Source organism: Salvelinus fontinalis, chromosome 26 (genome assembly GCF_029448725.1).
Source record: "Salvelinus fontinalis isolate EN_2023a chromosome 26, ASM2944872v1, whole genome shotgun sequence".
Classification (NCBI taxonomy): domain Eukaryota; kingdom Metazoa; phylum Chordata; class Actinopteri; order Salmoniformes; family Salmonidae; genus Salvelinus; species Salvelinus fontinalis.
Genome location: NC_074690.1, coordinates 10,669,550 through 10,813,728, shown reverse-complemented (window position 1 = coordinate 10,813,728; position 144,179 = coordinate 10,669,550). Strand labels below are relative to the sequence as shown.

Below are 144,179 nucleotides of genomic sequence, written 5' to 3'. Positions count from 1 at the left end.
CTGTTTAACAATTAGTTACTTTTATTTTAGTATTTTTATCATAGGTACGCTTCAACTTCAAAATCCAGAAAATCACATTGTATGATTTTTAAGTAATTAATTTGCATTTGAAGTGTACCTATGATAAAAATTACAGACCTCTACATGCTTTCTAAGTAGGAAAACCTGCAAAATCGGCAGTGTATCAAATACTTGTTCTCCCCACTGTATATCCACAGTAAAACGAGTCCTATATCGACATAACCTGAAAGGCCGCTCGGCAAGGAAGAAGCCATCGCTCCAAAACCGCCATAAAAAAGCCAGACTACAGTTTGCAACTGCACATGGGGACAAATATCGTACTTTTTGGAGAAATGTCCTCTGGTCTGATGAAACAAAAATATAACTGTTTGGCCATAATGACCGTCATTATGTTTGGAGGAAAAAGGGGGAGGCTAGCAAGCTGAAGAACACCATCCCAACCATGAAGCACGGGGGTGGAAGCATAATGTTGTGGGGGTGCTTTGCTGCAGGAGGAACTGGTGCACTTCACAAAATAGATGGCATCATGAGGCAGGAAAATGATGTGGATATATTGAAGCAACATCTCAAGACATCAGTCAGGAAGTTAAAGCTTGGTCGCAAATGGTTCTTCCAAATGGACAATAACCCCAAGCATACTTCCAAAGTTGTGGCAAAATGGCTTAAGGACAACAAAGTCAAGGCAGAATTGAAAAGGTGTGAGCGAGCAAGGAGGCCTACTAACCTGACTCAGTTACACCAGCTCTGTCAGGAGGAACGGGCAAAAATTCACCCAACATATTGTGGGAAGCTTGTGGAAGGCTACCCGAAACGTTTGACCCAAGTTAAACAATAAAAAGGCAATGCTACAAAATACTAATTGAGTGTATGTAAACTTCTGACCCACTGGGAATGTGATGAAAGAAATAAAAGCTTAAATAATTAATTCTCTCTACTATTATTCTGACATTTCACATTCTTAAAATAAAGTTTTGATCCTAACTGACCTAAGACAGGGAATGAATTCTTACTCGAATTGAATGTCAGCAATTGTGAAAAACTGAGTTTAAATGTGTTTGGCTAAAGTGTATGTAAACTTCCGACTTCAACTGTATGCAGAAGTTGTTTGGAGAAAATATCCTTTCTATTTTATTTGTATTGTATTCTTCATAATATAAAATATTATTCAATAATGCCGCAGAATTCTAAGCAAATCTTGTCTGCTAAATTAACTAGTGTAGCCCACAGACATTTGACATATGAAGGTCAGGGCCTAACATAAGGACAACTCAGAGTATGCTATTCTGTTCTTCTGAAATAGACTACATTTTCTTCATTTCATGTTTCTTTAGACCTGTCTAAAATAAATCATGGTTTTATTGTGATAGTGTAGACTATATTACATTGATTTATTAGACTTTTTAAAATGTAGATGTTCCAAAGGTCTGCGTCAGTGGCTTGTAGGCTATGCGTGGAAGCCAGGGGATGCTAAATGTTTTTATGTTAGTTAACGTACAGTTACCGTGAGACCGACAGTTACTTGCTTGACAATCACCGGCTGAGGAGATTTCATGACCTCCACAGCCCTAGTAGGAACGAGTGTTTTTCACTAACAAAATTTAGAATACATTTTTTTTTTTTAAAGAGGAAGGAAATGAGGGGTTCTATATTGGGTCATTGACTGGCCTTGTTTGGTATACAGTGCATTACTGTAACACAGCACACTAACTTCTTCAGATTCTACCCCATATCTCTCTTATAACCAGAGGTCCAAGGTATTATACTGTAGTGTACATGCTCCCTCCAAAGCCTCGGCCCATAGGCCTCGTAGGTCCAGGACTAAAAGCTATGTTGAGAAGAGCCATGTGAGAATGGCGGCAGTATGTGTGTAGGACTCTGTGTATATTTATCCTCTGTACTAGAGCAGTGCCAGGACCAGCGGCTGCTGCTGCTGAGTGGCTGAAAGCAGGCCTCTCCACTGGGGCTGAGGCTGCCGAGTGCCTGGGCCTGGCTCTGGATAAAGTAAACACACACACACACACACACACACACACACACACACACACACACACACACACACACACACACACACACACACACACACACACACACACACTGGGGTTCTTCCCCTCTCCCATTCTCCTCCCCAGCCTGCGCGTCAGCTGGAGACCACACAGCCAGACCACACAGAGTCTGAGCTCGGCCCAGGGCCCTCTCACGCAACACAGTCCGCAAGCTGTCACTCTGACCCCCCTACCACACACACACACATAATCTAAAACACACTCTTAAACACAGAGGAACAGAAAGGTAGTAGTCGTAGGTATATGTATTTCTGTGGTTATTACACATTTAAAAAAGTGATTGATCAGTCCAGTGAAGTTGTTGGGTTGGGATTTTCTCCTCGCAAGATGTCAAGTATGTCAAATATGGCCCTGAACAGAGCTGTAGTGTTGACAGGATAACTTCTTCTCTTGATTGATTTCTTGGTCCTTTCTGTCTCTCGATGCTTCATGGTCACATGTGAGGGGTTTTACTTGACTCGTGGACCAAGAGCAAATACACAGCCATTGGCCAAAAATCTATTTCAAGTGTCAGATGCTGATGTCTGTGATGTGTTTTTATGTAAGTGGACAGCTTACTTCAATGAGATGTTTAATTGAAGAAAAAACCTAAGATGATTAATTTAAGAATTTAGATGAGAAATTAGACATTTGAATGTAAATGTTACAGTATGATTTTATTGGAGGTGTTAGTTATATTACTACCGTAACTACAGTACTGTGTGTACGTACTTGTGCACTTGTGTGTGTTGGAGGTCAGGGTGTTAGTAGAGGCAGGGCTATGGGTCATTAGCAGAGATCAGAGGCTGTGTAAATGCGTTTATCGTGGGGCTCTGTCGGTCGCAGTGTAGGCACGCATGGTGGTCATTCTGCTCCAGGGGTCCTTGTTTCCAGTGGTGGAAAAAGTACCGAATTGTCATACTTGAGTAAACATAAAGATACCTTAATTAATAGAAAATTACTCAAGTAAAAGTGAAAGTCACCCAGTAAAATACTACTTGAGGAAAAGTCTAAAAGTATTTGGTTTGAAATATACTTAAGTATCAAAAGTAAATGTAATTTCTAAAATATATTTAAGTATCAAAAGTAAAAATCATTTCACATTCCTCATATTAAGCAAACCCGACGACACATTTTTATTTTTTTATATTTATTTACGGATAGCTAGGGGCACACTTCAACACTCAGACATCATTTACAAATTAAGCATTTGTGTTTTGTGAGTCTGCCAGATCAGATGCAGAAGGAATGACCAGGGATGTTCTCTTTAAGGGTGTGAATTGGCCAATTTTCCTGTCCTGCTAAGCATTCAAAATGTAAGTACTTTTGGGTGTCAGGGAAAATGTATGGAGTTAAAAGTACATTATTCTCTTTCGGAATGTAGTAAAGTAAAAGTAGTCAAAAATATCAATAGTAAAGTAAAGTAAGATACCCCCCCAACAAACTTAAGTAGTACTTTAAAGTATTTTTTTACTTAAGTACTTTATACCACTGCTTGTTTTCTCTCCAGCTGTCTCTTTTACTACAACTGACTAATGACATACTGTATCACTCCCTGCTGGCGATAATGTGTACTGCACCATTCTTCTTCTGTAATACTCCTGAGTTAAACAAAAGCAGGATGAAATACTTTCTGACCAAATAAAAGGTAGAGCTAATTTAGGGTTATATTCTGTCAATTTTCCTACTATCCAAAGAGGGGTTTTAGGCTGGGTTTCTGTATAGAACTTTGTGACATCTGCTGATGTAAAAAGGGCTTTATAAATACATTTGATTGATTGATTTATTGATTAATTGATGTAGATTAATTAATTTCTGATATCACCCAGTAACTCTCTCCAAGCTCTCCACTGGCCTCAATCGACTCACAAATGTCTCCCATAGTGTTTAGAGAAACATCCTTCTCCTCCTCCAAAACCCCAATACCATCCCTTCCAAGCCCTAAACAGGCAGGAGCCAGCCCCAGTCTGCACCTCTCACTGCCAGGTAGACTGGTCAACAGTATTGTTCTGATTGACTATCATTACATCTGTATACACGCAGGCCTGTGGTCATGTTTCCCATTTCTTTACTGTTTCTTATTATCATCCGACAACTGTTACTGCTTTCCTGCCGTTGCAGTGTAGTGGTTTGCTTTCATTGTTATCTGAGGAGGGTCAGATAAATAATCAGCGTCTACATAACAATGCAACTGATTCATTGCGGCGATAACATTTTTTACCCGTTTTTAGTGACTCCATAATAAAGTGGCAGAGACTATTCTCATGCCACTCAGAGCTTGACCTACAGGCAAAAAAGGTACTTTTACAGGGACTTTAAGTTAACTATCAATTTGATAACCACTGCAGTGATGTCAAACAGCTCACATTTTACTAAAAAATAATAATAATGTATTTCACCTTTATTGAACCAGGTAGGCAAGTTGAGAACAAGTTCTCATTTACAACTGCAACCTGGCTGTAACAATTGTCGTCGGGAGAAGGAGAAGACCAAGGTGCAGCGTGGTAAGTGTTAATTTTAATGAAATTAAATAAACTGAACACTGAATAAACAAAAATACAACATAGAGAGAGAACGAAACAGTCCTGTAAGGTATACACACAAAACAGGAAACAACCACCCACAACCAAAGTGGGAAAACAGGCTACCTAAGTATGGTTCTCAATCAGAGACAACGATTGACAGCTGCCTCTGATTGGTAACCATACCAGGCCAAACACATAGAAATAGAAAACATAGACATACAAACATAGAATGCCCACCCACATCACACCCTGACCAAACAAAATATAGAAACAAAGCAATCTATGGTCAGGGTGTGACACTGGCCAAGATAAAGCAAAGAAGTTCGACACATACAACAACACAGAGTTACACATGGAATACACAAACATACAGTCAATAAAACAATATAAAACGTCTATATACAGCGTGTGTAAATGAGGTAGGATAAGGGAGGTAAGGCAATAAAATAGGCCATGGTGGCAAAGTAATTACAATATAGTATAATTACAATATAATGACTTTACCCATCAGCCACTGCTTCCTGGGAGCAGGACATCTGTGATTGGCTGGTAGGTGTTGACAGGGGGGTATGTAATGTCAGATGGGGGTCAAACAGACTGTTCTGGGGTTAGAGGGGATTGGCCATTTTCTCAGGACCCTGGACACGAAACAGTGAGAAGTGTCTCGCTTTTCATCGATCCTAAACAGATAGAGGTTAATGACAAAAGTGTTCAGACACACACATTCTCATTCGTCCAAGAGGGACATGTAGGTATGTATTATGTCATCTCTGGATCAACATGCTCATCAACCAGTCAGACAATAGTCTGCCTTGTGACATCATCAACACGTGTAAGATTTGAAATTGAAATCCCAGCCATAATGATCATCTGGGATCAACACAGCTAAATGGCAATCCAGGATCAAAACATCCTAAATGGAGATCCTGGCTCAACAAAACTAAATGGAGATCCTGGCTCAACAAAACTAAATGGAGATCCAGGATCAAAACATCCTAAATGGAGATCCTGGCTCAACAAAACTAAATGGAGATCCTGGCTCAACAAAGCTAAATGGAGATCCTGGCTCAACAAAACTAAATGGAGATCCAGTTGGCTAGACTGAGCCCGAACATTATGGTGAACATTTGTGTGTATCTGTACTTTTATATTTGTGTACATGAGTGTGTTAGGGAGTGTGCTTGGAAAAAGGTACATCCTACATGTGACAGAGACAGATTCATGGTCCCAGGGGTTGTTTTGGTTTGGTTGTCCTGACTTTCCTGAAACACTGATAATCTATTATAGACACTGAGAGGACTTCCAGCTGTACCTTGAGTTTGAGTGGCTAGTTCTCCAACATGATGAGGTCCAGACCTCCCTCTTCTTTTGCTGTAGGTGCATTGTGCGTGTGTGTGTGTGTGTGTGTGTGGCTGGTGTAGCCTACGCCTGCAGTTCAGGCACTTGGCTACTTGGTTGTCAGCTATAACAGATCTGTGAGTTTTGTTTATTGTTTTACCTACAGTTCCTGTAACTGAAGAATAATATCACTTAATGACAGCCCCCCCCCATCTCTCTCTCTCTCACCTATCATTCATGTGGTTAAACTGAGAGTCCAGTCTAGTCCAGATGGCGGATACCACAGGGGGAAAAGCATGTCCCCATGCAGCTCTTTAATTTACCAAGTGTTTTACTGCTGTTTTGACCACCCATGGAGGTATTAAAATGATACGCAAGCCACCCAGTAAGATGCCTTTCTTCCTACACATACACAGACATGGTGTACACACACACTTGTTCCCTTAGAATACATTTTTGGATGTTCAAGAAATTTTTACAAACACTTACGGAAGTATTTCCTAAAATAAAAAAACATGAGTTTCTCAGCTTTGACCGCTTTGATCTCCAGCAGAGATCGTTTGTCATGTCCAGCAGAGGTCAGTAAGGTACAAACTAAATCCATATTTGAACACAATCTGATTTATCTGTACCACCTTCATTTTCTTTTGTTTGCAATCCTTGTTTTTATCAGTAAAACCATAAGGTCACTATTTTCAGTAAATAAAAAACTCAGATACCTATTTTTGGTTATGATATTTAGGTCAGCAATTTATCTGATAGTTTCTAATAAATTACATTGAAGAATGGCAATTACATATTAACTAAATTTAGCAGCTTACATAATTCACCGTTTTATTACATTGGGATTTTATGAATCAAGAAAACATGTCCCAAAGAATACCCAGGCCTTTTATCACATCATTTCATACTATCAGGTCATTTGTCATTGCCTTAACAATCTTTTTCTAAAGCGATCGTTATTATGTTATTATGATATGTTTCTCTTTGAGTAATTGGCATTACTAACAGTCATTGGTTAGAGCCCACGCCTTCATGACAGTTTCATTTCTGTGTAAGGACTAATGGCTGATGGTGGGACTGCTCTCTGGTTTCTCATGCTAATAGTGTGTACCCTGTCTTTCTCCACTGCTCAGAAGCCTTTGGTGAGGTGAGCGCTGAATAACAGCTCATAGATGGAAATACTGAAACCTTAGACTCGGCTTCCTGCGAGGGGGGGGGGGGGGGGGGTACCATGGCAAAACTTGTGAATTGCTGTTGTTGTATTTCAAGCCCCACTCTCTTTGTTTAATAATCTGCTAAATGCTATTTTGACTTCACTCATGCTCTGCAATGTAGACTAGCTCTGGATATCATTAGATAATGTGGAAAATAAAAACAAAATATTAGATAAGGTGTATTTATGTCAAGTATGTTTGAATTTCAGTTAAATCCCCTCATGCTCCATCATCATTGATTGATCGTTTTTTCTTCTTCTTGAAGACATTCAGTTATTTTTAGAGAGTCTGTAACTATTTCTTTTCGAGTCAGTAATACTGCTTTTGGGGATGTTTTTGGGGATGTTCCAAATGGGATCGGTTTACAGTAAATTAATTAGTGTGTGTGAGGAGTCAGACCTTTTGTCTGTGTGTGTATGAGTCACTGACGTAACCGGGTTATTATAGAGCGTGTAGGTGGGGGAGTCACGTGTTCTCCTGTCTCCTCAAATGTCAAGCCCTTAGAGTCGTGCTAGTGGTCCCCCCCACACACATGCAAACACACACACACACACACACACACACACACACTCACTGACTGGGGTTCAGACCCAAACACTGTGGCTTTTACAAGAACAATATGAGTCTAAATGAGTCACATGGCTGTGGTTCATGTAAGGTCATATAACTGGGTAATTCTACAAGAAAGTCTTGTTCAAATATGAAATAAATAACCTTTTATTTTTGCCCAGCGATTGAAGGAGAGTGATTGGAAGAGGTGGGAGGGATTGGACTTTTTAATTCACACCAAATCATCCGTGGTTTTGGTTTTGAGGGCCCACAGTGAAAGTAGTGTGGTTGATGTGTGAGGGAAGTCACTCGCATGGACCGAAACTCTGGACAGTGAGAGAGAGAAAAAACAGGACCCTCATCTTTACTCACACTTCAGTGTACAGAACTGTCTAATTCCTGCTATCTAAATTCATCTTCAAATCAAATTGTATTAGTCACATGCACCGAATAGAACAGGTGTAGACCTTACAGTGAAATGCTTACTTATGAGCCCTTAACCAACAATGTAGTTGAAAACATAAGAACAAGAAAATAAAGTAACAAGTTATTAAAGAGCAGCAGTAAAATAACAATAGCGAGACTATATACAGGACGGTACGGGTACAGAGTCAATGTGTGGGGCACCGGTTAGTCAAGGTAATTGAGATAATATGTACATGTACTGTAGGTAGAGTTATTAAAGTGACTATGCATAGATGATAACAACAGAGAGTAGCAGTGGTGAAAAAGGGGGGGGGGGGATAAATGCAAATAGTCTGGGTAGCCATTTGATTAGATGTTCAGGAGTCTTATGGCTTGGGGTTAGAAGCTGTTTAGACACCTCTTGGACCTAGACTTGACGCTCCGGTACCGTTTGCCAAGTCATTGACCATTTTTAGGGCCTTCCTCTGACACCGCCTGGTATAGAGGTCCTGGATGGCAGGAATCTTGGCCCCAGTGATGTAATGGGCCATACGCGCTACCCTCTGTAGTGCCTTGCGGTCAGAGACAGAGCAGTTGCCATACCAGGCAGTGATGTAACCAGTCAGGATGCTCTCGATGGTGCAGCAGTAAAACCTTTTGAGGATCTGAGGACCCATGCCAAATCTTTTCAGTCTCCTGAGGGGGAATAGGTTTTGTCGTGCCCTCTTCACAACTGTCTTGGTGTGCTTGGACCATGTTAGTTTGTTGGTGATGTGGACACCAAGAAACTTTGAGCTCTCAACCTGCTCCACTGCAGCCCCGTCGATGAGAATGGGGGCATGCTCGGTCCTCTTTTTCCTGTAGTCCACAATTAGTTCCTTTGTCTTGAACACATTGAGGGAGAGGTTGTTGTCCTGGCACCACACAGTCAGGTCTCTGACCTACTCCCTATAGGCTGTCTCGTCGTTGTCGATGATCAGGCCTACAACTGTTATGTCATCGGCAAATGTAATGATGGTGTTGGGGTCGTGCCTGGCCGTGCAGTCATGAGTGAGCAGGGAGTACAGGAGGGGACTGAGCACGCACCCCTGAGGGGCAAGTGTCTTCACTGTTGAGGATCAGCATGGCGGATGTGTTGTTACCTACCCTTACCACCTGGGGGCGGCCCGTCAGAAAGTCCAGGATCCAGTTGCAGAGGGAGTTGTTAAGTCCCAGGGTCCTTAGCTTATTGATGAGCTTTTAGGGCACTATGGTGTTGAACACTGAGCTGTAGTCAATGAATAGCATTCTCACATAGGTTTTCCTTTTGTCCAGGTGTGAAAGGGCAGTGTGGAGTGCAATAGAGATTGCATCATCTGTGGATCTGTTGGGGCGGTATGCAAATTGGATTGGGTCTAGTGCTTCTGGGATAATGGTGTTGATGTGAGCCATGACCAGCCTTTCAAAGCACTTCATGGCTACAGACGTGAGTGCTATGGGTCGGGAGTCATTTAGGCAGGTTACCTTAGTGTTCTTGGGCACAGGGAATATGGTGGTCTGCTTAAAACACGTTGGTATTACAGACTAAAACAGGGAGAGGTTGAAAATGTCAGTGAAGACACTTGCCAGTTGGTCAGCGTATGATCGCAGTACACGTCCTGGTAATTCGTCTGGCCCTGTGGCCTTATGTATGTAACCTGTTTAAAGGTCATTCTCACATCGGCTGTGGAGAGCGTGATCACACAGTCTTCCAGAACAGCTGATGCTCTCATGCATGTTTCAGTGTTATTTGCCTCGAAGCGAGCATAGAAATAGTTTAGCTCGTCTGGTAGGCTTGTGTCACTGGGCAGCTCTCAGCTCTGCTTCCCTTTGTAGTCTGTAATGGTTTGCAAGCCCTGCCACATCCTACGAGCATCAGAGCCGATATAGTACGATTCGATCTTAGTCCTGTATTGACACTTTTCCTGTTTGATGGGACGTCGGAGGGCATAGCAGGATTTCTTGTAAGCTTCCGGGTTAGAGTCCCACTCCTTGAAAGCGACAGCTCTAACCATTAGCTCAGTGCGGATGTTGCCTGTAATCCATGACTTCTGGTTGGGGTATGTACATGCATTTATTGATGAAGCCAATGACTGATGTGGTGTACTCCTCAATGCCATCGGAGGAATCCCTGAACATATTCCAGTCTGTGCTAGCAAAACAGTCCTGTAGCTTAGCATCTGCTTCATCTGACCACTTTTTTATTGATTGAGTAACTGGTGCTTCCTGCTTTAATTTTTGCTTTTAAGCAGGAATCAGGAGGATAGAATTAAGGTCAGATTTGCCAAATGGAGGGCGAAGGAGAGCTTTGTATGCATCTCTGTCTGAGGAGTAAAGGTGGTCCTGAGTTTTTGTCCTCTGGTTGCACATTTAACATGCTAATAGAAAATTGGTAAAACATATTTAAGTTTCGCTGCATTAAAGTCCCCGGCTACTAGGAGCGCCGCCTCTGTGTGAGAGTTTTATTGTTTGTTTATGGAGGAATACAGCTCATTCAATGCCGTCTTAGTGCCAGCCTCTGTCTGTGGTGGTTTGTAAACAGCTATGAAAAATACAGATGAAAACTCTCTTGGTAGACAGTGTTGTCTACAGCTTATCATGAGATACTCTACCTCAGGCGGGCAATAGCTCAAGACTTCCTTAGATATCGTGCACCAACTGTTATTTGCAAAAATACATAGTCCGCCATACATTACCAGACGCCGCTGTTCTATCCTGCTGGTACAGCGTATAACCAGCCAGCTGTATGTTGATAGTGTCTTCATTCAACCACGACTCCGTGAAGCATACAATATGACAGTTTTGAATGTCCCGTTGGTAGTTTAATCTTCCACGTAGGTCGTCTATTTTATTTTCCAAAGATTGCACGTTTGCTAGCAGAATGGAATGAAGTGGGGGTTTATTCGTTCGCCTGCGAATTCTCAGAAGGAAGCCTGCCCTTTGGCCCATATTTCTCCGCCTTCTCTTCACGCAAATCCCAGGGATCTAGGCCTGTTCCCGGGAGAACAGTAAATCATTCACGTCGGTCTAGTCAGACTCGTTAAAGGAAAAAAACGATTTTGCCAGTCCGTGGTGAGTATTAGCAGTCCTGATGTCCAGAAGTTATTTTCTGTCATAAGAGACGGTAGTGGCAACATTGTGTACAAAATAAGTTAAATAAGTTAAAAACAACGCAACAAAAAAACACAATTGGATGGGGGAACGTAAAACGTCAGCCTTCTTCTCCGGCGCTATCTTAGCCAGTATGTTTCTGTAATGTTATGTCTGCTGCTTTAGTGAGCATTGTCCATCTCCCTCAACATCATCGAAACGAAGGAGCTGATTTCGGAATTTAGGAGACAGCAGAGGGAGCACGCCCCAATCCACATCAACGGGGTGCAGTGGAGAAGGTGAAACGCTTCAAGTTCCTCTGCTTACACAGCACTGACAATCTGAAATGGTTCACCCATACAGTCAGAAGGCTGAAGAAAGCGCAACAGCGCCTCTTGAACCTCAGGAGGCTGAAGAAATTCAGCTTGGCTCCTAAGACCCTCACAAACTTTGACAGATGCACCCTTGAGAGAATCCTGTCGGGCTGTATCCCGGCCTGGTATGGCAACTGCACCCATCCTCAACCACAGGGCTCTACGGGGGGTGGTGGGGTATGCCCAACACATCACCGGGGATACATTGCCTGCCCTCCAGGACATCTACAGCACCCAATGTCACAGGAAGGCCATCAAGGACCTCAGACATCCGAGCCACGGCCTGTTCATACCGCTATCATCCAGAAGGCGAGGTCAGTACAGGTGCATCAAAGCTGGGACAGAGAGATTGAAAAACAGCTTCTATCTCAAGGCCATCAGACTGTTAAATAGCCTCCACCCAGTACCCTGCCTTGAACTTAATCATTTTCACTCGCCTGCTACCACCTGGTTACTCAACCCTGCACCTTAGAGGCTGCTGCCCTAATTAAATAGACATGGAATCACTGGTCACTTTAATAATGGAAAACTGGTCACTTTAAAAATGTGTGAACACTGTTGTACTAATTTCATATGTAAACTCAGCAAAAATATATGTCCTCTCACTGTCAACTGCATTTATTTTCAGTAAACTTCACATGTGTAAATATTTGTATGAACATAACAAGACTCAACAATTGAGACATAAACTGAACAAGTTCCACAGAATAATGTGTCCCTGAACAAAGGGGATTCAAAATCAAAAGTAACACCCTCCGATCCAACAGATCCCAGACGTGCTCAATGGGATTGAGATCCGGGCTCTTCGCTGGCCATGGCAGAACACTGACATTCCTGTCTTGCAGGAAATCACGCACAGAATGAGCAGTATGGCCGGTGGCATTGTCATGCTGGAGGGTCATGTCAGGATGAGCCTGCAGGAAGGGTATCACATGAGGGAGGAGAATGTCTTCCCTGTAACGCACAGCATTGAGAGTGCCTGCAATGACAACAAGCTCAGTCCGATGATGCTGTGACACACCGCCCCAGATCATGACGGACCCTCCACCTCCAAATCGATCCCGCTCCAGAGGACAGGCCTTGGTGTAACGCGCATTCCTTGACGATGAAAGCGAATCCGACTGTCACCCCTGGTGAGACAAAACCACGACTCATCAGTGAGGAGCACTTTTGCCAGTCCTGTCTTGTCCAGCGACATTGGGTTTGTGCCAATAGGCGACGTTGTTAACGGGGATGTCTGGTGAGGACTTGCCTTACAACAGGCCTACAAGCCCTCAGTCCAGCCTCTCTCAGCCTATTGTGGACAGTCTGAGCACTGATGGAGGGATTGTGCATTCCTAGTGTAACTCGGGCAGTTGTTGTTGCCATCCTGTACCTGTACCGCAGGTGTGATGTTCGGATGTACCGATCCTGTGCAGGTGTTGTTACACGTGGTCTGCCACTGACTTGCAATTTATTGCCCTGGCCACATCTGCAGTCCTCATTGCCTCCTTGCAGCATGCCTAAGGCACGTTCACGCAGATGAGCAGGGACCCTGGGCATCTTTCTTTTGGTGTTTTTCAGAGTCAGTAGAAAGGCCTCTTTAGTGTCCTAAGTTTTCATAACTGTGACCTTAATTGCCTACCATCTGTAAGCTGTTAGTATCTTAACGACAGTTCCACAGGTGCATGTTTATTATTTGTTTATGGTTCATTGAACAACAAGCATGGGATGCACTATTGTAAAGTGGCTGTTCCACTGGATGTCATAAGGTGAATGCACCAATTTGTAAGTCGCTCTGGATGAGAGCGTCTGCTAAATGACTTAAATGTAAATGTAAATAGTGTTTAAACCCTTTACAATGAAGATCTGTGAAGTTATTTGGATTTTACGAATTATCTTTGAAAGACAGGGTCCTAAAAAAGGGCTGATTATTTTTTTGCTGAGTTTACAATACTGTATTCTAGTAAAGGCCGTCCTATTCAACTATTGCTGTACATATACCATTCTATCCTGCGTATTCTACAGATACACTACATTTTCTATCCACATACTGTAATATATAACTATATATATATATATATATACACTCCGGACTCCGACATTGCTCGTCCTAATATTTCTACATTTCTTAATTCCATTTTTTTACTTTTATAATTCTGTGTATTTTTGTGCATTGGTTGATATTACTGCACTGTTGAATGTAGGAACACAAGCATTTCACTACACCTGCAATAACGTGTGCAAAATATGTGTATGCGACTTATAACATTAGATTTAATCTGTACTACACTTTAGTTGGATAGCCCATCTATAGGTGTTCAACAAACTATCAATAGACTATCAGTAGCATGTGAACTGCATGTCTGTGGACTTGCAACATGGAAGCATCTCCCTGTGTGATGCTAGCTCAGAGTGGTTCAACCTGAAAGCTCCTGTCTTGGCTGCCCTGGCCCCACAGTAAATGGAGACCACAGATAGTTTCCCTTCCCATTAGCCTGCCCACCAGTTTCGAGTCATGGGGAACAGGTGTGGTTTCTTCCAACCAGTGAAATATGACAATGGTGACATTTTCCTCACAATCCTGTCCTGACAGTTAGTTCGTACATGTGAAATTATAATAACCACTTCGTAATACACTGAATATACAAAACATTAGCAACAACTGCTCTTCCCATGACACAGACTGCCAGCTGAATCCAGGTGAAAGCTGTGGTCTCTTATTGATGTCACTTGTTAAATCCACTTCAATCAGTGTAGATCAGGGGTTCTTAAACTTTTTCAGCCTGGGATCCAAATTTGAAATTCTGTGTCAAACTTAGGAAAATATTCAACTATATGTAAATATCGATACATTTCATTGCCCTTATGCCTAAAAAAATGTAATATAGACAAAAACAAATAACAATGAAATACCCATAAATGTCTTTTCATGTTAATTTTTCCCTGTTAAAAACTCTTACATACCTTTCTTGGTTGGAACTGTTGCTGTTAAAATACAATAAATCATTTCAATCTGAACTGGAATAAATGGATTGATCACATCACACAGATGTATAACAGAACACACAGGCTTTTTGATCGTGCAACCCTAAGTAACAGTACAGAAAAACATTTATCAGGCCTACTGTACATCTTACTGTATATATGATTGTTGATAGAAAGTCTAGGTTGAAACTGTTGCTGTTAAAATACATATGTTTTTATTCTGAACTGGAATAAACTGATATATCACATCACACAGATGTAGACCAGAAAACACACACACACACACAGTCCTAATGAGAGGTGTGTGGCTGGTTGAAGTTTTCAACAAGAATGTCTATTCTGGGCTCAGTTTTTAATAGTGCAACACTGAGGTGATGCTCAGCATTGAGACTGTTTCTGTACTTGAGAACCCTGATTTGCATAGGTATGTGGTGCCAAACTGGATCAGAACATCTACTGCTTTCTCAGTCAGGCAGGAGACTGCTTCCTGCTGCAGATGAGCAACCCAGAACTGTGTGTGTTAAACTCAAAAAGCATCTTGCTTCAATCAGTTTAGTCCAGTTCAGATTAAAAAATATCACTTGTATTTTAACAGCAACAGTTTCAACATAGACTTGTTTTCAACAATAATTTCTACAGTAAAATGTACAGTAGGCCTGAATTTTTCATCTTCATCTGTACTGTTACTAGGGTTGCACTATCAGTAACTAGTTAGCTTGCTTTGGCTAACGTTAGCTATTAGCTGTGTAAATTGCAAGGCCAGGGGATTGTTTGAAAGAGAAACTCACATCTACTACTATGAGAGATTTCTGCTTATCATCACCTGTAATAAAATTATAACAATGCCTAGCTAGTTGACTTACTTTTCCACTTTTGAAGCACTGTTTCCTGAAGCATTCTGCCCTGTTCTGAAAGAACTCCCTGAGTGTACCGTTATGTTGTGCCTGGATGTTTGGTAAGGACGTGTCGTTTTATTCATTTGTTCGTTTTGAGAGACTCATTACTAAGCACTTCCCCACAGTGAAAACACATTGTGGGTGCTCCTCGTTATTCTCAAAGTGTGTATGAAGGAGCCAAAAATTCATCACTGTATTTGCTTTTCATGACGATTGAGCTGTCAGAACTTGTGGCTAGCGAGTGATGAGTCCATTTCATGGCAGCGGTTAGTGATGGCGAGTGGGAATGACAAGTCAGTGGCTGACAGCACATCATCTGTCGCTGAATGACAGCGCTGCAGCGTGTGTTACGGAGTGATCTTCAAGAAAACTGCAGAAAAAAGATCCAGTAAACCGCGAAGCACACGGGCATCTCCCTCTCCCACTCGCGCAGCTGCCAAACTGAACAGTGACCACTGCTAAGCACATAGCGCAAGGAACCGAGAGTGCAGTTGCACTTGCCAAATCAATTCCAGTTATTAATGAAATAAAAATACATTTACGTCGTGACCCACCATTAACAGATCCGGTAGCAACCCATACTTTAAGAAACGCTGGTGTAGATGAAGAGGAGGAGGCAGCATTTTTTTAAATCCTTGAGACAATTGAGACATGGATTGTGTACTTGTGCCATTCAGTGGGTCGATGGGCAAGACAAAAGATTTAAGTGCCTTTGAACGGGTATGTGCCACGTGCACTGGTTTGAGTGTATCTAGAACTGCAATGTTGCTAGGTGTTATCATGATAAACAGTTTCCCGTGTGCATCAAGAATGGTCCACCACCAAAAGGACATGCAGCCAACTTCACACAGCTGTGGTAAGCATTGGAGTCAACATGGGCCTGCATCCCTGTGGAACTCCTTGTAGAGTTCATGCCCTGACGAATTGAGGCTGTTCTGAGGGCAAAAGGGAGTGCAACTCAATATTAGGAATGGAAAGTATTCAGACCCCTTGACTTTTTCCACATTTTGTTAGGTTGTGTAGGGTGCCGTCTTTCGGATGGGACGTTAAACGGGTGTCCTGACTCTCTGAGGTCATTAAAGATCCCATGGCACTTATCGTAAGAGTAGGGGTGTTAACCCCGGTGTCCTGGCTAAATTCCCAATCTGGCCCTCAAACCATCATGGTCACCTAATAATCCCCAGTTTACAATTGGCTCATTCATCCCCCTCCTCTCCCCTGTAACTATTCCCCAGGTCGTTGCTGCAAATGAGAACGTGTTCTCAGTCAACTTACCTGGTAAAATAACGGTAAAATAAAAATAAAATAAGTAAATAAAAGGTTACAGCCATATTCCAAAATTGATTAAATAGTTATTTTTCCTAATCAATCTACACACAATACCCCATAATGACAAAGCAAAACAGGTTTTTAGAAATGTTTGCTAATTTATCAAAATAAAAAACTGAACTATCACATTTACGTAAGTATTCAGATCCTTTACTCAGTACTTACTTTCTTGTTGGGTATGACGCTACAAGCTTGGCACACCTGTATTTTGGGAGGTTCTCCATTCTTCTCTGCAGATCCTCTCAAGCTCTGTCATGTTGGATGGGGAGCGTTGCTACACAACTATTTTCAGGTCTCCAGAGATGTTTCGGGCTCTGATTGGGCCACTCAAGGACATTCAGAGACTTGTCTCAAAGCCACTACTGCATTGTCTTGACTGTGTGCTTAGGGTTGTTGTCATGTTGGAAGGTGAACCTCCGCCCCAGTCTGAGGTCCGGGGCGCTCTGGAGCAGGTTTTCATCAAGGATCTCTCTGTACTTTGATCCGTTCATCTTTCCCTCAATTCTGACTTGTTTCCCAGTCACTGCCACTGATAAACATCCCCACAGCATGATGCTGCCACCACCATGCTTCACTGTAGGGATGGTGCCAGGTTTCCTCCAGACGTGACGCTTAGCATTCAGGCCAAAGAATTCAATCTTCGTTTCATCAGACCAGAGAATCTTGTTTCTCATGGTCTGAGAGTCTGAGAGTCTTTAGGTGCCTTTCGCCAAACTCCAAGAGGGTTGTAATGTGCCCTTTACTGAGGAGTGGCTTCCGTCTGGCCACTCTACCACATAAAATATATTTTATACATTTTAGAATAAGGCTGTAACTTAACAAAATGTGGAAACAGTCAGGGGTCTGAATACTTCTGAAGACACTGTACATAGGGCAGCAGCCTCTAAGGTGCTGGGATGAGTAACCGGGTGGTAGCCAGGTAGTGACAGAGACTAAGTTCAGGGCAGGGTGCAGTCTGTTGGCATTGAGATAGAAGCTGTTTTTCAGTGTCTCTGTCCCAGCTTTGATGAACCTGTACTGACCTCGCCTTCTGGATGATAGCGGGGTGAAAAGTCTGTGGCTCGGGTGGCTGAGGTCCTTTGATGAGTTTCTTGGCCTTCCTTCCTCAGACTGGGGCGAAGGTTCACCTTTCAACAGGACAATGACCCTAAGCACACAGACAAGACAATGCAGGAGTCTCTGAATTTCCTTGAGTGGCCCAGCCAGAGCCTGGACTTGAACACGATCGAACATCTCTGGAGAGACCTGAAAATATCTGTCCAGCAACGCTCCCCATCCAACCTGACAGAGCATGAGCGGATCTGCAGAGAAGAATGGGAGAAGCTCCCAAAATACAGCTTGTAGCGCCATACCTAAGAAGATTTGATGCTGTAATCACTGCCAAAGGCACTTCAACAAAGTACTGATTAAAGGATCTGAATACATATGCAGTATATGTGATTCTTCTGTTTTTTTATTTGAATAAATTAGCAAACATAAAAAATAAAAATAAAAGTGATTTGTTATTATGGAGTATTGTGTGTACATTGATGAGGGAAAAAACTATAAGCAATTTTAGAATAAGGCTGTAATGTAAATAAATATTTGGAAGGCACTATGCATAGACATGGAACAATGGTCACTTAAATAATATTTACATACTGTTTAACCCATTTCATATGTACAGTATATATTGTATTCAAGTCAAGGCCATCCTATTAAACCATTGCTGTACATATATTATTCTATCCACGTATTAAAAATCTAATCAAAATTTAGCTGATACTAGCCTCCTTCTGGCTCCTAAAATAAAATCCCAACTTCAGCGTTCCAATTATTTTGTAAGTTGTTGAATATGCAATTTAAAGGAGAGGCCGTCATCAATTAAAATTCCAAGATATTTATATGAGGTTACAGTCTCAATCTCATTGCCCTGAAAGGTAGTATTAGGTGAAAGGTTCAGAGGTTTATTTCTTAGTTTAGTTTTGTCAGTATTGAGGATAAGCTTCAATTGACACAAGGTTTGTTGAACAATGTAAAAACAGTTTGCAAGTTCTGGAAAGCTTTTGTGAGAGATGAGGCGCAACAATAAATAACAGTATCATCAGCATAAAAGTGAAGTTGCGCATCTTGCACATTTTTGTCTAAATGATTTATGTACATAGTGAATAAGAGGGGAACAAGTACAGAGCCCTGGGGCACACCATTACAGACAGACAATTTAACAGACATGAGCCCATCAAATTGCTCTATCAAACAGATGCAACTGCATGCTCCAAAAGACCTACCATTGACAATCTCTGCCTCAGTATAGCATAATCAACTGTATCAAAAGCCTTAGAGAGATCAATAAAAAGTGAGACACAGTGCTGTTTTTTTGTCAAGGGCTTCAGTGATATCATTTAAAACCTTAATGGCTGCTGTAATTGTGCTATGCTTCTTCCTGAAGCCCGATTGGTACATTGATAAAATAGAGATAGTATACACAACTCTTTAAGCTATTCACTAACACAGGTTTCAAGTATTTTCGCCAGGGGTGACAGCTTTAAGATTGGCCTATAATTATTTTAAAAAGTTGGATCTCCCCCTTTCAAAAGTGATAGGACAAATGCTGATTTCCAGATCTTTGGAATTTCATTACATTCCAGGGTTAGATTGAACAGATATGTAAGTGGTTCAGCTATGAAATCAGCTGCCAGATTTAAAAAGCAGGGATCAAGAAGTTCAGGACCTGCATGCTTTCTCTGATCTAAGAATTTCAGGGCTTTATGTATCTCCTGCACTGAGAATGGCACAAATCAAACGTTTGACCAGCTCTCACTGGTTCATCCACACAGGGTTGTACAGAGACAGAGGACACTGAATCCAACAGCCTACCAGATGTTACAATGTGCTCATTGAAACAATTCAGCATTTCAGTTTTGTCATATACAGCAACAAAGTCCTTCAATACACATGACGGTAATTCATTAACATTACTGTTGCCAGACATAGACTTAATAGCCTTCCAAAACCTTCTAGGGTCATTCAGGTTATCAGTTGTGACAGACATAAAATATTCAGACTTGGCCTTCCTGAGAAAAGAAGAACACTTGTTTCGTAACTGCCTAAAAATAAGCCAATCAGCATCAGAACATGATTTCCTTGCTTTAGCCCAGGCTAGATTACGTTTATGAATAACAAAGACAGCTCAGAAGAAAACCATGGATTATCCCGCCCTTTAACTCAGATCCTGTGGAATGGGGCATGTTTGTTTACTATTATTTATGAGCTTTGAGGGCACTATGATGTTGAACACTGAGCTGTAGTCAATGAATAGCATTCTCACATAAGTGTTCCTTTTGTCCAGGTGTGAAAGGGCAGTGTGGAGTGCAATAGAGATTGCATCATCTGTGCATCTGTTGTGGCGGTATGCAAATTGGAGTGGGTCTAGTGCTTCTGGGATAATAGTGTTGGTGTGAGCCATGACCAGCCTTTCGGAGCACTTCATGGCAACAGACGTGAGTGCTATGGGTTGGTAGTCACTTAGGCATGTTACCTTAGTGTTCTTGGGCACAGGGACTATAGTAGTGGCATAGTGGTCTGCTTAAAACATGTTGGTATTACAGACTCGGACATGGAGAAGTTGAAAATGTCAGTGAAGACACTTGCCATTTGGTCAGCGCATGCTCGCAGTACATGTCCTGGTAATCCGTATGGCCCTGCGGCCTTGTGTATGTTGACATGGTTAAAGGTCTTTCTCACATCGGCTGTGGGGAGTGTGATAACACAGTCTTGCGGAACAGCTGGTGCTCTCATGCATGTTTCAGTGTTATTTGCCTCGAAGCAAGCATATAAGTAGTTTAGCTCATCTGGTATGCTCGTGTCACTGGGAAGCTCTCGGCTGTGTTTCCCTTTGTAGTCTGTAATGGTTTGCAAGTCCTTCCACATCCGATGAGTGTCAGAGCCGGTGAAATATGATTCAATCTTAGTCCTGTATTGACGCTTTGCCTGTTTGATGATTCATCAGAGAGCATAGTGGGATTTCTTTTTTGCTTCCAGGTTAGAGTCCCGCTCCTTGAAAGTGGCAGCTCTAGCCTTAAACTCAGTGCGGATGTTGCCTGTAATCCATGGCTTCTGGTTGGGGTATGTACGTACGTTCACTGTGAGGACGACGTCCTCCGTGCAATTATTGATGAAGCCAATGACTGATGTGGTGTACTCATCAATGCCTTTGGAGGAATCCCTGAACATATTCCAGTCTATACTAATAAAACAGTCCTGTAGCTTAGCATCTGCTTCATCTGACCACTTTTTTATTGATTGAGTCACTGGTGCTTCCTGTTTTAATTTGTGCTTGTAAGCAGGAATCAGGAGGATAGAATTATGGTCAGATTTGCCAAATGGAGCGCGAGGGAGAGCTTTTTTACACCCTTTTAATCAGAATAATCTCCTCTTTGTAATTATGTAAGTCTGGGCAGTGAGCTCGGTTGTCATCAATCACTAGACCAGAAATAGTCCAAAGTTTTCATTTTTTCCCTACTGTACCATCGAGGTGCGGATGTTTAGTTTAGTTTGTCCTAAGAACAGATTGTAGTGGTAAAATTAAAAGGGATACATTTTTGGTGCCATTTAGGGGAAGTGGAATTCTAAGCATCACCAGTCAGAAGAGGATCTGCAAAGGTTTGTTTCTATTAATTTGCTATGGCCTCACGCTAGTGTTCCAGCTCAGCCAACGTTCTTTAGCCGTTTTTCAGCCTTGGGTGAATTTTGTCAAGCCTACTGTTGTCTCAGTAACATTCTATTAAAATGGATACTTGCAAAGTGGAGTCATTTGTTAAGACACGCAACAATGAACCATAATCCCAACTCATGATGTTACTACCCTGCATGAATCTGCAGGTAGCTAACCAACCAGGTTCAATGTTAGCTAGCTAACATTAGGCTATAACTAGCCAAACAAATGGCTCTGAGATACAAATAATAAGATCATACACATAGTGTTAGCTAGCGAGCCAGCCGGCCAGCTAACGTTAGATAGCTAGCTAAGAGTACATTTTAACAACTTGAAATGAAAAATTTTGAAACCTGTAATATCTGGAAATGTAGCTAGCTAGAATATCTTACCCGTATACATCATGGTTGGACGCTTCTCCCTGTCACAGATGCCATGGTTGCCTTTGGTTTGCATATTTAATCCAGAGACATGTGTTTTCTCCATCTCCTTAGCTATCATACTCTAATTCCACTGATTTCAAAACTCGGTCCTCCAGAAAGTGGAGAGCAACACTTATGCAGTTCTACTAAGAAATATATATTTTTATAAAGCTGATTAGACAGGATTACCTACATATACTAACCAGCTCAAATAGACAGAAGGGCGGTATATGGCAGACCAATCCGAACTCATCTCTCAGCATGTCCAAGCACACTCATTATCTCAGCCAATCATGGCTAGCGGGAAGGTTGCTCGCTTTTCTCTGGCTAAACCAACTAGGCTTGTAATTTAACAATTTTATTCGTATTTACAGATGGCATACATGTTTGTTATTAAGGCACATGAAAGTTCACAAACTCCAGAAGACATTTCTGCCAAAATATGCATTTTGATAAAAATAGATAAAGATTACGTTCAAATGGCTCTCGTGTAAAGTAGTGACCCGAGACATATGCCTAGTTTCCTGAAACGGGTCACATATTTGGTAGAGAGTGGAAACGCCAACCGGATGCTTCACATTTATACATCCGGTGAAATATCTGTCTCATTGTTCTGTCTGTGGCTGTAGTATGAATCTGCAGGTAGCTTAAGCTAACCAAGTAGGTTCACCATTAGCTAGCTAGTTAACATTAGGCTATAACTAGCAATGCAAATGGATTTCTGAGATACAAATAATATTACTATACAGATCATACACGTAACATTAGGTAGCGAGCCAGTAAGCTAACGGTTGCTAGCTAGTGAAAATTAAGCTTTAACTTGCAATGAAAATGACTGTCTGACAAAATTTGAAACGTAAAATACCTGAAAATGTAGCTAGACAGTTATCTGTATACATGGATGAACGCTTCACTGCAGACTGGAACCACTTTAACTAACTAAGACGTCCTGCGTCTTTTCCATTTCATTTGTAGCTAGCTACAGCTTATTTGGCCCGTTGTGTCATGTCACTCCGGTTCACACTGACCGTGTGCAGAAAGTAGTCCATCACAACTTTTCCCCACAGAACTTGTCTATAGTGCCTGCTAAATTCAGGGCAACAATGTTGTTGAGAACAGTAGCAACCCTTTTGCAGTTCTCCATGGCTAATGTTATCTATTTCAAAAAGGCCGCCGTAGCATGGATTATCAACACATACTGAGCAGCTTATGTTATAGACAGAAACGTGCCTCATGGCAGATCAATCCAAACTCATCTCTCGGCATATCTCAGCCAATCATGGCTATCGGAAGGTTTCTGTCTTTTTTTCGTGGATAAACCAACTAGGCTTGTAATTTAACCATTTTATTCGTATTTACAGATGGCATACACATTTGTTATTAAGGCACATGAAAGTTCACATGCTCCAAAAAGCATTTCTGCCCAAAAAATGATTTTGATATAAAAAATAAAAAAATTCCTTAAAATGCCTCTCCTGTGAAGTAGTGACGTGCAACATATGCCTAGCTTCTGGAAATGGGTCACATTAAGCCTCTTCTCCCTTTCTCCTGAGGGCTACTCCACTTCCTGTGCACCTGTGACCGGTGCTTCCTGCTTCTGTCAGTCGCCCTCTGCTTCACATTGGTCCTCGTCCCCTCAAACCGCATCCTATACACTGTCACAATCTCACATGCAGACACACACATGCACGCCCGCACACACACACACATCCACACAAACCTACACAAACACATGCATCCCTCTCTCGTTGAAAACAAGTGTTAGCAAGAGAGAAAATGTAGAGGGAGACAAAGAAAGAGAGAGAGATGGGGAGAGAGAGACAGGGGCAGGCTACCTCCGCCCCCCACACCACTACCACAGGTTAGGGGGTGTTGTGGGTTTCCTACAGATGTCCCCGGAAAACACACTATCTCTTGTGATAAGCCTAAACACACCACACACTTTGTAGCTATAATGTATCAAGGATCAAGTGGGAACCAATGCTAGTGTCAGCCTAAAACCAATCACTTCAATTATCTACAGCTACCTCGAGCAGGTTTTGCAAATCAACCAATCAATCAAACACATTCACTTAGACATTGAAACAAAACTATTACAACAGAAGTGCCATGTAAAGATTTATAAAATAAAAAAATACTTAATCAGTTTTCCATATTGTTTAAAAAAAGACAAATAAATGATGATTAGAAACATAATTGTAAGGCTGTACAAACTAGGGTAGATACTTTCATCTTTGATCATCTTTGGCTCAAACTGTTGACACGGATGATGGAGGCACAGTCCAGTCTTACGTTGAAATCACAGTGAGGCATTTTAGTCCAAGACCTGAGTATACTGTATATATTACAGTAGTTGTGAAGTTAAGCTCATTGGTCTATCTACATGCATGTCCATGGCTCCTGAGGCATGTTTGTATGTGTTACTCCTGCATGTGTTGGAGGGTCCTCTGGTAGTCTCCTATAGCTGGAGGGGAGCTCTCTGTGTGTCCCTGGAGCTCATAGTCCCTAAGGTAGTGACTGCTGTTCTGCTGGGTGAAGTACAACAGGTCCCTGGCAAACATTGGCTCCACCTGCAACACATACAGAGGTCACACTATGAATGATGAATGACAACGAATAAAGATTGCTCACATTTACCAAATCTCTCCCTACCCCTCCCTCTAGTTTCTGCAAATCTGTAAGGTGTAAGCAATATGCACTGCACTGTATATATCAATCCGGACCCTGCAGATCTACAAACATCGATGAGTTGGGGTCAAGGGGGAGGGAGCGATTTGGAACCGGTTGATAGAGTCCTTTCTTTCACATCATGACTAACAAGGCTAGGCAGGCTATAGAGAAATCATGTAGTTTAAACCTTTCTCATGTTGGACTGTTATTGTAATGCATTTAAACAGTGATAAGTATGTAGTATACTGTACCTGTGCTGTGATCATCTTGGTCTGGCGTTGGGGATCTGGGTACTCGTCGCCGAAACACAGCACCACCTGGTGCCTGGGCATGGGACGGCCATGTTGTGCATACCCCTGCATTTCTGGAAGGAGGGAGGGAGTATACAATGAGTTTCTCACTTTATTTCACCCCAAATCACCAGTTTGCCCTCTAACAGCTGAAAACAGCTATTTTGCTCATGAAGGACGCACCTTCAGCTGAAGAGGGCTGGGTATTGTGATACAGTAGCACTGCAAGGAATATGCTTTGCTGAGAGAATAAGGTTCACAGAATCAGAAAGAGGAGTCAGTGAAACCTTTTTGCAGTCATTTGCAAGGAAGTCTTTGGTGTGAAAAATGAGTGTTGCACCTGAAAACGGGGGCTGTTTCATGGAGAGACACCACGGATAGGCCGCCGATAAGAACATGACAAGTCTCTTACCCACTGATACCACAGTATGGAGAGGGACTTTACATTCTACAGTACGCCTCCTCCGATCATCATCTTCATCATCATCACCCCCATTATCATCATCATAATCAGCGTCATCATAAGCATCACAATCAAAATACTGTTTCTCACCAGTGAGGAACTGCTGAGTGTCAAACAGCTTGCAGGTCTGTTCTTTCTCCAGTTTGTTGGGTTTGTCCGTGTACGGGGCCAGCGGGCCCTCCCAGTACACTCGGCTCTGGCAAAGCCGCTTGGCATAGAGCCCATCTGACGCCATCCACAGGAGCACGCCCCTCTCCAGGACGTTGGGTAGCTTCTCCGCCCCCCTCCTCTGTGACTCGGGGTAAGGGGACGGGAACAGCACCACTTCTGCACCGCTGTACAGCTTGTCCTCAGGGCAGGGGGAGGATGGAGAGGAAGACGAGGAAGAGGAGGAGGAAGAAGAGGTGATCTGGCAGCCTTCAGGACCAGAGGTAGTTACCTTCTTGACCAAAGCCTCACGGTAGAACAGGGACACATGCAGTCGGAAGTCTGGAGGAGAGAGGGGGGTTGTTAGAGAATAAACAAGCGAGTAGAAGTATTCCAAATAAAACAAGCCGGACAGCTGTCTGAAAACGAATGTATAAACAGTGTACATAGAAAGAAAGTGAATGAGGGAAGTTAGCAAACTACTGAACTTTACGACTTTCATAATCAGGTTACTGGTCTCTACAGTGAACCATCTAAAACATCAACAATATACTCATAGAAAACACTTAATATGAGAACAAACAACTAACCTTATTAAACCCCAGATTAGGGAAGTAATTGTCCTATAAATAGCTTTTAGTTTCTAGTGGTTGGTAACAAGAGATAACAATTCAGTACACTCCACTACATCTTACTACTCCTGCCCTTTGTGTCCAGCTGTCATTGCACTGTTTTGGTGGTGTAGCAGTAGCAGCAGCTTCAGCAGCAGCAGCAGTAGTAACTAAGTCATGTAGTAGTAATAGAATAAATATGTCTTTACCAGAAAGGGTGGCCATGTTGTGGTCCATTGTAAAGGCTGTGGGGTGGGACTCTGAGGAGGAGTATGAATAGAAGGAGCCAGTGAACTGATAACCTAGGAGGAAAAGATGAAAGGAGTATTGTTATTAACCAATGAATTAGTGTTTACAGAGTACATTTCATCGCGGATAAAGCACTACACCTTTTTGTCATGATTTAATCTCAGGAGGAACCTGACTAGAGCATGTCAAATAAAGCCCTCAATATTTTGTAGAAGTGGCAGCCACCAAAGCCTTCACTGTCAACCAAAAGCTTTTTTTACAACGTGTGTGTTTGTCATGACCTTAGCCTATACAATAGTACACTGTCATTTATGTATATATATATATACACTACCAGTCAAAAGTTTGGACACACATACACATACACACAACCGCGGTGTCTTTGTGAGACGCAGAGTACGTGAACAGATGATCTCCACATGTGTGGTTCTCACCGGGAAGCATGGAGGAAGAGGTGTGATGGTGTGGAGGTGCTTTGCTGGTGATAATGTCTGTGATTTATTTAGGATTCAAGGCACACTTAACCAGCATGGCTACCACAGCATTCTGCAGCGATATGCCATCTCATCTGGTTTGCACTTAGTGGGACTATCATTTGTTTTTCAACAAGACAATGACCCGACACACCTCCAGGCTGTGTAAGGGCTATATGACCAAGAAGGAGAATGATGGAGTACTCCATCAAATGACCTAGCCTCCACAATCACCTGACCTCAACCCAATTGAGATAAGAACTTTTGACTGTTATTGTATATATATGCAATACATTTGGAAAGTATTCAGACCCCTTTTTCCACATTTTGTGACATTACAGCCTTATTCTAAAGGATTAAATTAACTATTTACTCATCAATCTACAGACAATAACCCATAATAACAGAGCGAAAACAGGTTTTCAGTAATGTTTGTAAATAAAAAACTGAAATACCTTATTTACATAAGTATTCAGACTCTTTTCTATGAGATTTGAAAATGAGCTCAGGTGCATCCTGTTTCCATTGATCATTCTTGAGATGTTTCTACAACTTTATTGGGGTCCACCTGTGGTAAATTCAATTGATTGGACATGATTTGGAAAGGCACACACCTGTCTATGTAAAGTCCCACAGTTGATAGTGCATGTCAGAGCAAAAACCAAGCCATGAGGTCGAAGGCATTATACGTAGATCTCAGAGACAGGATTGTGTCGAGGCACAGATCTGGGGAAGGGTACCAATATTTCTGCAGCATTTAAGGTCCCCAAGAACACACTGGCCATCATTCTTAAATGGAAGACATTTGGAACCACCAAGACTCTTCCTAGAGCTGGCCGCCCGGCCAAACTGAGCAATCGGAAGAGAAGGGCCTTGGTCAGGGAGGTATCCAAGAACCTGATGGTCACTCTGACAGAGCTCCAGAGTTCCTCTGTGATGGGAGAACCTTCCAGAAGGACAACCATCCCTGCAGCACTCCACCCATCAGGCCTTTATGGTAGACTGTCCAGAAGGACGCCAATCCTCAGTAAAACGCACATGACAACCTGCTTGGAGTTTGCCAGAAAACAACTAAAGGACTCTCAGACCATGAGAAACAAGATTCTCTGGTCTGATGAAACCAAGATTGAACTCCTTGGCCTGAATACCAAGCATCACGTCTGGAGGAAACCTGTTACCATCCCTACGGTGAAGCATGGTGGTGGCAGCATCATGCTGTGGGGATGTCTTTCAGCGGCAAGAACTGGGAGACTAGTCAGGGTCGAGGGAAAGATGAACATAGCACAGTACAGAGAGATCCTTGATGAAAACCTGCTCCAGAGTGCTCAGGACTCAGGAGTGCTCAGGGGCAGAACGACAGATTTGTACCTTGTCAGCTCTGGGATTCAATCCAGCAAGGCCAGGGGGGGTGTGGTATATGGCCAATATACCATGGCTAAGGGCTGTTCTTACGCACGATGCAATGTGCTCCGCATTGCGTCGTGCATAAGAACAGCCCTTAGCCGTGGTATATTGGCCATATACCACAGACCCCAAAGGTGCATTATTGCTATTATAAACTGGTTTCTAAAGTAATTAGAGCATTAAAAAGAAATGTTTTGTCATGTCCGTGGTCGGCCAATCAGCATTCAGGGCTTGAAACACCCAGTTTATAAATACATTCACACAGTACACTGAAAAAAGTATATAAATGCAGCATTAAAGTGTTGGTCCCATGTTTTATGTGCTGAAATAAAAGATCCCAGAAATGTTCTGTAGGCACAAAAAACGTATTTTTCTCAAATTTGTGCTAAAATTCGTTTACAACCCTGTTAGTGAGGGTTTATCCTTTGCCAAGATAATCCATCCACCTGACAAGTGTAGCATATCAAGAAGCTGATTAAACAGCATGATCATTATACAGGTGCACCTTGAGCTGGGGACAATGAAAGGCCACTCTAATATGTGCAGTTTTGTCACACAACACAATGCCACAGATGTTTGAAGTTTTGAGGAAGCGTACAATTGTCATGCTGACTGCAGGAATGCTCACCAGAGCTCTTGCCAGAAAATGTAATGTTTTAGAGAATTTGGCAGTACGTCCAACCAGCCTCGCAACTGCAGACCCTGTGTAATCACGCCAGCCTAGGATCTCCACATGCGGATACTTCACATGCCCTATGGTGGCGGTGGGGTTATAATATGGGCAGGAATAAACTATGGACAACAAACACAATTTCATTTTATCGATGGCAATTTTAATGCACAGAGATACCGTGACGAGATCTTGAGGCCATTGTTGTGCCATTCATCTGCCGCCATCACCTCATGTTTCAGTATGATAATGCACGGCCCCAAGTCGCATGGATCTGAGCACATTTCCTGGAAGTGTCCCAGGTCTTCCATGGCCTGCATACACACCAGACATGTCACCCATTGAGCATGTTTGGGATGCTCTGGACTGGATCGACATGTACGACAGCGTATTTCTCTTCTCGCAAATATAGAGCTACTTCGCACCGCCATTGAAAAGGAGTGAGAAACCATTCCACAGGCCACAATCAACAGCCTGCTCAAATCTATACGAAGGAGATGTGTCGCGCTGCATGAGGCAAATGGTAGTTACACCAGAGACTGACAGGTTTTCTGATCCACACACCAACTTTTTAAGGTATCTGTGACCAACAGATTCATATCTGTTTTCCCAGTCATGTGAAATTCATAGATTAGGGTTTAATTAATTTATTTCAATTGACTGATTTACTTATATGAACTGTAACTCAGTAAAACCATTGAAATGTTTCCTTGTTGCGTTTATATGAAGGTTAAATAAATAAATACAAATAAATATACTGTGTAATCGTATCTCTCCATTATCTGTTCTTTCCTATAATCAGTGCCTACCCCATATCCATGGCCATGCAATGCAATGTCTCACCGTTATCTGTGTGTGGCCCGGTGTGCCACAGTCGGCTGAGTGGCGGTGGGTAGTGGCACTGGCTGTACTGCAGCTCAACGTGGGGTGGCTGGTGGTGCTGAGGCTGAGGTTGCTGCTGGTGGTCCTGTGTGTGGCTGTACTCCTTCCACTCCTTCCTCTCCTGGGGAACTATGTAGCTGCCAGACACCTTGGGACAAGCCAGGGGGAGAGGAGACAGCTGTCAGTCGGATAGTGGTGGGTTCCTGATCCACACACAGCAGGAAGCGAGAGCTGTGAAGAACTTTGAAGATCTTAAGAACTTTGAAAAACAAATGATGTTACCTGGCTGTGTAGAGTTGGGTACAGAGAGTGCATGGGGTAGTTGCTCTCTGAGCTCATATGTAACGTTGTCTCTGCCATCTTGATCCCTACATTACGGAAATGTAACATTAGACATCACACATATAACTCTCTATATTCCAATCTACAATGCACAATGCAAAATGATGTGGAGGTCCCTCAGAAATGTGTGTAATCCTCAATAAAAAATATGTCACTATAGTCAACATTATTAGAGCTGTTTCAACAGAGCTCACATGCTATTCAGCCCCTTCAAACAGTTGAATACAACAACTATACAAGCTTGCGATAACAACTTTTGATTAAAGTGTTTGAACACCCAGGTTGCAGGTTTGGTCTCTAAGAGTCACTCCTGAGACTGCCATATGAGAGTGAGAAAGGGGTCTTCTATCTAGCCTTCAGCCTTCATTATGCAAGGTTAAGTGTGTTTGCTGTGCATTCTGCACTGGTAAACCGAAGCCCTCTAAAAAAAGCTCAGAGGCCTTTTTGGTAGATGCATCGGCTTCCTCTCGGCTTCCTGCCTCATTAGACGATGGAGGCAAAATGAAACATTGCTGGCTGTATGTGTTTCTGCTCGGGTATGTTAAGAGTTAGACAGTGCTTTCATTACCTTTGACATATGAAATCTGTGACATGCCCTGCCAGTAGCCTATATAATTTAATTATGGTACAGTAGACATTTCTGACAGAAGATTACACTTGTGACATGGACTTGACTTTGTAAATACAGCAATTAGATGAACATAACTTGCCTCTCTTAGCGCCCTCCGGTATGATTCTGTAGACTTTGTAAGGGTCTGATATATCAAGTTGGCTTCTCTCCACCAGCTCGTCAAAGTCATTACTTTTGTTAAGAGCACATCGCAGTCTAGTCTTCCATGTGGGGGGGTCTGGTTTGTCCACTCCTTCCCTGTGTTTCCCTTTGAACAATGCCCAAGCCTGCAATAATCAACAGCATAATAAATTGACTGATTTACACTTTCTCTCTGCATTCAATTTAAATGTATCTGGCAATAAGTAAGGCATTAGTAGGCCTGCATCAAAATCAACATGCATTGGTCTTTGTCTTAAACAAATATCCATTGTCTTGAACAAAGATGATCATTTGTTATACATAGTAGTCTATGGAAAATAATGTAAATTACACCTGCCCAGGTAGACTAGGTTTGGAGAGTGAATTGAGTGACTGAATATGATTGAGTTAGCAATACTTTATGGGGTACCTGCACACTATATTCAATATTCACCAGTTGTATATAGTAACTAAAAAGTAGAAGAAAGAACTGTAGAGAAGTATGGTGAAGTGAGTGTGTGGGTCCAAACGCACCTTGAAGAGAGCAGCATCCTCGTCTCGATTGTAGTCCTGTTTGCCCGCATGTTTCCAGGGGATCCTGAAAATGCTTTTCTCGCCATTCTCCCAAACTAGTCCGGGATAGCTACTGCTGTTAATCTGATCGATCAGCCACTGTCTAAGTTTCCCGTTGCCGCAGCTCACTGACAGACCACTGTCCCCCTCTAAGTTCATCTCTGTCAAAAAGCACATGCAATAGAAGGATGGGCATAAAGATAATGTGCGTTGCAATAAGTCTGTTATCACGCAATGCAAAACAATGTCAGTTGGTGCTGAGAGATGATGGTTAATGTTATCAGGGAAGTCATACTTCTATAGAAATGCCATGCTTTCACGAAATTAAGATATCATGTCAAAACTTATTTGATAGTATATATTTTTTGATTGAATATGCACTAAAACATTTATTATTACTTATTTTTGAATTGCATAAAATAAATCCCATACAAAATAGGTAGGCCTTCATTTAAGAATGAAACCCTTCTGGATGTCTTGGGTTATTTTCATTCAAAGACAATGGAATTCATATTTGTAGGCTCATAAGTAAAATCAGAAAAACAGTGTTATAATCACATGCATAAAATAAATAACATAATAGTCTTAAGTGCATCAACATCACTGCATCAACTTCAGAACTTTCCCCTCTCTTATGTTTCCTATAGCCTACTGTGAGTGAGAATAAACTCCTTACCTCTAACCATGTGAGCTTCTCTGACAAGTGATGAAATCGATTTCACTGACACTGTTCTCAAGTGAGAGCATCGGGTGCCCTATTCATATAGTCAGTCACATCTTGATGTGTTGGTGCCGCAACTGGGAGGAGCTGCAGTTCTCTGAAGCTTATCGAGAGCAACCTACACTCGGTGGATGGGGAATCCCTCTCGAGTGGCAAACACAGGAAGCAAACGTCACCATGGAATGGAACAATTACCTGTGTCAATATCAAAAAAGAAACTCCCTAAAATCATAATTATGTCAATAGATTCCATTACCATCATATGTTTATGCTGTAAAATACTGTATTATAAAGTCCTAAAATATAATTGTTATTGTGCTGTGGTTTTCATAATGTAGTTATATGGCAATTAAAATGTAGTCAATCCTCCTGCAAGTTATTTACAGTAGCCTATTACATTGACGAAAATATGGGATATTTTAGTGGAGTGTGTTTTCATTTCATTCACAGATACAATATAGCCTCAATTTGTTTTACCGTGGTTATACTGCTGCCCTCCAGTGGTTGTGTGATGCACATAACCTTAAATATCAACTGGGTCTAATTCATAGGCTGTATGCCATATCTATTGGAGAAGGGCTACATTATAGGTAGGTGTGTGGGTAGGTAGGCAACAGACAAACTCAAATGCATCACTTTTCAGAGCCAGTGGCACTCATGCCCAGCTCTCTGTATCCCTCCAATGCTGACAGAGGGGGCTGGAAAGGTTGTTTTTACTGCTGTCATGCAAGGCTTCCTTTTCACAACACAAACAGGAAATAGACCTAGAAACAGAGGTAAACAGAACAGAGCATGTCTGTCATCACATTGTATCTGACAGCATAGCAGACCTACCGGTAGTTAATAACCATTTCATCTCAGTCATAATTTCATCTTTAATACTTTTATTAATGCACAAAAAAGCTGACGTGACAACAATATCATACATTTTCGAGGTTTAGAAAAACAAGTGCAAATGCTGAACGTGCCATGTATAACTAAATACTGTATATAAATTAGGGGTAATAAAACCAGTGGTATTAGCCATAATAAAATATCAATAAACATTCTCAAAATGGTGCATCCATCGACCCATCCTCCCCCAGTCTTCTCCAGTCGAGGGACAACGACAGAGACTGGTCTAACAGCGTACTGACAGAGAAAGAACCCCCCCACCCACCCTCTAGGGGCCAGAGTGGTATCATCCCCACAGTGTAAGCCTTCAGACCTGGATAAGGGATCTCAGGTACCCTGCAATCCTGGAGGTGTGGACGGCTCAACATTCCCCTCCACCCCCACCCCATTGGGTTTGAAACTCTTGGCCAACAGGATGCGGATGTCATCCTCGTCGTTGAAGGGCCTCTCTTTGTATAATTGCCAAAGCCACTCCCTGAACTGCAGAGACAAACAACAAAATACAGTATGTCAATATTCTTGTCTGTTGAGGCAGGTGTATTCTCTTTCTAAAGTCACTACAGCATAGTCTGACTCCTCGCTCTGAAGGCTTTAATGCTTAAAGGCCCAGTGCAGTCAAAAATAGGAATGTTCCGGTGTTTTTTATTCCACATTATGAGGCTGGAATAACACTGTGAAATTGTGAAAATGATGAAAATGCCCTTTTAGTGTAAGAACTGTTTGAAAAGACTGCCTGAACTTTCAGCCTATTTTGTTGGGATGGAGTTTTGATGACATCACCAGGCGGTAAATTAGTTAATAGACAAATAAGAAAGTGTTTGAAACATGGCCAGATTACCAAACGGGCACCCGGACTGCATGTGATAGCAAAATGTGTGGAATTGCAAGGGAAGCTTTTCTTGTTCCTTTTTGACCATTTTAATTGAAAACAATCACAGTAAGGTGATGTAACTTAGCTGTTACCTTGAAACGACTTGTTACCCGGAAATGATTTGATATTGAGATAAAAACGGCTGCATTGGAACTTTAACACATTCATTTTTAATGATAAGTAACTTTTTATACAACTTCCATTTTCCTCCAAGAATGACATTTTCCCATCTATCCTTCCTCTATCCCTCTCTGTATTGACCTGGTCAGCGTGATTGGTCTCAAACTCCTGGAGCTGGCGCTGGAAGCCCAGGTTGGGCCCAGCGCAGGGCCGAGCCACCCTCACAGCAGCCAGAGCCTCCTGCCAGCCCAGCCTTGTCACCGTCATGATGTAGGCCACCACCAGGGTGACACTCCGAGACACACCCGCCAGACTCCATGGAGAGAGGGATGGGTGGTTAAGGAGTGATGGATAGGAGTGGGTATGGCCATGATAGAGATAAAGGACATCAGCAGAAGGTCATATTAAAAGACAATACATTCAATTGGAAGTCAAAGAAAGGAGGGTATGCTGTGAAGGCAACATTAGAGATTGAATACGAAGGAAGGTCTTCCTCTGTATTTCTCAGAAGACCCTCAACCTCACCAGATATACCTCAGATAGGTTAACAAACACAATACATTCAAATCAAGATTGTTGTTTGGGGAAGTTCAAGAATAGCATTCTGCGTTATCTATCTGTCTTCTGCTTACCATAGTCACACATGAGTTCACTTGTGAGCACTCAGTTAAACCCAGAGATACAGTCGCAGTTGGACAAATACAGTTGTTTTGTATTTTATAAAGTTTCTCACCAGTGGACCAGACAACCCTCTCCTTTGAGACGTGACTCGTGAATGAACATGATGCTCTGTTTAAAGTGCATTCTCCTGAGAATGACACAAATACAGGTTATGTAAGGTCATAAGCAGGTCATAAAAACGTTACAAACCAGTTGCCATTCCCATAATGGTAACACAATTGTATCAGTTGTGGAAGAGAAAGCACATAGGACAAGTAACACTTAAGTCGCCAAAAAACGTGCCCCCTCCCTAGTCATAAAAACTGGGGTGATGAGTGGTTAAGGGTGTGCGAGCGGTGAGGTAGGCGTGATGAGAGGGCCATAGGGGTAAGGATGGGTGTGTTCTACTAGGCTCTAGGGCCATCCATCTATCCCCCTGACAGGACCAGGATGAGAAAGTATTGTCTGTCTCCATCTCTGGTTAGTCAGGGCCAGTTTCATATTTCGCCTGCAGGTTTCACACCGCGCTGGAGCGTCGAGGCGTGGGGGTAACAGGGGTTAATGACAGCGACATCTGTGTGTGTGTGTGTGTGTGTGTGTGTGTGTGTGTGTGTGTGTGTGTGTGTGTGTGTGTGTGTGTGTGTGTGTGTGTGTGTGTGTGTGTGTGTGTGTGTGTGTGTGTGTGTGTGTGTGTGTGTGTTATAAAAATAGAGGCACAGTGCAGATGGACGAGGCAACACTGCAGTGCAGAACCATACTTCCTGTTCCTTTCTGCATATCAGAGGACCAGACGTCCTGCATTCTACGCACTTAACCAGAGTAAATGTGTGTGCGTGTGTTTCAACATTATCTATCCACCTATCTATGTATGTATTTATAATATACGTTGTTATGGGTTCTCAGTACATCTCTGCATATGTTTGTGTCTTAATCTTAGTGTGTAAAAATCCCTCCATGATTTCTCAATAAGAAATAAGAAGCTGAATCACCTTGTCATCTAGTCATTTATTCAGTGCTTTGATTCACAGCTAAATGGTGAGAATGTGAAGCACATCATTTTCATACCAATAGAACATGAACTAGAGACGCCCACACAGAGTGTATCTGCCGGATAGAATGGATATGAATGGTCTACCTCGCTTCAGTCCTGTGCTGTTCTGTTCTGTACCCGGTAGCCTTGAGTACTGTGTGGTGCTGTGTATTTGGGTACTTACAGGTTTTGTGTGGGCAGGTCTGCTGCTGAGATGCACATATAGGTCATCCCCTGCAGGACAATGGCCAACTGGTAAACGGTCTAACACAATCACAATCTAATAGGCAAAGTAGGACAACAGGATCTTTGGAAACACCACTCACTACACACTATTACATCCATGCTGAATCCTCAGTCTTACAAGTGTTTCTGCAAACAGCAAGAACCATTATGTAAGCTTACACACAAGGGCCTTGCCTATAGGCTGTGTTTGTGAAGGTGTGATTGCAGCTGTAGTGAGGAAGTGATGGAAGGGGACAGACCTTACTAGTTGCTAGAGGGGGTAGTAGAATGCGAGAACACCGAGTTCCACACAAGCTCGAGCCAGAGCACTGGGTCAGAAACTCAAATGAAACTCCTCTCTGCCTAATCCCCCGCCTACACTCTCCCACAGAGCTCATACAGGCTCCAACAGATTATTTCTATTGAAGTCATGGGAACCTGGTTGGTTTGGGATGGGGCATAGTCTAATGCTACACGCTAAGCCATACTCTCATACTGCAGTCCGGAATTACCTGACAGACGGGTCCAGGGGCAAACACACACCATACTCTTCCCATGACTGTCATAAGTGCAATTTATTTCCTTAAACAAACTGTGTGCGCATATTTTGATGATAAACATGATTTATATGTTTAACATCCATCTAAATTGGATTTTGAAACAGGATTTTAAGTGTGCATGATACAGGATAAGCATTAATGAAAGTGTGTAAATGCATGCGTCGGGTATCATTACATCATGTGTACATTCATTCATATAATAGCCTCATGCGTAAAACATTTCTGAGGTGGTATTTAGCTTTGTTCTAGCAAATGGTGCCCTGGGAATTGTTTTCTTACCGGCAGGATAGGGGCTGCTCTATCATGGATAGAGAGGATGTGTGTGATGTTGTTCCTCGCTAACTGTTCCCTGTCCCTCGCATCTGTGAGAAAAAAGTATCGAATTACAATCTAGAAATATTCATAGAATCTAGAAATATTCATAGAATCTAGAAATATTCATAGAATGTTGTCAATGTGAATGTGCCACTGAAATATACTGGAAGGGAAAACAATGACAGGGTGTCTTCGCTTGTCTTATCCTTAGCTCAAGCCTTTGACCAGTAGAGTGGGGGAAGAAACACATACCTTTGAAGTTCCCCAAGTACAAGTCAGGCAGCACCTACGGGAAGGTAAGCATAGAATATTAATGTGTGACCTCTTGTTTACATTCATTCACTGGTGTACATAAACCTAACATAATTACAACACACATTTCATCCATTACCCAAATAGCTAGGTAACCATATTACTACTCAAAATACAAGCCCCCTGGCTTATTCTACCATTATTGACAGCAAAGACGAAACTCAAATATATAGCCTGTGTACTCAAGGAAAGACAACATGGAGGTGCAGGGATGGTATATTTAGTTTGACACCAAATACCAGAGGAGAGTGAGCTCAGACAACTGAGATGTGTCACTCTGACTCCGCACAAAATATTTTTTATTTTTTATTTATTTAACCTTTATTTAACCAGGAAGGGTTTAAAATCTCTTATTCAAGAGCGTCCTGGCCAAAATAGGCAGCACCAAGTCATTACAAAAATTACAGACAGACAACATGTAAGTAATCTAGTAAAAACCATTGAATTCACAAGAGTATAACAAAATCAAAAACAGCAAATTAAAAACATTGACAGGTCAGGGAATCAGCCTCAAAATCCTTCATCAGTGATTTAAAAACACCAATCGGGACAAGTTTTTCCATAATGGTGATAATAAGAAATGTTAAATGGGATCTCTCTGTGTGTGTGTGTGTGTGTGTGTGTGTGTGTGTGTGTGTGTGTGTGTGTGTGTGTGTGTGTGTGTGTGTGTGTGTGTGTGTGTGTGTGTGTGTGTGTGTGTGTGTGTGTGTGTGTGTGTGTGTATACATGGTAAAAATCTTTATCCCTCATCCCGCAGCTGGAATAACACTGATGAGGGTTGCAGAAATGTTTTCCAATTGAAATGAGTTGATGACACCTGTTGTGTACAACAAGTACCAAGCCAACATTTGAAAAGGTCAATCGCTAAAGTTTTCATGACATGTAGCCTACAGTATGTGATAAGACACAGCAATGCATTACATCCAGAACAAGTAATATCACCAAACCATGTGGTTTGTTTTCGATGGAATTTGTCTACTGTGTAGCCAAGGAGTTGGAATGTAAAAGCACAACGCCTACAGACCGGGTGTGTGTGAAAGCTGCTTTGATTGACACATAGATTAATGAAAGTGTACAGTGTACAGTACATAGAGCAGCAAACTGACAATCTTATGGCATAAAGTGGAAATGATATTATGCAATTGTGTACCTGATTCAATATAATACATTAGGCGTAATATGTTTTTACAGCAGCAATAGAACACACACATTAAACACAGCTGACTACGCGTTCTTGATTGACATCGTATACTTAATTGAAACCTGCGGTCTACAGAACTAGTGTACTCGAAGACCGTGCATAAACTTTGCTGGGACCGCATGCACATAGGCTATATATCAATAAATAACATACCTTATTCAGCCCATTACCCATTGAAATCAAAGACGTCTGTAAAAACAAAGAATGGAAGGAAAATTACGTAATATATTGTTGTACTCGTCTCGAGAAGTAGTTCTCCAAAGGCATGAATAATCAAAATATTTAAATGAATAGAATTAACTAACTAAAATATCGAAAAAAATAAAAATAATAATATAGGCCTAAATGCTCAAGCGCACACACATTCTTTCTGACTGTCTGCTCAGACTAACAGCCTCACCTGTTGTTCCTGTCAGTCAGACACGCAGTGTCAACCAATGAACCAAAGATGCGTGAAGGAGGGCCGAACCAACTCACTCACAGTCACGCACTTAGCAGCCGAGGAGAGAGAGGAAGGACAGCTGTGAAAACAACAGCTGGAAAATGAGTTGGAAGCACAGTAGCATTTGGATGCATTTTAATAATGTAGACAATGTTAGAGCACAGTGTAGAATTTTCCAAAACTGAATCTCATATAAAGCTGGTTCTATGCACAATCTACACCGGGATATGCGAACTGTGCACCCAACTGTGAAGCTAGGTGTAGCTGAGATGAGAATGTAGTATCAGTAGACAAAACATGAACTAATAAGTTGCTGTTCTCTCTTTTCAGCTATGTGACAGCCTCAAAAATGATACTCCTCTGTAAGGGTCTGCAGCAAATCACAGCCAGCCGCCAGAGAGAAGCAAAATGTAACCACAGGACATGTGACAGAGTTGATGGACACCCTATGTCCATCAATAGACAGAAAGTTATACAGAATGGAAAATAATCACGTGCAATCAGAATCCGCTGCACTTGACCCCAGGTTTAAGAAGTTAGCCTTCAGTGATGCCAGAGCGATTGATGAGGCTCTTCAAAGAAACTCAGCAACAGGGAGGGACAGCCCCAGCAGTCAGCTGGCTCAGGCACCAGGGCAACAGGAAGAAGAGGGATCAGATGGAGCAGAAGCACCAGCAGTAGTGCCACAAACGTCTTCTGTTTGGATTTGACGAGAGAGCAACTGGGGATGCAGCATGAAGGAATCCCTCAGCAGATGCCATAATGGAGGTGCGATCCTATTTGGAGGAGCCCCTCGTCCAAAGATCTGCAGATCCTCTGAGTTGGTGGAAGAACAAGGCCTCTGTCTACCCACGGCTTACTATAGTCATGACAGGGAGACTCTGCATAGTGGCCACATTCGTTCCCTCTGAGAGGGTCTTCTCAAAAACGGGACAAATAATTACTGAGAGAAGAAACCGCATCAGCCCCTCTAAAGTGAGGCAGCTTGCATTTCTGAATGCAAATCTCTCATGAAAGCAAACTATGGTCAGCATTGCTGTTTGCTGCTGGTTACAACATGGCAATAAAGAAGAGAGAGAAAAGAGGGACCAGTTTAATGTTTTAAGTGGGATGCTGCAGTTTTGCACATTGTTATTTATTTTTCTTTGATATGGTGCAATATTATATTATGCTGTTCAGATTGTATTCATTTTGAATTAGATTTATATGCACTTTGTTTATATACACTGCTCAAAAAAATAAAGGGAACACTAAAATAACACATCCTAGATCTGAATGAATGAAATATTCTTATTAAATACTTTTTTCTTTACATAGTTGAATGTGCTGACAACAAAATCACACAAAAATTATCAATAGAAATCAAATTTATCAACCCATGGAGGTCTGGATTTGGAGTCACACTCAAAATTAAAGTGGAAAACCACACTACATGCTGATCCAACTTTGATGTAATGTCCTTAAAACAAGTCAAAATGAGGCTCAGTAGTGTGTTTGGCCTCCACGTGCCTGTATGACCTCCCTACAACGCCTGGGCATGCTCCTGATGAGGTGGCGGATGGTCTCCTGAGGCATCTCCTCCCAGACCTGGACTAAAGCATCTGCCAACTCCTGGACAGTCTGTGGTGCAACGTGGCGTTGGTGGATGGAGCGAGACATGATGTCCCAGATGTGCTCAATTGGATTCAGGTCTGGGGAACGGGCGGGCCAGTCCATAGCATCAATGCCTTCCTCTTGCAGGAACTGCTGACACACTCCAGCCACATGAGGTCTAGGATTGTCTTGCATTAGGAGGAACCCAAGGCCAACCGCACCAGCATATGGTCTCACAAGGGGTCTGAGGATCTCATCTCGGTACCTAATGGCAGTCAGGCTACCTCTGGCGAGCACATGGAGGGCTGTGCGGCCCCCCAAAGAAATGCCACCCCACACCATGACTGACCCACCACCAAACCGGTCATGCTGGAGGATGCTGCAGGCAGCAGAACGTTCTCCACGGCGTCTCCAGACTCTGTCACGTCTGTCACGTGCTCAGTGTGAACCTGCTTTCATCTGTGAAGAGCACAGGGCGCCAGTGGCGAATTTGCCAATCTTGGTGTTCTCTGGCAAATGCCAAACGTCCTGCACGGTGTTGGGCTGTAAGCACAACCCCCACCTGTGGACGTTGGGCCCTCATACCACCCTCATGGAGTCTGTTTCTGGAGGTCATTTTGCAGGGCTCTGGCAGTGCTCCTCCTGCTCAAAGGCGGAGGTAGCGGTCCTGCTGCTGGGCTGTTGCCCTCCTACGGCCTCCTCCACGTCTCCTGATGTACTGGCCTATCTCCTGGTAGCGCCTCCATGCTCTGGACACTACACTGACAGACACAGCAAACCTTCTTGCCACAGCTCGCATTGATGTGCCATCCTGGATGAGCTGCACTACCTGAGCCACTTGTGTGGGTTGTAGACTCCGTCTCATGCTACCACTAGAGTGAAAGCACCGCCAGCATTCAAAAGTGACCAAAACATCAGCCAGGAAGCATAGGAACTGAGAAGTGGTTTGTGGTCACCACCTGTAGAACCACTCCTTTATTGGGGGTGTCTTGCTAATTGCCTATAATTTCCACCTGTTGTCTATTCCATTTGCACAACAGCATGTGAAATTTATTGTCAATCAGTGTTGCTTCCTAAGTGGACAGTTTGATTTCACAGAAGTGTGATTGACTTGAGTTACATTGTGTTGTTTAAGTGTTCCCTTTATTTTTTTGAGCAGTGTACATTAAAAAGTTATACTTTAAATACAAATGTTTAATAGCATTCTTTTTCATAACAAACCAATGCATTTTTAAATACATTGTGGTTAAGGTAGAATATGATTTCATTTAATAATTTAATTAGAATTGCTTTAACACCAATCATAGACAAACTATCGCAAACTGTTTCACTTGAAAAAACACAAAACATATTTTTTTGAAAGAGCAGTTTGGGAGCCGGAATGCCCATCACCAGTGCCAAAGCTCCCGCTCATTCCAATGCTTCCTGGGATATGTAGTGTTTTCTTATCTAGAGAGGTCTGCGCTCTGCAAATTAAGGACGGTACTCTTACTCACTTTTTGTTTACCCTATATGCCATAGACTCTATGGGTAGGCTATACCTATACAGTAAAAGATCTCTCAACCAATGAATGAACAAGTCAATACAGTGTCAAAACAAAATTATTCTAATTTCACAACATACAAATGCATTTTTGTTAAAAGCCACTAACTCAACATATGTGTTTTCACTCTTAACTAAATGACTTATTATTTTGGAGATGTGGAAAGTAGTGAGATGCTGCCACTGTCTTTCTCTATCTTTATATGAGACAACTAATGTACACTGAGTGTACAAAACATTCGGAACACCTTCCTAATATGGAGTTGCACCCGTTTTTGCCCTCAGAAAAGCCTCAATTAGTCGCGGCATGGACTCTACAAGGTGTCGAAAGCATTCCATAGGGATGCTGGCCCATGTTGACTCCAATGCTTCCCACAGTTGTGTCAAGTTGGCTGGATGTCCTTCAGGTGGTGGACAATTATTGATATACACGGGAAACTGTTGAGCATGAAAAACATTCAAAGGCCATTAAATATTTTGTATTGCCCATTCACCCTCTGAATGGCACACACACAATCCATGTCTCATCTGTCATAAGGCTTAAAAATCCTTCATCTACACTGATTGTGGATTTAACAAGTGACATCAATAAGGGAATATAGCTTTCACCTGGATTCACCTGGTCAGTCTATGTCATAGAAAGAGCAGGTGTTCCTAATGTTTTGTACTCTGTGTATTTATTGTGTGATAATTGTAATTTCATCATGACCAGAAGCTTAAAATCATATTGAGGGGTACTTTCTTTGAATCAAATGCTTACCAAACGTATTTCAGGGCTTTGCTGTGGGCCAAAGTGGGTTCAATGCTGACTTATACAAAGTTGACATTTTGATAGACAGTAATGCATTGACAACACGCATACATTTAACATGCCTTCAGAAAGTATTCACACCCCTTCACTTTTTCCATATTTTGTTGTGTTACAGCCTGAATTTAAAATTGATTAAATTGAGATGTTGTGTCACTGGCCTACACACAATACCCCATAATGTAAAATGTATAAAAACTGATAAACTGAAATGTCTGTAAAGGTAGTCAATGTTGTTCTCCCCCTTAGACGAGGAGGAGCATGGATAGGACCAAGATGCGGATTGAGGGAAATAAGCCATCTTTTAATGACAACAGCAAACAAGACACTACAAAACTACAAAACAACAAATGTGACTAACCTTCAACCGTCCTGTGAGGACACAGGAACAAACACCCACAAAACCCCAGTGAAACCCTGGCTGCCTTAGTATGACTCTCAATTAGAGACAAACGATACACACCTGTCTCTAATTGAGAATCATACCAGGCCGAACACAAAACCCAACCTAGAAATACAAAACATAGACTGCCCACCCAAAACACACGCCCTGACCATAAACACATACCAAAACAACATAAAACAGGTCAGGACCGTTACAGAACCCCCCCCTCAAGGTGCGAACGCCGGGCGCACCAGCACAAAGTCCAGGGGAGGGTCTGGGTGGGCAGTTGACCACGGTGGTGGCTCAGGCTCTGGACGCTGTCCCCACACCACCATAGTCACTCCCCGCTTCTGTCTTCCCCTTCCAATGACCACCCTAAAACTAACATCCCCTAAATGAGCGGCCAGCACCGGGACAAGGGGCAGCACCGGGACAAGGGGCAGCACCGGGACAAGGGGCAGCACCGGGACAAGGGGCAGCACCGGGACAAGGGGCAGCACCGGGACAAGGGGCGGCAGGTCCTGGCTGAGGGACTCCGGCAGGTCCTGGCTGGACGGACTCCGGCAGGTCCTGGCTGGACGGACTCCGGCAGGTCCTGGCTGGACGGACTCCGGCAGGTCCTGGCTGGACGGACTCCGGCAGGTCCTGGCTGGACGGACTCCGGCAGGTCCTGGCTGGACGGACTCCGGCAGGTCCTGGCTGGACGGACTCCGGCAGGTCCTGGCTGGACGGACTCCGGCAGGTCCTGGCTGGACGGACTCCGGCAGGTCCTGGCTGGACGGACTCCGGCAGGTCCTGGCTGGACGGACTCCGGCAGGTCCTGGCTGGACGGACTCCGGCAGGTCCTGGCTGGACGGACTCCGGCAGGTCCTGGCTGGACGGACTCCGGCAGGTCCTGGCTGGACGGCTCCGGCAGGTCCTGGCTGGACGGCTCCGGCAGGTCATGGCAGGACGGCCCTGGCTGGTCATGGCAGGACGGCCCTGGCTGGTCATGGCAGGACGGCTCTGGCGCTAGGCAGACGGCAGACTCTGGCCGGCTGAGACGCACTATAGGCCTGGTGCGTGGTACCGGAACTGGAGGTACCGGGCTGAGGGCACGCACCTCAGGGCGAGTGCGGGGAACAAGAACTGGGCACACTGGACTCTCGTGGCGCACTCTAGGCCTGGTGCGTGGTACCGGAACTGGAGGTACCGGGCTGGAGACACGCACCATAGGGAGAGTGCGTGGAAGAGGAACAGGGCTCTGGAGATGCACTGGAAGCCTGGTGCGTGATGTAGGCACTGGTGGTACTGAGCTGGGGTGGGAAGGTGGCGCCGGATATACCGGACCGTGAAGGAGGACACGTGCTCTTGAGCACCGAGCCTCCCCAACCTTACCAGGTTGAATGGTCCCCGTAGCCCTGCCAGTGCGGCGAGGTGGAATAGCCCGCACTGGGCTATGCAGGCGAACCGGGGACACCACCTGTAAGGCTGGTGCCATGTACGCCGGCCCGAGGAGACGTACTGGAGACCAGATACGTTGGGCCGGCTTCATGGCACTCGGCTCGATGCCCAACCTAGCCCTCCCAGTGCGGCAAGGTGGAATAGCCCGCACTGGGCTAAGCACGCGTACTGGGGACACCGTGCGCTTTACCGCATAACACGGTGTCTGACCAGTACGACGCCCTCTTACTCCACGGCAAGCCCGGGGAGTTGGCTCAGGTATCCAACCCGGCTTCGCCACACTCCCCTTTAGCCCCCCCCCAAGAAATGTTTGGGTGAGCCTCTCAGGCTTCCAGCCGCTCTGCCTTGCTTTTGCCTCATAAAACCTCCTCTCCGCCTTTGCTGCCTCCAGCTCCGCTTTGGGGCGGCGACACTCCTCTGGTTCTGCCCAGGGTCCTTCCCCGTCCAGAATCTCCTCCCAAGTCCATTCCTCTTTTCCCCATTGCTGTAGTTCCTTTTCTCTCTCCTCAATCCGCTTGGTCCTGTTGTGGTGGGTGTTTCTGTAAAGGTAGTCAATGTTGTTCTCCCCCTTAGACGAGGAGGAGCATGGATAGGACCAAGATACGGATTGAGGGAAATAAGCCATCTTTTAATGACAACAGCAAACAAGACACTACAAAATTACAAAACAACAAATGTGACTAACCTTCAACCGTCCTGTGAGGACACAGGAACAAACACCCACAAAACCCCAGTGAAACCCTGGCTGCCTTAGTATGACTCTCAATTAGAGACAAACGATACACACCTGTCTCTAATTGAGAATCATACCAGGCCGAACACAAAACCCAACCTAGAAATACAAAACATAGACTGCCCACCCAAAACACACGCCCTGACCATAAACACATACCAAAACAACATAAAACAGGTCAGGACCGTTACAATGTCCTGAGTTAAGAAGTATTCAACCCCTTCGTATGACAAGCCTAAATAAGTTCAGGAGTAAACATTTGCTTAACAAGTCACATAATAAGTTGAAAGGACTCACAGTGTGCAATAATAGTGTTTTGCGTGATTTTTGAATGACTACCTCATCTCTGTACCCCACACATATAATTATCTGTAAGGTGCCTTAGTCAAGCAGTGAATTTCAAACAAAGGTTCAACCACAGAGACCAGGGAGGTTTTCCAATACCTCGCAAAGAAGGGCACCGATTTGTGAATCGGTACAAATTTAAAAAAGCAGACATTGAATATACACTTTGGATGGTGTATCAATACACCCAGTCACTACAAAGATACAGGTGTCCTTCCTAACTCATATGAGAAAACTAAGGATGGATAAACAACATTGCAGTAACGGTAGTCCACAATACTAACCTAATTGACAAAGTAAAAAGGAAGCCTGTACAAAATAAAAAATATTCCAAAACATGCATCCTGTTTGCATCAAGGCATGAAAGTAATACTGCAAGAAACTTGTCCTGAATACAAAGTGTTATGTTTGGGGCAAATCCAATACAATGCATTACACGTCTATGACTATCTATATTTTCAAGTATAGAGGTGGCTGCATCATGTTATGTGTATGCTTCTAATCATTTAGGACTGGGTCGTTTTTCAGGATGAAAAAGGTACGGAATGGAGCTAAGCACAGGCAAAATCTTACAGGAAAACCTGGTTAGGTCTGCTTTCAACCATATATTGGGATATGAATTCACCTTTCACCAGGACAATAACCTAAAACACAAGGCCAAATCTACACTGGAGTTAATTACCAAGAAAACAGTGAATGTTCCTGAGTTGCAGAGTTACATTTTTGACTTAAATCTGCTTGAAAATCTATGACAAGACCTGAAAATGGTTGTCTAGCAAAGTTCAACAACCAATTTGACAGAGCTTGAATAATTTTTAAAAGAATAATGGGAAAATGTTGTACAATCTAGGTCTGGAAAGCTACTAGAGACTTACCAAGAAAGACTCACAACTTTAATCACGGCCAAAGGTGACTCAGGGGTGTGAATACTTACACTATACCGTGCCTTCGGAAACTATTCAGACCCCTTGACTTGTTTCACATTTAGTTAAAAAAAAAAATGTTTGCACATTTCTTAAAAATAAAAAACTGAAATATCACATTTACATACGTATTCAGACCCTTTAATCAGTACTTTGTTGTCATGCGTGACCACGAGAATCCAAATATGTCAGAACAGATTTGCAATTAATAACTTCAATAAGATTGATTTCACCCGTAGAGGGGGGGAGGGAAAAAATAGCGGGGATTGACACTCATGTCTTGTGAGTGTCAATAGGGGGCACAGGAGCACTTGCCCCCTCAGATTTCTCCATTTTTAATGTATATATATATATTTTTTTAAATCATTATTTCTCTGTATCACTACTATCCACCAAGCAATTTTATGAAGATGGCTTTCGCTAGCCTAGATAGGTTCCCAATCTCCCAACCTCATAACTAGCCACCAAGAAGCCATGTCAGGCAATGAATCAAGTTAGAGTAGCTAGCCTGTCTAATGATCTTAGCTTGCATGCCTAGTGACAAGGTTGGTAGACTTTAGAAAAGTAATCAATTATTAAATGTACCAAATAAGACTCACATTTCTTACAATCTTTTACCCAGATTTTAAAAGTGTTGCAGAAAAGCATATTTAGTTTGTTTAAAAAGATAACCGCATAGAGACAGCTCAGTAGGTATGCTTAGATAAACAGAATAAGAAAAAATACAGTATCAAAATTATACAGTGCCTTTGGAAAGTATTCAGACCCCTTGACTTTTTCCAGATGTTATTACGTTACAGCCTTATTCTAAAAAGGATTAGATAAAAATACATACTCAGCAATCTAAACACAAAACCCCATAATGACAAAATAAAAAAAGGTTTAAAGACATTGTTGCAAACGTATTAAAAATAAAACACAGAAATAGCTATTCAGACAATTTGCTATGAGACTCGAAATTGAGCTCATCCTGTTTCCATTTATCATCCTTGAGTTGTTTCTACAACTTGATTGGAGTCCACCTGTGGTAAATTCAATTGATTGGACATAATTTGGAAAGGCACACACCAATCTATATAAGGTCCCACAGTTGACAGTGGATGTCAAAGCAAAAACCAAGCCATGAGGTGAAAGGAATTGTCCGTTGAGCTCTGAGACAGGCTTGTGTCGAGGCACAGATCTGGGGAAGGGTCACAAAAAATGTCTGCAGCATTGAAGGTCCCCAGAAACAGATGGTCCACAATCATTCTTAAATGGAAGATGTTTGGAAGCACCTAGACTCTTCCTAGAACTGGCCGCACGGCCAAACTGAGCAACCGGGGGAGAAGAGCCTTGGTCAGGGAAGTGACCAAGAACCTGATGGTCATTCTGACAGCGCTCTAGAGTTCCTCTGTGGAGATGTGTCACACCCTGGCCTTAGTATTATTGGTTTTCTTTATTATTGTAGTTAGGTCAGGGTGTGACATGGGTAATGTTTATGTTTTGTTGTTTTGGGTGTTTATTTGGTAAAGGGGTTAATGGTTGTAGTGTATGGTTTTGTGTTGAGTGTAGATGTCTAGTATTGTCTATGGTGGTTAGTATTCTAGGAGAGTCTATGGTTGCCCGAATGAGTTCCCAATTAGAGACAGCTGATTTCGGTTGTCTCTGATTGGGAGCCTTATTTAGGGTAGCCATAGGCTCTCATTAGTTGTGGGTAATTGTCTATGTTAAACGTTTGTAGCTTCACGGTCGTTTTGTTGTTTTGTTTGTTTGTAATAGTGTTTTTTCGTTCCATGTTCATCTTCGTTCGTTTCATTAAAAGAGAAGATGTATTCTTATCCAGCTGCGCCTTGGTCCTCATTCTCTCCAGTACACGATCGTGACAGAATTACCCACCATCGGACCAAGCAGCGGAAAACAAGGCAACAGGACCTACCCATAAAGGATTTCTGGACATGGGAGGAGATACTGGATGGTAAGGGGCCGTGGGATCAACCTGGAGAATATCGCCTCCCTCGTGAAGAGCTGGAGGCAGCGAAAGCCGAGAGGAGGCGATATGAGGAGGCAGCACGGAGACAAGGCTGGAAGCCCGTGAGTACAACCCAAAAATTTCTTGGGGGGGGCCTTAAAGGGAGTGTGGCGAAGTCAGGTAGGAAACCTGCGCCTACTCCCTGTACTTACCGTGGAGAGCGAGAGTACGGGCAGACACCGTGTTACGCAGTAGAGCGCACGGTGTCTCCTGTACGCGTGCATAGCCCGGTTCGGTACATTGCAGCTCCACGTATCGGCCGGGCTAGACTGAGCGTTGAGCCATATGTCATGAAGCCGGCCCAACGCATCTGGTCACCAGTGCGTCTCCTCGGGCCGGCGTACATGGCACCAGCCTTACGCATGGTGTCCCCGGTTCGCCTACATAGGCCGGTGCGGGTTATTCCACCTCCCCGTACTGGTCAGGCGACGGGGAGCATAGAACCAGGTAAGGTTGGGCAGGCTCGGCGTTCAAGGGAGCCAGTACGCCTGCACGGTCCGGTATTTCCGGCGCCACCTCCCCGCCCCAACCCAGTACCACCAGTGCCTCCTCCACGCACTAGCTATATGGTGCGTGTCTCCAGCCCTTTACCACCAGTGTCTAAACCACGCACCAAGCCTCCTGTGTGTCCCCAGAGTCCTGTGCGTCCTGTTGCTGCTCCCCGCACTAGCCCTGAGATGCGTGTCCCCAGCCCGGTGCCACCAGTCCCGGCACCACGCACCAGGCCTACAGTGCGCCTCAGCCGGCAGGAGTCTGCCGTCTGCACTGCAATGACTGAACTGCCTGTTTGCCAAGCGCCATCTGAGCCATCCGTCTCCCCAGCGCCATCTGAGCCATCCGTCTCCCCAGCGCCATCTGAGCCATCCGTCTGCAATGAGCCTGCAAAGCCGCCCGTCTGCCATGAGCCTGCAAAGCCGCCCGTCTGCCATGAGCCCACTGAGCCGTCCGCCAGACAGGAGCCGCTAGAGCCGCCAGCCAGACAGGATCTGCCAGAGCCGCCAACCAGACAGGATCTGCCAGAGCCGCCAACCAGACAGGATCTGCCAGAGCCGCCAACCAGACAGGAGCAGCCAGATCAGTCAGCCAGCCATGAGCAGCCAGATCCGTCAGCCAGCCATGAGCAGCCAGATCCGTCAGCCAGCCATGAGCAGCCAGATCCGTCAGCCAGCCATGAGCAGCCAGATCCGTCAGCCAGCCATGAGCAGCCAGATCCGTCAGCCAGCCATGAGCAGCCAGATCCGTCAGCTAGCCATGAGCAGCCAGATCCGTCAGCTAGCCATGAGCAGCCAGATCCGTCAGCTAGCCATGAGCAGCCAGATCCGTCAGCTAGCCATGAGCAGCCAGATCCGTCAGCTAGCCATGAGCAGCCAGATCCGTCAGCTAGCCATGAGCAGCCAGATCCGTCAGCTAGCCATGAGCAGCCAGATCCGTCAGCCAGCCATGAGCAGCCAGATCCGTCAGCCAGCCATGAGCAGCCAGATCCGTCAGCCAGCCATGAGCAGCCAGATCAGTTAGCCAGCCATGAGCAGCCAGATCTGTCAGCCAGCCATGGGCTGTCCCTCAGTCCGGAGCTGCAGTCCCTCAGTCCGGAGCTGCAGTCCCTCAGTCCGGAGCTGCCATTCCTCAGTCCGGAGCTGCCCCTTCCCCTGGTGCTGCCCCTTCCCCTGGTGCTGCCCCTTCCCCTGGTGCTGCCCCTTACCCTGGTGCTGCCCCTTACCCTGGTGCTGCCCCTTACCCTGGTACTGTCCCTTACCCTGGTACTGTCCCTGACCCTAGTACTGCCCCTGACCCTGGTACTGCCCCTGACCCTGGTACTGCCTCTTACCCTGGTACTGCCCCTTAGTCTGGAACTACCCCTGAATGCAATGGGGTTAATGTGGAGGGGGGTCGTTTGGAGAAAGCCTAGGAGGTGGTTAGGTACTGTGGTGACGAGGGGACCGCGACCAGAGCCGGAGCCGCCACCGTGGAAGGAAGCCCACCCAGACTCTCCCCTAGACTGTGTATGGTGCGCCCGGAGTTCGCGCCTCAAGGGGGGGGTTATGTCACACCCTGGCCTTAGTATTATTGGTTTTCTTTATTATTGTAGTTAGGTCAGGGTGTGACATGGGTAATGTTTATGTTTTGTTGTTTTGGGTGTTTATTTGGTAAAGGGGTTAATGGTTGTAGTGTATGGTTTTGTGTTGAGTGTAGATGTCTAGTATTGTCTATGGTGGTTAGTATTCTAGGAGAGTCTATGGTTGCCCGAATGAGTTCCCAATTAGAGACAGCTGATTTCGGTTGTCTCTGATTGGGAGCCTTATTTAGGGTAGCCATAGGCTCTCATTGGTTGTGGGTAATTGTCTATGTCAGAACGTTTGTAGCCTGTCTGTCTATGCACAACGTTTGTAGCTTCACGGTCGTTTTGTTGTTTTGTTTGTTTGTAATAGTGTTTTTTCGTTCCATGTTCATCTTCGTTCGTTTCATTAAAAGAGAAGATGTATTCTTATCCAGCTGCGCCTTGGTCCTCATTCTCTCCAGTACACGATCGTGACAAGATGGGAGAACCTTCCAGAAGGATATCCATCTCTGAGGCACTCCACCAATCAGGCATTTATGGTATAGTGGCCAGACGGAAGCCACTCCTCAGTAAAAGGCACATGGAGTTTGCCAAAAGGGACTGGGAGACTAGTCAGGATTGAGGCAAAGATGAACGGAGCAAAGTACAGAGAGAGCCTTCGTTAAAAACAGCTCCAGAATACTCAGGACCTAAGACTGGGGGAAAGGTTAACCTTCCTTCAGGACAACGACCCAAAACACACAGCCAAGAAAATGCAGGAGTGGCTTCGGGACAAGCCAAAGGTGCTTCAACAAAGTGCTGAGTAAAGGATCTGAAGACTTATGTAAATGTGATATTTCCGTTTTTTTTAATATAAATTATATAAAAAAAATTAAAATATATTTTGGCTTTGTCATTATGGGGTATTGTGTGTAGATTGATGAGGGAAAAAACAATTCAATCAATTTTAGAATAAGGCTGTAAAGTAACAAAATGTCGAAAAAGTCAAGGGGTCTGAATACTTTCCGAAGGCACTGTATATATGTTTTGTTTTTACACACAATTAAGTATAATGATTATGGTTCTAGATTGCAGGAAACATATATTTCAGATGTTTAAAAAATGCTTCTATAATACACATAAAGCTACTCTGTGCTGATGTATTTTCGAGGGGGGGTATAGTACGTTTGTGGGTAGAGTAGTCTAATAGTAGCTGAATGTTTAATAATGAAAGTGTTTGTTTATTTAGTTGAAAGAGTAAACGTGAGAGAGCGGGGGACAGTAGTTTGAGGATAAAACTGTGGGCAGAGAGTAGTCTGAATTGGGTTCTGGAGGCGTACTCCAACTCACACATTGCACTCATATGCCAGCCATGAGTGTTTCCAAACCAGTGAGGTCACATCCACCAGTAGTGCTGAAGAGCTACACCGGCTGGTTTCTCCTGTGAAGACAGCTCACATTGGACAATATTCTCTGTGCACTCATTCACAGAGAGAGGGTGATGCCCTGCTAGGGCAGTGATTGGCTCCTGTCTCAGACCTTCCCCAAGGTGATTCGTTGAGTGAATAGCACTCTGCATGTGACCTCTGCAATGAGCTTCCACCCACAGCCTCGACCTCCTCTATTACGGTTTTACAACTACATTTAAAACTTCTTATGGCTGCAATCCCGCTAACGGGATCGATATGACAACAGCCAGTGAAAGTGCAGGGCGCTAAATTCAAACAACAGAAATCTCATAATTAAAATTCCTCAAACATACATGTGTCTTATATCATTTTAAAGGTAATCTTGTTGTTAATCCCACCAAAGTGTCTGATTTCAAATATGCTTTTCAGCGAAAGCACTACAAACGATTATGTTAGGTCACCACTAAACCACAATAAACACAGCCATTTTTCCAGCGAAAGATAGCATCAGATGACACTCATAGGACTTCATGTTACACAATACATGCATGTGTTGTTTGATAAAGTTCATATTTATATCAAAAACTCTGAGTTTACATTGGCACGTTACATTCACTAGTTCCAAAAACATCAAGTGATTTTGCATAGCCACATCGTTGCAACATAAATACTCATCATAAATGTAGATGATAATACAAGTTATACACATGGAATTATATATATACCTCTCCTTAATGCAACCGCTGTGTCAGATTTTTAAAAAACTTTACGGAAAAAGCAAACCATGCAATAATCTGAGACGGCGCTCAGAACAATAGCCAAATTAGCCGCCATGTTGGAGTCACCAGACACCAGAAAATACATGATAAATGTTTCCTTACCTTTGATGAACTTCATCAGAATGCAGTCCTAGGAATCCAGGTCCACAATAAATGCTTGATTTGTTCGATAATGTCCGTTATTTATGTCCAATTAGCTACTTTGTTTAGCACGTTTGGTAAACAATTCCAAAGTCATAAAGCGTGTCCACTATAACGTGACGGAATGTCCAAAAGTTCCGTAACAGTCAGTAGAAACATGTCAAACGATGTACTGAATCAATCTTTAGAATGTTGTTAACATACATCTTGAATAACGTTCCAACCGGAGAATTACATTGACTTCAGTTGAGAGATGGAACGGAGCTCCCTCTCACGTGAACGCGCGTGTTCAATGCGTGGTCACCTCATGGCAGGGATTACTCATTCCTGTGTCCTTCGGCCCCCCCTTCACATTAGAGTCATCAGACCAAGTTCTATTGACATCTAGTGGAAGCCGTAGGAAGTGAAAACTCATCCATATCTCGCTGTAATTTCATTGGGAGCTTGGTTGAAAATCTAGCAGCCTCAGAAAAAATCCAAACAGGAAGTGGAACTTCTCAGGTTTTTGCCTGCCATATGAGTTTTGTTATACTCACAGACATAATTCAAACAGTTTTAGAAAGGTCAGAGTGTTTTCTATCCAATACTAATAATATTATGCATCTATTAGCAACTTTGACTGAGGAACAGGCCGTTTACTCTGGGCACCTCTGTGCACCTTTCATCCAAGCTACTCAATACTGCCCCTGCAGCCATAAGAAGTTAAAACCTCTACAGAGTACCTAACCCGGATCCGGGAGCACCCCCCACACTGATTAGCATCGCTAGCATAGCGTCACAATTAAATAGTAGCATCTAAATATCATTAAATCACAAGTCCAAGACACCCAATGAAAGACACAGATCTTGTGAATAAAACCACCATTTCAGATTTTTTAAATGTTTTACAGGGAAGACACAATATGTAAATCTATTAGCTAAACACGTTAGCAAAATGACACCATTTTCTTACTCCAACAGTTTCTTACTCCATCAGGTGCTATCACCAATTCGGCTAAACTAAGATATTGATAGCCACTAACCAACAAAAAAATTCTTAAGATGACAGTCTGATAACATATTTATGGTATAGCATAGTTTTTTTTTTTTAAATGTGCATTTTTCAGGTATAAATCACAGTTCTACATTGCAGCTGCAATCTGATATAGTGCTGATGCAGCTAGAACAATTACAGAGACCAACGTTATATAACTAATTACTTGTCTTAAAACATTTCAGAAAAAATACACAGCGTACAGACATTGAAAGCCCAACATCTGGTGAATCCAAACAATATTTCAGATTTTTTAAATGTTTTATAGCGAAAACAAAATGTAGCGCTAAATTAGCATAACCAGGCCAGCCAGAACCAGCTGGACGCGCGCGACCAGTTCACATGCACGACAGATATATGAAATAACATCGTAAATTGGGTCTTACTATTGCTGGTCTTTCATCAGAATGTTGATCAAGGTGTCCTTAGTCCTGATGAGTCGTTCAATCCATTCACAATGGCAACTTCCCCTCTTCATTTAGCCTGGGTACTGGTCGACTGGCACGGCCCCTGTCCAAAGTTAAAAAACTCAAAGAACGGAACACGGCAAAACTCCCGAAAAAATTCTAATAATCTGATTAAACTATATTGAAAAAACATACATTACGGTGATATGGTCACATGTATCAAACAAACTTTGACACGGAGATAGTTTTCATCCGTAACGTCAGCATAACAAAAGTCAATGGCTTCTCTAAACGCGCATCTCAGGAAACCGGAAGTTGTCGGTCACGCTAAAGAAATAGGTCTTATTTCACGTCAGTACAAGATAAACAAAAAATTTCTCCTCTGACGTCTTCCAGACACCCAGAGGAAGAAGAAGGAAGTGTGTTTCGGGTCATAGGTCGCGTGACCATATATAGGCAGAGCTTTGAAGCGAGCATACACATCTTGCAATCTTTTTCTGGCTCAGGGAAAGTGCTGTGAAATGACCTGTGTTTGACTCAGAGACAAAATTGGAACGGTTTTAGAAACCATGGCTTGTTTTCTATCCAATGGCATATGGTTATATGCATATAGTAACAGCAATAATTGAATAAGAGGCAGTTTTATCTGTAGAGGCAATTATGCTAATGTGAAAACAGCACCCCCTGTATTCTCAAGAAGTTAAAAGTACCTTTTAAAAATAATTATGAGTATAGTATATATTTTACCTACAGTATGTGTCCACATACTTTTGGTCATATAGTGTATGTAAATGAGATATTGATGTGTTTAACTTTACTTAATACCCATCCCGGATCCGGGATCCTCATCAAAAAAGCTGACTAGCATAGCCTAGCCTAACGGGACAGGGATATCATATAATATAATTTTCATGAAATCACAAATCCAATACAGCAAATGAAAGATAAACATCTTGTGAATCCAGCCATCATTTCCGATTTTTTAAATGTTTTACAGCGAAAACACAATATGTATTTCTATTAGCTAACCACAATAGCCAAACACACAACCGCAAATTTTCACCATGTTTCCACCGCATAGGTAGCTTTCACAAAATCGACAAAATCGAGATAAAATTTGTCACTAACCAAGAACACAACTTCATCAGATAATTGTCTTATAACATGTTATACAATACATTTATGTTTTGTTCGAAAATGTGCATATTTGAGGTATAAATCATAGTTTTACATTGCAGCCACAATCACAAATAGCACCAAAGCAGCCAGAATAATTATAGAGAGCAATGTGAAAAACATAAATACTCATCATAAAACATTTATGAAAAATACATGGTGTACAGCAAATGAAAGATAAACATCTTGTGAATCCAGCCAATATTTCCGATTTTTTAGGTGTTTTACAGTGAAAACCCAATATATATTTCTATTAGCTCACTACAGTGGCCAAACACACAACGCAATTTACTCACCGCAAAAATAGCTTGCACAAAACCGACAAAATAGAGATAAAATGAATCACTAACCTTGAACAAATTCATCAGATGACAGTCTTATAACATCATGTTATACAATACAATGTTATGTTTTGTTCGAAAATGTGCATATATAGAGCTACAAATCCTGATTATATATTGTGAATACGTAGCATCGATTCACCAGAATCTCCGGAGATATTTTGGACACTCACCTAATCTGACCAAAGAACTCATCATAAACTTTACATAAAAATACTTGTTGTATGGCAAATGAAAGATACACTGGTTCTTAATGCAACCGCTGTTAGATTTTTAAAAATAACTTTACCATAACATACCATAATATTTACCATACAAGGAGTCCTTGGTCCAGAATAAATCGTTGTTTAGTTTTAGAATGTCCATTTCTTCTGTCGAATTCGCACCACAATGCTAGCCAAGGTTGCTAACATTCCCATCCTCTCAACGCAAAGAACGGAAAACTCCAAAAGTCCCAATAAACGTTGAATAAACTGATAAAACTCTGTTGAAAAAAACTCCTTTATGATGTTATTATCATATGTATCAAATAAAATCAGAGCCGGAGATATTCGCCGTGTTATCCGAACGCTTTTCAGAAGACAGTGTCGAGCTCCGCCGCGCGCCTGAGAAGACAAAGGAAATTGCGGACCTGTCACTCAAAAGCTCTTGTTCGGCCTCAGATCAAGCTAGACACCCCATTCCACCTTCCACTGCCTGTTGACATCTAGTGGAAGGCGTATGAAGTGCATGCATATCGATAAATTAAAGCCATTTGAATAGGCAGGCCCTGAAACAGAGCCTCGTTTTCAGATTTTTCACTTCCTGTATGGAAGTTTGCTGCAAAATTAGTTCTGTTTTACTCATAGATATAATTCAAACAGTTTTAGAGACTTGATAGTGTTTTCTATCCAATAGTAATAATAATATGCATATTGTATGATCTAGAAAAGAGTACGAGGCCGTTTCATTTGGGCACGATTTTTTCCAAAGTGAAAACAGCGCCCCCCTATTGACAAGAAGTTTTAAATTTCAATCAATTAGCATAAATTCCCCAAAATATGTTTTCACTTTTTTATTATGGGATATTGTGTGTAGATGGGCAAGAAAAAAAATTATGTAATCCATTTTGAATTCAGGCTGTAACACAACAAAATGTGAAAGAAGTCTAGGGGTTTGAATACTTCCTGAAGGCATTGTATTGACTAAAGCTGCAATATGTAACTTTTTGGGCAACCCGACCAAATTCACATATAAATGTGTGTTATATGCCATATCTGTCATTCTCATTGAAAGCAAGTCTAAGAAGCGTTAGATTTGTTCTATGTGCACTATTTCTATGCTCCCTGTTCTTAAGTTAAATTTGTGCGTCTTTTACACACCAGCTTCAAACACCTGAAAATACAAGATTTTCGTTTATGGAAAATATATTTCACATCGGTTTAGAAAGTACAAGGATACTTGCTTATTTGTCACATAAACTGAAATTAGGTGATCTATTCGAATTTTAGCAACCAGGAAACTGCAGAGCGATTTCTGCATTGTGCATCTTTAAACCAAATTGATTAACTCTATTACATATGGCAGATGATAAGATCCAGTAAAACAGTGGCATGTCAGGGTTACCGTAATGACCATGACTCATGAAAGAGAACCCAGAGCCATAGCAAATGATGATGTGAAATACTTTGTTGTGGCTTTAGTGTGTGGGGAAAGACAGAGAATGTAGTTGAGGTCGGGGGCGTTTACAGCGAACATCATACTCCAGATCTAGGCCTAGGTCTAACTCCGCATGTTTCAGTCTAGTCACATTTCACCCACACATTCAGATGCTCTACAATTCAGGTGGTTTCCCATCTTGGTTTCAGAGAAAATCGTATTTTATCAATGGATCATAATCTCTCTTGTTTTGTGACTGCGTTTTTAAAATTCAGTGTGATTTGGCTGTGTTGAGTCATTTTGACGATAAGTGAAAGTGTCTTGTCGTGTATTTCTTACTGTCTGTAAAGTACTCTGAAATAGATTATTGTAAAAATTCTGGTTATTTTAGGGTTTGCTATTTTTGTATTGTATTATTGTATTACATTTGCTGCCTGTGTGTTTCACTGTCATACGTGTCGTTGATATACTGTATGTCATTACTTGATAAATCAAAAAGGTTAAAGTAGTCATAAAAAGTAAAACTGAGACTGTGTCCAAAAACAAAACCTTCTGGTAACGATCCTTATAAAAAACAATCTAATGCAGTCTGTCTTTCACAATGCCATGGCTGATATATACTTGTGCAGCATGACGCATTATCCATCAATGTCCATTGACTTCCAGGAACAGCCAGGCTATAAGTGGTAAAGTGGCCTACATGATTCACATGACCATGACCCTGTCTCTCTCTCTGAACAATCAAGAAAATCTTCACATCCATATTGGATGGTACACGTTTCAAGAAATAGGCTAGCCTACTGTCTCACAGACAGACACATACACACAATCAATGTTTCCTCTACAGTGCATTTGGAAAGTATTCAGACCCCTTGACTTTTTCCACATTTTGTTACATTACAGCCTTATTCTAAAATGGATTAAAAAAATAAGAATCATCATCAATCTACATACAATACCACATAATAACAAAGTAAAATAGTTTCTTTAACAAATTTTTTTTTGCAAATTTCAGAAAATAAATACATACTGAAAGTCTGAGGTCCTGAGTGCACTGGAGCAGCTTTTCATCAAGGATCTCTCTGTATTTCCTCCATTATTCTTTGCCTCGATTCTGACTAGTCTCCCAGTCCCTCCCGCTGAAAAACATCCCCACAGCATGATGCTGCCACCACAATGCTTTACTGTAGGGATGGTGCCAAGTTTCCTCTAGACGTGACGCTTGGCATTCAGGCCAAAGAGTTCAATCTTGGTTTCATCAGACCAGAGAATCTTCTCATGGTCTGAGAGTCCTTTAGGTTCCTTTTGGCAAACTCCAAGTGGGCTGTCATGTGCCTTTCACTGAGGAGTGGCTTCCGTCTAGCCACTCTACCATAAAGGCCTGATTGGTGAAATGCTACAGAGATGTTTGTACTTCTGGAAGGTTCTCCCATCTCCACAGAGGAACTCTGGAGCTCTGTCAGAGTGACCATCATTTCGAGTCTCATAGCAAAGGGTCTGAATACTTATGTAAGGTATTTCTGTTTCTTATTTGTAATACATTTGCTAACATTTCTAAAAACCTGTTTTTGCTTTGTCATTATGGAATATTGTGTGTAGATTGATGAAGGAAAAAAACTATTTAATCTATTTTAGAACAAGACTGTTTTGCAACAAAATGTGGAAAAAGTATACCTTTCAACCATTTGTCTCTGAATACTTTCTGAATGCACTGTATGTGTATACATGTTCTCTCTCTCCCTCTCTCCCTCTCTCCCTCTCTCTCTCTCTCTCTCTCTCTCTCTCTCTCTCTCTCTCTCTCTCTCTCTCTCTCTCTCTCTCTCTCTCTCTCTCACACACACACTCACACACACAAATTATAATTGCGGTCAGGGCTAACAGGTCTTCTCAGCTCCCTAACAATATGATGTTGCAGCAACAGGAAGTGCCACACAACACTCTCTGTTATACTGCAGGCTGGAGAGGTGACTTGAAGCAGTATGCTGTAATACTTAGACAAAGATAGATCTTTAGAATTACAATCACCCTATAATGTGCAACTCCCAATAGTCAGGAGGTGTGTGGTTGTGCATAGGCCTATGTAGTAAGACATTATATTCTCTTTGGTTGATTAATTGTGAGAAAATGTATTCCACCAGTAGGTGGTGATAGTGGTCTATTTTTACTGGGCTATCTTTATTGTCCCCCACAATCAAATCGGGAAGGAGACTGTGGATGACACAATAGCTCAGACAGCACTGGCCAGATTTACACAAAACCTGTCATAGAGATCTGGCATTTACAAAATTACATTGACTGGCCAGATAGGGGCACTATAACAAGCAATTGACAACGCTAACTCCCCTCACTCCATTTGATCTAAGGTTAGGACATAGAGTACATAAATCCCTCTCCTCACAAGGGACATGTTTGCCTCTGGACCCATAAGGTCCGCCATGATGGATTTTCCGCCATTTTTTATTTTGTGAAAAACACTTAAAACGATACTCCTCTGGCACTGAATGACGGCTCTGCACAGAAATTGATATGTGTCATTTAAGGACAAATCTCTCTCAAAGCAATATTTCCCAGACTTGTACCTAAAACAACATGGCAGCTATTGATGATGCACATTAATGCATATAAATCAGTCACAGATATTCAGATTGTAACAACATTTGTTACATATGTTGCAAACACTGTCAAGACTCAACATATGCAAGAACATTCATAGCTAAGTAATTCCATGAACATGTGAATTGTTTTGTGACAAAAAAAACGTATCTAACTATAACCAAAATGTTCAGATGCATTCACACTTTACCATAAACCACCCAAAATAAATGGTTGAAATCTGGTCTGGACGTCTTATAAGCAGATCACAAACAGATCAAGACGTCTTTTGGGTTGATATCTGGTTTTTGAGATAAATCTGATTGAACAACTGACCAGTTATATAAATGCTGTTCAATTAATAGACATCAATCTATTTAAACATGGGCATATTGTTTATGGGCCATACACCCATTGCATATAAGACATGATCGTGCTGTGATCGTCGTCAGGGAAATGACCGGACCAAGGTGCAGCGTGGTTAGCGTACATTTCTTTTTATTATGAATGTCGCCAACAAAAACAAGAAACATCAAAAACGAACGTGACACTATACAGGCAACTAACAAAGTCAACTACCCACAACTAAGGTGGAAAAACAGGCTGCCTAAGTATGATTCCCAATCAGAGACAACGATAGACAGCTGTCCCTGATTGAGAACCATACCCGGCCAAAACATAGAAACAGAAAACATAGACATAAAGAAACTAGACTGCCCACCCTAGTCACACCCTAGCCTAACCAAAATAGAGAATAAAAACCTCTCTACGGCCAGGGCGTGACAACTAGAACCATTACAATTATGAAAGTTATTTTTCAGCAGGGTTTGCATGATTCAGCACTTGACAAACATCAGCTGGCAGAGTGCAACAAAAGCAGATTAGGGTATCGTGGCATAACGTACCCAGTCAACACAATGGGCCTAATACGAGACTTGGGGGACTCAGGGTGCTTCATGCGGGCCAAGCTCTTCCAAGGTCCTGCAGAATCATATTTTTAAGGAGTTGGGCCATTTTAGGCTTTTATTCGGCAGGTGTTGAAATACCAATTTTTTTAAACAAAGAAATGTGATATATTTCAACCCCAAGTCATGGAATTTGCTAGTTCATTTAAAGCAAAACATTTGTGACAGTCTCTATGGTCCAATAGCTATCAGAGATGGTCTCTAATTTAGAACATCTCTGATGCTATAAATGCACAGGCTATGCCAGTGTTTTTCGTAGTTGCAGTTCACACAATTGAAAAGGGCACACTCCCTTCCATAACATTTGTTATAGGCTACCAGCATGTAAGATAAACATGCACAATAATACAGGATACATTTACAAAAAATGCCCTGCCATTAAAATACAATAAAACTGAAATAATGGTTGATTAATTAATGACATCTGATAGCTTGATGTTGGCTTCTGATGGTCATATTTTATCTGTGTTAGCTAATTGCACCGTTTATTGTGCTGCACATTGTCTTCTGTTCCACTGAATGCTGTTTTGAAGTTCTATTATGACTAACTCAATTTGTTTTCAGAATTTAACAAATAACATGCAGGCCTCTGTCTTTTGTTTCAATATCCTACTACAATCCACCAGAATTTACGCAACCCTTTTTTTCTACCCCTGAATATGACTAAATAACTATTCTAACATTTTTTCCCCCCTTGTAGCTTTTAAGAAATTAACATAATGCATGCAGTCATTTTATTCTAGTTTCAGTAGCTAAATAGGAGGTAGGCATATCAGTTCCAGATAAAACTTGGATTGGAATATTTACCTGCTGCAAAGTAATAGATCTCTGCACACAGGCAGCATGCTTGCTCAAGCACATCGTCAACATTTCATACAGCAGGTTGACCATACAGCAGTTGGGACAGAGCGCCCTGTAGGATACTCAACAACACAGCTTAAAAAAGTTTCAAAACATTTACACGAAGTGTACTGCTAAGTGGTAGTCTGTGGTTTTCCTGCATTCTTGTTTAACTTTTGTGAGTAAAGCGGTGCTGGGGAGAAGAACGTCAAGGAAAGATTTGCTAGCTACAGTGCCAGAAAGTACTCATGCCCCGTGACTTATTCCACATTCTGCTGTGTTACAGACTGAATTCTGAATGGATTACATGTTCTTTTTTCCCCTCACCCATCTACACACAATAACCCATAATGAAAAAGTGAAAACATGTTTTTGGAAATGTTTGCAAATGTATTGAAATTGAAACAGAACTATCTCATTTACATGAATATTCACACCCCTGAGTCAGTACCTTTGGCAACGATTACAGCTGTATTTGTATTCATTATGGATCCCCATTAGCTGCTGCCAAAGCATCAGCTACTCTTCCTGGGGTCCAGCAAACTTAAGGCAGTTTATACAATTTTAAAATATCACAATACATTCACAGACTTCACAACACACTGTGTGCCCTCAGGACCCTACTCCTCCACTACCACATATCTACAGTACTCAATCCATGTGTATGTATAGTGCATATGTGTGTGTGTGTGTGAGTATGCATGTGTCTGTGCCAATGTTTGTGTTGCTTCAGTCCCCACTGTTCCATAAGGTGTTTTTTAATCTGTTTTTTAAATCTATTTTCACTGCTTGCATCAGTTACTTGATGTGGAATAGAGTTCCATGTAGTCATGGCTCTATGTACTACTGTGTGCCTCTTCCTGGTAAGTCTCTAAGAGCTTAGCACAGCTGGATTGTGCAATATTTGCACATTCATACTTTTTTCTTCATCTTATTTTTTTCAAGTTCTGTCAAGTTGGTTGTTGATCATTGGTAGATAGCCATGTTCAAGTCTTGCCATAGATTTTCAAGCCAATTTAAGTCAAAACTGTAACTAGGCCACTGAGGAACATTCAATGTCGTCTTGATAAGCAACTCCAGTGTATATTTGGGCTTGTGTTTTAGGTTATTGCCCTGCTGAAAGTTGAATTTGTCTCCCAGTGTCTGTTGGAAGGAAGACTGAACCAGGTTTTCCTCTAGGATTTAGCCTGTGCTTAGCTCTATTCAGTTTATTTTTATCCTAAAAAAACTCCATAGTCCTTGCCGATGACAAGCATACCCATAATACACTGCTCAAAAAATAAAGGGAACACTTAAACAACACAATGTAACTCCAAGTCAATCACACTTCTGTGAAATCAAACTGTCCACTTAGGAAGCAACACTGATTGACAATACATTTCACATGCTGTTGTGCAAATGGAATAGACAAAAGGTGGAAATTATAGGCAATTAGCAAGACACCCCCAAAAAAGGAGTGATTCTGCAGGTGGTGATCACAGACCACTTCTCAGTTCCTATGCTTCCTGGCTGGCTGATGTTTTGGTCACTTTTGAATGCTGGCAATGCTCTCACTCTAGTGGTAGCATGAGACGGAGTCTACAACCCACACAAGTGGCTCAGGTAGTGCAGTTCATCCAGGATGGCACATCAATGCGAGCTGTGGCAAAAAGGTTTGCTGTGTCTGTCAGCGTAGTGTCCAGAGCATGGAGGCGCTACCAGGAGACAGGCCAGTACATCAGGAGACGTGGAGGAGGCCGTAGGAGGGCAACAACCCAGCAGCAGGACCGCTACCGCTTGGTTCAAAAGGCTTTTTAACAGCTTCTACCCCAAAGCTCCCCCCCCTCCCCTTCTACGCTGCTGCTACTCTCTGGTTATCATCTATGCATAGTCACTTTAACTCTACCTACATGTACATATTACCTCAGTTACTTGACAAACCTGTGCCACCACACATTGACTCTGTACTGGTACCTCCTGTATAAATCATCGCTACTGTTATTTTACTGCTGCTCTTTAATTATTGTATATATTGATTTAGATTTTTTAAACGTATCTATTTGTTACTTAACATTCATTGTTCTTAAAACTGCATTGTTGGTTAAGGGCTTGTAAATATGCATTTCACCTGTTGTATTAAGCGCATGTGACTAACACAATTTGATTTGATTTGTTTTGAACTCTGTGAAGCGTTTCTTGGGGCTGCAATCTGAGGTGCAGTTAACTCTAATGAACTTACCCTCTGCAGCAGAGGTAACTCTGGGTTTTCCTTTCCTGTGGCGGTCCTCATGAGAGCCAGTTTCATCATAGCGCTTCATGGTTTTTATGACTGCACTTGAAGAAACTTTGAAAGTTCTTGTCATTTTCCGGAATGACTGACCTTCATGACTTAAAGTAATAATGGACTGTCGTTTCTCGTTGCTTATTTGAGCTGTTCTTACCATAATATGGTCTTGGTCTTTTACCAAATAGGGCTATATTCTCTATACCATCACTACCTTGTCATAACACAACTGACTGGCTCAACCGCATTGAGATGGAAAGAAATTCCACCAATTAACTTTTAACAAGGCATACCTATAGATTGAAATGCATTCCAGCTGACTACTTCATGAAGCTGGTTGAGAGAATGCCAAGAGTGTGCAAAGCTGTCATCAAGGCAAAGGGTGGCAACTTTGAAGAATCTCAACACTTTTTTTTTGGTTACTACATGATTCCATATGTGTTATTTCATAGATTTGTTGTCTTCAGTATTACTCTACAATGTAGGAAATAGTAAAAATAAAGTAAAACCCTTGAATGAGTAGGTGTGTCCAAACTTTTGACTGGTATATACACTACCGGTCAAAAGTTTTAGAACACCTACTCATTCAAATACGATTTAGCCACAGAAAAGCCAGCAACCTTCCCGCTAGCCATGATTGGCTGGACATGCCGAGAGATGAGTTTGGATTGGTCTACCGTGTAGAACGCTTCTGTCTATTTGAACTAGTCAGTATGTGTAGGTAATCCTGTCTAACGCAGCTTTTAAAATATGTATATATTGTAGTAGAACTGCATAAGTGTTGCTCTACACTTTCTGGAGGACCGAGTTTTGAAATCAGTGGAATTAGAGTATGATAGCTAAGGAGATGGAGAAAACACCTGTCTCCGGATTACATTTTCAAACTAAGGGCAACCATGGCATCCGTGAGAGAGGGAGATGCATCCATCCATGTATATAAGTAAGATAGTCTAGCTAGCAACATTTTCAGATTTTATACTTTTCTGATTTTGCCAGAAAGTCATTTTCATTTCAAATAAAAGTGCACTGTTAGCTAGCTAGCTAACATTACATGTATGATCTGTGTAGTAATATTATTCGTATCTCAGAGCCATTTGCTTTGCTAGTTATAGCCTGATGTTGGCTAGCTAACATTGAACCTGGTTGGTTAGCTACCTGCAGATTCATGCAGGGTAGTAACACCTTGAGTTGGGATTATGGTTCATTGTTTAGCTAGCTAGCTACATGTCTGAACAAAAGACTCCACTATGCAAGTAACCATTTCATTAGGGCGAGTAAAATGGTCAGAGAGAGCTGTTCTCTCATTTGTGTCTGGAAGTAGCTAGCAAGCTAGCTAAAATTAGCCAGTTAGCTGACCTAACAACAGCAGTCAAACACCCAAGCTATCTAACGTTACGTGTATGATCTGTGTCGTAATATTATTCATTTCTCAGAGTCATTTGCTTTTTCAGTTATAGCCTAATGCAAGCTAGCTAACATTGAAATTGGTGGGTTAGCCAACTGCAGATTCATGTAGGGAAGTAACATCATGTGTTGGGATTACGGTTCATTGTTTAGCTAGCTACACTACCGTTCAAAAGTTTGGGGTCACTTAGAAATGGCCTTGTTTTTGAAAGAAAATTTAAAAAATTGTCCATTTAAAATAACATCAAATTGATCAGAAATACAGTGTAGACATTGGTAATCTGGAAATGACTATTGTAGCTGGAAACGGCAGATTTTTTATGGAATATCTACATAGGCATACAGAGGCCCATTATCAGCAACCATCACTCTTATGTTCCAATGGCACGTTGTGTTAGCTAATCCAAGTTTATAATTTCAAAAGGCTAATTGATCATTAGAAAACCCTTTTGCAATTATGTTAGCACAGCTGAAAACTGTTGTCCTGATCCAAGAAGCAATAAAACTGGTCATCTTTAGATTAGTTGAGTATCTGGAGCATCAGCATGTGGGTTAGATTACAGGCTCAAAATGGCCAGAAACAAATAACTTTCTTCTGAATCTCATCAGTCTATTCTTGTTCTGAGAAATTAAGACTATTCCATGCGAGAAATTGCCAAGAAACTGAAGATCTCGCACAACGCTGTGTACTACTCCCTTCACAGAACAGTGCAAACTGTCTCTATTCTGTATAGAAAGAGGAGTGGGAGGCCCCAGTGCACAACTGAGCAAGAGGACAAGTACATTAGAGTGTCTAGTTTGAGAAACAGACGCATCACAAGTCCTCAACTGGCAGCTTCATGAAATAGTACCCGCAAAACACCAGTCTCAACATCAGTGTGTGTTCTTTTGCCCATCTTAATCTTTTGTTTTTATGGCCAGTCTGAGATATGGCTTTTTCTTTGCAACTCTGCCTAGAAGGCCAGCATCCCAGAGTCGCCTCTTCACTGAGAATAATTAACGAATTTACAAATGCTCAACACCCGTTGAATATGGCCGGTGTCAGTAAACGTTGGCAAATAGTGTAATTACATTGTTGCCAGCAGCACAGTTGCAGTCACCAAGAGCCTAACCAGCTCTGCTAGGGCGAGTAAAATGATCAGAGTGAGCTGTTCTCTCATTTGTGACTGGAACTAGTCACCTAGCCACCAAACACGAAGTTTGTTCTGAAGTGTCTGTCCTATATCTGAGATTTATAAGAAAGATCAATTATTTTTGGCACAGTCTCCATATACACTTCCATGAATTTTTTCAATTGATAGCGGGGACCTTCAGATGAGTCTTGTGAGTTCCCTAGATAACTGACGTGACGTGTTCGTGAGAGTCTCACCTTTCCACAGACGGGTATACATATTAGTGTGTAGCCCAAACTGTTTGGACGCTACCGACTTCAGATGAGTCCCACGCTTTGTGAGAGTCTCATCTTTCCATAGAGGGGTCATAATAGTTTGTAAGTCAAACCATTCGGATGCTACAGATGTATTTTGTGAGAAGACCGAATTTCGGGATGTCTCATGGTCTGACAAACACGGCTCTAGCATTGTCACCTTTCACCACAAATGCTGAAGTGTGACATAGGTGGATTGAGACGCATCCAATGCAAAAAAAATATCTCTATTTAAACTGACAGATTTTTATATGGGAATTTTTTATGATACTAATTAAATCTCTGTGGGGTTGAGGACATCAACCTTATGGCCTGTGTACACTAGCAAGCTTTCGGCCGCGCAAAGTGGCCCACTTGTGGACGTGCTGGTAGGATATTGCAGCCATTTGGTTGTGAAGCTAGAATTCAGCATTACAAGTTTGTATGAAGGTCTGGTTATTAAATGGGTAAATATCCATCCATCCTCCATTTCATATCCTCTAAACCACTCTGGTGACAAACAAACATTTCTGCCTTGTTTCTAACCGTGCACATGGCTGGGAGAAGCTATGTTGCGGGACATGCCTACCTCTACCAACAGACAGTGAATGTCTTGGCTGTCCCGAATGGGACCAGTATATTCCGAAGCTGGAGGAGGTAGAACATCAAACTGATGATGCAGCAGAAGATGGTGTGTCTGTAACTAAACACTCTGGTTTCTTGTCTCTCATCAATCCTGGTGAATGCCCAGGATCTAGAGGAAACAACGTGCCACACCTGACGGTCCAAATGGGAAGCTCTCTGAAGCTTAAGTGTTTTGGCTAATATTACTCACAGGACATTTATAATACGCTCACCAAAGGGGAGCATCAGGGAGTTTTAAAAAAATGGTGAAGTCGGATCCGGATGCCTCTACCTGAGAAACCAGGGATGCCTCAGCCGGCTCGTCAGGTTTACAAGACTCAGTTTCCCCGTCAAGCGTCCATTGCCGAGTCTACCGAGGATGCCTCAGCTAGCTCGTCAGGCTCCCATGCCTCAGCTGGCGCGACAGGATCCCAAGACTTGGTTGGCTTGGCAGGCTCCCGCGCCTCAGCCGGACTAATGACATTCTTCCAACTGTATTTTCGAGTATCCTGCCTACACCCCATAATGCAACTGGCTACTGTAGTCCCCTTCAACTTTGTCTGACAATGATGACATGCTTGCTAGGTAAACTGTGTCTAGAACGAGTGAATGCCCGCCCTAGAAATAGAATGTATGGGACGCGCACTTCATAATCTGGGTCTTCCGTAAACAATAATTTATATTACCAAACAGTGTAAAAAGTATAAAGTCAATAGTGGTAGTAAAGAAGAACATGTTGCATACAATTGCCAGTCTAGCTTTATACCAATAATATCCTAATTAGCCTGTAAACCAACACTGTCGTGAAGAGGGTACGACAAGGCCTCTTCTCCCTCAGGAGGCTGAAAAGATTTGTTATGGGCCCTCAGATCCTCAAAAAAATCAATCAGCAGCAGCATTGAGATCATCTGGACTGGCTGCATCACCGCTTGGTATGGCAAGTGCTCGGCATCCGTCCGCAAGGCGCTACAGCGGATAATGCATAGGGCCCAGTACATCACTGGGGTTGAACTCCCTGCCATCCAGGACCTATATATCAGGTGGTGTCAGAGGAAAGCCCAAAAAATTGTCAAACTACAGCCACCCAAGCCATAGACTGTTCTCTCTGCTACCGCATGGCAAACGGTACCAGACCCTTTTTGCACCAACTTTTTTGACTCATCACATGTGCTGCTGTTACTGTTAATCTGTCACTTTATTCCTAGTTATATGTACATATCTACCTCAATTACCTCGTACCCCTGCACATCGTACCGATATCCCTTGCATATAGCAAAGTTAGCGTTACTCCTTGTGTTAATTTTCTATTATTTCTCTATTTTCTCTCTCTCTGCATTGTTGGGAATGGCCCATAAATAAGCATTTCACTGTCTCCCTGTTGTTTACGAAGCATGTGAGAAATTAAATTTGATGACAACACCCAGGCAGCCATTGCAAGTATACCCATGAGTTGACCAGCCAAATTGCCAAGGTTAGAGGTTGCAAGCCTGTTCCCTTCCTTCTGATTTCTATTCCCATTAGTTTACGGGAATGAATACACCCCTGAGGTAGAGAATGGGGCTGTTCCAGGTGGGCTACATAGCAGTCACAGTGACTGCATGACATGTTATTGATGGCATTCACCAACATCACACTGCCATCATTAGGCTAGCTAAAGTTAGTTGCAAAGTTAGGCTGAAAAGTTTTGCCTCCAGCTCCTCCTTGATTGGTTTTTCAACTGGATCGATATTGGGAGTGTTAACTTTGAAGACTGGGTCTTTGTATATGGTCTGTTTATCTTCCCGCTGTTTGACAGCCTGCTGGACCAATTGGGTTTAAAGTTGAATGTCTTCTGTTCAGACACTCTTCTCCACCCAGTCCTTGGCCTGTTTGGAATACTCGTCAAGGCTTCTTGGATCTCCTGAAAGATGTGTAACAGAATAGCAAAACAAAATATTGATTTCCTTGCATCCTCCTGAATTTTTTATATTTCCTTGCATCCTCCTGCAAAAACAGTTATTATTATTATTTTCAACTGAAATATCACATTTACATAAGTATTCAGACCCTTTACTCAGTATTTTGTTGAAGCACCTTTGGCAACGATTGCATCGTCGGGTCTTCTTGGGTATGATGCTACAAGCTTGGCACACTTGTATTTGGGGAGTTTCTCACATTCTTATCTGCAGATCCTCTCAACCTCTGTCAGGTTGGATATGGAGCGTCACTGCACAGCTATTTCAAATCTCTGTAGAGATGTTCGACCGATTCAAGTTCTGGCTCTGGCTGGCCCACTCAAAGACATTCAGAGACTTGTCAAGAAGCCACTCCTGCGTTGTCTTGGCTGTGTGCTTAAGGGTCGTTGTCCTGTTGGAAGGTGAACCTTCGCCCCAGTTTGAGGTCCTGAGCACTCTGGAGCAAGTTTTCATCAAGGATCTCTTTGTACCTTGCTCCATTCATCTTTCCCTCGATCCTGACTAGTCTCCCAGTCCCTGCCGCTGAAAAACATCCCCACAGCATGATGCTGCCACTAGCATGCTTCACCGTAGGGATGGTGCCAGTTTTCTTCCAGACGTGACGTTTGGCATCCAGGCCAAATAGTTCAGTCTTGATTTCATCAGACCAGAGAATCTTGTTTCTCATGGTCTGTGAGTCCTGTTGGTGCCTTTTGGAAAACTCCAAGCTGGCTGTCATGTGCCTTTTACTGAGGAGTGGCTTCCGTCTGGCCACTCTACCATGAACGCCTGATTGATGGATTGCTGCAGAGATGGTTGTCTTTCTGGAAGTTTCTCACATCTCCACAGAGGAACTCTGGAGCTCTGTCAGAGTGACCATCGGATTCTTGGTCACCTCCCTGACCAAGGCCCTTCTCCCCCGATTGCTCAGTTTGGCCGGGCGGCTAGCTCTAGGAAGAGTCTTGATGGTTCCAAACTTCCTCCATTTAAGAATGATGGAGGCCACTGTTCTTGGAGACCTTCAATGCTGCAGAAATGTTTTGGTACCCTTCCCCAGATCTGTGCCGTGACACAATCTTGTCTCTGAGCTCTACAGACAATTCCTTTGACCTCATAGCTTGGTTTTTGCTCTGACACGCACTGTCAACTGTGGGACCTTATATAGACAGGTGTGTGCCTGTCCAAATCATGTCCAATCAATTGAATTTACCACAGGTGGACTCCAATCAAGTTGTAGAAACATCTCAAGGATGATCACTGGAAACAGGATGCACCTGAACTCAATTTTGAGTCTCATAGCAAAGGGTCTGAATACTTATGTAAATAAGGTTTTTCTGTTTTATTTTTAATACATTTGCAAAACTGTTTTTCGCTTTGTCATTATGGGGTATTGTGTGTAGATTTTTAAAATCCATTTTAGAATAAGGATGTAATGTAACAAAATGTGGAAATAGTCAAGGGGTCTGAATACTTTCTGAATGCACTGTACTATTTCTTTACAGCAACATTATAATGAAGGGAATTGCATCACAAAGAAAAATAAAAACAGTCAGTAGGACAGGATATTGTTACCTTTACAGTAGTAGCTAAGCTAAAACACCACACATTAGTACAGGTAATGGCAAAGAAATAAAGTTAAATTACTTTGTAGTGACTAGCTAGCTAGCAACATACCTTGAATGGTTGGAGCGTTCCCGTCCATGGTGGAAAGATGGTGGGAACAGAACCCGGTTTCAACCGGCCCCCATTGTAGTCAGTGGCCACAAATTGATCACTAGACATGGTTAACCACAGCTGGTGAATGACTTTAGGCATCGTATCAACACCATAAGCAAGATATTGGATGTCCTGCAGCCAATCCTGGCACAAAGCTCCATTGCGGTCAGGAAAAGAGTGGAAGTGTTTACGGTATTTCTATCTGACCGAAACACCCAGGTATAATGCACTTCATTTTGGATAACGTCACTCAGCTACTAACGCTATTTGCCTAGACTTATTTTACTTCAGACATTCCTAACAGCTAGCCAGCATTTTTGTTTACTTCATTTAATTCGATTTCCTTTCTTGTAGACGCTCCTTTGTCCCGCCTCCTGTAATTATCGATTTTAGAACCACGAAGAAGAGTATCTACAGGATTACCGACTATATTGAAGACTTATGCGCTAGCATGTAGTAAGTCTGTCACGTTCCTGACCTGTTGTCTGTTATTTTTGTATGTGTTTAGTTGGTCAGGGCGTGAGTTGGGGTGGGCATTCTATGTTTTGTGTTTCTATGTTTAGGCCATTGGTAATTAGCCTTATATGGTTCTCAATCAGAGACAGGTGTTTGTCGTTTCCTCTGATTGGGAACCATATAAAGGTAGGGTGTTCACACTGTTTGGTTGTGGGTGGTTGTCTTCCGTGTCTGTATGTATGTTTGTACCACACGGGACTGTAGCGTTTTGGTTTGTAGTCTATACCTGTTCGTACGTTCTTCGTGTTATTTGTAAGTTCTCTAGTTCAGGTCTGTCTTCGTTCGTTTTGTTATTTTGTAATTATTCCAAGTGTTGTTTCGTGTTCGTCTTCGTCGTTTAATAAATGCATTATGTTTTCTAAACACGCTGCATGTTGGTCTGATCTCTACTCCTCCTCTTCGGCCGTTACAGAACCACCCACCACCGAAGGATCAAGCAGCGGGTTAACGGACAGCAGCAGGTGTACAAGGAGGAATGGACATGGGAGGAAATCCTAGACGGAGAAGGACCCTGGGCAGAACCAGAGGAGTGTCGCCACCCCAAAGCGGAGCTGGAGGCAGCGAAAGCGGAGAGGCGGCGATATGAGGAGGCAGCACGGAAACAAGGCTGGAAGCCCGCAAGTCAAACCCAAAAATTTCTTGGGGGGGGGGGGCTCTCGGGGTATATAGTTGGGTCAGTCAGGGGAATTAAGCCAACTCCTCCTGCTTTACATAAGGAGCCGGTGAGGGCGGATTTGGAGATGAGTAACGCAGAGACAGTAAAGGAGCTAATGGAGAAATTGAAGGAGAAAGATATGAGGGATGTACTGGTTTGGTGCATGAGGCACGGCATCCGTCCGAATGAACGTATTGGTGAGTTAATGTCACTGGGAACAGCTCTCCATACTCGTCCTGAGGTGCGTGCTAGCCGTCTGGTTAAGACAGTGCCTACACCACGCACCAAGCCTCCTGTGCTTCTCCAGAGTCCTGTGCGTCCTGTTACTGCTCCCCGCACTAGCCCTGAGATACGTGTTCCCAGCCCAATACCACTAGTGCTGGCACCACGCACCAAGCCACCTGTGCGTCTTCAGAGCCCTGGTTCTCCTCCATGCACTCTCCCTGGGGTGTGTGTCTCCAGCCTAGTACCACCAGTGCTGGCACCACGCACCAAGCCTCATGTGCGTCTCCAGAGCCCTGTACGCACTGTTCCTTCTCCCCGTACTCGCCATGATGTGCGTGCCCTCAGCCCGGTACCACCAGTGCCGGTATCAGGCACCAGGCCTATAGTACACCTTGAGAGTCCAGTGTGCCCTGTTGTTGTTCCCCGCACTAGCCTGAAGGTGCGTGTCCTTAGCCCGGTGCCTCCAGTTCCGGCACCACGCACCAGGCCTACAGTGCGTCTCAGCCGGCCAGAGTCTGCCGTCTGCCCAACGGCGCCTGAACTGCCCGTCTGTCCAACGGAGCTTGAACTGCCCGTCTGTCCAACGGAGCTTGAACTGCCCGTCTGCCCAACGGCGCCTGAACTGCCCGTCGGCCCAACGGTGCCTGAACTGCCCGTCTGCCCAACGCCGCCTGACCTGTTCGTCTGCAAAGCGCCGCATGAACTGCCCGTCTGTACTGAGCCTTCAAAGCCGCCCGTCTGCCATGAGCCTTCAGAGCCGTCCGCCAGACAGGAGCCGCTAGAGCCTTCCGTCAGACAGGAGCCGCTAGAGCCTTCCGTCAGACAGGAGCCGCTAGAGCCTTCCGCCAGACAGGATCAGCCAAAGCCTTCCGCCAGACAGGCGTTACAAAGTCTTTGTTTTTTGTTCTTTTTACATTAAACAACACATTTATTTGGCAATTCAATGCCGAGACACCAGTCGTTGTTAATGTAACAATAAATATACTGTTTTTAGCAAATTTTTTAAATTCTGCATTTTGATATAAAAAATACAGAAATCGAAATACTCAATCAATGGACCTAAAAACTGTCTGGGGTACTGACAAACAGGTAGGAAAGTGTTATAAAGGGCCCATAAGTGTTTTGGAGTGAACTTCCCCTTTCACTTGCTTGCTCATGCTGCAGGCCATATTACTGTTTGTATGCAATATTTGCTTTGTGGACTTCACCGGACAGATGTTGCTCTCCGGTTTTGTGATAAAACAAACTGTATGTGGAGTTGAATTTTTCCATCACACTGTTGTCTTTTTGTTGTCAGGACCTTATTGTATATCACTGTGGCATATAAACACTTGTGTTATAGAGCAAACCGGCCGGCTGAGGCGCACTCTCCTACCTGACTTCGCCACACTTAGCATCTCGTCAGGAAGTCCTGGTCCCAGTTGCACAGGGCGGGGTTCAGACCCAGGGTCTCAAGCTTAACGATGAGCTTGGAGGGTACTATGGTGTTGAATGCTGAGCTATAGTCAATGAACAGCATTCTTACATAGGTATTCCTCTTGTCCTGATGGGACAGGGGAGTGTGCAGTGCGATGGCGATTGCATCGTCTGTGAATCTATTGGGGCAGTAAGCAAATTGAGGTGGGTCTAGGGTGTCAGGTAAGGTAAGGTAGAAAATATATGATCCTTGACTAGTCTCTCATAGCACTTCATGATGACAGAAGTGAGAGCTACTGAGCGATAGTAATTTAGTTCTGTTACCTTTGCTTTCTAACGTACAGGAACAATGGTGGACATCTTGAAGTATGTGGGGACAGCAGACTGGAATAGGGAGAGATTGAATATGTCCGTAAACACTCCAGCCAGCTGGTCTGCACATGCTCTGAGGACGCGGCTAGGGATGCCGTCTGGCCCGGCAGCCTTAGGAGGGTTAACACGCTTCAATGTCTTACTTACGTCGGCCACGGGGAAGGAGAGCCCACAGTCCTTGGTAGCGGGCCGTGCCATTGTGTTATCCTCAAAGCGTGGCACTGTCTTATCCTCAAAGCGGGCAAAGAAGGGGTTTCGTTAAATTGCGACTCCACTTTTTCTCTGTACTAACATTTTGCCTGTTTGATTGCCTTATGGAGGGCATAACTACACTGTTTTTATTTGGCCATATTCCCAGTCACCTCGCCATGGTTAAATGCAATGGTTCGCACTTCCAGTTTTGCACGAATGCTACCATCTATCCACGGTTTCTGGTTAGGGTAGATTATAATAGTCAGTGGGTACAACATTTCTTATACACTTCCTGATAAACTCAGTCACCACCGTATCAGTGTATTCGTAAATGTTATTCTCGGAGGCTACCCGGAACATATCCAAGTCTGCGTGATCAAAATAATCTTGAAGTGTGGATTACGATTGGTCCGACCAGTATTGAATAGTCCTTAGCACGGGAACTTCCTGTTTGAGTTTCTGCCTATAGGAAGGGAGGAGTAAAATGGAGTCGTGATCAGATTTGCCGAAGGGAGGGCGGGGGAGAGCCTTGTAGGCATCCCGGAAGTTGGAGTAGCAGTGGTCAAGTGTTTTATCAGCGAGAGTACTACAGTCAATGTGTTGATAGAACTTCGGTAGCGTTTCCTAACATTTGCTTTGTTAAAATCCCCAGCTACAATAAATGCGGCCTTAGGATATGTGGTTTTCAGTTTGCATAAAGTCCAGTGAAGTTCTATTGAGGGCCGTCGTGGAATTGCCCTGCGGCGGGAATATACATGGCTGTGACTATAACCGAAGAGAATTCTCTTGGGCAGGAATACTGTCGGCATTTGATGGTGAGGTATTTTAGGTTTGGTGAACAAAAGGACTTGAGTTACTGTATGTTATCACAATCACACCATGAGTATTTAATCATGAAACATACACCCATGCCCTTCTTCTTCCCAGAGAGATATTTATTTCTGTTTGCATGATGAACTGAGAACCCAACTGGCTGCACGGACTCAGAGAGTATATCCTGAGAGAGCCATGTTTCCGTGAAACAGAGTATGTTACAATCCCTGATGTCTCTCTGGTAGGAGATCCTTGCCCTGAGCTCATCAACTTTATTATCCAGAGACTGAACATTAGCGAGTAATATACTTGGAAGCGGTGGACTAGAAGTCCACTCTGATTACCTCTTCTCCGCCGCAAGTGTTTTAGATCAGCCTCTCGAATCAGTTACATTTCCCTGGGGGGTACAAACAAAGGATCCGATTCAGGAAAGTCGTATTCCTGGTTGTAATGCTGGTAATTGCTGGCGAGTTACCTCTGCTCTGATATCAAACACTTCTTCCCAGCTGTATGTAATTACACCCCAAAAAACTGAGCTAATAATGTAAGAAATAACTCCTAAAAAACGAAATACCGCAAAGTTGCCTAGGAACTAGAAGCACGGCTGCCCTATCTGTTGGTGCCATCTGGACTTCCTGGTGGTGAAGGAAACAACACTTCCATTTCACTGATCCTCAACAATAGGGCCCCACAAGGGTGCGTGCTCAGCCCTCTCCTGTGCTCCCTGTTCACCCATGACTGCATGGCCATGCACAGCTCCAACTCAATCATCAAGTTTGTAGAATACACAACAGTAGTAGGCCTGGTTACCAACAATGATGAGACAGCCTACAGGGAGGAGGTGAGGGCCCTGGGAGTGTGGTGCCAGGAAAATAACCTCTTACCCAACGTCAACAAAAACAAAGGAGCTGATTGTGGACTTTAGTAAATTGCAAAGGGACCTCCCCCCTACCCACATCGACGGGACCGCAGTGGAGAAGGTGGAAAGCTTCAAGTTCCTTGGCATACACATCACTGACAAACTGAAATTGTCCACCCACACAGACAGTGGTGAAGAAGGTGCAACACCGCTTCTTCAACCTCAGGAGGCTGACGAAAGTTGGCTTGGCACCTAAAACCCTCACAATCTTTTACAGATACACAATTGAGAGCATCCTGTCGGGCTGTATCTCCGCCTGGTATGGCAACTGCACCACCCGCAACCGCAGGGTTCTCCAGAGGCTGGTGCGGTATGCCCAATGCTCACCGGGGGCAAACTAATTGTTCTCCAGGACACCTACAGCACCCAATATCACAGGAACGCCAAAAAGATCATAAAGGACAACCACCAGCCAAGCCACTGCCTGTTCACCCCGCTATCATCCAGAAGGCGAGTTTGTTACAGATGCATTAAAGCTGGGACCGAGAGACTGAAAAATAAGCTTCCATCTCAAGGCCATCAGACTGTTAAATAGCCATCACTAGCACATTAGAGGCTGCTGCCCTATATACATAGACCTCAAATCACTGTCCACATTAATAATGGAACACTAGTCACTTTAAAACTTCTACAGAGTCGGTGTCCCCCCACGGGACGGTTAAGCTAACGTAGGCTAATGTGATTAGCATGAGGTTGTAAGTAACAAGAAAATGTCCCAGGACATAGACATATCTGATATGGGCAGAACGCTTAAATTCTTGTTAATCTAACTGCACTATCCAATTTACATTAGCTATTACAGTGAAATAATACCATGCTATTATTTGAGGAGAGTGCACAATTATGAACTTGAAAATGTATTAATAAACCAATTAGGCACATTTGGGCAGTCTTGATACAACATTTTCAACAGATATGCAATGGTTCATTGGATCAGTCTAAATCTTTGCACATACACTGCTGTCATCTAGTGGCCAAAATCAAAATTGCGCCTAGGCTGAAATAATACATTATGGCCATTCTCTTACATTTCAAAGATGATGGCACATATTTTTTCTTTGTATTACCTTTTACTAGATCTAATGTGTTATATTCTCCTACATTCATTTCACATTTCCACAAACTTCAAAGTGTTTCCTTTCAAATGGCATCAAGAATATGCATATCCTTGCTTCAGGTCCTGAGCTACAGGCAGTTCGAATTGGGTATGTCATTTCAGGCGAAAATTGAAAAAAAGTGTTGGATCCTTAAGTTAACAATGTTTCCATATTTTGCATTACTCATCTATATGTATATACTGTATTATATTCTACTGTATCTTAGTCTATTCCGCTCTGACATTGCTCATCCAAATATTTATACATTCTTAATTCCATTCCTTTACTTTAGATTTGTGTGTATTGTTGTGAAATTGTTAGATATTACTTGTTAGATATTACTGCACTGTTGGAGCTAGAAACACAAGCATTTCGCTACCTGCGCAATAACATCGACTAAACACGTGTATGTGACCAATACAATTTTAAATGATTTGAGATAGTATCTCAAAATTTGGACTTATTTATCAAAACACTTCAAGATAGTATCAACTTTAGAAATCTTTTGGTCTCATTTAGATTTTTTGTGTGTCTGCGGAGCAGAAGAAACGACATGCTTTGCGCCTCAAAAAGATAGTAAATGCAGATGATATAACTGAAGACCTAGATGGACTGGTTGGTGCATGTCGACTGACACGTTTGTGGATGGAGTAAAGAAATGAACTTGATCCATACTATTGTTCTTTGATGGAGTCTCTCCCTTCTCATGTAAAGTTAGGATTCATGAAATACCCTGTAAGAGCTTTTTTTTTGCAAAAATGTCGAAAAACCAGTTTTGCTTTGTCATTATGGGGTATAGTGTGTAGATTGATGAGGGAAAAAAACAATTGAATACATTTTAGAATAAAGCTATAACTTAAGAAAATGTGAAAAAAGTAAAGGGGTCTAATACTTTCCGAAGGCACTGTATAACGGTGACAAACGGTGCCCACAAACTGTTATGGCCTACATAAAGCTGTTCCAACAGCTTAGCTCTCTTTTCAGCACCATGGAGTGAATCCTTACCATGGCTACACCTGGCTATCAGCAGAGCCTTGTCTGGCAGCGAAACAGTTTATTTAATTTACTTAATTTACTGCCTTTTTTTAAAACATAGCTGATATGGCCGACTTGCTTAAACAAATGTGGTTTCTACTGACAGCTGAGATATACAAACTATGGCATAAGGGAACGGTGAGCAGATAAGATGCAATCCGTAATTCCGATGAAGACATTATTGAGCGAGCTAAGACGGATGTAGTCAATATAACTATTTGTTCAGCACTTTTGAAATGTACAGCGACGGAATTCAAAACATGGGCCGTTTTTACAGTATTGACCCTGTACACCAAGTCAGAACCGTAGGATAAATAAAGGGGGCATAAAAGCAGACAATGAAAGCTTTTACAATATTTGATGATTACTGTCACGACTTGTGCCGAAGTCGGCTCCCCTCCTTGTTCGGGCGGCGTTCGGCAGTTGACGTCATCGGCTTTCTAGCCATCGCCGCTCCATTTTTCATTGTTCCATTTGTTGTCTTGTTCCCTCGCACACCTGGTTTACATTCCCTAATCACACTGCATATATACACTGCTCAAAAAAATAAAGGGAACACTTAAACAACACAATGTAACTCAAGTCAATCACACTTCTGTGAAATCAAACTGTCCACTTAGGAAGCAACACTGATTGACAATAAATTTCACATGCTGTTGTGCAAATGGAATAGACAAAAGGTGGAAATTATAGGCAATTAGCAAGACACCCCCAAAAAAGGAGTGATTCTGCAGGTGGTGATCACAGACCACTTCTCAGTTCCTATGCTTCCTGGCTGGCTGATGTTTTGGTCACTTTTGAATGCTGGCGGTGCTCTCACTCTAGTGGTAGCATGAGACGGAGTCTACAACCCACACAAGTGGCTCAGGTAGTGCAGTTCATCCAGGATGGCACATCAATGCGAGCTGTGGCAAAAAGGTTTGCTGTGTCTGTCAGCGTAGTGTCCAGAGCATGGAGGCGCTACCAGGAGACAGGCCAGTACATCAGGAGACGTGGAGGAGGCCGTAGGAGGGCAACAACCCAGCAGCAGGACCGCTACCTCCGCCTTTGTGCAAGGAGGTGCACTGCCAGCGCCCTGCAAAATGACCTCCAGCAGGCCACAAATGTGCATGCATTATCTCACTGCTGAAGGGGTGTCCTGTACGTGTGCAGTGATCGGCTGAGGCAGACAGGGCTTTTGGGCACCTAAGGGCTCTGTTTACCTCGGCTCCCGTGCTGGCCCATCCGTACACCTGCCCAGAGGTAAGCTACATCAAATACCCGTTCCACAACGGTGTCACGATCGTCGTATGGTGGAAGAGGGGAGGACCAAAGCGCAGCGTGGTTAGAATGCATTCTTCTCGTTTAATGACACGAAACGAAGAACACTTTACAAACTAAACAAAACAACAAACCGACGAACGTGAAGCTATATAAACAATTATGCTAACATGCAACATAGACATAGACAATAACCCACAAACTACCCAATGAATATGGCTGCCTAAATATGGTTCCCAATCAGAGACAACGATAGACAGCTGTCTCTAATTGAGAACCAATCTAGGCAACCATAGACATACATCCACCTAGACTAGACACTGCCCCATAAACATACAAAAAACCCTAGACAATACAAAACACATACATCCCCCCATGTCACACCCTGACCTAACTAAAATAATAAAGAAAACTAAGATAACTAAGACCAGGGCGTGACAAACGTCCTTGGTCACACATGTCGGTGGATTTTCTGACCAATCTTCATCCCTCACTGATGCTGTGACACACCGCCCCAGACCTTGACGGACCCTCCACCTCCAAATTGATCCCGCTCCAGAGTACAGGCCTCGGTGTAAAGCTCATTCCTTCGACGATAAACGCGAATCGAACCATCACCCCTGGTGAGACAAAACCGCGACTCGTCAGTGAAGAGCACTTTTTGCCAGTCCTATCTGGTTCAGCGACGGTGGGTTTGTGCCCATAGGAGACGTTGTTGCCGGTGATGTCTGGTGAGGACCTGCCTTACAACAGGCCTACAAGCCCTCAGTCCAGCCTCTCTCAGCCTATTGTGGACAGTCTGAACACTGATGGAGGGATTGTGCATTCCTGGTGTGTGTTGCCATCCTGTACCTGTCCCGCAGGTGTGATGTTTGGATGTACAGATCCTGTGCAGGTGTTATTACACGTGTTCTGCCATTGCAAGGACGATCAGCTGTCCGTCCTGTCTCCCCGTAGCGCTGTCTTAGGTGACATTTAAATGTATTGCCCTGGCCACATTTGCAGTCCTCATGCCTCCTTGCAGCATGCCTAAGGCACGTTCACGCAGATGAGCAGGGACCCTGGGCATCTTTATTTTGATGTTTTTCAGGGTCAGTAGAAAGGCCTCTTTAGTGTCCTAAGTTTTCATAACTGTGACTTTAATTGCCTACTGTCTGTAAGCTGTTAGTGTCTTAACGACCGTTCCACAGCTGCATGTTCATTAATTGTTTATGGTTCATTGAACAAGCATGGGAAACAGTGTTTAAACCTTTTACAATGAAGATCTGTGAAATTATTTGAATTTTTACGAATTATATTTGAATGACAGGGTCTTGAAAAAGGAACGTTTCTTTTTTTTGCTGAGTTTATATATACGTGTTTGTTTTGGGCTTCGACCCCGCCATGTACATGACGTATGCTATTTTTGGGAAAAAACATAAAACAATTTCGTATTCCTGCTTCTGTCTCAAATCAGTATTCAACGTGACACTACACAACTAGTTTGGACAAGTTGGTTTGTGTACATTGAAGGAGTTGTCTTTCTTGGGCTTGCACAATAGTTCAACAACATGTTTTTGATTGCTTGATGACTCAGTTATAGCTTCCAAAGTGCAAAAACTGTTTAGCAAACTATAACACCCATAGTAACAAACACTATTGCACCTCAGTGCTGATTGGTCCCAATAATTTTGTTTATTTTAGGACATAAGGTGATTTCATTTGAATGGGTTATAGCTTTTACCTCTGTAAAACACATCTCCTCTCTCGCCCTTTAATCTCTATCTGCCCCCCACTCTGCTTTCCCATCTATTTCCCTGACAATCCGCTCTCACAACCCAATACACTGAAGAGTTTTGTGTTGAGTTTTTTTTGTACATGCAGATTGTGTTGTACATGCAAGTTGGTTCCAATAACTGTGTCATTGTGAAAGAAATGTTTTGTCATACTGTACTTTCATGTTTTTGAACAACCTAATATTTTGATTTGCATGGAATTCATTCAATTAGATGTTACCAGTTGAAGTAACTCAGTTAAGTTACTCCAATCCAAGAGTTTGTTTTTCTTGAAGCCTAATTATCAAATCAAAGTTTAATTGTCACGTGCGCCGAATACAACAGTGAAATGCTTACTTACAGGCTCTAACCAATAGTGCAAAAAAGGTATTAGGTGAACAATAGGTAAGTAAAGAAATAAAAACAACATTAAAAAGACAGTGAAAAGAAGTAGCGAGGCTATATACAGTAGCGAGGCTATAAAGGTAGCAAGGCTACATACAGACACCGGTTAGTCAGGCTGATTGAGGTAGTATGTACATGTAGATATGGTTAAAGTGACTATGCATATATGATGAACATAGAGCAGCAGTAGCGTAAAGAGGGGTTGGCGGGTGGTGGGACACAATGCAGATAGCCCGGTTAGCCAATGTGCGATAGCACTGGTTGGTCGGGCCAATTGAAGTATTATGTACACAATTACATGAATGTATAGTTAAAGTGACTATGCATATATGATAAACAGAGAGCAGCAGCAGAGTAAAAGAGGGGTTGGGGGGGGGGGGGGGGGACAATGCAAATAGACTTGGTAGCCGTTTGATTACCTGTTTAGGAGTCTTATGGCTTGGGGGTAAAAACTGTTGAGAAGCCTTTTTGTCCTAGACTTGGCACTCTGGTACCGCTTGCCATGCGGTAGCAGAAAGAACAGTCTATAACTGGGGTGGCTGGGGTCTTTGACAATTTTTAGGGCCTTCCTCTGACACTGCCTGGTGTAGAGGTCCTGGATGGCAGGCAGCTTAGCCCCAGTGATGTACTGGGCCATATGCACAACCATCTGTAGTAGTGCCTTGCGGTCGGAGGCCGAGCAATTGCCGTAACCAGGCAGTGATGCAACCAACCAGGATGCTCTCGATGTTGCAGCTGTAGAACCTTTTGAGGATCTCAGGACCCATGACAAATCTTTTTAGTTTCCTGAGGGGGAATAGGCTTTGTCGTGCCCTCTTCACGACTGTCTTGGTGTGTTTGGACCATTCTAGTTTGTTGGTGATGTGGACACCAAGGAACTTGAAGCTCTCAACCTGCTCCACTACAGCCCCGTCGATGAGAATGGGGGCATACTAGGTCCTCCTTTTCCTGTAGTCCACAATCATCTCCTTAGTCTTGGTTACGTTGAGGCATAGGTTGTTATCTGGCACCACCCAGCCAGGTCTCTGACCTCCTCCCTATAGGCTGTATCGTCATTGTCGGTGATCAGGGCTACCACTGTTGTCTCGTCTGCAAACTTAATGATGGTGCTGGAGTTATGCCTGGCCATGCAGTCGTGGGTGAAAAGGGAGTACAGGAGGGGACTGAGCATGCACCCCTGGGGTCTCCAGTGTTGAGGATCAGCATGGCAGATGTGTTGCTAACTACCCTCACCACCTGGGGGCGGCCCGTCAGGAAGTTCAGGATCCAGTTGCAGAGGGAGGTGTTTAGTCCCAGGATCCTTAGCTTAGTGATGAGCTTTGAGTGTACTATGGTGTTGAACTCTGAGCTGTATTCAATGAATAGCATTCTCACATAAGTGTTCCTTCTGTCCAGGTGGGAAAGGGCAGTGTGGAGTGCAATAGAGATTGCATCATCTGTTGTATTTGAGGTTGTATTTGCATAGTATTTAGGTTTCAGTAAATCAAATAAACAAGTTAGAAAAAAAATTACATTTAAGTTTTACAGAGGCAAATTGTTAATTTGATTGTAATCAAATAATACAAGTGTCATTGACCTAATAATTACATTTAATCTAAAGTGTTTATTTGACCTGAAAAAATTCAACTAATTTGCTTGTTACCAGTTGAAGTAATTCAATTAAGTGGATACAACTAATCACTTTTTACAGTGTTGAGACTGGCATTTTAGTTCTTTATGATAGCTACATTAGCAGGCAATTAGTATTTCATTTTGGGAGGGTAAATACAGGCGACTATATTGATAAAAGTGACCTTGTCCGAGAAAGATTTACATGGTTATCAAAACGTCACGCCAGGGTAAGCCTACATGAAACACAGCCCTTTTTTAAAGTGTTTCTGAAATTCGCTATGGGAAAAATGAATGGTGGAAAAACGATTGGAACCATTTCCGTGTTTGACCGCTATAATTTATAGGTATTTTGACTCAAATCAAATTTCATTTGTCACATGTGCCGAATACAACAGGTTCACCTTACAGGTTCACCTTACAGTGAAATGCTTACTTACAAGTGCTTAACCAACAATGCATTACGACGTTAATTAAGAAAAGTTAATTAAAATAAGAGTTAAGACTCATACTATGGTACTCTATAACTGAGCCTGTGTAGGGATGTGTTTTGGATTGGTCTGTGACCAGAGAAGAAGAGCCTAAGTTAGAGGTACTGTACTGTATAATCTGTCCATGAAAATAAGCACACGAAGTGAGGAATTTTTGTACGGAGGGCAATGAGAGGGTGTCGAATTTGGTCAACAAAAAATGTAATTGCTAATTTGCTACATGAGGCTTATTTGATCGAATAGAAGTTTTTAAGTTGGTTAAGTTGTCACGAATGCACCGATATAAGTGGACGAACGTGGCATTTAGGTGTAACGGATGTGAAATGGCTAGCTAGTTAGCGGGTACGCGCTAATAGCGTTTCAATCAGTTACGTCACTTGCTCTGAAACCTAGAACTAATGGTTCCCCTTGCTCTGCAAGGGCTGCGGCTTTTGGAGAGCGATGGGTAACGACGCTTCGTGGGTGACTGTTGTTGATGTGTGCAGATGTAACGGATGTGAAATGGCTAGCTAGTTAGCGGGTACGCGCTAGTAGCATTTCAATCAGTTACGTCACTTGCTCTGAGACTTAAGTAGTGTTGCCCCTTGCTCTGCAAGGGCCGCGGCTTTTGTGGAGCGATGGGTAACGACGCTTCGTGGTTGACTGTTGTTGATGTGTGCAGAGGGTCCCTGGTTCGCGCCCGTGTCGGGGCGAGGGGACGCCGTAAAGTTATACTGTGACATTGATGCTGTTGACCCGGATCACTGGTTGCTGCGGAAAAGGAGGAGGTCGAAAGGGGGGTGAGTGTAACGGATGTGAAATGGCTAGCTAGTTAGCGGGTACGCGCTAGTAGCATTTCAATCAGTTACGTCACTTGCTCTGAGACTTAAGTAGTGTTGCCCCTTGCTCTGCAAGGGCCGCGGCTTTTGTGGAGCGATGGGTAACGACGCTTCGTGGTTGACTGTTGTTGATGTGTGCAGAGGGTCCCTGGTTCGCGCCCGTGTCGGGGCGAGGGGACGACGTAAAGTTATACTGTTACACAGAGGGTCCCTGGTTCGCGCCCATGTCGGGGCGATGGGACGTCTAAAGTTATACTGTTGCATAGGCGTCTTTGAAAAAACTACTTTACATAGTAAAATATGTATATTTTAGAGATACTTCGTTTTACTAGATGTAGCAGTAGGTTTCATTAGTTGTAAGCCTATTAGCATCTGTACATCTTTTTTATGCAGTTAATGTACTTTTTTTTAAATTACTATTATTTAATTGTTATTACTAGACAGTAGTTGGCATATTATTGTTACTATGTATTTTTTAATTTTTTTAATTTTTATTTTTACACTCTTGAAAACGAGATGGTGCATCTCAAGGGATTTCATCCTGCAAAATGTCAAATAGATATAGACTTGTGCCTGTTGTCATAGAATTAGATAGAGGCCTCATGATCCCGTGGTCCCGTGTGGCTCAGTTGGTAGAGCATGGCGCTTGTAACGCCAGGGTTGTGGGTTCAATTCCCACGGGGGGACCAGAATGAATATGTATGAACTTTCCAAGTTGTAAGTCGCTCTGGATAAGAGCGTCTGCTAAATGACTTAAATGTTAAATGTAAATGTAATGATGGCTATAACACGTTTTAGCATGGACCTTGCCATTGAGGGCTTCCACCATTTTAAAGTAGTCAACTGGGTGGGGATTCCTATGAGTTGGGAGCAATCAGAGAATGAAGAAAATGTACTACTTTAAAATGGAGAAAGCCTCAATGGCACTGTCTATTCTATCACAGACTCTAAAATTGCACAGATACAATGATACATTCTCTATCTATCTCAGTGGCCTGTTGTTCACACGTGTATCTGCCCTCACAATGGCTAGAATGGTTACACATCTCACCTCCCATCTTCCTTCCATTTCCGATGACATGTATTTCCATTGTTAGAGCGGTCGATTTAATATATTGTAACGACCCTGGGTTTATAAGCGCAGAAATCAACTCTGTCGCATGAGCATGCTTTTGCGGCAGTCGATAGCGCGCCGGACTTCGGGCTAGAAGGTCGAGGGTTCAAGACCTGCTCCCTGCTGTTTCATTACAATATAATATTTGTTGTGACTGGATGGGTTTTGTTTATGGATATGTCTATTTTTGTATGTCGTTTTCCACCTTTTTCCCGCAAAGGATTTTTTTTCTCGTTCACTATCCTTTCCAGTTGGTGGCGGTAATGCACCAACAACATTGGATGCCAACCGCCCTTAAACCCCGTCGAAGAAGAAAAAGCGAGTTTGACAAATCCCGGAACTATGCGTGGATTGTGAAAGTAGGATATTTCTCTATAATTTACAGTTTTGTCCAACATTTTTTTTATCATAGTGCATACATAGGCATAACCAATTTGCATCGAATGTTAAACGGTATGCGTGCTTCCTTTTGTGTACTTTATAAGTTGACAACATTGTTGGTAAATTTGTTGAAGTTAAGGTTACAGTCTATTGGATTTCCGACTAACGTAACGTCTCAGTTCCAGATTCAGTTCTGTATTTCAATTCAACGCCGCTGAATCTCATTAGCCTACTGCTCATTTCGTTCGGAAATCAACTATTGATACTTTTTCATAATGAGATATTGCGCTTTATTATTAACAATGTATGCGCTGCTCTCATCTCAATGCTAGAGGGATATACCGAGGTCGGACCAGGTAGACAGCCACCATGGCTGCTGTGCAAGACTCTATCTACATGAAATCCTCTGACCTTATCAAAAAGGAGCCACTGGACTACGGCGGCTTCGGTACCGTGTACCTGTGCTATCACAAAACCCTCGGTCAGGTGGTTCTGAAGACCGTCTACACCGGGCCACCGCGCAATGAGTGAGTAGAGGGCCATGGTGGGGATTCCCCAGTGTCCATGACCAGTGTTGTGACTGTCACGCTCCAAAAGTTTCATATTGTTTTCTACGAAGTAAAGTTTGTTTCATAATATTTTATTTGTAATTATATTTAAATATATATATATATATATGTTTGAATGGTATGCTACTTACTTGCATGGTTTAACATAACTTTTAGACCAGGGATTCCTTTTCCTGCATTGGGGAACATCCCGCGCCACGTCTATTTCTATGCGCACAGCATTGTTCATGACACAAACTGTTCACACACCTCTTGTTGGTGGAGAGAATTGTGCAGGTTTAAAGCTTATTTCCTGCAATTCTACACATTTTGTTATGGGGTGCAAAGAAAATGTTGCAGTTTTAAAGCTAATTGTCTTGTAAATCTATACATTTTGCCATGTCTAATGTGTATTTGTGTTATTTTCGTGACTAAAAAGTTACAACAATATGGGCTAAAAAAAACAAAATTAATAAACGTTAGCTGACATGGACTAATTGATTTGGACATTTCAGGGATAGTTATAAATAGCTCTCTAAGGTATGTAATGACTAATGTAATGACTAACATGACAAGAGGAACTGATGATGCACTACCCAATTTCGGGATTGCAACTTCAAGAGTAAGTTTAAAGTCGGACTGAGTTTCTTTAAAAACGAACGGGCGTGCCCCACAGTTTTGTAACCACTGTTTTAGATAATGTTTTATGAGTTCACACAGAAAAAGTACCAGTCCAGTTGGTAGGCTACACTTCTCTTTTCCTGTTACACAAAGGATGATAAAAACAGAGAAAATGGGTGTCTGTAGTGTGTATAGTGCTCAAGTAGCCTACAGTTGGCTTAGTTATTACATAGTAATACATCTCCAAATTAACACATTTTTCGAGCTGGTAGTCTTGACTAAGCCTTCCTCCCTGTCTTCCCCAGGGGCAGTAAGCAGTCCCTGCTAGAGGAGGGCAGCCTGATGACCAGACTGAACCATGAGCGGGTGGTCAAGCTGCTGGGGGTGATCCTGGAGGATGGGGACTACTCTCTGGTCATGGAGCTCATCCCTAAAGGCAACCTACTGGCCATGCTGGACCAGGTGAGAGGAGATCACAACAAAAACAATGACAACTACATTAACAACAAGATCTAACTTAGTCTACGGTGTCACTTTAGGTTAGTTCCTGAACTCACAGGCTAGCCTCCTTCCTCACCGCAGAGGTGGGAGGTCTTCACGGAGACCTCTGCATCACACTTTGGTCTGTGTAATATCAACAAGCTGTTTTCTCTTTGGGAAAACAACTTTTATATATTCCTGTCTTTTCTCCAGGTTTCTGTGCCGATATCTATCAAGGGCAGGATCATATTGGAGATTCTGGAGGGGATGGTGTACCTGATGAAGAACTGTGTCATACACAAGGATCTGAAACCAGAAAACATACTGGTGGACAAGGATTTTCATATTAAGGTACAGCACACACTGTATAATATATGTCGTGACTAGACTTTAACATTAATTTGAAGACTGTTATCTAATTAACCTCTAACGAGCACCTACCTCGGGTCCGGGAGCACCCCCCACCCCCCCCCACACTGATTAGCATCGCTAGCATAGCGTCACAATTAAATAGTAGCATATAAATATCATTAAATCACAAGTCCAAGACACCTAATGAAAGATACAGATCCTGTGAATAAAGCCACCATTTCAGATTTTTAAAATGTTTTACAGGGAAGACACAATATGTAAATCTATTAGCTAAACACGTTAGCAAAAATCAACATTTTTCTTGTCCACCATTTTCTCTCAACACCAGTAGCTATCACCAATTTGGCTAAACTAAGATATTGATAGCCACTAACCAAGAAAAAAACTCATCAGATGACAGTCTGATAACATATTTATGGTATAGGATAGGTTTTGTTAGAAAAATGTGCATATTTCAGGTATAAATCATAGTTTGCCATTGCAGCCAGCATCACAAATCTCACCAAAGCTCCTAGAATTACTATAGACAGCAACGGGTATTACCAATTTACTCATCATAAAACATTTCTTAAAAATACACAGCACATAGCAATGGACAGACACAGATCTTGTGAATTCAGACAACATTTCAGATTTTCTAAGTGTTTTACGGCGAAAACACAATAAATCGTTATATTAGCATACCACATACGCAAACGTTACCCGAGCACTGATTCTAGCCAAAGAGAGCGATATCATATCATCGCCAAAATATATTAATTTTTTCACTAACCTTCTCAGAATCCTTCAGATGACACTCCTGTAACATCATATTACAACATACATATACAGTTTGTTCGAAAATGTGCATATTTAGCCATAAAAAAACGTGGTTATATAATGAAAATAGTAGCAAAACAAGCCTGGTAAAGTCGGTCGCCATCTTTGAGTGATCTAGTTTAATCAATAGCTAATCATATACTTGACTAAAAAATACAGGGTTGACAGGAATCGAAAGACAAATTAGTTCTTAATGCAATCGCTGATTTAGATTTTTTAAATTATCCTTACTTTTCAATACACGTTGCGCCAAGCAAAGCTATAGCAAACAAGATGGCGACATAAACGTTTAACAAATATCGACAGAAACACGATTTATCATCATAAATTGTTCTTACTGTGAGCTGTTCTTCCATCAGAATCTTGGTCAAAGAATTCTTTCTTGGGTCTAATCTTCTTTTGGTCGAAAGATGTCCACTTGTCCGTCGAAATGCCCACTAACGTACGACCGGGAGCCCGAAATGTGCCCAGCGCGTCAAAGTGCACAACAAAGCAATGCCTCAAAAATCGCACTAAACGGATATAAATTGCTATGAAACGGTTTAAATTAACTACCTTATGATGTTTTTAACTCCTATAACGAGTAGAAACATGACCGGAAAAATATAACTGGCTACACTAATGCTTGGAAAAAGAGCCGTTCGGTGTCCTCCGCGCGCCTCACGCATCTGGGAAAGAGTTCCTACCTACACGTGTTTTTGTTTTATAGGGCCTGTGATTGCGCAATCGATACCATTCAAATCGTCATCACGTAAAGGCATCCAGGGGAAGACGTAAGCAGTGTCCGTATCCTCATAGCAATAACAGTGGCCTTAAAACTGACTCCAGATCAGGGGCCAAAATGTGTGAAATCTGACTCCATGTCAGGGAAATTGCTGTAGAATGAGTTCTGTTCCACTCAGAGACAAAATTCCAACGCCTATAGAAGCTAGAGACTGTTTTCTATCCAATAATAATAATAATATGCATATTGTACGATCAAGAATTTTGTAGGAAGCCGTTTAGTCTGTAATGCAATTATGCTAATGAGAAAACAGCACCCCCTGTAGTCGCAAAAAGTTAACTATGTTTAATTGTTACCTGATTTAAATTAATCATCTAATTAACTCATTAGGCTCTGGGGCACCACGAGAGCGGTTCTTTAAAGAGTTACCATCTCCCGAATTAAACTCTAAAAGGTCTTTACCTATCACATCTATAAACAGTCAACGTATTAATCAGATCCTCGTATCATGTCATTCTGAACAGTCGTAACCTTCTTGCATCTGCAAAAACTGGAGTCTTAATTATGATTCAGTACTACACAAATTGGTTTAATTATTTATTTACTAGCTAATTAAGTGGGAACACAGAATAAACATACACAGACTGCACCGGTTATTGACTGGAGACTTAACACGCTGAAAACAGGTCCCTAGTAGAATGACAATAACATGGCTGCTTGTTAAAGAAGAGATAGAGAGAGAGACAGAGACACTTAACATTGCAACATTCAGAAACTACTACCACATAAAGTAACCATATACTTTGCACACGAACAGCCGCCGCTTTGAGCAAGAAATCAGGAATGTATTTAAGTGAAATGCCTGGGTTCGCCGGGGATCTTTCGGTGAACGGAGCAGCCTTGGAAACGGGGTTGGGCCTTTTCTCGGGACGCTTGTGAGGCTCTGATTGTCCGAAATGGTTCCAACAACTCTTCTACTGTTGTCCTTCTTCGTAGTTATCCCGTATCCGGTGACTTGTCGTTTAGTCCTGGGCAGAACTACTGAGTTCATTTTCCTTCCATTCGCTCTTGAAGATGCTTCTTTTGAAGATAAGCAGCCAGTTGAGGACTTGTGAGGTATCTGTTTCTCAAACTAGACACTCTATGTACTTGTCCTCTTGCTCAGTTGTGCACCAGGGCCTCCCACTCCTCTTTTTACTCTGGTTAGAGACAGCTTGCGTTGTTCTATGAAGGGAGTAGTACACAGCGTTGTACGAGTTCATTAGTTTCTTGGCAATTTCTTGCATGGAATAGCCGTCTTTTCTCAGAACAAGAAATAGACTGACGAGTTTCAGAAGAAAGTTCTTTGTTTCTGGACATTTTGAGCCTGTAATCGAACCCACAAATGCTGATGCTCCAGATACTCAACTAGTCTAAAGAAGGCCAGTTTTATTGCTTCTTTAATCAGAACAACAGTTTTCAGCTGTGCTAACATAATTGTAAAAGGGTTTTCCAATGATCAATTAGCCTTTTAAAATGATAAACTTGAATTAGCTAACACAACGTGCCATTGGAACACATGAGTGATGGTTGCTGATAATGGGCATCTGTACACCTACAGTTGAAGTCGGAGGTTTACATACACTTAGGTTGGAGTCATTAAAACTCGTTTTTCAACCACTCCACAAATTTCTTGTTAACAAACTATAGTTTTGGCAAGTCATTTTTCCAACAATTATTTACAGGCAGATTATTTTACTTATAATTCACTGTATCACATTTCCAGTGGGTCAGAAGTTTACAAACACTAAGTTGACTGTGCCTTTAAATAACTTGGAAAATTCCAGAAAATGATATTATGGCTTTAGAAGCTTCAGATAGGCTAATTGACATAATTTGAGTCAATTGGAGGTGTACCTGTGGATATATTTCAAGGCCTACCTTCAAACTCAGTGCCTCTTTGCTTGACATCATGGGAAAATCAAAAGAAATCGGCCAAGATTTTTTTTTTTTGACCTCCACAAGTCTGGTTCAGCCTTGGGAGTCATTTCCAAATGCCTGAAGGTACCACGCTCATCTGTACAAACAATAGTACGCAAGTATAAACACCATGGGACCACGCAGCCGTCATACTGCTCAGGAAGGAGACGCCTTCTGTCTCCTAGAGATGAACGTACTTTGGTGCGAGAAGTGCAAATCAATCCCAGAACAACAGCAACAACAAGGACCTTGTGAAGATGCTGGAGGAAACAGGTACAAAAGTATCTATATCCACAGTAAAACGAGTCCTATATTGACATAACCTGAAAGGCCGCTCAGCAAGGAAGAAGCCACTGCTCCAAAACCGCCAAAAAACAGACTACGGTTTGCAACTGCACATGGGGACAAAGATTGTACTTTTTGGAGAAATGTCCTCTGGTCTGATGGATCAAAAATAGAACTGTTTGGCCATAATGTCCATCGTTATGTTTGGGGGAGGCTTGCAAGACGAAGAACAGCATCCCAACCGTGAAGCACGGGGGTGGCAGCATCATGTTGTGGGGGTGCTTTGCTGCAGGAGGGACTGGTGCACATCACAAAATAGACGGCATCATGAGGGAAGAAAATTATGTCGATATATTGAAGCAACATCTCAAGACATCAGTCAAGAAGTTAAAGCTTGGTCGCAAATGGGTCTTCCAAATGGACAATGACCCCAAGCATACTTCCAAAGTTGTGTCAAAATGGCTTAAGGACAACAAAGTCAAAGTATTGGAGTGGCCGTCACAAAGCTCTTACCTCAATCCTATAGAACATTTGTGGGCAGAACTGAAAAAGGCGTGTGCGAGCAAGGAGGCCTACAAACCTGACTCAGTTACGCCAGCTCTGTCAGGAGGAATGGGCCAAAATTCACCCAACATATTGTGGGAAGCTTGTGGAAGGCTACCGGAGACGTTTGACCCAAGTTAAACAATTTAAAGGCAATGCTACCAAATACTAATTGAGTGTATGTAAACTTCTGACCCACTGGGAATGTGATGGAAGGAGTAAAATCTTAAATAAATCATTCTCTCTACCATTATTCTGACATTTCACATTCTTAAAATAAAGTGGTGATCCTAAATGACCTAAGACAGGGAATTTTTACTAGGATTAAATGTCAGGAATTGTGAAAAACTGAGCTCAAATGTATTTGGCTAAGGTGTACAGTATGTAAACTTCCGACTTCAACTGTATGTAGATAATCCATAAAAAATAGTCATTAACAACGTTAACAATGTCTATACTGTATTTCTGATCAATTTGATGTTATTTTAATGGAGAAAAAATACAATTGTCTTTCAAAATACAAGGATATTTCTAGGTGACCCCAAACTTTTGAACGGTAGTTTATGAGTATGGATGTGTGTGTGAAATCCATGTATGCGTGTGCGTAATGCATGTAATTGTATGAATATGCATATCTGTATCTGTGCTCCAGATTGCAGACCTGGGCCTGGCCACCTGTCAGACGTGGAGCAGACTGACTAAGGAGGAGTCTCGCAGGCAGAGCCGGCTAGGACGTATGGGGGCTGGGGGAGGGGGGGCCAGGGCAGCTGGTACTCTGTGCTACATGGCTCCTGAGCACCTTGACAGCATCCATACACGCTCCTCTGAGAAGTCTGACATCTATAGCTTCGCTATTGTCGTCTGGGTCATCCTCACTGCCAGTGAGCCCTTTGAAAGTGAGTGTTGCTCACTCAGTCTACAGAGGCCTGTTGGGGTTATAGTAATCGGATGTGATTTCAGCCATATACTGTGAGCTCCAAAAGTGTTGGGACAGTAACAATTTTGTTGTTGTTTCGGCTCTTCTCCAGCACTTTGGATTTTAAGTGATACAATGACTATGAGGTTAAAGTGCAGACTGTCAGCTTTAATTTGAGGATATTTTCATCCATATTGGGTAGTGCTGAAAGCTATTAGTGCTTTTTGAGGTCGGTTGTATTCTAAATCATGGTTTTTAATTTCGGTTTCGATAATCTTTTAAAACCTTATGCACTATGCATTATGTCGGTTGTAAATGCTCTAACAACACAGAATAAAATAGGAAATATCCCTCATCAAGCCGATAGCACGACGGCCCTCAAGGAATTTCCCAGGACTTTATGCAACTAGAAACCATATATCCTGAGGTTGCATTTATTGTAGCTGGGGATTTTAACAAAGCAAATTTGTGGAAAAGGCTGCCTAAATTCTATCAGCATATCAACTGCAGTACTCACGCTGCTAAAACACTCAACCACTGTTACTCCAACTTCCGGGATGCATACAAGGCCCTCCCTCTCCCTCCTTTCAGCAAATCTGACCACGATTCCATTTTGCTCCTCCCTTCCTATAGGCAAAAACTCAAACAGGAAGTACCCGTGCTAAGGACTATTCAACGCTGATCTGATCAAACGGAATCCACACTTTAAGATTCTTTTGATCCACTGGGATATGTACCGGGTTGCTTCCGAGAATAATTTTGACTAATACACTGAGAGTGAGACTGAGTTTATCAGGAAGTGTCAGGAGATGTTGTACCCACTGTGACTATTAAAACCTACCCTAAACAGAAAACATGTATAGATGGCAGAATTCGCAGAAAACTGAAAGCGCAAACCACCACATTTAACCATGGCAAGCTGACTGGGAATATGACAGAATACAAACGGAGTAGTCATTCCCTCCACAATGTAATCAAACAGGCAAAACGTCAGTATAGAGACAAGGTGGAGTTGCAATTCAACGGCTCAGACACGAGACGTATGTGGCAGGGTCTAGACAATCACAGACTACAAAAGGAAAACCAGCCACGTCGCGGTCACACCGACGTCTTGCTTCCGGACAGGCTAAACACCTTCTTTGACCGCTTTGAGGATAATACAGTGCCACCGACGCGGCCCGCTACCAAGGACTGTGGGCTCTCCTTCTTCGTGGCCGACGTGAGTAAGACATTTAAACGTGTTAACCCTCGCAAGGCTGCCAGCCCAGACTCCATTCCTAGCTGCGTCCTCAGAGCATGTGCAGACCAGCTGGCTGGTGTGTTTACGGACATATTCAATCTCTCCCTATCCCAGTCTGCTGTCCCCACATGCTTCAAGATGGCCATCATTGTTCCTGTACCCAAGAATGCAAAGGTAACTGAACTAAATGACTATCGCCCCATTGCACTCACTTCTGTCATCATGAAGTGCTTTGAGAGACTATTCAAGGATCATATCACCCCCACCTTACCTGATACCCTAGACCCGCTTCAATTTGCTTAACGCCCCAATAGGGCCATAGACGATGCAATCGCCATCGCCATCACACTGCACACTGCCCTATCCCATCTGGACAAGAGGAATACCTATGTAAGAATGCTGTTCATTGACTATAGCTCAGCATTCAACACCATAGTACCCTCCAAGCTTGTCATTAAGCTTGAGGGCCTGGGTCTGAACCCCGCCCTGTGCATTTGGGTCCTGGACTTCCTGACGGGCCACATCCAGATTAGAGGTCGACCGATTATGATTTTTCAACGCCGATACCGATTATTGGAGGACCAAAAAAAGCCGATACCGATTAATCGGACGATTTTTTTAAAATGTATTTGTAATAATAACAATTACAACAACAATGAATGAACACTTATTTTAACTTAATATAATACATCAATAAAATCAATTTAGCCTCAAATAAATAATGAAACATGTTCAATTTGGTTTAAGTAATGCAAAAACAAAGTGTTGGAGAAGAAAGTAAAAGTGCAATATGTGCCATGTAAGAAAGCTAACGTTTAAGTTCCTTGCTCAGAACATGAGAACATATGAAAGCTGGTGGTTCCTTTTAACATGAGTCTTCAATATTCCCAGGTAAGAAGTTTTAGGTTGTAGTTATTATAGGAATTATAGGACTATTTCTATCTATACCATTTGTATTTCATTAACCTTTGACTATTGGATGTTCTTATAGGCACTTTAGTATTGCCAGTGTAACAGTATAGCTTCCATCCCTCTCCTCGCTCCTACCTGGGCTCGAACCAGGAACACAACGACGACAGCCACCCTCGAAGCAGCGTTACCCATGCAGAGCAAGGGGAATAACTACTCCAAGTCTCAGAGCGAGTGACGTTTGAAACGCTATTAGCGCGCACCCCGCTAACTAGCTAGCCATTTCACATCGGTTACACCAGCCTAATCTCGGGAGTTGATAGGCTTGAAGCACAGCGAAGAGCTTCTGGCAAAACGCAGGAAAGTGCTGTTTAAATGAATGCTTACGCGCCTGCTGCTGCCTACCACCGCTCAGTCAGACTGCTCTATCAAATCAAAGACTTAGTTATAACATAATAACACACAGAAATACAAGCCTTAGGTCATTAATATGGTCGAATCCAGAAACTATCATCTCGATAATAAGACGTTTATTCTTTCAGTGAAATACGGAACCGTTCCGCACAACCTTCAATATTATGTCATAATTATGTAAAATTCTGGCAAATTAGGCGGCCCGAACTGTTGCAGATACACTGACTCTGCGTGCAATGAACGCAAGAGAAGTGACACAATTTCACCTGGTTAATATTGCCTGCTAACCTGGATTTCTTTTAGCTAAATATGCAGGTTTAAAAAATATATACTTCTGTGTATTGATTTTAAGAAAGGCATTGATGTTTATGGTTAGTTACACATTGGAGCAACGATACGTACCGCATCGATTATATGCAACACAGGACACACTAGATAAACTAGTAATATCATCAACCATGTGTAGTTAACTAGTGATTATGATTGATTGATTGTTTTTTATAAGATAAGTTTAATGCTAGCTAGCAACTTATCTTGGCTTCTACTGCATTCGCATAACAGGCAGGCTCCTCGTGGAGTGAAATGTAATCAGGTGGTTAGAGCGTTGGACTAGTTAATTGTAAGGTTGCAAGATTTAATCCCCCGAGCTGACAAGGTAAAAATCTGTCGTTCTGCCCCTGCACGAGGCAGTTAACCCACCGTTTCTAGGCCATCATTGAAAATAAGAATTTGTTCTTAACTGACTTGCCGAGTTAAATAAAGATTAAATAAAGGTGTAAAAAAAATAATAATAATTGAAATCGGCCCTAATTAATCGGCCATTCTGATTAATCGGTCGACCTCTACTCCAGATGGTAAAGGTAGGAAACAACACCTCCACTTTGCTGATCCTCAACACTGGGGCCCCACAAGGGTGCGTGCTCAGCCCCCTCCTGTACTCCTTGTTCACCCATTACTGTGTATCACTGCCTGGTATGGCAACTGCACCGCCCACAACCGCAGGGCTCTCCAGAGGGTGGTGCAGTCTGCGCAACGCATCACTGGAGGGAAAACTACCTGCCCTCCAGAACACCTACAGCACCCGATGTCAAGAAGATCATCAAGGACAACAACCACTCGAGCCACTGCCTGTACACGCCGCTATCATCCAGAAAGAAAGGTCAGTACAGGTGCATCAAAGCGGGGACCGAGAAACTGAAAAACAGCTTCTAGCTCAAGGCCATCGGACTGTTAAATAGCCATCACCTGCACAGAGAGGCTGCTGCCTATACACACAGACTTGAAATCATTGCCCACTTTAATAAATGGAACACTAGTCACTTTAATAATGTCACTTTAGTATTGTTTACATATCTTGCATTACTCATCTCATATGTATATACTACATTCTATACTATTCTACTGTATCTTAGTCTATGCCGCTCTAACATTGCTCGTCCATATATTGATATATTCTAAATGCCATTCCTTTCCTTAGATTTGTGTATGTTGGGTGTATGTTGTTAAATTGTTAGATATTGCTGCACTGTCTGAACTAGAAGCACAATCATTTCGCTACACCTGCAATAACATCTGCTAAACCAATAAATGTGACCAATAAAATGGGATTTGAATATAAGTATCATGATGGTATTGACTGCCCATTTACTTCTTATCAATTATTAACCATAATTTATTCACATTACTTTAATTTAATAAAATATTTCAGTTCTGTAGCCTATATTACATTTGTTTTATTTGAAGACTATTATTTCTTTCCAAATCTCATCTCTATAGAGCTGCTTCCTATGCTGTCTGACAAAATCACGATTTTGAAGTTCTTCAAAGTAACTGAGGCATACTTTTGTAACTGCTGAATACTAACTATCAATCACTTAGATCATGTGTTTTCAAGTCGAGATACCTTGAGAAGCAACAGCTGCTCTATATCACCTCACGATCATTCATTCTTCTGTCTCTTCTGTAGCAGGCGTAAAAGATACACAGACCGGACAAGTAGATGCGCAATGGATTATGGTCATTGTAGTTAATTACCACATTGTATGATTAAACTAGAATATTGGTCTGTTGGAAACTACATCTCCCAGTTCAGACTGGATCTGATTTATCTCTAGAAAAACTGCATTGAACTCACAGAAAAAAACTCTGAATGGAATGGAATTCAAATAATTGAACCGACTTCAGTCATTTAGTTTAAAAATGAAAAAATAATTGAAATGTTGGCTAATCGCTCATGAGTGAACCGTTTAGAAATGACAGCACTTTTTGTACATAGTCCCCCATTTTAGGGGACCAAAAGTGTTGAGACAAATTAACTTATGTGTATTAAAGTAGTACAAAGTTAAGTATTTGGTACCATATTCATAGCACGCAATGACTATACAAAGTTTGTGACTACAAATTTGCTGGATGCATTTTCTGGTTGTTTTGGTTGTGTTTCAGATTATTTTGTTCCAAATAGAAATGAATGGTAAATAATGTATAATCCTGAATGGACCGTGAATAATGATGAGTGAGAAAGTTAGAGACACACAAATATCATACCCCCAAGACATGCTAACCTCTACCATTACAATAACGGGAGGTTAGAATGTTTTTGGGGGGGATGATATTTGTGCATCGGTAACTTTCTCACTCTAGAAACATATTCTTATTTACAATATGTAATTACACAATACATTATTTACCATTCATTTCTATTGGGCACAAAATAATCTGAAACACAACCAAAACAAACAGCATATGCATCCAACACATGTGTAGAGTCACAAGCTTGATGTAGTCATTGCATGCTATGAATATGGGACCAAATACTTAACTTTTTACTACTTTAATACACAGAACTTAATTTGTCCCAATTTTGGTCCCCTAAAATTATGGTCCCCTAGAATGGGGGGAATATGTTCAAAAAGTGCAGTAATTTCACCTGATATGGATGAAAATACCCTCATATTAAAGCTGACAGTCTGCACTTTATAACCCCATCGTCATTTTATCATTTCAAATCCAAAGTGCTGGAGTACAGATCCAAAACAACAGAAACTGTCGCTGGCTCAATACTTTTGGAGACCACTGTATTTTATAGTAAACATTTTATGAATGGATAAGGTTTTCAGTTTTCAAATGCCTGTACAGATGCACTGAATTCATTTTGGACTACTGTATTTTCAGATGCTCGGAGTGAGGACCATATCTGCCAGTGTGTCCGTAAAGGCGATCGTCCGGATGAATACCTCATCCCTGATTACACTCCTGTAGAGATCATAGAGCTAATGAAGAGATGCTGGCATCAGGATCCACAACTACGGCCAACATTCGGAGGTGTGTGTGCATATGTGTGGTGAGATTGAGGTACAGGAATTTCAAATAATGTATTACAGTATACGCACAATGGCAATCAATCAAATTGTATTTGTATAGCAAGTAATATCACAGCACAATTCACGAAACCCAGACCTAAATAGCAAGTTCAGGGCAACAGGAGCTTGATATAACTATTTAGGGGGGTGAAGAAGAAATCTTGAGAGGAACCAGACCCTTCAGGGGTCTCCATACACCTGTGACTAACTGGATATACACTACCGTTCAAAAGTTTGGGGTCACTTAGAAATTTCCTTGTTTTTGAAAGAAAAGCATTTTTTTGTCCATTAAAATAACATCAAAATGATCAGAAATACAGTGTTGACATTGTTAATGTTGTAAATGACTATTGTAGCTGGAAACGACAGATTTTTTATGGAATATCTACATAGGCGTACAAAGGCCCATTATCAGAAACCATCACTCCTGTGTTCCAATGGCACGTTGTGTTAGCTAATTCAAGTTGATCATTTTAAAAGGCTAATTGATCATTAGAAAACCCTTTTACAATTATGTTAGCACAGCTGAAAACTGTTGTTCTAATTAAAGAAGCAACAAAACTGTCCTTCTTTAGACTAGTTGAGTATCTGGAGCATCAGCATTTGTGGGTTCAATTACAGGCTCAAAATGGCCAGGAACAAAGAACTTTCTTCTGAACCTCATCAGTCTATTCTTGTTCTGAGAAATGAAGGCTATTCCATGCAAGAAATTTCCAAGAAACTGAAGATCTCGTACAACACTGTGTACTACTCCCTTCACAGAACAGAACAGCAAACTGGCTATAACCAGAATAGAAAGAGGAGTGGGAGGCCCCGGTGCACCACTGAGCAAGAGGACAATTACATTAGTGTCTAGTTTGAGAAACAGACTCCTCACAAGTCCTCAACTGGCAGCTTCATTAAATAGTACCCTCAAAACACCAGTCTCAATGTCAGCAGTGAAGAGGCGACTCCTTGATGTTCCTCTATCCAGTATCTGTGTTCTTTTGCTCATCTTAATCTTTTATTTTTATTGGCCAGTCTGAGATATGGCTTTTTCTTTGCAACTCTGCCTAGAAGGCCAGAATCCCGGAGTTGCCTCTTCACTGCTGTTTCCAGCTACAATAGTAATTTAAAGCATTACCAATGTATACACTGTATTTCTGATCAATTTGATGTTATTTTAATGGACAAAAAAAATTGTGTTGGAATGTACAAGTTGTAAATGCTCTGTAATACACCATTTAATACCATGTCTGTACACGTGTGTATATAAATATATACACACACGTGTACAGATATATATATGTTGACTTGTGATGATGACACAGCATTTGGTTAAATATTGCACTTGTTTTGCACTCGTGTTGGAATGTACAAGTTGTAAATGCTCTGTAATACACCATTTAATACCATGTCTGTATGTCTGGTGTATTACTGGTGTATTACAGAGCATTTACAACTTGTACATTCCAACACGAGTGCAAAACAAGTGCAATATTTAACCAATATGCTGTGTCATCATCACAAGTCAACATTGGACCTAATGGATAAATGAGTACTTCAACGAGCATCAATTCAAGTGATCCCTTGGTATTCATGAGTCTAATACACACTCTTATGTGGCTATGTTAGTAATATGACTGCTCTAATTGCTTTCTCTTTCTCTCTCTTTTTCTCGACAAGAGGGCTACAACTTCTTCCTGCCCGTCTACAGGGAGAAGTTGGAGCCAGATGTAGAAAGGGACTCACTTGGTCTCAGAGTAAGTTAAATGCGTGAACAAAGTGATAGCATTGTCATGAGTACATCATTTAATTAATCAAGTGTGCCACAAAACATTGTCGAAACAAATACAGTAACTTAGTGAAAAATATTGATGGGTGCATTGTTTGTGGCGATTCACTAAGTTGTAGATGACTATCACCTCTGCGAGTGTGTGATTACCTCATTATATTACCACAATATTACCTCATCTGTCATAAAAGTTCCATAACACATTTTTGAACTATGTTATGCGTCCTGTGTTCTGTTTCAATGGCATGTAGGACTTGTACGAGGGGCCTGAGGAGATGGTGGAGAAGATGAAGTCTTTATCGATGCCTCCTGAGAGCCTTACAGCAGGTGAGTGGTCTGAGCACCAAGGGAGGCGGGCTTCAAGGCCCTGACCCTTTATAGCTCTCCGCCTTACAACTCCAGACTGCTCGCTTCCTCTTTATACTTGTTAGACTTCAGTGCAGCTTTTGACATTATCAATCATAGTCTGCTGCTGGAAAAACATAAGTGTTATAGCTTTACACCCCCTGCTATAATGTGGATAAATAGTTCCTTGTCTAACAGAACACAGAGGGTGATCTTTAATGGAAGCCTCTCAAACATAATTCAGGTAGAATCAGGAATTCCCCAGGGAAGCTTTTTAGGCCCCTTGCTTTTTTTCAATCTTTACTAATGACATTCCACTGGTTTTGAGTAAGGCCAGTGTGTATATGTATGCAGATGACTCAACACTATACACGTCAGCTACTACAGCGACTGAAATAACTGCAACACTTAACAAATAGTTCAGACAGCCATGCATACCCCACAAGCCACCAGAGGTCTCTTCACAGTCCCCAAGTCCAGAACAGACTATGGGAGGCACACAGTACTTCATAGAGCCATGACTACATGGAACTCTATTCCACATCAGGTAACTAATGCAAGCAGTAGAATCAGATTTAAAAAGCAGGTAAAAATACACCTTATGGAACAAAGGGGACTGTGAAGAGACACACAAAGGTACAGACACATGCATACGCACACATTGTGATATTGTTGTATGGTGGTATTGAATATTTTGTGTTGTGGATATGTGGTGGAGTAGGGATGTTATATGATGTACTGTTTTCTCTTTAGCTCATTCAGTACAAACATAGTTCACTGTTTTATCTTTTGTTTTATATGGGCTTAGGCTGAGTAATGTAATGTGGCCGCTTTGGTGTGGTCCGACCTCAGGAAGAGTAGTTGATGCCCTGGCCGTATACCTCCAGACCACTCACAGCCTTATGTCTTACAACTCTACACCGCACACTGTCTACAGTTTCAGCATGGTGTAGACTTGTGTCAAGTTTAATATTTGATATACTCAGCCTAAGCCCACTGATCCAAAAGTTTGGTCAAAGTCCACTGAACTATTTGGCATGACAGAAGAATATTTTTTTTCAAATCTAAGGAGACGGGATGCACTAAGACTAGAGCTGTGGCGGTCATGACATTTAAATCAAGTCAAATAAATCCAAGAAATATAGCCTACACCATCACAATAAATCCATTATTTCTTTTAGACAGGTCTGAAGAAACATGAAATGAAGAAAATGTAGTCTATTTCAGAAGAACAGAACAGCAGACTCTGAGTTGTCCTCATGTTAGGCCCTGATCTGACTATGCCATATGGCTGTGGGCTACACTAGTTAATTTAGCAGACAAGGTTTGCTTAGAAGTCTGTGGCATTATTTTATAGTATTGAGAATACAGTTGAACATAGCTGAATAAAATAGAAAGGATATTTTCTCCAAACGATTTGAAGGAGTGTGCACATGCGGCTATTCTGGGGTGAGCGGTTAAGAAACAGGTATTCCTATATGCTTAATTTACAGTTATTTATGTAACTTTAGTTGTGATACAAATATTGGGCTATATATTTACATTTTTAATACATTCTAAGGCTGCATGATGCGACTAATGCTGATTTGAAAAAAGTTGCATGAAAGGCATGAGCTCTGCTTTGATTTTTGTGCAGTCTGTACATTTTTCATCAGTCTCTCATTCACAATTTGACAAGCATTTGATAATACCTTGAATTTCCCAGCTGCATCCCCTTTGTGTGGCTGTAATACCCCCTAAAAACATCCATGCCTTTTGCGGCCAGTGGCTATTGTGGCTGAATATAATAATTATAATTCCCTTCTCCCAGCTGCGTGCCGAAGCACCTCTCACTCACTTGGCTCTCCGTCACGTGATTGGGTCTTTCTCACAGGCTACAAGCGAAGACAGACACATCGGGGACGTAACTGCCTGGATCCTTATCCAGGCGCATATTGAAGATTTTGGAAGAACTGTCCACATTTACAGATAATTTTCGTCAGCCACCAAGATGAGTAGTCTTAACGAACAGCAAAAGCACTAGTCTATGTCAATTTACTTTCCCCCATAGTACAAAAGTCAACCTATTCTATTCTGTGTGAGAAATAAATATTTCAAACATAGTCTGGGACAGTTGTGGGATGCGATAGATCCCAAATTAATACAACCAATAGCATCTGTACCTTTAGCTTAAAACTGTACGTTTAGCTTAAAATGTTAATAAACTATTATGCTATTTCTTCATATTATAAGCGTAGCAATGCGCACACGGCAGTAGGCTATAAGCGCAAATGTCCCATTAGCACAAATGCAATTATGCTTTAATTATAAAGGTGCATTTTTATGGTGAAAATTATCTTCCCCAAACTTGAAACTCGCATGTATGCCAGTTAGGCTCTACGCCAGTTGTAAAGTGGATTAATGTGCTTAATTTAAAAAAGTTATTTGACCACTTTAGTTTTGATGCAAGCCTTATCAAAACACATAGGCCTATGGGCTAGGCTACATGAGGTGTGCGACTATGATTTCTTGCCTTAAGCTGGGCATCATTCACAAGTGATAGGCTAATATTGTCACACTATTCTTGATTTTAATCTTGTCTTTACATATTCTAAATAATATATGTGAAATTTGTTTTGATTTAGAATGGAATATGTTTTGATTTAGAATGGACCATTATCATGCACCTGTCTCGAAACATGCAGCAGAAAAAAATGCATGTAATCTATGCACTTAAATAGCGAATGGAAGACACTTTTCCCATGGTTAATTTCCATGCCAGCCAGGTAGGCTCCATTTGTAAAGAGAAGCAATGTGCTTAATATTAGCAATGTTGAGAGAAATAAATAGTAGGCCTAGCATATAGAAAGCTGATGGGATCCTCCTCTTTTTAATAGAGGCCATCACTCCTTTTTCTCAAGCATATTGCAGAGCCTATAGAAATGTTGCTCAACATGAGCTCATGGACTCTCATGAAGTGTTTGATTAGATTTTGGATTAGATTTTCATTGATGTCAGATTGATTAGAGCAGTGGTTCCCAAACTTTTTTTATAGTCCAGTACCCCTTAAAACATTCAACCTCCAGCTGCATATCCCCTCAAGCACCAGTGTCAGCGCACTCTCAAATGTTGTTTTTTTGCCATCATTGTAAGCCTGCCACACACACACTATACGATACATTTATTAAACATAAGAATGAGTTGAGTTTTTGTTACAACCCAGCTCGTGGGAAGTGACAAAGAGCTCTTCTTATAGGACCAGGGCACAAATAATAATATAATAATAATCAATAATTTTGCTTTTTATTTAGCTATCTTACTTATAAAACTTTATTCGGTCATCAAAAATTGTGACTTAACTCACTGCAGGTTAATGAGAAGGGTGTGCTTGCACATAACTCTGTTATGGTGGGTTGTATTGGAGAGAGTCTGTCTAAAATCATTTTCCACACACAGTCTGTGCCTGTATTTAGTTTTCATGCTAGTGAGGGCCGAGAATCCCCTCTCACATAGGTACGTGGTTGCAAAGGGCATCGGTGTCTTAACAGCGCGAATTGCCAAGGCAGGATACTCTGAGTGCAGGCCAATCCAGATATCTGGCAGTAGCTTCTGATAAAAATTCAATTTTCAGAGAACCGTTTGTTACAATCTCAATGAGGCTCTCTTGTTCAAATATCGGTAAGTGGACTGTAGGCAGGGCATGAAAGGGATAATGAATCCAGTTGTTTGTCTCATCCGTTTTGGGAAAGTACCTGCGTAATTCCGCACCCAACTCACTCAGGTGCTTCGCTATATCACATTTGGCATTGTCAGTAAACTTGAGTTCATTTGCACACAGAAAATCATACAATGATGGAAAGACCTGTGTGTTGTCCTTGTTATTGCAGACAGAGAATAGCTCCAACTTCTTAATCATAGCCTCAATTTTGTCCAGCACATTGAATATAGTTGCAGAGAGTCCCTGTAATCCTAGATTCAGATCATTCAGTTGAGAAAAAACATTACCCAGAAAGGCCAGTCGTGTGAGAACTCGTCATCCTGCAAGCGGTCGAGACAAGTGAAAATGATGGTCAGTAAACATAACTTTAAGCTCGTCTCTCAATTAAAAAAAAAAAACATGTCAATACTTTGCCCCTTGATAACCAGCGCACTTCTGTATGTTGTAAAAGCGTTACATGGTCGTTGCACATATTGTTGCATAGTGCAGAAAATAAACACGAGTTCAGGGACCTTGCTTTAACAAAGTTAAGCATTTTCACTGTCGTGTCCAAAATGTCTTTCAAGCTGTCAGGCATTCCCTTGGCAGCAAGAGCCTCTCAGTGGATGCTGCAGTGTACCCAAGTGGCGTCGGGGGCAAATGCTTGCACACGCGTTACCACTCCACTATGTCTCCCTGTCATGGCTTTTGCGGAATCAGTACAGACACCAACACATCTTGACCACCAAAGTCCATTTGATGTCACAAAGCTGTCCAGTACTTTAAAAATATCCTCTCCTGTTGTCCTGTGTTTCCAGTGGTTTGCAGAAGAGGATTTATTCTTTAATTGACCCCCCATAAATGTAACAGACATATACCAGGAGCTGTGCCAGTCCCACCACGTCTGTTGACTCACCCAGCTGTATCGCATAGAATTCACCTTCTTGTATGCGAAGCAGTAATTGTTTCAAAACATCTCCTTCGATGTCACTGATGCATCGTGAAACAGTGTTGTTTGTTAAAGGCATTGTCTGCATAGTTTTTTGGGCCTTTTTCCCCCAGCATTGGCCCAGCCATATCCGCGGCAGCAGGAATAATTAAGTCCTCCACAATAGTATGGGGCTTGCCTGTCCTAGCCACTCCGTAGCTCACCATATAATACTTTTCTAGCCCCTTCTTATTAATGGTATCTGTTGCTTTTATATATGTTTTACTACACAAAAGTCATCTTAATTCTCGCTCAAAAAAATTCCTGTGGCTTATTTTTCAAATTGGCATGTTTTGTTTCTAAATGACTGTGCAGCAGTGAATGTTTAATTGAGTTGTGAGATAGTACTTTTGCACATATAACACACTGTGGCTGAGGAAAGGCACTATTCCCAATATATGTGTAGCTCTCATCATATTTGGGCCTCTTAGATGGTCCAACGTCCCTGTCTTTTGTTCGGTGCTTTCCCGGGTAAGGGGGCAGAAATATGAAGAAAAAAAATGTATGGATGGAATTCGACTGCAGTCATGACTCGTAACCGCCAGTGTTGCGGTAATACGGTCATCGTAACAGCCCTAACTAAGACCCAAACTTGAGATCTTTGCCCTTATTTAGGTTTTTCGTTCAAATCGCTCATTCTCACCAGTAAACCATTTATACGAAGTTAACAAGTAATGCACATGGATCTCAATTTAGAATTCATCTTTTAAAAATGAACACTCTCCCTCTTCTCACTATAGACCGGCCAGCTCCCTTGCTGAGCTCAGACAGTGCTGGGGCTGTCCGTATAGAAGCTGGTCCAGTGGAGGCCAGCATTGAGGACCTTAACCTCTTCCTTCCCTGTGAGCCTTCCCTAATCCAGCCAGATGCCCGGGCCCTCGGCCCCATCAGCACCCCCTCGGGTATGGAGCTCAACCTGGTCAGTAGTTGGAGGTCAAACCTGGATGTCAAATTAGCCCAGGAGTTGGAGTACCACAAATTCGGCAGCTACTGCCGGATGGACCAGCCTGACTTCAGCCCCTACCCTCACCATGCCACCCCACAGCGCCTCTCCTCACAGGACCTCACTACCACCAGAGGCCTCCCAGACCTCAGGCCCTCTCAGCCCCCAGTGTCCTCTGTCCAGTCTTGGACCAAAACCCAGGCCGTACAGCCCAGCAGCGTGGAGGTGGACCCCCTCCTCAATCTCTCTGACCTAGGCCTGTACGAGTCAGCGGCCCCCTCCGGTACTACCACACCAAGACACCAGCTGTCAAGCCACATCCCTGAGTCCACCAGCAGCCCATCTCTGAGCCAGGGCAAGTACTCCCCCCAGCAGCAATATCCCTATGCCCAGTATGACCGCCTCCAGTCCTGGCCAGCCTACCCAGTGCCAGAGTCAGCTGCCCCAGACCTCACTGCAGGGCTGCGCCTGAACTCGGGTGCCAAGGTTGGACCTTCACAAGACCCAGGTAGGGATGATGCACAAAGATTACAGTGCTGATACCAGTATCACCATTACTACAGCTAGTCTACAGCTGATGTACATTCCACAGTCAACATGACAGCTATCTAGCAATTCAATCAGGAAGCCATTTATGAGAAACGTTGTATTTGTGTGTACATGTGCGTGTGTGTTGCAGCAGGCCTGTTTATCCAGAACGCCAGTGGGATCCAGATAGGCAGCAACAACACACTCAGCATCAGGGGTCATGAGTCCTACAGCAGCTTAGCCAGCTCTCTCTCCAACGGAGCCAACTCACTCTCTCTGCTCAAAGAAAACCTGCCGATGTACGGTAAGAGTAGACTACATCCTGCAAAGAGGAGCCTACTTCCTGAAAATAGACATCAGCTTCCTATTTGTCTATGTCATGTTTTCTACTAGTCACAGATTTTGCATTTGGCCACAATAGAGGGGTTCTATGCTCATCTGGTTAAGGAAGGGGACCACAAAATGTACCATAAAACCATTAATTTATGCATTGTTTGTTTACAAATGTACACTGAACAAAATTATTAACGCAACATGTAAAGTCTGAGTCCCATGTTTCATGAGCTGAAATAAAAGATCCCAGAAATGTTCCATATGCACAAAAAGCGTATTTCTCTCAAATGTTGTGCACAAATTTGTTTACATCCCTGTTAGTGAGGATTTATCCTTTGCCAAAATAATCCATCCACCTGACAGGTGTGGCATATCAAGAAGCTGATTAAACAGCATGATCATTACACAGGTGCATCTTGTGCTGGCCACGATAAAAGGCCACTCTAAAATGTGCAGTTTTGTCACACAACCACAATGCCACAGATGTCTCAAGTTTTGAGGAAGTGTGCAATTGGCATGCTGATTGCAGGGATGTCCACCAGAACTATTCCCAGAGAATGTAATGTTTATTTCTCAACCATAAGCCGCCTTAGAGAATTTGGCAGTATGTCCAACCGGTCTCACAACCGCAGACCATGTGCATGGTGTCGTGTGGCCGAGCGGTTTATCAACGTTGTGAATAGAGTGCCCCATGGTGGCGGTAGGGTTATGGTATGGGCAGGCATAAGCTACAGACAACGAACACAATTGCATTTTATCGATGGCAATTTGAATGCGCAAAAAATACAGTGTGCCAATTAAAGAGGCACATTTTTTATAAGGTATCTGTGACCAACAGATGCATATCTGTATTCCCAGTCATGAAATCCATAGATTAGTGCCGAATGAATTTATTTCAATTGGACTGATTTCCTCATTTGAACTGTAACTCAGTAAAATCTTTGAAATTGTTGTATGTTCCGTTTATATTTTTGTTCAGTATATATTTGGGGTTATAATTTGGTTAAACTATGACCATGGGGAATTTATAAATTATATTATTCAACAGTCAATGAGTATGTATCATTAATTGACAGTAAATTATCAAAAACCCTTGTTAATATCACAGAAAAGGGCTTTAACTTTCATGTTATACAATATGTTCTGTTGTGTCCTTTCCCGTGTTCAGAGGACCAGGCTGTGACTGAGGAGCACCTGGATCTCCTGAGAGATAACATCGGGAAGGACTGGAAGCGCTGTGCCCGTCGTCTGGGCCTGAGCGAGGTAGAGGTGGAGACCATCGACCATGACTACCAACGTGACGGGCTGCCTGAAAAGGTGCACCAGATGCTGGAGCGCTGGAGAATGAAGGAGGGCTGTGTGGGCTGCACCGTGGGCCGGCTCTGCAGAGCCCTGGAGAACTGTGTTAAAGTCGACCTGTTGAAGAGGCTTCTGTACTCCAGCGGGACCAACAGTTCTCTGTAGGTACAGTAGCCTGTATCAACTGTATTCAATTCCCCCTACACCAGAGGAATTGCTATTGACTCCAGCCCCCCACCCTCACCCTTACATTCCTACCAACCAATCTAACGTCTAATGATTGTGGGTTGAGTTGTTAGTATTGACTTTGAACCACTTACAGTAAGTAGGGTATTTTCTTGCCATATGATATGGATATGAGTGTAGCAGCCCAAATACACCACTCCAATCTGGGGGAAATCTGCAGTTGCTACATCCATTTTTGGGCTTAAGTTAACAATATATACCCAATTTGATTCTTGAAGAAAGAACTTATAAATGCCTCATGATTTTAGTTCAATTGTTGTGCCACTTCAGAGCCCTATACTACAAATCAGGTTTGAGGAGTTGGCGAGGTAACCTTGGTCAAATCCTCGGGATAATCGGCAACAAATTATATCCTGAATGAAGTGTCTGAGCCAAAAGTTGAGGAATAATTAAATCAGATCCCCTCCATTTGAGGAAGCCGACTGATTTAAATATTTGTATTAATCAAATGTTTTTTTGTGTCATTTTTTTTTATTTTTTTTATACCTATCATATTACACATACAGTAGTAATGACAGCATTCGCTTTGCAAACTTGGGATTGTATTTTCACATTTGCAACAGCCGCAACCATAGACGTATAGTGCATTCGGAATGTATTCAGAACCCTTGACTTTTTTCACATTTTGTTACGTTACAGCCTTATTCTAAAATAGGAATGTATCCTCACCAATCTACACACAATACCCCATAATGACAAAGCACATTTTTAAATAAAAATATCACATTTACATAAGTATTCAGACTCTTTACTGAGTATTTTGTTGAAGCACCTTCGCCATCGATTACAGCCTTGAGTCTTGTTGAGTATGACGCTACTCAAGGACATTCAGAGACTTGTCCCGAAGCCACCTCTGCATTGTCTTGGCTTTGTGCTTAGGGTCGTTGTCCTGTTGGAAGGTGAACCTTCACCCCAGTCTGAGGTCCTGAGCACTCTGGAGCAGGTTTTCATCAAGGATCTCTTTGCTCCGTTCAGTTTTCACACAATCCTGACTGGTCTCCCAGTCCCTGCTGCTGAAAAACATCCCCACGGCATGATGCTGCCACCACCCTGCTTCACAGTAAGGATGGTGCCAAGTTTCCTCCAGACGTGACGCTTGGCATTCAGGCCAAAAAGTTCAATATTGGTTACATCAGACTAGATAATCTTGTTTCTCATGGTCTAAGTCCTTTAGGTACCTTTTGGCAAATTCCAAGCGGGCCGTCGTGTGCCTTTTACTGAGGAGTGGCTTCCGTCTAGCCACCTTACCATAAAGGCCTGATTGGTGGAATGCTGGATGGTTGTCCTTCTGGAAGGTTCTCCCATCTCCACAATCGGGTTCTTGTTCACCTCCCTGACCAAGGCCCTTCTTCCACGATTGCTCAGTTTGGCCGGGCGACCAGCTCTAGGAAGAGTCTTGGTGGTTCCAAACTTCTTCCATTTAAGAATGATAGAGGCCACTGTGTTCTTGGGGACCTTCAATGCTGCAGACATATTTTGGTAGCCTTCCCCAGATCTGTGCCTCGACACAATCTTGTCTCGGAGCTGTGCGGACAATTCCTTTGACATCATAGCTTGGTTTTTGCTCTGACATGAACCGTCAATGGTGGGACCTTATATAGACAGGTGTGTGCCTTTCCAATTGATTTTACCACAGGTGGACTCCAATCAAGTTGCGGAAACATCTCAAGGATGATCATTGGAAACAGGATGCACCTGAGCTCAATTTCGAGTACCATAGCAAAGGGTCTGAACACTTAAGGTATTAAGGTATTTCTGTTTTTTATTTTGATTAAATTTGCTAAAATATTTTTAAAAACTTTTCACTTTGTCATTATGGGGTATGATGAGGAACATTTTTATTTAATACATTTTAGAATAAGGCTGTAATGTAACAAAATGTGGAAAAGGGGAAGGGTCTGAATACTTTCCGAATACAGTGTATATATTCATATTTATAATAAAATAATGATTAATAATAACAGTCAGGATTTTGTGTCCAATGGGATAAATGCAGATGGAGAAACCAGATTGTCCTTTTAAAAAGTTACCAGAACTGAGCTTTTATTCCTTCTACATAAAAATGATCCCAGGGAGGACTCCCGATCCCCTAAGCAAGGGGACGGGAATTGGTTAAACTCGCAGTTTACTAAATGTACCAAATGATCCTCTTTCCATAAAAGCATGATGGTCATGACTTTCTAACATGAAAGGGGAAGTTAGACAATCGATCCGAGATCGACGTAAGTTTCAGTCATGGAATTTATACCTCTTTTTTACCCCTGGATAAGCACATGAAAGACGACATTAATGATACGAAATAAAATAAAGACTGCACTTCTAAAAGCCTATTTCACACCATAGCCTGTTGAATTTGGTAAATAACTTTTCTTTCATTTAGATTTCCTCACAAATTAAAATATGTCGCTGATTCGCATGAATTAATGTTTCAGCATTGTCACAGTGAAGAGTTTGGCCTTTGACTAGACATGTGTGACATGCACACGCAGTTAAAGCCTGCTAGAGTTAGCAGCAGGCAGACAAGCAATATCCACCATCGTAGTACAGATGAAGGCTGAGCTGGAATGTGAAGTTGGCTAGCTTTATAAAAGTCTAGCTTGCGTCGTAATATACCACTCAGAACTCTAAATATTAGTTTGTTTTACTCCAATGTTTGTAAACAAAGTAAATGTAAGCAAACACTATATAGCCTCAAAACATGGTTAAAACTATAATTTTGATATTGTGGATGGTCAGTCCTTACATCCATAAGAACACATTCCAAACCTGTCACTACACCCTCGTAAACTCCCAATTTAATTGACAGTGTCATCTTCTTCACTTCCACTACCTGTCAGTCTTTGAAAAGGTTAATCACTTGGATAAAACAAGCCTTTGGACTGGAAACATCTGCTGTGAACTCAGAGACTAATTTTATGTGTCACAGTACGTTCTAAAATCCAGTACACCCACAATCAGAAAGATGTTTTTATTCATGTTTTATTTTGGTTGATTTTTAGATTTTTATCAGCACCAAAGAAAAACGGAAGTGAACATTTAAAAATAATAATAATAATAATAAATCCTTCCAGTATAACGAACCTTGGTCTAGGCGAGCTACATGGTGTGCAGTCAGTGCACATAGAAATATAATGAACTCATTCTAATTCTATGGCTGTGCAGCACCATCATACCCTGATTCAACCAATCATTCAATCATCAACATTCGAGACCTTGATTATTTAGGTCAGCAGTAGTACAAAAGCACACCATGTACAGTAGCTTCCAAGAACAGAACAGAGATACCTGTTTCCTGTGGACAACAAACATGTGACTTGACCAACATAGACGTTGTTGCTCACCTGCTCTCCACTAGAGGGCAGCAGAATGTCAGTATTCCTTGTCAGGTTCGTCTCATAATCATGGCGAACCAGCCTCTTCGAAGGGCTCTAACCTTACACTATTTATCCCGTACAGCTGCCAGGCAGGAATTTCCTCCTCCATGCATGACAATTAGTTACCCCAGTGTACGGCAAATGAAACATGAATGCATATGAATGTGTTTGAGGCAATTACCTATTTGACAGATTAGAGGTCCGCTGATATTGAAACTTCTTGTCTCTAGGCTAGTTTAAATGACCTATTGTAGTGTTTTGTGATACAGAACAGCAGTCATGCACTGCAAGTCTATTTTCCGTCATAATGTCAGCTCTTGGACATGACCCTGATTGTACGTCAATGAATGTGCTTTGGTGCGTGCTTGTATGTTATTTTGACGCTTGGCAATAGCAGTTAGTAGGGTGTGTGCGTGCATGTGTGTGTGCACGCTTAAATGTGTGTGTATGAATGCTCATATGTGGGTGAGAGAGGCATCTCAAAAATAGCTGGTGTTGTCACTTCACTGTGTTTTTAAATAAAGTCTGTTTCAAGAAAAGTGAATTTTGTCATAATTGTTGAGAAGCGATCTAATTGTTTGTAGTCAATGACTCACTAAGTCAGGCTAGGTGCATAGCCGAAAAGGGGCAATCGGATTGATTCTAGTCCATACAAATCTTCTGAATGTGGATATACCATTCTCCGTTGAAGCACCAAGAAACATTACATGGGGCCAATAGTGTTGTTCCCATAGAGATCCTATTAAATTAATGATTAGTCTTCTTAATTCCAATTCTATGGTTTTTCCTGAACAGGACAAACTCCTGGCCCGGCCCCAGATGGTGTACTAGTGTACCCAGACAGCAACAACAGGACTTGGGTACTCACTTGTCATCATGAAGTGCTTTGAGAGGCTAAGGATCATATCACCTCCACCTTACCTGACACCCTGGACCTACTACAATTTGCATACCGCCCCAGCATCCACAGATGACGCAATCGCCATTGCACTGCACACTGCCTTATCCCAACTGGACAAGAGGAATACCTATATAAGAATGCTGTTCGTTGACTACAGCTCAGCCTTCAACACCATGGTGCCCTCCAAGCTCATCACTAAACCCGGGGCCCTGGGTCGGAACTCCGCCGATGCAACTGGGTCCTGGACTTCCTGACAGGCCGACTCCAGGTGGTGAAGGTAGGCAACAATACCTGACACGGTCGCCAGGTGTATGGTGTTTCCTCCGACACATTGGTGTGGCTGGCTTCCAGGTTAAGTGGACATTGTGTCAAGAAGCAGTGCGGCTTGGTCGGGTCGTGTTTCGTATGGCTCTCGACCTTCGCCTCTCCCGAGTCCGTACAGGAGTTGCAGCGATGAGACAAGACTGTAACTACCAATTGGATACAACGAAATTGGGGAGAAAAAGGGGTAAAAGTAAATAAATAAAAGTTTGCAAATGACACAACAGTAGTAGGCCTGATTATGAACAACGATGATACAGCTTACAGGGAGGAGGTGAGGGCCCTGGCAGAGTGGTGCCAGGAATACAACCTCTGCCTCAACGTCAACAAAACAAATGAGCTGATTGTGGACTTCAGGAGAGAGAGGGAGCACACTCCCATCCACATCGACCGGGCCACAGTGACTAGGATGAAAAGATTCAAGGTCCTTTGTGTGCACTTAACTGACAAATGGTCCATCCACACAGACATTGTGGTGAAGAAGGCACAACAGCGCCTCTTCAACCTCAGGAGGCTGAAGAAATGTGGCTTTGCTCCTAATACTCTCACAAACTTCTACAGATGCACCATTGTGAGCATCCTATCGGGCTATATCACTGCCTGGTACGGCAACTGCACCCGTTGTTACCGGAAGGCCAAGAAGATCAAGGACCTCAGCCACCCGAGACACAGCCTGTTCACCCCACTATTATCTAAAAGGCAGATACAGTACAGGTGCATCAAAGAGACAAAAAAAAGCTTTGATCTCCAAGCCATCGATGTTAAAAAGTCACCTCTAGTTGGCCTCTGCCTAGAACCCTGCCCTGAACTTTAGTCATCGTTACTAGCCGGCTACCACCCGGTACTCAACCCTGCACCTTAGACTGCTGCCTTATGTACATAGTCATTGAACACTGATCTACAGTTGAAGTCAGACGTTTACATACACCTTAGCCAAAGACATTTAAACTCAGTTTTTCACAATTCCTGACATTTAATCCTAGTAAATATTCCCTGTTTTAGGTCAGTTAGGATCACCACTTCACTTTAAGATTGTGAAATGTCAGAATAATAGTAGAGAGAATGATTTATTTCAGCTTTTATTTCTTTCATCACTTTGCCAGTGGGTCAGAAGTTTACATACACTCAATTAGTATTTGGTAGCATTGCCTTTAAATTGTTTAACTTGGGTCAAATTTTTTGGGTAGCCTTCCACAAGCTTCCCACAATAAGTAGGGTGAATTCAGGTAGCCTCGTGGAAGGCTACCTGAAATGTTTGACCCAAGTTAAACAATTTAAAGGCAATGCTACCAAATACTAATGGAGTATATAAACTTCTGACCCACTGGGAATGTGATGAAAGAAATAAAAAGCTGAAATAAATCATTCTCTCTACTATTATTCTGACATTTCACATTCTTAAAATAAAGTGGTGATCCTAGCTGACCTAAGACAGGGAATTTTTACTAGGATTAAATGTCAGGAATTGATTTGATTTGATTTGAATTGTGAAAAACTGAGTTTAAATGTCTTTGGCTAAGTTATATGTAAACTTCCGACTTCAACTGTATATATATGAGCCATATATTCCATACGCTGACATTGCTCATTCTAATATTTTTTAATTCCTTTTTATTTTTGGGATTTGTGTGTATTGTTAGGTATTACTCCACTGTTGGAGCTAGGAACATAAGCATTTCTCTACACCCACGATAACATCTGCAAGATATGTGTACATGACCAATTCAATTTCATTTGGCTGGTGCCCAGATTTCATTTGGCCAGGCAGTAGGCAACAACAGGAACTTGGGTAGAGCCTAGATGCATTTGATTAGAATAACATCAGCTGCTGTATTCAGGAAGCTTCTCCTCGGAGTGGGACCCATTCGATCCCAGATCCAACCCCAGCGGTCCATCTCTATCTGACTACCACACGGCTGATGGGCTGCTGCGAAACACTGTTTTAATTGCCTGTTTTAAAAAGGATCAGGGACGAAGAAGAGATAAGCTCGACATTTTTTAAAGGCATTGATTCATGTTTTTTGTAAACCTTCCCATATCGTGATACTAACATTCTTATCAAGGCTGGAGCCTGTTAATCCCCTTCGCAAACAGGAGAAAATGTATCTCTGCATGTATGATTAATTAATAAATCAACGAATGCAAATGTTGATAAGCGTCTGTTTTCCACACAATAATTACATTATATCAGATTTATGGATGTTTAAATTAACTTTGTTCCAATTGACTCCCCATAATTCAATCTAATTAAGTACCAATATTTACTTTAACCAAGACTACAAAAGATCTTTGCTCATTAGTTTCTCATATAGGCAGTTGGTATTTAAATGAATGATTAAATCAACAGATTTCAATACAGCTACCCAGAGAGAGAAGGTGCATGGCAAAGTGCTACAGTGCTGTTAGTTCAGCTGTGGAAAACAGGAGGAAGATTTAATGGCTTGTAACATGATTGGAAGGAATCAACAGTTTGTAGATTTGGTCAAATCATTTTTTGAACCTTGCAACGGAGGACATTCATTGCCGATGACTGCCATGCATATTTTACACAGTTTTCACACACAAAACGGTTCACAATGTGTCAATACCACACAACACAAATCTGTTTTGTCTTGTTGTTTTTTTAACCCTTTCTTCTCTCTCACTCTCTGAATTTGACTATCTACAGTTGCTCAATTTATACTTGGTTATTTGCCTTGCTCGCTCTTTCTCCTCTCCCTGTTGCGCTTATCTACACAGTATACTGTAGTGCTTATTGTTAAGAGAATATCAGTATCTTCAGCTGTTTGATTATGACTTTGGTTGATTCTATCGCTGTCTCTCTCATCGAACTCCTTTATACATAAAATCAACAGTTTCATGTTGAGTTAAACCATGCTGTACTGAACCAACAAAACAATCCAGCACCTACTGTATATGTACCTGTATTAGACAACTGTAAACACTGGATGGAAAGGGGATTGTAGAGGAAGCGGACTGATGTCAAAGTGGGTTTCGCTTTCCATCGTCCATGTGTAAACTGTTTATTGACGTAAACAGTATTGTACCTTGGTTTCTGTCCCGATCCTTCCGAGGATGATGGGGTTCCATTTTGTTCCACCGTGTTCTCCTCCAGCCCACACGAATCCCTGAAGGACAACCTAGGTTTTTACTAAGCGCATTTCAACTAAGTCACTGTCTATCTTGACAGATAAATAAATAAAGTCATTTTAAATATCAACTGAAAAATATATATCAGAGATGTAAAAAATATAAAACCAGAGAATGGATATATCACATTCTATGGCCAGGCAAATTTAGCGTGTCCTGGCACCATCTCCAAGTTGATCTGTAGGTTGTCGATCTCCGAGGTCCTTTTGCTGCTCATGGTGGCTCGCAGGGACTTCTTGTGACAGGCCTCCTGTTTTTTATGCTTCTGCCTCTGCTTCCATGTTGGTTTCTGTGTCAGGGGCTGCAGCTTGGGCTGGGGCTCTGTTGAGAGCTGATCCTGAGGTGCGTTAGTGTTGATTGAGGAGCTGGGGGGGTTGGTGCCACCATGGCAATCTCTGGGGTAGTGTCTGAAGCACTCGAAGGCGTCGCTGCAATTCTCGCAGGTGCTGCTACAACCTCTGTACCCGGCGAGGGCTTGGTTGGCAGATGAGTTGGTGGAACAGGACTGGTCGTGTCCTGTTGGTCTGCGGAGCGACCGGAGGCTAACCTGGACCACAGAGCCAGAGCGGCACTTCCCCACAGCGCCTTGGGAGCAGGAGCACAGGCAGCCCTTCAGACAGGCCCTGTGAAAGCTCACCAGGTCCCGATACATCACCCTGCGGAAGTTGGGCCTGAGCAGCAGGTAGATGATGGGGTTGTATATGGTGGAGGACTTGGCAAACATTGCGAGTATGGCGAATGTCAACGGTGGGATGGTCTCCATGTGTCCAAACGCTGCCCACATCGACACCACGGCATACGGGCTCCACGCTGTGAAGAAACCGATACAGACAGCAACACTCAGCTGGAGGAGAAAAATAAACAATAGGACAGAAAAGGGGGGAAGGAAAGAGTGTGAGAGAGAGAGAGCAAATGTTATTTAACAGTTTAACAAGATCTATTGGCAGATGGCGTTTTAGTGCACTAGGCACTCCATTCATAACTGACTGACTCCCGAGGATTGAATGATTGAAATAGGCCATTGAGGTTCTTTTAACAACACTGTTAGAGCGAGGGACATTTGGGCCTATCTGACTGCCTCTGATTGGATGAAGAGAGTAAAAAGGTATAGGTGAAGCGTTCTCGTATGGATCATGAGCCAAACTTATAGCAGGGAAGACTGTGGCTGATGATGCCCACTAAGCTGCTGGTGCAGCAGGCCCCCGACTCCACATCCATCATAATGTATTCCTGTATAATTAGCCAAATCCCTCTGAGAACCTCCCATCACTAGGGGATTTATTGAGGTCACTTCCAATCTCAGGGAGAGACGGATGAAGAGAGAGAGATGGAGCTGAGCTTTAGAGAGTCACCTGTCTCTGAAGCGAGGCTTTTGATATAAAAAGATAAATATTTCACCCGTCGCTTCGTTCCTCTCAATTCGTTTAATTCTGACCCCCAGGCCCTCTCTTTTCAATATGGCGGATGACATTGGAATCACACCTCAGAGAAGAGTCCCCAACCAGAGTGGGTTTCCTGATAATAAGATTTGCATCAATCTCAGGCATGAGTGGGGGAGGGGGGACCATCACCCCTGGATTGGGGCTGGTAGCAGGGAGAGATGTGTGTGTTTGTTGCGTTGCGTTCACGCACATACTGTACTGTACATGACTGGGAGAGGATGAGTGCTTTAATAAAGCCCCTATACAGGAACAGTAATAAAGGAGAGCGAGTGAAAGAGAGAGACCGGAAGAGAGCAAAAGGGGAGGTCTACATAAAGCAAAGAAATGGAGACAGGTATTTACTAACCCTAATCTATTTCCTGCACTGATCTTGCCTGACGACTCAAACTGAATTCTTCTCGCTGGTCTATGTTCGCTATATACAGTACTTCAGTCTGAGACTGCCATCGTTGAAGCCATTTGTGGGGATGTCAAAATGACGGGTGTTGTACAAAACAAAGTCATCAGCGATTGGATCATCTCTAACCAATCAGAGTATCAAAGCCAATGACGATTTTTCAAAATGCCGTTTTACCTATGTGTGTTCTGGATCTGGCCCAACCCATAGGTTTCTGGGACCAGTCAATTTGTTTGCGTTCTAGAACTCGTCGGGGAAGTACTCAAATCCAGACTCATTGCGGAGAAGAAACTAATGTCCATGGGTGGGGCGTAGCGTTTGGCCGGAGCAAGGAGTTTGTGTAGCCAGGCAAGCTCTGAGCATCCTGTTCATGACATTAAACTATACAAACCCCCTATTATGTGAAGTGGCCTTAGTAGTGACTATACAATGCTCAATTGAATTTTGAATTAATGAATCATCCAATCAAATAAAGTACCAGTCAAAAGTTTGGACACACCTACTCATTCCAGGGTTTTTCTTAATTTTTATTAATTTCTACATTACATTGTTGAATAATATTGAAGACATCAAAACTATGAAATAACACATATGGAATCATGTAGTAACCAAAAAAGTGTTAAACAAATCAAAATATATTTTATATTTGAGTTTCTTCATAGGAACCACCCTTTTTGCCTTTGCACACTCTAGGCATTCTCTCAACCGGCCTTATGAGGTAGTCACCTGTAATTCATTTCAATGAACAGGTGTGCCTTGTCAAAAGTACATTTGACTCACCACCTGGATTCAGTCTTATGTAGCAAAATGTGAAATGGTGTTTTTTTTTTACATTGGATTAAAGTAGAGACTCAGAACTACGAAATGGTATATCATACACTGTATTTGAGGAACAATGGGAAAGTCGTTCTGCTTTGAAAGTTGATCAACTTGTAAACTCACTTTTGAGAATCGCCTTTGAATGTTTTGGTATCTAGTGAAGAGCTCTGCTTTGTTTACACCCATTCAGCATGGTTCACACCCTCTTAAGCTTTAGCACCACCCATCTCATTTCGCTCTCTGAGTGCACACTCTGGCCAATGATTTGTTTACCTCCTGATAACATGAAAACAGCCTAACCAGCTCTGCTGGCAACAATTTCATTACAATTTTTATACAGACGTTTACTGACACCGGCCATATTCAACGGGTGTTCTACACACATCACTTAACGTTAGCTAACGAGCCAGCCAACTAACGTTAGCTAGTTAAACAACAATGAACAAAGTGCCAACAGTGCCTAACATTAGGCTCTAACTAGAAAAGCAAACAGCTCTGCGAAACGAATAATAACGTCTGCTAGGGTGCCAGCTAACGTTAGCTAGCTAGCTAACAGTACATTTTATCTTAAGACATATAGCTAGCTAGCTAAACAATTAACCTAGCTAGGTAAACAACATTTAAGATCACCCGACACGTAACGTTCGCTAACGAGCCAGCCAGCTAACGTTAGCTAGTTAAACAACAATGAACAAAGTGCCAACAATGCCTAACATTAGGCTCTAACTAGAAAAGCAAACTGCTCTAGGAAACGAATTATAACATCCACTAGGGAGCCATATAACCTTAGCTAGCTATCTAACAGTACACTTTAGCTTAAGACATACAGCTAGCTAGCTAGGTAAACAATTTACCTAGCTAGAAAAACATTTAAAATCACACACGTCACGTAACGTTAGCTAACGAGCCAGCCAGCTAACGTTAGCTAGTTAAACAACAATGAACAAAGTGGTAACAATGCCACTGTCCTGGGAGCTAACCAACCAGGTCCAATGTTAGCCAGCTAACATTAGGCTCTAACTATAAAAGCAAACGACTCTGGGAAACAAATCATGTCAGCTAAGGAGCCAGCCAGCTAACATTAGCTATCTAGTTAACAGAACACTAGCTTGAAATTAAACCACTTTCTGTCAAAATTAGAAATGTGTAATATCTGAAAATGGAGCTAGCTAATGCTAGACTATCTTACCATCAACATGCATGATGGACGCGCCTCCCTGTCAGGAATGCCATACCACGGTTGCCCTTAGTTTGAAGATGTAATCTGGAGACAGGTGTTTTCTCCATCTCTTTATCTATCATACTCTAATTCCACTGATTTCAAAACTTGATCCTCCAGAAAATGGAGAGCAGCAACACTTATGCAGCTCCACTACAGAATAAAATAAATTTAAAGCCAAGTTCGACAGGATTACCAACACAGACTGACGAGCTCAAATAGACAGATGCCTTCAATATGGCAGACCAATCCGAACTTCTCTCTCGGCATGTCCAGCCCACTCATTATCTCAGCCAATCATGGCTAGTGGGAAGGTGAATATGTTTTTTCTGTGGCTTAATCAACAAGGCTTGTAATTGAACAATTATATTCGTATTGACAGATGGCATACAAGTTTGTTATTAAGGCACATGAAAGTTCACATGGTCCAGAAGGCATTTCTGCCAAAAAAATAAAAAATCTATAAAAATAAAATCAATTGAATTGAAACGGCTCTCCTGTGAAGTCGTGACTTGCGACATACGCCTAGTTTACTGAATCGGGTCAGATTTGTGGAATTTCTTTCCTTAATGAGTTTGAGCCAATCAATTGTGCTGTGACAAGGTAGGGTTGGTAAACAAAAGATGGCCCTATCTGGCAAAAGACTAAGTCCATATTATGGCAAGAACAGCTCAAATAAGCAAAGAGAAACTAAATCTGTCATTACTTTAAGACATGAAGGTCCGTCAATCCGGAAAATGTCAAGAACTTGAATGTTTCTTCAAGTGCAGTCGCAAAAACCATCAAGCGCTATGTTGAAACTGGCTCTCATGAGGACCACCACAGGAAAGTAAGATCCAGAGTTACCTCTGTTGCAGAGGATAAGTTCATTACAGTTACCAGCTTCAGAAATTGCAGCCCAAATAAATGCTTCAAATCGTTCAAGTAACAGACACATCTCAACATCAACTATTGAGAGGAGACTGCGTGAATCAGGCCTTCATCGTCGAATTGCTGCAAAGAAACCACTACTGAAGGACACCAATAATAAGAAGAGACTTGCTTGGGGCAAGAAACACAAGCAAATCACATTAGACTGGTGGAAATCCACATTTGTGAGACGCAGAGTAGGAGAACGGATGATCTCCGCATGTGTGGTTCCCACCATGGAGGTGTGATTATGTGGGGGTGCTTTCCTGGTGACACTGTCAGTGATTTATTTAGAATTCAAGGCATACTTAACCAGCATGGCTACCCCAGCATTCTGCAGCGATACGTCATCCCATCTGGTTTGTGAGTAGTGGGACTATCATTTGTTTTTCAACAGGACAATGACCCACCACCCCTCCAGGCTGTGTAAGGGCTATTTGACCAAGAAGGAGAGTGATGGAGTGCTGCATCAAATGACCTGGCCTCCACAAACACCGGATCTCAACCCAATTGAGATGGCTTGGGATGAGTCGGACCGCAGAGTGAAGGAAACGCAGCCAACAAGTGCTCAGCATATGTGGGAACTCCTTCAAGACTGTTGGAAAAGCATTCCAGGTGAAGCTGGTTGAGAGAATGCCAAGAGTGTGCAAAGCTGTCAGCAAGGCAAAGGGTGGCTACTTTGAAGAATATAAAATATATTTTGATTTGATTTGTTTATCACTTTTTTGGTTACTACATGATTCCATGTGTTATTTCATTGTTTTGATGTATTCACTGTTATCCTACAATATAGTATATATCAAGAAAAACCCTTGAATGAGTAGGTGTGTCCAGACTTTTGACTACTACTGTATGTATATATATATATTTTAAATCAACAGTTGTCAGAACATGCTTTACGGTACTGTACCCCTGTTAGACTCTGTTCAGTGCTCACCTTCACAATAACAGTCTGGATGTTGCTCATCTTGGCCGGCCGGGCCTCGTGATGTTCCATGGCCTTACGAGAGGCTCGAACCGTCATCAGAATGCCCGTGTAGGATACCGTGATGATGCAGCAGGGCACGATGTAGCACAAGATAAAGAGTGCCATTGTGTAGGAGCGGGCCACGGGGTGCAGGTTGGACAGGCGCCAGTCGATGCAGCAGGCTGTGCCATATGGCTCTGGACCATACTCACCCCAGTGGGCCAGAGGGGAGAAGGCGAACACCAGGGCCCAGACCCACGCACAGGCTATCAGCAGACGGCCATGCCCCGGGTTGAATCGGTTACCTGAATGGATGAGTGGAGAGATGGATGGGGGATGCATGGGGAGATGGATTCATGGGGAGATGGATAAGAAGATGGATGGATGGAGAGAAGGATGGATGGATGAATGGGGGGATGGATGGATGGATAGATGGAGAGATAGTCAGTTTAATAGGATAGCATGGTCATCATTAGAGATTCTGATAAGCACAGGTGGGGATTTCTAAAACTGAAAATGTCATAGGGGATTATTTTGGCAGGTTGTCACGCCCTGACCATAGAGAGCCTTTTTATTCTCTATTTTGGTTAGGTCGGAGTGTGACTAGGGTGGGTCATCTAGGTTGTTTTATTTCTATGGTGGCCTGGTATGGTTCCCAATCAGAGGCAGCTGTTTATCGTTGTCTCTGATTGGGGATAATATTTAGGCAGCCATTTCCCCACTGTGTTTTGTGGGATCTTGTTTTTGTGTTGTTGCCTGTGAGCACTCCAGAGCTTCACGTATCGTTTGCTGTTTTTTTTTATTGTTTTGTGCGTTTCACGAATAAAAGGATGTGGAACCCATATCACGCTGCGCCTTGGTCAGAATGTTATTTCGACGATCGTGACACAGGGTACACATTTTTCAGAACTGTTTTGAATGCTCCCAGAGTTATTTTCTCAATTTCCAGCCCTGGGTATGTTATGGCGCACATACAAAATACACTGCTCAAAAAAATAAAGGGAACACTTAAACAACACAATGTAACTCCAAGTCAATCACACTTCTGTGAAATCAAACTGTCCACTTAGGAAGCAACACTGATTGACAATAAATTTCACATGCTGTTGTGCAAATGGAATAGACAAAAGGTGGAAATTATAGGCAATTAGCAAGACACCCCCCAAAACAGGAGTGATTCTGCAGGTGGTGACCACAGACCACTTCTCAGTTCCTATGCTTCCTGGCTGATGTTTTTGTCACTTTTGAATGCTGGCGGTGCTCTCACTCTAGTGGTAGCATGAGACGGAGTCTACAACCCACACAAGTGGCTCAGGTAGTGCAGTTCATCCAGGATGGCACATCAATGCGAACTGTGGCAAAAAGGTTTGCTGTGTCTGTCAGCGTAGTGTCCAGAGCATGCAGGCGCTACCAGGAGACAGGCCAGTACATCAGGAGACGTGGAGGAGGCCGTAGGAGGGCAACAACCCAGCAGCAGGACCGCTACCTCCGCCTTTGTGCAAGGAGGAGCAGGAGGAGCACTGCCAGAGCCCTGCAAAATGACCTCCAGCAGGCCACAAATGTGCATGTGTCTGCTCAAACGGTCAGAAACAGACTCCATGGGGGTGTTATGAGGGCCCGACGTCCACAGGTGGGGGTTGTGCTTACAGCCCAACACCGTGCAGGACGTTTCGCATTTGCCAGAGAACACCAAGATTGGCAAATTCGCCACTGGCGCCCTGTGCTCTTCACAGATGAAAGCAGGTTCACACTGAGCACATGTGACAGACGTGACAGAGTCTGGAGACGCCGTGGAGAACGTTCTGCTGCCTGCAACATCCTCCAGCATGACCGGTTTGGCGATGGGTCAGTCATGGTGTGGGGTGGCATTTCTTTGTGGGGCCGCACAGCCCTCCATGTGCTCGCCAGAGGTAGCCTGACTGCCATTAGGTACCGAGATGAGATCCTCAGACCCCTTGTGAGACCATATGCTGACACATGCACATTTGTGGCCTGCTGGAGGTCATTTTGCTGGGCTCTGGCAGTGCACCTCCTTGCACAAAGGCGGAGGTAGCGGTCCTGCTGCTGGGTTGTTGCCCTCATACGGCCTCCTCCACGTCTCCTAATGTACTGGCCTGTCTCCTGGTAGCGCCTGCATGCTCTGGACACTACGCTGACAGACACAGCAAACCTTTTTGCCACAGTTCGCATTGATGTGGCATCCTGGATGAACTGCACTACCTGAGCCACTTGTGTGGGTTGTAGACTCCGTCTCATGCTACCACTAGAGTGAGAGCACCGCCAGCATTCAAAAGTGACCAAAACATCAGCCAGGAAGCATAGGAACTGAGAAGTGGTCTGTGGTCACCACCTGCAGAATCACTCCTGTTTTGGGGGGTGTCTTGGTAATTGCCTATAATTGCCACCTTTTGTCTATTCCATTTGCACAACAGCATGTGAAATTTATTGTCAATCAGTGTTGCTTCCAAAGTGGACAGTTTGATTTCACAGAAGTGTGATTGACTTGGAGTTACATTGTGTTGTTTAAGTGTTCCCTTTATTTTTTTGAGCAGTGTACATGGATAACTGATCCATGATGTACTAGACCACATTTAAAAAGAACAGCAATAAGAGAATAGACTAATAACTAATTTGTTTAAGTTGGTAGAGCGTGCCTCAGCTGGATGGCACAATTTTTGCCAACATCACAAGCCATACTAATTGAGTGTTGGTTAGTCAGTTGCAAGTGGACTTGTCAGCCATCAAAGCAGTGGCTGATGTTTGTTTGGTCACTGAGGATTTATCTACTTCTTTTGATTATCTAGTTCCTTTGAACTGTAGATTTTCGCCCCATCAATAAATCAACAGTCAACTACTTAGTGTCGACTTTTACTAATCCTCTGTCAATTCCATGGGCAAGACTAGGGCCAGGCTCTTTGATGACTTACCGTAGAGAGGATAACATACTTTCACAAAACACACCATGCTCAACAGGGTGAGAGTGGTCAGACTGCAGATCCCAAACAACACGCTGCAGAACGCGTAGATCAAACACACCGTTTTCCCAAACAGCCACCTGAGGGAGGGGGGGGGGACAGAAAGAAAGGGAACAAGAGAGAGAGCGAGAGCGGGAGGGTTCAGAAAGGCCGTAGAGGGAGAGAGAAAGAGAGAATTAGAGGGATAAATAGAGCGGGAGAGAGAAATACTGAAAGAAAGAGAGAGTGAGAACGCACTGACCATTCAATGTACAATATAAAGCAGGACCTGTCACCACACAACCAAACTAGAAAGGTAATTGAACCATGACAATTGGAGAGGATAGTTTTTAATCCAAACCCAACACGTTTACTAATCTGCATTTACACAGTGTGGTGGCATAAGGCCAACGTTAGACATCAATACCTTTAGTCAAAACACTACAGTTTCCTGCACTCTAAAAAAAGAAAAATCATTTTGGTTTTTACATTAACTTAATATACCTTTATTTACAGTAATGTACAGGCAATTGGCTGCCAGTAAGTTACTGTAACAAAACTACAGGATTTCTTTACAGTGTGTCTGTGAAGTATAGGAGCCAGTCACATGTGAAGTGAAGCATTTCCTCTCCTCTCCAATGGGCTGCTACTGTGGCTTGGGAAGTCTGTATGGGCTCTTTCATACTATCCTGCTGAACCGAACTGCACTGTGCTGGCCTGGAAATGTCCTTTTCACATGAGCCTTTCCAGGAAGATCCGGTGGATGAGTAACCAGGTCAGACAGCACAGTACAGCTTGGCTTGGCACTGTAAAATAGTATACAGTGCCAGACCTGGGTACTCCCTTATTTCACTATTCTTTGATGGTTTGTACAGTTCCTGTGGTAGATATTTGCTAGGCTTGGCTCTGTGGTGTAAACCTGGGTGTACAGTACTTGTGGTAGATGCTGGAGGTGATGGCCATGGGGTAGAGGGACAGAGTCAGACCCATGTCGCTGATGGCCAGGTTGATAATGAAAATCTCAGCTGGTTTGAGCAGGTGCTTCTTCTTGTAGGAGACATAGAGCAGTGTGCTGTTGCCAAACAGAGAGCACACACCTGCAGACCAGAGAGAGAGACAGAGACACCACTCAGTACTCTGCTGTGATAATTACCACAGAGACAGACACACCTCAGGACAACAACTGGAGGGGTATATAAATATGCAGAAATATTAACACTAGAACGGGCACGGCTGTACTGTCGAATGGCCGTGTTCTGTTGGGTATGTCCATTCTAGTAATTCTACGTCTATGCCTGTAATCAGCATAGTTAAAGAACATGTTTTAAATAAATTACGTCCCAATGGGGCTGTGTCCCAAAGGAATATTAAGGGCAGTGTTCAGAGTCAATGAATATGGTATATTATTTCCCCAGACCTTTCCTATCAATGGAGCGTAATTACACATTGATGTAACTAATGAACAAAGACACTCCATAAATCTACACTGAACAAAAATATAAATTCAACATGCAACAATTTCAAAGATGTTACTGTTCATATAAGGAAAATTGATTAGGCCCTAATCTATGGATTTCACATGACTGGGAATACAGATATGCATCTGTTGGTCACAGTTACCTTTAAAAAAAAAAAAAAAAGTAGTGGCGTGGATCAGAAAACTAGTCAGTATCTGGTGTGACCACCATTTGCCTCATGCAGCGCGACATCTCCTTTGCATATAATATATTTAACTCCTTGATCAGGCTGTTGATTGTGGCCTGTGGAATGTTGTCCCACTGCTCTTCAATGGCTGTGCCAAGTTGCTGGAAATTGTGTTTGTTGTCCATAGCTCATGCATGCCCATACCATAACCCCATGGGGCACTCTTTTACCCAATGTTGACAACAGCAAACCGCTCACCCACGCGACGCCAAACACGTTGTCTGCCATCTGCCCAGTACAGTTGACACTGGGATTCATCCGTAAAGAGCACACTTCTCCAACATGCCAGTGGCCATCGAAGGTGAGCATTTGCCCACTGAAATTGGTTACGATGCTGAACTGCAGTCAGGTCAAGACCCTGGTGTGGATGACGAGCACGCAGATGAGCTTCCCTGAGACGGTTTCTGACAGTTTGTGCAGAAATTATTCAGTTGGGCAAACCCACCCATCAGCTGTCCGGGTGGCATGTCTCAGACGATCACGCAGGTGAAGAAACCGGATGTGAGATTCCTGGGCTGGCGTGGTTTCATGTGATCTACGGTTATGAGGCTGGTTGGACGTACTGCCAAATTCTCAAAAACAACGTTGGAGGCGGCTTATGGTAGAGAAATTAACATTAAATTCTCTTGCAACAGCTCTGGTGGACATTCCTGCAGTCAGCATTCCAATTGCACGCTCCCTCAAAATTTGAGACATCTGTGGTGTTGTGTTGTGTGACAAAACACAATTTTAGAGTGGGCTTTTATGTCCCCAGCACAAGGTGCACCTGTGTAATGATCATGCTGTTTAATCAGCTTCTTGATATGCCAAATCTGTCAGGTGGATGGATTATGTTGGTAAAGGAGAAATGCTCACTAACAGGGATGTAAACAAATTTGTGCACAGAATTTGAGAGAATCTGTGCGTGTGGAATATTCTGGGATCTTTTATTTCAGCTCATGAAACAAGGGACCAACACCTTACATGTTGCGTTTATATTTTTGTTCAGTATAGAAGTACAAAGAAAGTTATAAAATATTGCGTTGTTTAGGAGTGCAAGGGCGAATTTAGTTATTGTACACGCGCACTTTACAGAGCGTGTGTCCCAAACGGAAATATGCGAATACATGCTAGAACACGCCAATAGGCTCTTGCTAGCTCGTGCTTGGCTTTGCTCACCTCCTTTATTGTTCTGCCCAATAGGATTACTTTTCTCCCACTGGAAATGACAAGCTGTGGTCTATTTTGGGTTAGTTATAAAAATATTTTTTCCCCGTGTCACAGTACACCACAAGACGCCTCCTCCACCCAGGGTTGCCAGGTTTAACTAAAATTTCAAAGACAATGCCCACTCAAAACCAGCCCAAAATGCCTGAAATTAGGCCACTTTTTTTCTCTAGCAAGAGAGTAATTGCCACATTTATACAATAAACCCTTTTTCCATAATGTTATCGAGTCAATTAAAACTTCTTAAGAATCGGTGTCCTGCTATCGGGACAACTTCCGGTGAAACTGGAGGACGGGCAATTCAAATAAATAATCATAAATATTATGGTACTGGTGTATGGCAGGGGTCGGGAACCTTTTTGACTAAGAGAGCCATGAAAGCAAAACATTTGGAAATGTATTTCAGTGAGAGCCATATAATATATTTTAAAAGTGAATTCAACTAAATGTCAGTATAATAAGCTTCTGAATTTGTCGAAGTGCCGCTTTACATTCGACCGTTTCATCGATGTAATTTTGTCATTGCAAATTAGACACACCGCAGAACCTGCTCTCTCCACAAAGGCGAATTCTTCGGTCCATTCGTCCTGAAATGTACGATACTCGTCATCTTTTTTTCTTTTCGCCATCTTCTTCGTCGAAGGGTTAGCTTTGAGCTAATGACCGAGCAGACTGATTCAAAAGGAGGCGTTTACCTGTTTAACCTAGCAACGGACAACGTAGGCCAGTATCATTTAATTAAAATATTGGACAATTGCTCCTGCCGCCCTGAACAGGACATGAGCAGTGAAAAATCGATGGATGGATTAAAACAAGGGAGAATAGGCCTCCCGGGTGGCGCAGTGGTCCTGGGTGGCGTCCGGGTTATTGGGGGTTTGGCCGGTAGGGATATCCTTGTCTCATCGCGCTCCAGCGACTCAGGTGGTGGGCCGGGCGCAGTGCGCGCTAACCGAGGGGGGCGGGTGCACGGTGTTTCCTCCGACACATTGGTGCGGCTGGCTTCCGGGTTGGAGGCGCGCTGTGTTAAGAAGCAGTGCGGCTTGGTTGGGTTGTGCTTCGGAGGACGCATGGCTTTCGACCTTCGTCTCTCCCGAGCCCGTACGGGAGTTGTAGCGATGAGACAAGATAGTAATTACTAGCGATTGGATACCACGAAAATTGGGGTGAAAAGGGGAGAAAAAAATAAAACAAATTTTAAAAAAAGTGAGAATATTTTGTTTTATCTGTGAGCCAGATACAACCATCAAAAGAGCCACACCTGGCTCGGGAGCCATAGGTTCCCGACCCCTGGTGTATGGTAACATTTAGGTACATATAAGTATCTTATATCGGCTAAAAACTTAAATTATTGTTAATCTAACTGCACTGTCCAATTCACAGTAGCCATTACAGTGAAAAATGCCATGTGATTGTTTGAGGACGGCGCCCCACATCAAAATATTTTTCCACCAGCACAGGTTTCATACATTCACATATAACGATTAAATATTCACTTACTTTTTGAAAATCTTCCTCTGATATGTCATCCAAAGGGTCCCAGCTATAGCATGTAGTGTTGTTTTGTTAGATAAAATCCTTCTGTATATCCCAAAAAGTATGTTTAGTGGGCGCCATCGATTTGAGTAATCCACTCGTTTAACTTGCAGAGAAAGGAATCTGAAAATCTACCTCTAAACTTTGTTTCAACAAGTCAAAATACGTTTCTATTTCATCCTCAGATGTCCTAAAATATAATCAAACTATAACATTTATTTCAGAAAGAAGTATGTTCAATAGGAAGCCGATTTTAGCAGGTGCGTAATATCTTCAGGTGCGTAATGTATTTTATTCGTTTTTGAAGTTACAAGCCTGAAACCTTGAACATAGATTGCTGACACCCTGTGGAAGCCATAGTAATTGCATCCAGGGAGCTAATTTCCAATATGACCTTTCTCTTGCATTTCTAAGAGGATTGTCTCTCTCAACAAAAGAAATTCAGGTTGGTTTGTCTTTTTTCTCCTACCACATCTATTGTGTTATATTCTCCTACATTATCTTAACATTTCCACAAACTTCAAAGTGTTTTCTTTCCAATGGTACCAATTATATGCATATCCTGACTTCAGAGCCTGAGCTACAAGCAGTTTACTTTGGGCACATCATCCAGGCAGGAAGAGGAGTAAAAAGGGGTCTAGCCCTAAAATTAAGAAGGAATATCCTAGTAACTTGTTACGACGTTAGAAGCAAAATTCAGTTGTCATCAAAATAACTATTATTGTAAGCTAGGACATGACATAATAAAGGAATTTGAATATGTCTCAAGATTAAAGATAATTTGCCCTTAAACTCGTCAGATCAATTTCCATCAATGGCTGTCAATTTAACTCATTTGACTCCTATGGTTAAGCAATAAGGCACCAGGGGGTATGGTATATGGCTAATATACTACGGCAGAGGGCTGTTCTTAAGCATGACCCAAAGTGGAATGCCTGGATACAACCATATACCACAAACCCCAGGGGTGTCTTATTGCTATTATAAACTGGTTACCAATGTAATTAAAACAGCAAAAATATGTTTTTTGTCATACCCCTGGTAAAGAGTCTGAAACTTTCAGCCAAATCGGCATTCAGGGCTCGAACCCAGTTTATAATTAAGCAATAAGGCATTGCTTCGTGCATAAGAACAGCCCTTAGCCGTGCTATATTGGCCATATATCACAAACCCCCGAGCTGCCTCATTGGTATTATAAACAGGTTACCAACGTAATTACAGGAGTAGCAAAAATAAATATTTTGTCATACCAGCTGTCAGCCAATCAGCATTCAGGGCTCGAACCACCCAGTTTATATTTGTACATAAATCTCTTTTGCGCATCTGCATAACTACAGATCAATCCGACAGGAGAGTGTGAGTGATGAAAGTTGGACAGATGTTCTCGAAATTTCCTGAACAAGAAATACTTGTACCAAAAAAGCAAAAAAACAAGAAAAATATTTTCTGGCAATTATTATTAAATCAAATTGTATTTGTCACATGCCCCGAATACAACAGGTGTAGACCTTACAGTGAAATGCTTACTTATAAGCCCTTAACCAACAATGCAGTTCTAAGAAAATACAAAAAAGTAAGAGATGAGAATAGCAAATAAGAGCAGAAGTAAATAACAATTGCGGCGCTATATACAAGGGGTACCGGTACAGAGTCAATGTGCGGGGCACCGGTGTCGAGGTAATTGCATAGATAATAACAGATATTAGCAGCATCGTAAAGGAGGGGAGCAATGCAAACTGTCTGGGTAGCCATCTGATTAGCTGTTCAGGAGTTTATTGGCTTGGTAGTAGAAGCTGTTTAGAAGCCTCTTAGACCTAGACTTGGTGCTCCGGTACCGCTTGTCGTGCGGTAGCAGAGAGAACAGTCTATGACTAGGGTGGCTGGAGTCTTTGACAATTTTTAGGGCCTTCCTCTGACACCACCTGTTATAGAGGTCCTGGATGGCAGAAAGCTTGGCCCGGTGATGTACTAGGCCGTACGCACTACCCTTTGTAGTGCCTTGCAATCGGAGGCCGAGCAGTTGCCCAACCAGGCAGTGATGAAACCCGTCAGGATGCTCTTGATGGTGCAGCTGTAAAACCTTTTGAGGATCTGAGGACCCATGCCAAATCTTTTCAGTCTCCAGAGGGGGAATAGGTTTTGTCGTGCCCTCTTCACAACTGTCTTGGTGTGCTTGGACCATGTTAGTTTGTTGGTGATGTGGACACCAAGGAACTTGAAGCTCTCAACCTGCTCCACTACAGCCCTGTCGATGAGAATGGGGGCGTGTTCGGTCCTCCTTTCCTGTAGTGCACAATCCTCTCCTATGTGCCAGCTATTAAGACTACAACCCGTTATAAATGGCATATTTGACAGATTGACATGTCATTTTAATAAGCATATACTACTGACTAAAATCTGGGTTTATGATTGTAATTCAACTTTGCCATGGATTGCTTAGCAAGATGCAGGTAGCCTATAGCCCCTGATAGGCTTACATCTCATTTCCGATGGGCTACAGTAGACTAGGCAAGATGTAAACTGAACGATTTAGCAGCTTGCTTAGTTCAAATTGACAGACTAATTGATTCAACATGAATAGCAAGGCGATTTCGAGGTAAGAAGTGCTTGTGTTTCCCAATAGCCTGCTGGAATAGACTACTGAGGATGTGGTCGTAATTTCAAACATATTAATAATGTGTATATGAACTGAATATGCTTGTCAACAACAGCCAGTGTTTATTTTATTTACCTGTAGCCTAATCTGACTGCCTGTTACCGTAAATTGTATGCGTACTAACAATAGAATGGCAATTGCTATAGAGTTTTGATAACTTCCAATTTAATTAACTAAACATGACCATTAATAATGGCATAATAACACAAGGCTACAACAACAATAAGCTGTTATTGGCTATTTATTACATCTGTTTACCAGATCCCGGTAGGCTACACAAGAGGCACAAATTAATGTGCGATGACTTTCAACATATTTATTGTATCAAATGGTAGCCTACAATGGCATATACATTAATAGGCTACTTGATGGCCAACAGATGCAAATGTATCATTATCCACATCTAAGTTTCATTGAGGACTTTTCCCCATAACAGAAGCACACGAGGGAGTTCCATAACTTACATTTGAAATTTCCACTCACGCAGCCCCCGTGACCCAAGAACAGAGCATCCCTAAAACACATCAGTTCTAGCTGTTAATATGTTTTATGGGAAAAAGGTTTGAAAAAAGGTGTCTATATAATGAGAATCTAAATAGCCTACCTACAACTGGTAAACAGTTGTCACAACGTGCGCGCGTGCTGCTCTGTCTCCTCTCACTCTCATGACTCAGCCAGTAGTGGACTAAGCTTTTTGCACACACAGGCCCTCCCCAGCCCCCCACTCACTCACTCAGCACAGGGGCTCCGCCAGGGATTTTGGGCCCCATGAAAAGATATCACATTGGGCCGCACCACCACAGGCCACACCAACCCTGCACAATTGCTGTAACCACACACCTCCAGAACCCAATCGACCCATTCAAAGCTTTAAATAACTCTATCGTTGCAGGCTTACAACTCTCTTGTAGTCCAATATTTACTGTACGATATATACTGACAGTGAGCTGTGAAAATATAACTCTGTGCAGACATGGATGCAACATTCTGCGTACAGTGGAATTCACTGTTTGATGCAAGACTGATATCCTCTATAAGAAATGTGCTAAAGGCTGTCGTTTACAGTCTAAATGTCATTTTAATGGTCAAATTCTTGAATGGAAAATTGTCTTAACATTAATGAATAACTTAAAATCAAAACTTAAATATACATTGACCTCTTCAATTAAAATAAATTAACATTATCATCTATAGAATGATATAAAAAACAAAATAATAAAATCAGCAGCAGATTTTTGAACTATGTTTACATAACAACTAGAAAATAAGCAGCTGTGAAAGTGGAAATGAAAACAACATGGAAATGAAAAGGCCTGATGGTGGCACTAGAGGAAAGGTCAAGTGGTCACCAAGTCAATAGGTTTTTTCCACTTGGGGTCTTGATTGTGCACAACAAATTCTATGGCAATCCAGCCATTACTTTGCGATAAATGTTGTTCTCAGTCTATTCTCAGTCTTGTTCTCGGCCTGTGGGCATCATGTGTGTTGTGATCCAATATCCATAGCCATGTCATTTAACAGTTGTCACTGGCCCTTGCTCAGCCTTACTCACCAAGAGCCCAGCGCTGAGCCTTCTTGCTAGCAAAGTCACTGATCAAGTCTTTGAAGTCCAGCTTTCTAGTTAACTGACTTTCAGTGGACGGCATGGCAAGACTGCAAAGCCTGTCCTGGGACATAGTGGACCTCAAATAGTTTTTTATCCGTTTTAGCTTACTGAAAGCGCTCTCGCCACCAGCAACAGTCACAGGCAGTGTGCAAAATATACGTAAAGCAATACACACTTCACCAAAAATGCTTTGCAGCTGCATCTTACAAATTGCATTCTGGAGGGGGGACAAGAGGGGACAAGTTAGGGGGGAAGTAGCAGCATATACAGTGTTCATGTGTCTTACTTCATTTTGAACCTCAGGTGTAAGATCTCTGGAATACTTCATGATCAGTGGATGGCACACAGAAGAGACTTTCTCATCACTATTCTGCCCAACTTTCAGAACAGCAGAAAATTCTTCCAAAATGTTTGCAGTGGTGTGGAACCTAATGTCCAAGTCACTTGTTAGCAGTAAAACAAAACACTGTTCCACTACAGCGTTGCTGCACTGTCCTGAGCTGTCTGTTGAGAGGTCTCATCATGGAATCTCTTCCTTTTCATCTGGCGGTTGTGTTCCTTGCTAAATTGAGGTGCAACATCCATTTGCGTAACAATCAGTGTTGCCTCAGAAAGGACGGACTCCCATCCATCTCTAAGAGCCTGCATCTCTTCCTTTAAGGCTCTGATATTGGCTGCCTCTGTGTCAAGTGAGATTTTTCCTGACTGGAGAACCACATTCCTGTCCTCAATGCATTGCACTACCTGCAATTATGCCAACTGACATGTCATTCAACACAATGCTGCTCACCTCCTTCTTCAGTTGGGAGCTGAAGGTGCATCTGTTGGGCCTGGCACCAGGCAGGGGCAGGGACAACTGATTTAGTATTAATAGCTTGCTAAAAGTTTGCCCGCATTGATTAAATGTTGGCCAAAAGAGGAACGAAATGTAAACACTCAGAATTTTCTGTGAAGATAATATCAAGTAACTAATATTAGGAGAGCAAAAGTAGCCTATTTCACTATGGACTAAGCTAACAGGTTCATTTCCACCACTCACGGACCACACCCACCTTCCTTTGTGAAAAATTGGATGACATACTGTCGCCCTTCCTTTTCTCTCTCCTGTCTTTCTTTTCTTTCTTTTCGTTTTTGGAAGCCATATTTTCCTTTAGGAAGCTGAGACATGATGCTCCACCGGCACTCCTCACTCTCAATTCACTGCTAGTAGTGATAGGTCATTCACGAACAAGTCGGCTCTAAGAGCTATCTATTTATAATCTATTTATAGAAATATTTTAAAAATGAAGATATGAATAATCAAAAGATTTAAATGAATAGAATTAACTAATTCAAAAAAAGAAAAAAGAAATAAAATAATTTAGGCCTAAATGCTCAAACGCACACACATTCGTTCTGACTGTCTGCTCAGAATAACAGCCTCACCTGTTGTTCCTGTCAATCAGACACGTAGTGTCAACCAATGAACCAAAGATACGTGAGGGAGGGCCGAGCCATCTCACTCACAGTCACACACTTAGCAGCCGAGGAGAGAGAGGAAGGACAGCTGTGAAAACAACAGCTGGAAAATGAGTCGGAAGCACAGTAGCATTTGGATGCATTTTAATAATGTAGACGATGTTAGAGCACAGTGTAGAATTTGCCAAAACAAAATCTCATATAAAGCCGGTTCTATGCCCAACTTATACCGGCATATGCGAACTGTGCACCCAATTGTGAAGCTAGCTGTAGCTGAGCTTCGAGAAACTAGCGGGCCTGCTAGTGATAGTGGTGGAGCCAGCACCTCCACACGTAGAGATGTATCCACTCTGTCAAGTAGGCCTACTCCGCGACCCATAGCAACACAGTCTTCTATGGACCAGTTTATGCCAAGTATATGTCTGTAGCATAACAAGGCCAAAATTGATATTGCATTGGCTAAAATGATTTCTACCGATTTCCATCCATTTTCGATCATGGAGGACAGAGGTTTTAGAAATTATAGCAATAGTCTAAATCCAATGTACACAATTCCAAGCAGAAAAACCCTTTCAAAATCACTTATTCCACAACTGTACAAGAGCACAAAGGCTTCAGTGCGGGAAAAAGTCCATAAAGCGACTGCAGTTTGCCTTACCAATGACTGCTGGACATTATTTATTTATTTATTTTATTTCACCTTTATTTAACCAGGTAGGCCAGTTGAGAACAAGTTCTCATTTACAACTGCGACCCGGCCAAGATAAAGCATAGCAGTGCGACAAGAACAACAGCACAGAGTTACACATAAACAAACGTTCAGTCAATAACACAATAGAAAAGAAAAATAGAAAGATCTATGTACAGTGTGTGCAAATGTAGAAGAGTAGAGAGGTAGGCAATAAATAGTCCATAGAGGCGTAGAGTGATAATACTGGAGTGATATATGTGCAGATGAGCAGATGAGGATGTGCAAGTAGAGATACTGAGGTGCAAAAGAGCAAGAGGGTAAGTAATAATTGTCACGTTCCTGACCTATTTCTGTTAGTTTGTTGTATGTGTTAGTTGGTCAGGACGTGAGTTTGGGTGGGCATTCTATGTTTTCTGTTTCTATGTTGGTTTATGGGTTGCCTGGTATGGCTCTTAATTAGAGGCAGGTGTTTGGCGTTCCTCTAATTAAGAGTCATATTTAGGTAGGTTGTTTCACAGTGTTCGGTGTGGGTGGTTGTCTCCTGTGTCTGTGTTTGTCGCACCATACGGGACTGTTCGGTTTGTTTAGTTTATCGTCATTTTTATGTGTAGGCTATTTTCCCTGTTCGTGCGTTCTTAGTGTTTATGTGAGTTCGTCGTCTAGGTCTGTCTACACCGTTTGTTATTTTGTTTAGTCAAGTGTATTTCGTTTTCGTGTTTTCGTGTTTTCGTTAATAAATAATGTCTTCAAACTCCGCTGCATTTTGGTTCAATCCCTGCTCCTCCTCTTCTGATGAAGAGGAAGAGGAAAACCGTTACAGAACCACCCACCGATCCAGAACCAAGCGGCGTGAGTTCGAGCAGGATGATACACAGGACTACTGGACTTGGGAGGATGAGATGGATGGTAAAGGACACTGGGCTCACATTGGGGAATATCGCCGCGCTCGTGAGGAGATGGAGGCAGCGAGAGCCCAAGAGCGGTGGTATGAGGAGGCAGCAAGGAGACGTGGCTGGAAGTCCGAGATGAGACCCCAAAAATTTCTTGGGGGAGGGCTAAGAGGTAGTGGGCCGAGGGCAGGTAGGAGACCTGCGCCCACTTCCCAGGCTTACCGTGGAGAGCGGGAGTACGGGCAGGCGCCGTGTTACGCAGTAGAGCGCACGGTGTCTCCTGTACGAGTGCATAGCCCAGTGCGGGTTATTCCACCTCCCCGCACTGGTAGGGCTAGATTGGGCATTGAGCCAGGTGTCATGAGGCCGGCTCAACGCGTCTGGTCTCCAGTGCGTCTCCTCGGGCCGGCTTACATGGCACCAGCCTTACGCATGGTGTCCCCGGTTCGCCTACATAGCCCGGTGCGGGTTATTCCACCTCCCCGCACTGGTCGGGCGACGGGGAGCATTCAACCAGGTAAGGTTGGGCAGGCTCGGTGCTCAAGGGAGCCAGTACGCCTGCACGGTCCGGTATTTCCGGCACTACCTCCCCGCCCCAGCCCAGTACCACCAGTGCCTACACTACGCACCAGGCTTCCAGTGCGTTTTCAGAGCCCTGTGCCTCCTCCACGCACTCTCCCTATGGTGCGTGTCTCCAGCCTAGTGCCTCCAGTTCCGGCACCGCGCACTAAGACACATGTGCGTCTCCTAAGTCCTGTGCACACTGTTGTTTCTCCCCGCACTCGTCCTGAGGTGCGTGCCCTCAGTCCGGTACCACGCACCAGGCATATAGTGCGCTTCGAGAGGTCAGTGTGCCCTGTCCCTGCTCCCCGCACTAGGCTTGAAGTGCGTGTCCTCAGTCAGGTGCCTCCAGTTCCGGCACCACGCACCAAGCCTACAGTGCGTCTCAGCCGGCCAGAGTCTGCCGTCTGCCCAACGGCGCATGAACTGCCTGTCTGCCATGAGCCTGCAAAGCTGCCCGTCTGCCATGAGCCTACAAAGCCTTCCGCCAGACAGGAGCAGCCAGAGCCTTCCGCCAGACAGGAGCAGGCTGAGCCATCCGTCTCCGCAGCGCCATCTGAGCCATCCGTCTCCCCAGCGCCGTCTGAGCCATCCGTCTCCCCAGCGCCGTCTGAGCCATCCGTCTCCCCAGCGCCGTCTGAGCCATCCGTCTGTCCCGAGCCATTAGAGCCGCTCGTCTGTCCCGAGCCGTCAGAGCCAATAGTCAGTCAGGAGCCGCTAGAGCCAGTCGTCAGTCAGGATCTGCCAGAGCCGCCAACCAGACAGGATCTGCCAGAGCCGCCAACCAGACAGGATCTGCCAGAGCCGCCAACCAGACAGGATCTGCCAGAGCCGCCAACCAGACAGGATCTGCCAGAGCCGTCAGCCAGCCATGAGCGTCCAGAGCCGTCAGCCAGCCATGAGCGTCCAGAGCCGTCAGCGAGCCATGAGCGTCCAGAGCCGTCAGCGAGCCATGAGCGTCCAGAGCCGTCAGCCAGCCATGAGCGTCCAGAGCCGTCAGCCAGCCATGAGCGTCCAGAGCTGTCAGCCAGCCATGAGCGTCCAGAGCCGTCATCCAGCCATGAGCGTCCAGAGCCGTCAGCCAGTCATGAGCTGTCCCTCAGCCCAGAGCGGCTATTTATTCAGAACTGCCCCTCAGTCCAGAGCTGTCTCTCTGTCCGGAGCTGCCTTTCAGTCCGGAGTTGCCCCTCTATCCTGAGCTACCTTTCTATCCTGAGTTACCTCTCTATCCTGAGCTATCCCTCTGTCCTGAGCTATCCCTCTGTCCTGAGCTATCCCTCTGTCCCGGTGCTGCCCCTGGTGTCGATGTTACCAAAAGGATTTAGTGGGGGTAAGATGAGGGTGGTCATTCATAGGGGGAAATGGAAGCTGGGATTGACTATGGTGGGGTGGGGACCTCGCCCGGAGCCTGAGCCACCACCGTGGTCAGATGCCCACCCAGACCCTCCCCTAGACTTTGTGCTGGTGCGCCCGGAGTTCGCACCTTATGGGGGGGGTTATGTCACGTTCCTGACCTATTTCTGTTAGTTTGTTGTATGTGTTAGTTGGTCAGGACGTGAGTTTGGGTGGGCATTCTATGTTTTCTGTTTCTATGTTGGTTTATGGGTTGCCTGGTATGGCTCTTAATTAGAGGCAGGTGTTTGGCGTTCCTCTAATTAAGAGTCATATTTAGGTAGGTTGTTTCACAGTGTTCGGTGTGGGTGGTTGTCTCCTGTGTCTGTGTTTGTCGCACCATACGGGACTGTTCGGTTAGTTTAGTTTATCGTTATTTTTATGTGTAGGCTATTTTCCCTGTTCGTGCGTTCTTAGTGTTTATGTGAGTTCGTCGTCCAGGTCTGTCTACACCGTTTGTTGTTTTGTTTAGTCAAGTGTATTTCGTTTTCGTGTTTTCGTGTTTTCGTTAATAAATAATGTCTTCAAACTCCGCTGCATTTTGGTTCAATCCCTGCTCCTCCTCTTCTGATGAAGAGGAAGAGGAAAACCGTTACAATAATATGGGGATGAGGTAGTCGGGTGTGCTATTTACAGATTGGCTGTGTAAAGGTACAGTGATCGGTAAGCTGCTCTGACAGCTGATGCTTAAAGTTAGAGAGGGAGATATAAGACTCCAGCTTCAGAGATTTTTGCAATTAGTTGCAGTCATTGGCAGCAGAGAACTGGAAGGAAAGGAGGCCAAAGGGGCTTTGGTGATAAAACGGACGGCACTGTCATAGACTACATCCAGTTTGCTGAGTAGAGTGTTGGGGGCTATTTTGTAAATTACATCGGCGAAGTCAAGGATCGGTAGGATAGTTAGTTTTACGAGGGTATGTTTGGTGGCATGAGTGAAGGAGGCTTTGTTGCAAAAAAGGAAGCCGATTCTAGATTTAATTTTGGATTGGAGATGCTTATTGTGAGTCTGGAAGGAGAGGTTACAGTCTAACCAGACACCTAGGTATTTGTAGTTATCCACATATTCTAGGTCAGAACCGTCCAGAGTAGTGATGTTAGTCGGGTGGGAGGGTGTGGGCAGCAATCGGTTGAAGAGCATGCACTTAGTTTTACTAGCATTTAAAAGCAGTTGGAGGCAGCGGAAGCAGTGTGGCGTTGGAGGCAGCGGAAGCAGTGTGGCGCTTCAACTAGTGGCGTTGAAGCTCATTTGGAGGTTTCTTAGCACAGTGTCCAAAGAAGGGCCAGATGTATACAGAATGCTGTCTTCTGCGTAGAGGTGGATCAGACAATCACCAGCAGCAAGAGCAACATCATTGATGAATACAGAGAAAAGAGTCACCCGAGAATTTAACCCTGTGGCTCCCCCATAGAGACTGCCAGAGGTCCAGACAGCAGGCCCTCCGATTTGACACACTGAACTCTATCTGAGAAGTAGTTGGTGAACCAGGCGAGGCAGTCATTTGAGAAGCCAAGGCTAATGAGTCTGCCGATAAGAATGCGGTGATTGACAGAATCGAAAGCTTTGGCCAGGTTGATGTAGACGGCTGCACAGTACTGTATTTTATCGATGGTGGTTGTGATATACCTTGAGCGTGGCTGAGGTGCACCCATGACCAGCTCGGAAACCAGATTGCATAGTGGAGAAGGTACAGTGGGATTCGAAATGGTCGTGTATCAAGGGTAACCACTTCTTACATGTCGGTTACATGTCACTTCATTTAAGATTTTTCGATGTCTAGCTGTCTTCTGGACTGCTTTGAGTTCAGCGACAGACACACCTAAGAGAACTTGGCAGAGGAACTGTTGAGAGTGGCCAGAGAATGGCAAGTAGATGGACAAGTGGTCTGTTGTGTTAGCGACAATGCAGCTAACATAACCAAAGCCATGAACATTTTCAGAATTTCCATCATCCATGTCTTGCCCACACAATCAACCTGGTTGTAAGAGATGCTCTGAAAGTGATGAAGCCCACTGTGGACAAAGTGAAAGCAGCTGTGGAATACTTCCACAGGAGCACAGTAGGTGCTAAAAAACTAACGTCTACACAACGCCAGGTGGGGATGCCTGAGCTGAGGCCTAAACAAGACCGCACTTTAAGGGGAAATTCGACATTTTATATGTTGAAGCGGTTTCTTTAGTCAAAGGATGCCATCATCTCTACCCTGGCCATTGTCAATGCACCTGTTGATGCTCTGACCCAATAGGAATGGGAGGTGGTGGAGGAGGTGTGCAGAGTGCTGGATCCCTTTGAGCAGGTCATCGTGGAGATCAGTGGAGAGAGGTACCGTAAGCAGTTATTACTACATCATTATTTATTATTATTTAATCCAGTATTATATATGTATATGAGCAGTAGATAAGAATGTAGTATCAGTAAACAAAACATGAACCTGAACTAATAAGTTACTGTTCTCTCTTTTCAGCTATGTGACAGCCTCAAAAATGATACTGTGTAAGGGTCTGCAGCTCATCACAGCCAGCCGCCAGAGAAAAGCATATGTAACCACAGGACGTGACAGAGTTGATGTACACACTATGTTCATCAATTGACAGAAAGTTCCACAGAATGGAATATAATCACGTGCTGCACTTGATTGATGAGACTCTTCAAAGAATAACCTCAGCAGCAGGGAGGGACAGCCCCAACAGTCAGCTGGCTCAGGCACCAGGGCAACAAGAAGAAGAGGGAGGGACAGCCCCAGCAGTCAGCTGGCTCAGGCACTAGGGCAACAGGAAGAAGAGGGATCAGATGGAGCAGAAGCACCAGCATTAGTGCCACAAACGTCTTCTGTTTGGATGCTGTTTGACGAGAGAGCAACTGGGGATGCAGCACGAAGGAATCCCTCAGCAGATGTCATAATGGCGGTCCAATCCTATTTGGAGGAGCCCCTCCTCCAAAGATCTGCAGATCCTCTGAGCTGGTGGAAGAACAAGGCCTCTGTCTACCCACGGCTTACTAAAGTCATGAGAGGGAGACTGCATAGTGGCCACGTCCGTTCCCTCTAAGAGGGTCTTCTCGAAAACGAGAGGCTCTCTGGATGTTAACTTTTTACCAAAAACAAGAAAATAAAAATTAACCTTTGGTTTTATTTGTACATTGCAAATAAAATATTCTATTAATGATGATAGGTTAATAATTTAATGTTGAACATTTTTTACCTAATGTTCTAATAATTTTTTAGGGGCCCTGTCAGTCACAGGCCCTTAGAATTGTCTTAACTTTTCCACCCCATACGGCACCCCTGACTCAGCAACAGCTTGCCTCAGTGCCTGATAGTCAGCAGCAGGTCACAGTGAAATCGATTTTTGTTTTTTAAAAGAGAAATGTCACGGCTGACGGTGTTAGAAGTAGCCCAAAAAAAACAACCAGCGACCAATACATTTTCATCCGTGACATCGTTTTCAAAGTTGCTCGATATGGTTAGAAAGTGATGGACATGGCAACCCTGCCTACTGCTAGATACTGATACTGACAACCTAGCCTACTCCTGCTAGATACTGATACTGGCAACCCTGCCTACTCCTGCTAGATACTGATACTGCACAACTTAAACACTTTCCACCCAATCCCCTCTTCCCCAAAACATGTGTAAATATTATTCTGTAAATTGTGCCTTCCTGTATTAGATGTATGCTAACATGTTTATTCTGTTCTACTGAGCCATTTACTTTATGTTTGTGTTCTTATCTTTTATTGTTTCTTCTTGTTGCATTGTAGAAAAGGAACCTGCAAATCAGCATTTCGTTGGACGGTGTATACCATGTGTATCCTCTACATTCGACTAATAAAACTTGAAACAGACACACACATGAGAACACACACACACTCCCAGGTTAAGTCCCAGTGTGTAGTCTGGCATCATGCCGAGAACTGACTGATAGAGTTGGTCATCATGTTACAGTTCAGCAACATGCTTCATCCGCTCCTCTCTGCCTACATTCACATGTGGCTGACTGGGGGTGTAAGTGAATCCTTTTTGAAGAGAGAGCTCACTTACCAAACACAGCATACACTATGGCTACAGTTATGTCCGCCGCCACAGGTATGTTTGAATGGAATGCAATGTCCTCAATGTTGGCAATCGCCCTCATCTGAAATGGAAGAGAATAGAAAGAGATACAGTTACATATGTGTACTAAACATTATCAATGTTTATCGCCTCTCTCTCTCATTTAAGTGAACATTGCAAATACATTCAGTTGATGACATGTTGGGTTCAACAAATAAAGAAGTCTATCAACTTCCATTCATCCTCCATGAAAGGTTGAATACCTCTCACATGTCCGTTCTGTTTTCACCTTGGTGTACTTGGAGGTTTACCTTTTTTTCTGTGTTGCATGTCAGTAAATCAG

The 144,179-nt window shown here is 42.9% G+C and overlaps 4 protein-coding genes and 1 non-coding gene across 11 annotated transcripts; 2 read left to right on the top strand and 3 right to left on the bottom strand.

Moving 5' to 3' along the window:
* Nucleotides 1-22,278: 22,278 nt before the first annotated feature.
* Nucleotides 22,279-32,857, bottom strand: LOC129823641 (interferon regulatory factor 4-like). 2 transcript variants are annotated; one of them, XM_055882509.1, is made up of 9 exons: nucleotides 32,088-32,857; nucleotides 31,373-31,572; nucleotides 30,798-30,984; nucleotides 30,028-30,113; nucleotides 29,707-29,893; nucleotides 26,277-26,369; nucleotides 25,400-25,798; nucleotides 24,808-24,920; nucleotides 22,279-24,456 (listed from the first exon to the last, which is right to left on the bottom strand). In XM_055882509.1, exons 1-9 carry the CDS (start codon nucleotides 32,095-32,097, stop codon nucleotides 24,307-24,309), a joined length of 1,425 nt encoding a protein of 474 aa, XP_055738484.1. In that variant the 5' UTR covers nucleotides 32,098-32,857; the 3' UTR covers nucleotides 22,279-24,306. The 2 variants fall into 2 exon arrangements, with proteins under 2 accessions (XP_055738484.1, XP_055738483.1); XM_055882508.1 differs by lacking the exon at nucleotides 32,088-32,857 and having other exon boundaries at nucleotides 31,373-31,588.
* Nucleotides 32,808-56,455, bottom strand: LOC129823642 (dual specificity protein phosphatase 22-B-like). The gene is made up of 10 exons (XM_055882510.1): nucleotides 56,164-56,455; nucleotides 38,721-38,841; nucleotides 38,474-38,509; nucleotides 37,060-37,093; nucleotides 36,772-36,854; nucleotides 35,892-35,941; nucleotides 34,751-34,825; nucleotides 34,159-34,330; nucleotides 33,340-33,506; nucleotides 32,808-32,896 (listed from the first exon to the last, which is right to left on the bottom strand). Exons 3-9 carry the CDS (start codon nucleotides 38,492-38,494, stop codon nucleotides 33,354-33,356), a joined length of 588 nt encoding a protein of 195 aa, XP_055738485.1. The 5' UTR covers nucleotides 38,495-38,509; nucleotides 38,721-38,841; nucleotides 56,164-56,455; the 3' UTR covers nucleotides 32,808-32,896; nucleotides 33,340-33,353.
* Nucleotides 56,456-85,433: 28,978 nt separating this feature from the next.
* trnat-ugu (transfer RNA threonine (anticodon UGU)) lies at nucleotides 85,434-85,510 on the top strand. The gene has a single exon. It is a non-coding gene; the product is annotated as a tRNA-Thr (tRNA).
* A 717-nt stretch (nucleotides 85,511-86,227) lies between these two features.
* ripk1l (receptor (TNFRSF)-interacting serine-threonine kinase 1, like) lies at nucleotides 86,228-113,971 on the top strand. 5 transcript variants are annotated; one of them, XM_055882502.1, is made up of 12 exons: nucleotides 86,228-86,294; nucleotides 86,649-86,843; nucleotides 87,791-87,947; nucleotides 88,179-88,316; nucleotides 93,320-93,563; nucleotides 99,318-99,467; nucleotides 101,171-101,247; nucleotides 101,531-101,606; nucleotides 107,029-107,739; nucleotides 107,911-108,063; nucleotides 109,261-109,552; nucleotides 113,807-113,971. In XM_055882502.1, the coding sequence occupies exons 2-12, from the start codon at nucleotides 86,686-86,688 to the stop codon at nucleotides 113,889-113,891; spliced, it is 2,241 nt and encodes a 746-aa protein (XP_055738477.1). In that variant the 5' UTR covers nucleotides 86,228-86,294; nucleotides 86,649-86,685; the 3' UTR covers nucleotides 113,892-113,971. The 5 variants fall into 5 exon arrangements, with proteins under 5 accessions (XP_055738477.1, XP_055738476.1, XP_055738478.1 ...); XM_055882501.1 differs by having other exon boundaries at nucleotides 86,242-86,388; XM_055882503.1 differs by having other exon boundaries at nucleotides 86,242-86,843; nucleotides 107,914-108,063.
* A 2,654-nt stretch (nucleotides 113,972-116,625) lies between these two features.
* On the bottom strand, nucleotides 116,626-143,918 carry LOC129823640 (opsin-5-like). Of its 2 annotated transcripts, none has more exons than XM_055882506.1 (5): nucleotides 143,825-143,918; nucleotides 127,025-127,187; nucleotides 126,064-126,191; nucleotides 123,107-123,441; nucleotides 116,626-118,227 (listed from the first exon to the last, which is right to left on the bottom strand). In XM_055882506.1, exons 1-5 carry the CDS (start codon nucleotides 143,916-143,918, stop codon nucleotides 117,514-117,516), a joined length of 1,434 nt encoding a protein of 477 aa, XP_055738481.1. In that variant the 3' UTR covers nucleotides 116,626-117,513. The 2 variants fall into 2 exon arrangements, with proteins under 2 accessions (XP_055738481.1, XP_055738482.1); XM_055882507.1 differs by lacking the exon at nucleotides 143,825-143,918 and adding an exon at nucleotides 129,540-130,168.
* Between the last annotated feature and the right edge of the window lie 261 nt (nucleotides 143,919-144,179).

Excerpts from the sequence above, each read along its gene's own strand:
- LOC129823641 (XM_055882508.1), bottom strand. The coding sequence starts at position 31,588 with ATGTGCTTTTTGACAGAGATGAACTTAGAGGGGGACAGTGGTCTGTCA. Across the intron at positions 30,985-31,372 it reads AGGATGCTGCTCTCTTCAAG|GCTTGGGCATTGTTCAAAGG; the intron begins GTGCGTTTGGAC and ends TGATTATTGCAG. Across the intron at positions 25,799-26,276 it reads CAACATGGCCACCCTTTCTG|ACTTCCGACTGCATGTGTCC; the intron begins GTAAAGACATAT and ends TCTCTCCTCCAG.
- LOC129823642 (XM_055882510.1), bottom strand. The coding sequence starts at position 38,494 with ATGGGTAATGGGCTGAATAAG. Across the intron at positions 34,331-34,750 it reads GAGGGTTGTCTGGTCCACTG|TCTGGCGGGTGTGTCTCGGA; the intron begins GTGAGAAACTTT and ends CTCTCCATGGAG. Across the intron at positions 33,507-34,158 it reads AGACCAATCACGCTGACCAG|TTCAGGGAGTGGCTTTGGCA; the intron begins GTCAATACAGAG and ends TTGTCTCTGCAG.
- ripk1l (XM_055882502.1), top strand. The coding sequence starts at position 86,686 with ATGGCTGCTGTGCAAGACTCTATCTACATGAAATCCTCTGACCTTATC. Across the intron at positions 87,948-88,178 it reads TACTGGCCATGCTGGACCAG|GTTTCTGTGCCGATATCTAT; the intron begins GTGAGAGGAGAT and ends TCTTTTCTCCAG. Across the intron at positions 109,553-113,806 it reads AGCGGGACCAACAGTTCTCT|GACAAACTCCTGGCCCGGCC; the intron begins GTAGGTACAGTA and ends TTTCCTGAACAG.
- LOC129823640 (XM_055882506.1), bottom strand. The coding sequence starts at position 143,918 with ATGAGGGCGATTGCCAACATTGAGGACATTGCATTCCATTCAAACATA. Across the intron at positions 127,188-143,824 it reads CATAGTGTATGCTGTGTTTG|GTGTGTGCTCTCTGTTTGGC; the intron begins GTAAGTGAGCTC and ends TCTGGTCTGCAG. Across the intron at positions 126,192-127,024 it reads ACCTCCAGCATCTACCACAA|GTGGCTGTTTGGGAAAACGG; the intron begins GTACTGTACACC and ends CCCCTCCCTCAG.